The sequence below is a fragment of the Corapipo altera genome, unplaced genomic scaffold (genome assembly GCF_003945725.1).
Source record: "Corapipo altera isolate COAL_440 unplaced genomic scaffold, ASM394572v1 22b, whole genome shotgun sequence".
In the NCBI taxonomy this organism is placed as follows: Eukaryota; Metazoa; Chordata; class Aves; order Passeriformes; family Pipridae; genus Corapipo; species Corapipo altera.
Window position 1 is genome coordinate 27,887,211 of NW_020884876.1, and position 144,179 is coordinate 28,031,389.

Sequence of the window (144,179 nt, forward strand, 5' to 3'; positions counted from 1 at the left end):
CTGCTCCCTGCACCTGTGGAGAACACCCACAACTGTTTATTATAAAAGATGAATGAGGCCTCAGAACAGACTTGTGTAGTACACATCGGATCTTGCTCTTTAGCATCAGAAAGCTTGCTCCATTGCTGCTGCGTTCTGGTCATAAGCTCAGTGGAAAGCAAAGTACAGCAGCATTGAATGGCTTTGCTAATGCCAAAGTACAAATGAAAACAAACAGAAAAGCACAATATCCACAACAGATAAGAAGAAATAACATCACAGAGCCTAACTTCTAATGTGCATTACTCATGGACAGAGCTTGCATGAATCCTCTTTACCCTTCTTCACTGATAACAAAAAAACCCAAAACAAAACAAAAAAAACCAAACCAACTTAAATCACACTTTGTTCTTTATGTAAAAGTGAGATTGCAGATATTTAAGGCAGTGTTCTGGAATTAGATCAGATATTGTGGGGCTTCACATGAGTTAGAAATAATCCAAGAAAGACATTTCTTGGCTTGTTCCACACTTCTTACATTTAGAAAAAACACCCATCGTCTGACTCAGCTCACCAGTGCCTGTGTTTTTAATAATTATCACATATTTTTTAAATGGCACTTTAAAGTATTTCTTGTCTTTAAACACAGACTGAAAAACTCCAGCACACAATTTGCTGTATTAGTCCCAAAAGTCACCAAACTTGCTTGTTATCCGAGAAAATGATGAATTTTCTCTGTGTCTGCCTGTGTATGAGAGGGGGGAGAGAGTGAGTAATGAAGGCATACTTGTCATGGGGAGTGGTTTGCATATTAATAAACAGTGCTTGAGCATATAAAAGCCTTTTCCACCGAGGTCAGCACTCAGAGGGACTCGTGTGCGCTGAGGAAGGGACCAGGTATCACCGCACCAGAGTGAGTTCTGTTTCAGCTTCGCTAACTGCTGCAGCCTGGTTCCTCTCTTTCCCCTTTCTTCTTTTGATCCTACTCTGCCCTTCCTAGGGCTACTGTTATAGTGGCTGTGTGGGGGTTAGTTTCATCAGATTATGCTACGTGTAAGTACTGAGAGTATTTAATTTTTAGATTTTTGTTCAGTTTATTCAGCATGAGTCTCTGAGTAGTAGGATCGGCATAGAGAGGGATAACCAGGAGTACTACAGGGTGTCTGCAAGTATAACTCGAGTACCTCGCCCACACGTCTTCTTTGCTACTTACAGGCATCTTTCAACTGCCTACTTTACTTAAAACATCTGTACAATCACATGAACTGCTAAAATCAGACTTTACCAGAACTGCTTTCTAGAGACAAAGAGGCAGATCAGTAGTCTGTTGGTACATCAAGCCCCTGTTTCTCACCAGTGCCTTATGTAATCAGTACTGAGCTACTCTGGTAATCAGGCTGCGTGTCAGAGTACTTCCCAGAGAAAATACTACCTCATCAGCAAAAAGCTGGAGTGAGGAAGCTCTGGGCATTCTTCAGGGAGTTTTCAGTAAGTGAAAAATGATTTTAAATTAATATTCCATTAGAGGTAAAGGCTGACTTCTATGCATTCACTTACATAACCAAGTAAAATCTAGGCTAATGTCAGAGAAATTAGATGAATATTAAGCAGCACTAACCAATTCCTCTAGGTCACTTTTGTGCATTGTTCTGTTCATTTTCAAATTCCTGTATTTCGGTTCACCAATGGATTAACATAACCTAGTCCTAATTCCCATCGTCATTCTCTAGAGGAAAAACCTCCTGTGTCTGCATTTTTCTCCTTATCAAAACTCACAGAGGTTTTTGCTGTCAATTTTTGTCTTTACTTCAAAATGATATAGCTGTTAAGAATTTTTTCCTTTAAACTTTAACTGCTATAATTTGCCTGTGTCCATAATCCTCCTGCACACATTTCCTCTATTAAAAGGTATCTTTTTTTCACTACTCATCTCAAACTATCCCAGTAAACAAACTCTTTCCTGGGCTTCTGTACTCCTTAGAACTGTTTGTAAACTCTAGTACTTTCATACTCAAAAGTTGCAACGTTTGTAAAGAAAACAAAACAAAAAACCCTATAGAGGTCTTTCGCAAGTTTACTTTTGTTTATTCTTTTGTTTTCTTTAATCCAAAATAGAATCCACCTCTCTCTAAAAATGGGTACATCCTGTAAATTATTCACCGCTGCAGATGCACACATGCCCAGGCACACAATCAAATCTATTTGGATAGAAATGAAACTGAAGCTCTCCAAATTTCAAGCTGAAAATGTACACAAAGTTATTCTTAGAGTTCTGGGCTTGTGCACAAGTAAGAATGTTAGCCAGTCACCTTCGGTGCAGCACACTCCCGTGCCACTGACCAACAGGCTGTGCTGCTCTAAGGGTTTGCTCTTAAGGTTTCTGGTTGCTGTCTGTCACACACAAACTTCTCCAGAGCAGTTAAAAACCAGAAGTAATTGAAGTCGGTGCTCACCGTCAAAACACCTTTGATCAAAATCTCACCAGAAAATAATTGTACTGCCTAGGAGCCATTGACATACTGCTGGTATTGGACTAGCAAGGGGCATGCCATGCCACTGAAAGCTTACATATGCTGCAAATCTCAAACAGGTGATTTTTTTTTACCCTTTTGACAGCTAGTCCAAGAGGGAAAGAAAAATAAAAAGGGAAAGAAAAATCTGCCAAATCCCGCATATACGTTTCAAAGGGCTACCATTTTGAAGAACCTTGCTTATCTGGAGTCAATCTGCTAAAACTCCCCCAAAAAAAGCTACAATGATGAACTTGAAAAAAAATGAAATGGCTAATTTTTTATCTTTTTAGCAGGAACTAAAAATGTTGCTGGAATGACTCAGTAAAGCATAAGCATGTAATGGAATAAGAGCGAAAACAAGGGCATTCAGGGGTACCAGACAGTCTTTGTATTATGCTTTGGTTTTGGGTAGCAGATGGCAAAGGGAGAAGGCAAACAAAGAAAGATATACAGAAAAATAATGGTTTGAGCTGTTTGGTAAGCTTTCTTTAGTTGATGTTTGACAACAGGAAAAAATAAATGTGGGACACCAGCCTTCGTAATTGTGTCTCTCAGGTAAATGAGCACATTTTTTGAAGGGGTAGGGTACTCTGAGGCAGAGTAGGAACACACAGCAATGGGCACTGCCCCAGAGCCAGACTCTACCTGGTGTTTCCATCAACAAAGGTGAAATTGGCTGCAAACTGCTGCTCAGAAAGTACTTTCTTCTTAAGCATAGGGACACATAGGTTAGGGTTTTACATACCGAACAGGTGGTGACTGTAACTCATGGAGTCTTGGACGTTTATCACTTACAGCCAAATCTAGGTGGTCTCCAGGTTTTAGGCTGAGTGTTGGGCAGAGCTGTAGGTCCATGTTTCCCAGCGCTGGTCCTCTCAAGAAGATTGACAATACCTGAAGAGCATTTTAGCAAGGTTCTGGGTCTCCTCAGGCTCACTCTGCCTGAGAAAACGATTCCAAAATATCTGGAAATACTTGAAATCTCTGCCCTGGCCCACTGTGCTGGTGCCTCCTGGGCAGGGTGGTAATGTGCCAGACATCCCAGGGCAGAGCAGGAGGACACCAGGAATTTGTGAGCAGGAGACATAGTGGGGGGTGCTGGAGAACTCTATGATGTGAATAAAACCTTGCCCAATCAAACCCGTACAGGCTACAGGGATCATACATCGTGCTTAAAAGCATATCTAATTCTTTCTTTCACACCTGTAATTTTATTTTTAGTAAATTTTATAGTGGGTTCACAACATGCAACAGTTCAAGAGCAAACTAGTTTAGACTAGCAGGGGGAAGGATTTGATATTTGTGCTTCCCCTTGTACATATGCACCCACACATGCAGACATGGCTGAGATAGAAAAAACCTTTTTAACATCCAAGCAAAGATGTTAGGTGGCTAAGACAGTTGTTATACAAATTACTGTGCTGGACAAGCTTGAGAGCTTGGGAAATGGACATGAAATTATCCTGGCAAAACCAGCAGCTGCCTTTGGAGAGCCAACTAAACAACTTAATACACAGTAACGTCACTCACAATCGGGCTCTGTACTTTGTAGGAATATTGTGAAGTGGTGCTGATTCATCTGGAGCCTACAGAGACAGATGCAAGGCATGAATTTTACAGGAATGACTGGTGTTGGCAAGAATTAAGATTATTTAGGCTTTTGTTCTACCACAAAATGCCTCAGGGAATTCTTAAAACACCTGATGAGGAAATGAAGACTTAAACAGTTTCTCCTGAGAAATTATCCTAACCACTCCCTCGTCTGCATCTTCTCTGAGATCTCTCCTCTTCCAGTTTTATTTACCAGTGTTTCACGGTCTCAGGTGTGCAATTTATTCATCTGAAGTTCATTACAGCTTTGGATGCTGCACAAAACAATTTCAAAAGTTATTTACATAAATCTGGGACAGAAGTAGATGCAAACCAAAAGAGTGAGGATCAGACAGAAAGCAAAGTCACCACAGATGCTCAGGCCCTAAATGGAAGAGCCTGGCAAGTCAGGCAGAAGGAGCACACTGATGAGGTGGCTGAGTGAATCCCTGTCTGTTACCACTTCCCTGCCTCCTTCTACCTGCTGACATGTAGGAGCTCCCTCACTCATTTCAGTTCAAATGAACGGGGTGAACTTTAAACATCCCAATTCTTATCAGTTTGACTGCAGTTGCCTGAGGGGCAATCACATGAAGGGCAGCAGCTACAAAGTCAGCTTGGAGAAACCCAGTGGGCCCAGTGGCGATCTCCTTCAACAACAGCCTTGACAGTGAACACCCATTCATTGTCCAGTCAGAGTGGACTCTCACTTTCAAAAAAAACCTCTCAGAATAGGTATTCTTCTTATCCTCCTCTACATTATGGGTTTTTTTTCTTAATTAAAAAAAAAAACCTCTATAAAAAAAGGTGGGTCTTTTTCCTGTGTTCTTGAAGGATTTTTCTAGAGCTCTGATTTTTCACATCATCAAACCAAGCTTGCAGCTTCCTCAGATAGATAATTTCTTTAATGTCTCATATAGCCCCTTCTCTTAAGCCCACATATTGACAGATCAGGCCTTGCTCACACAGCAGACTTTTATTCATCAGGTCACTTAACATACTCGTAATCATTAGTACAACTCAATAGTCCCAATGCTTTTAAACTTCTCATTTCAGGAGGCTGATTTCCCCCACAGGACACAAATAAACAGCACACTGGGTGAAGACATGAAAAATCCTTCTAAAAAAATTTATATCTATATATGCTTGAAGTCATGAAAAAATATCAGGCCACAACCATTATATTTGGAACTTGTTATTTCAAAACTCAACCTGCATCAAATTGCATAAACATTTACTTCAATTGATTTGTGTACATAAAAGGGTGTGCGGATTTTTTTTCTTTTCTCTCAAAGGTCCAGATTGCTATGTGGCATAGAAAAATAAGAGATCAAATTAAAATGTTTATTTTCTATAACTGGTGTGGAGTGGGAAAAGAAACCATCAGTTTTCAGAAAGAGAGTTTATGTCAGACTGACAGCTGACTGGAAATATTTAGAATTACTTGGAGTTTTTACTTGTATTCTCTGTTAAAACAGACTACTATAGAAATCTTCCACTGGAAGATTTGTATTCTTCCATTAACATGCCAATATTCTCAAATCCTTATCCCCCAAAAGACAGGCAGAAAACATCTTATTTTCTTTGCTAAAAAAACCGGATTAATAAAAACATCTTTTAGAAGAAACACCCCCCCCAAAAAAACATCAAATCCTCACTATTTTTAGATTTCAAAGGCTGAAAATATCACTTAAATCTCTAATATTTTTGACTCTGTGTTAGAACCTGAATAAGTTTATGTTCAAGGAAAGGAAAATGAGCATTTTTCCTTTTTCGCTGAGCAATAAGAGAGGACCGTCTAATTCTTTAATTCTCTGTTTCTCAATGAGAATCCCAAAGTCATTAACTTCCCCAGTTAGGGAGCATATCACATACCTCTCAGTTTTTCCCAGGAAAAGCCAGAAGTTAATTGTCTTAGTGTTACTCACATCCAGATAAACAGCTTGGATTAAGCCAGTGCATTTGCCAGGCAGACTTGTCAACCTTCCTCAAAAACGAGGAGTGACAAAGCGACCAACAACCATCCCATGGCTGGTTCTTGCTGGCATGAGCCAATTTCTCTGCATCAAACTTTCCTCTCCAAAAAGGATCAATACATCACGATTTCTCTTCATACTTTCAGCTCAAAATTTAGACAGAAAATATGAATATATAGAATAACTTTTCACTGAGGGAAAAAACTGAAGGCATTCCTGCAGCAACCACTTTGATTCAGCAGCCAGGAGTAGAGCAGCACCACGTCTGCAGGCAGAGCAAGGCTGCTTCCCAGCTGGCTCTTGCCTTTTCAGCATTGCCCAAACAGGAAAACTTAACCAAGCAGGCCTTTCCCAAAACCCTTCTGACCATTATGTTAGGTTGGTTACGTAAAAGGGAAGTAATGAAAAAATATCAGGCCACAACCATTATATCTGGAATTTGTTATAGCTGTGGAAGCTTTTCTTTACTTGCCTTCTACAGTAACTATTTGAGTCCTGTCTCTCTGGTTCCTTCCTCTGAAATCTGAAAATTTTAAAAAAATGAAGGCAGAGAGACTTGGACAGGCAAATTTTTTTAAAATTGAGAAGGGAGAAAGCTGCTTTAATGCTCAGTTCTCCAATTACAAGGGTGAGGAATTCACATAAATGAGAAGGACACTAAGCAAGACAGGCAAAATTGAACTTAATATTCCTAGTGTTTCTGAGGTGAAACAAGGCAGACTAAGTCACTTTCCTGGTTAAAAAAAAATCTTCCTTTGTATTCTGTAAGTAACACAACCCTCCCCAGCCCGTAAGGATCAGAACCAAAAATCTATGCTTCATACGAAGATAGGTCACTCCTGGATAATAATCTACAGAAAATCTCTCCTTCAATGCATAAAGACTCTTTTGTCTGTATATACAGACATAGACCCAGCAAGTTCCTCTCCTTTCCTTTTCTAAATTGAGTTTCTTGATTGACACTAGCACTGCTTGGCCCTGTCATTGGGACTAAGGAAGACAGGGAATAGTTTTCCCTCTGAAATCCCAGTGTTACCATTAATGGAAAATATTCAGCTGATACTGGTTATAAGACTTCAAACTGTACATCTAGGACATCACAGATATATATGAGTAAATGTCTGAATGGGATGAAATTGCAATTCCCCCTCCATCCCAGTAGGATACCCAAATCAGGCTGTTGTGTCTGCATCTCTTCCAAACCTACTCATTTGATTTTCAGGTCAACTTTGCAGAAACATCTCATAAAGAAGCAGAAAACGTTTTGAAAACAGTGCTTAAAAAAAAAAAAAGTCCACAAAACTTTTCACCTTTAGCTAGTTTAGTGCTTAGAGAGGGCACAAACTCCATTTCACATTTCATAAAGCAAGATGTTTCTTGGCAGAAAGATACCTGTAGGCTTATGTAAATGGAAGCAGATTTGTTGTTATATTTTCATCCTATAAAAATAATGAAAATGGAATACATAATCAGTTCCAGCAACTCAAACAATTCAAATTGATATAACAGCTTAATCTTACAATAAAATAAACAGTAAAATAATCTTACAATAAAATAAAGGTATCCACTGACTGAGTCATCACTACTGAGTCATCATCATGGGCTGGTTGCAGTTCAAGAGAGGATGATGACACTTGGCAACTGAGACCTCCAGCTTCCCCTTTTTGGCAGGCCCATGGCCAGGGCAGCATTGTGTCAGGTGCTAACTTTAATGCTTTCCATCAGCGACTCCTAAATTAACGAAGAACCCTCATGTTAAATAAATATAAATACAGGGCAATGCATCATCTAGAGTCCAAATTTTTAGAAACACCCAGATGAACCTTAATCCAACCCTGCTGGTCTTACTTGCTAAAGGGAACAGCTGGGCTTTTTTACATCCTCTAGCAATGATGAAACCTTAAGGCATGAAACCCCTTAATTTCTTGCCATGCAAATTACAATTAAAGGGGACTTTGCACCACAAGCTCTTTGTCAGACTTTGGGTGGATGTGAACACATAGCTCAACTTAGCTGGTTTCTCTCCCTCTGGCCCCAGCTCAGGGAAAGTTCTCTCCTGTTTGTCACCTCAAATACTAATAACCTTATGCAAGAAAACGTAATTAAGTGTGGCCTTTGGGTTTGTTTTTTTTGTTTTGTTTTGGGCTTTTTTTAACATTTTTTATGAATTCACATACTGAGTATCTGAATCCAGGTGTCTGTTATTAGCTGAAGAACATTTCCTTGAGGGCTGGATTTTCTGGAACAGAGAGGAAACACTGCTCCTCTACTAAGTCCAGCAGAGTTTTGGTGCTTAATCTTATAAGGCAGCAGCTTAGGCTGGGCATACAGAATCAAATTCTGGATAGCAGAGGCTGCCTGTGCTGGGTTGCATGGGGCACACATCTGAAACTCATCCTGGCAGTTTTCATTCTGCCAGTACTTTTTCTCTGCTCTACTAATGCTATCTGGAACTCAGCATTTTACTTCTCAGAGAATGATGCTGATTTCTTCCTGGGCTCTGTTTTTACACTCTAATCTTGCTTGAAGTTTTCAAATTGATTGTTCAGTCCTGCTTCAACTGGAATAAAAGCATCTCCAGTTTATCAGGTAATACAGTATCTCCATAAAGCCACGAACAGTTTTAAATTATTTGAAATCTGTCCTAAGGTGTCTTAGACACTTGTAACTCCACCCTGAATTTTCACTCATGAGTAACACAGAGGATGCCACCTTTTACACATATTTGACCTTCTCTCAGACTTCCCATTTGATTTTGTCACTGAGTGGCTCCAGCAGTTGAATTTAATCATGAGATCCACTAATCTTCAGTTTAAAGGTATGTTAAAGCCAGTTAAGCTGGCTTTCAGAAAGTCACAGAGGAAAGTTAGAAAATCAGCTAAGCGGGTCAACAACTTTAAAGTATTAAAGCTAATTTAATAGTGAATTTAAACCAATTGAGTTCATGGCTTTGAAAGCTGTATGCGATAGTACTGGGACTGAAATGCTGTCAGTGTATGGCAGGGGAGGTGCACAGGGGCCTCCCAGCTGTGCATTCATCAGTTAGAAAGTGAAGAAACACTGCTTATATGGCAGGTTTATTGGTGAACGGTAAATCAGCCCCCTTCTGCATTTATACACACTTGGCTTTGCAGCAAACTCACCTGAAGAGATTTAATAGTGCTAACCAGGTGGATAAATGCCTGCAAGTCTGGGCACAGAGGTCCACTCATCACCAACATCTCCCAGTATTTTTAAGCCATGACTAGCCTAAAAAAAGAGAAATAATTTTAGATAGTTTTAAAGATTTTACTGCTTCCCCCTGCTAAATAAAAGAAAAAACCAACCACAAAACAAACCTCAATCCCAGAGCATGAGCTCAAAGACCTCAGATAGACCTTTTTCCTCTGGAAATGACATTTTTCAATTATTCAATAATTCTGGATGTTTTTTGAATGGTTTTAATTTGTTTCTCATGATCCACTCCTTTATAAAACACACTGGGAAAATGAGGTAAAGGAGGACAATGGAAAAAAAACAAAACCAACTTACTTTGTATGTTTGTCAAAAAGCTATTCTGAACACTACCATTTCTTTCATTTAGAAGCTTGTCTGTAATTGTTTAGGAAGCACTACTCCTGACATTTCACAATAAATACAAATAAAAAATAAAACCTACAAACATTTACAAAAACATGCTTACAATAAAGCTATAAAGGCTTTTAAAATGTCAAGTATTTTTAGTAAACTCTTTGTAGGGTTGGTTTTGTTTTGGTTTTTTTTTTGGTCTATGGATGGAAAAAAATTCATAAGCTTCAAAGTGCATCACCACTACAAATATTTGATTACTCCTCACGGTGTGTTCATTAGAAATTTGTTTAGCTTTGCTTTAGACAATTCAAACAATAGTTTCCACTGCTTCCTTGACAGACCAGAATATTCCACAATCTACTATAAAGTCCAGAGAGACTTCCTGATCTTCAGCCAAAATTCCTGTTTCTTTACATCATCTCACTACTCCTGAATAGACAAGTCTTTGTATACAAAGTTCTCCCACAGTAGGAATTAGACTCTTTCAACACGCTCACCTACAGAAATGTTAGACCTCAGTCATCTCCAGCCTGTTCTGTATACAGCTGTCTACTCCCTTCCTCATGGTTGTACCTTAAAAATCTATGATTCTGTGCTTTTAAAAGCCTTACAGCTGCCAACAACTTTTTGCTAACACAGGGCTAAGTGGGCCAGAGGTAGCCAAGATACTGGAGCCATGTGTGAGTGGTGTAATAAGTCCAGGGCACTGGAACTGCTACGGATGTTTATGAAAAAAGCTCTGTAGACACACCTAAAGAAGGGAAGCAGACACTGGATTTTGTAGTTAAAGGTTGTATCCTCTACAAATGTTTGCTTGCCTCTAAAAAACCTGAAAAGAATCAAATGGGCTTTTTTCCCCTTTTACTCCCAAATCGCTGTCATGTCTAATTTGAATCTCAGATAACACATCTTCATTTTAAAATACCATTCCTTGCTCTCAAGTGACCACACCAAATCAGAAGCAGGGACAAATGAGAAGAAAAAAACGCCCACGATTTCATTCTCTCTTCTTACTTTGGCTTTGTAAATGTGTAATCCAAACTTATCCTGCATAAACATAGTATAATATTATATAAGCACAATAAAGCATAAAAAGTAATAGATCTGGGCACAAAATTTGAATATATACTTCTGCCACTTACCTAAACCATACAACTCATTTTGCCTGCAGCGCCCCTGTTTTATACAGTGCAAAGAAAAGCAGTTGACTTAAAAAACAATAACTATAGTGCTGTCTTTGTTTTGAAGCACTTGTAGATATCTCCATTAGCAACTCTCTGTCTCTGTTCTGGCTTCTCTACTGGGCCATCAGATGTGAAAAGTCTCCTTTTACTAATAACCTCTTCCAAGCCTGCTGTGGGTTGTAGGGGTACAGATAACTTTCACTTTTGGTATGATTTTTTTTTTCCTGCTTTTGTTACTCAGAGGAGAGAAAGTAGATGTTTTGACTTCTTGAGGAGCACGTGGCAAAAGTAATTTGCTCCTTTCAGTGTGAGTTCATGGCAAGCTTTCTCTTTCTGAGCAAGGAGATTTTCCTTCTAAAGTCAAAGCTGATGATAGATCTGCCTTCAAGCATGTGATTTCAAGAGAAGATGACTAAACACGTGGTTGTTTCTATTGCAAGGTTATATAGTAGCACTCATTTACTAAAAAGAGTTCCCTTCCTGTCCTAGTGCAGATTATCTGTGTTGCATGCTATCTTACTAGCACTCTGATGGATATAAAAGAATGGTAAATGACATGCAAATGTTACTTTAAGGCCAAAAGGAGAAAGGTTTTTGCTTTGGGTGAGGAGAGAGATGGTTGTTTTACTATCCTTTCCCCAGCACATTTAAACCTCAGCTGAGCTCATAGTTCTCTCTTATTAAAGTGTGTGTAGAATTTAAACACTTACTTTTGATTTAAAACAACCTTATATGTTCACCTTTCCTGAACCATTCTTGCTGTACAATCAAACTCCCAGATACTTTCTTTTGCTGCCTGTTACACTTAAAAACAAATAGAACCTTCCTGTTACATGAAGTAACAGTCTAACTAGAACTGAAGTAAAAAAACCCAAACCTCATGAAAACCTCATGAAAAATAATTTCAAATTTTCTCTTGGCTTCTGTACAAGAAACCGAAAATTCAGTGATGATTCACTCAAAATAACACTGTAGACTGGTTTCCATAGCAAAATTTCCGTCTATAATAATTTTGGTCAACTGCCTACACAACTAGGTTAAGGTACTAATTAATGAGAAAAATCACAATAGTTTAGCATTTCTCATGATTTGGCCTTGGATGAAGGTCTCCATAAACAACAGGGGCTGAGCAGGGCACGCTTGAACAAAATTGCTGCTCAAGACAGCAATTTTTCTGCTACAGTATATGATTTTATATTTGCACTCTGAAAAAAAAACACTTTATAAAAATGGCCTGAGTTTGGAGTCATGAGAAAAATAAACGAAAGCAGAAAATTCCTAATATGTCTGTAAAAAAAAATCAAGCCATTTTTCTAGAGATCCATAAGGAGGAACTGCAGGTTCAGCTGTCATTGTGCACATCTGCACGCTGTGGATGAGAAATGCAGAACAAAAAGGTGTGGGTCATGCAATGATTGCAAAGTACAACACACCGTGGCTTGGTGTAATATTTCCTTTGCATTGTACAAGCCATGTCTGTTGAAAACAAGCGTAGGGTGTGCTTCTGTAAAAAGGAGTTGAGTTACTCCTGTCTAAAGCCGCTTGGTGTCTCCCCTCCCAGGGAGCCAGCATGCCACAGTATAAGCTGACTTACTTCAACCTGCGAGGGCGAGCAGAAATCAGCCGCTACCTGTTTGCCTACTCGGGCAAGAAGTATGAAGACCACAGAATAGAAGCAGCAGACTGGCCCAAAATCAAACCAAGTAAGTAGCACGGGTTCTTACATCCAAAGCTCCGCTAGAAATGCTGTCAAAAAGCAAAGCAATTTAAGAGGTATCTGTATGTTTCATGAGCAGAAATACAATTAATTTCTGGTTTTAATTAAGCCTATGGGAATTTTATGGTGAGACAGCCAAAATGTCATTCCTGATGCCCTTGCAGAAGTCTGGATCCAAATCTTCAGGCAATCTAAAATTACTTACTCGCTGTCATCCAGCTGGGCTTATACTCCTTATCAATTCAGTATAGATTTTGTCGCCCTAAAGATAGCTAAATGAGTGCTGGTCTTCTCAGCTTCTTTGGAGAATTTGGTCTCAAGGACCACATCTCAGCCTTCACACTGGGTTTTAGAAAGCCAAATTGGAAAGAAGTGTCAGGAAGAACACTCCTTGGTAACCAGAAAGGTTTTCAGAGAGGGAAAGTCATGAGAGAAAACACAAGAAATCAGTTGATAAAGCAAAGGAAAAAACAAAAGGATCAAAAGAAATGCTAGAAAATAATCGTTCCTATGAACAACCCCTACCAGCCTCAGAGTACCCTGCAGGCTATTGTACCCTATCCATTTCATGTTTTTTAGTTAAAGTAACCTCTTTTCAGCTATTAAAGGTATTCGTTATTTCTGTTTATTAAATTAGCCTTAGTTCAAATGAAACAGATCTTGAGTTTGAAGACTGAGGGTGTGAAATCAGAGAAACCTGTGTTTTCATTTTGTGGGTTAGGCCTGTGTTTTGCTACATGGGCTATGATTTTTCACATCCAGAATGAAGGATAATGCCTTTAGTTTAGGGAAAAGGCACAACGAATGCACAAGGTGATTTCTACTTTCTATTCTTCCCATTTTTTTCTTCAGCACTCCCACCATGAGTCTCCCAGTGAAGCTTTATGTGTACAGTACTTGTTCACTACAGTGTAAGCCCAGCTGCAGCACCATTACCACCAAAACACTGGGAGCAGAGGCACCCTAGAAATCCTAAACTATACAGTTTGTAACTGTATCTGCTGCGTTATCAAATGGTGGTTAAGTTATTTAACCATGAATTGTCTTTGTTTCCCTTTCTGCGATGCAAAAATTTGCTAGCAGGTTTACCAAGGGTTAATTAAAATTTTTCGTTTTCTCTGCATAATGGATTTTTGCAGCAGCCTCTGTGACTGATCCCTGGAAGAAATTCCAAAGCAGATAAGAAGTTTACTTAAATGTGGGGGCTGCTGCTCTCAGATTTGTGAAATCAGCTGTGTAAAATTTATGCTGGCCTAAGAGTTCTTTGAATTTCAGACTTCTGTAGAAACCCAGTTAGTCAGAGGATGGGAACTGGAACACATTGTGCTAATTGACCATGAAAACATACACCTACAAAGAAATAGTTGGATGCACGTCTGTAAGTGCTATTACATCTTATGCCAGGATACTAAACTTCTGCTCTGGAAGGCTCTCAGAATCCTAGCTCAAGCACCAATGGAATGGTGCCATCTGCCACTGATGACATCTACATTACAGACAACACGTAATAAAGAGGTTTGCCAACTAGAACAAGAGTAAAGGTTTCTTATATGTATAATAATGTAATGCTGCTAAGGAAATTGTCTGGAGATCATGTAACTGATAACCACCTCCTCATTTTTGAAGCAATGGTGTTTCTCATAGTTACTCATGGTATTTCCAGACAAAGTATTCTCCCACAGGCAAATCATTCAGTAAAACTCTGAACTAAAGGTAGCAACAGGGCTTTGGAGTAAACAGCCTTACACTGTTCAACAAGACCAATAGCCAGGACCCCATTCTGCCCCAGGTACTTAAAGCCTAACTTTGCAGGCTGTGACTCAGCACAAGAAATGGTTGCCTCCTGGCTAGGGACTAGGTTGTACAGCACAGATGCAGCATTTGCCATATGAAAAACAAGCCTTGCATTCTCTGATATCCTGAATTTTCAAAATGTGCCTCGGCTGAGGCACGGATTAAGGAGGAAAAAGCACCAGGTAACTGGATCCTTGCCAAAAAAAAGTTCAGTTGCTGCTGTGTTCAAAAATAAATATGAAAATGAGGGGATCCATCAAACTCATTGCAAATACAAATGCACAGTTTACTCTGCTGAGAATTCTTCTACACTACTGTAATTTGTATTCTGTATTCAGATCTGTCTTATAAAGCTCAGGATTTTTGTCCCCCCATTTTTCCTGAACTAAGTCTACTTCAGAAAGAAAAAAAGTGGCAGATTTCAGCCAGTCATATCCTGGTGAAAACCAGAGTGTGGTCAGTGTTTAGCAATGATAAAGGGAATTACAGCTGCATTTGTTGTAATAGCAGTTAATGTAATAGCAATTTGGTACACCCCTTATTTTGCAGCCCTCAAAAGTCATTAAAACTGGTCCAATTAATTGAACTAATTACTTAATTGTATATTGAGGTGAGATTAAGAAATATCAGACAAATTGCTATGCTAAGTTGCATACATCATCTTTGTCTTTACCCCTTGCCTCTGAAAGATCTGGAACCAGCTTTGACTGCAGTCTGCAAGTACAACCTGATGTCTCTCTTTTTAAAAGCCTCAAGTATGATGAAGCAAGATAAACAAAAAAATACTTAAGGAAGAAGTTTGGACAAGAAGAGCACTTCAGGTTTCTTGAGCTACTAAGGAACAAATTGAAGAATTCAAGTTTGCCTAAGAGCACAAGGAGTCAGGTCTCTGACTGAGATCTGAGAGGATATGTTTGCTTCAGCAGTTCTCACAAATTAAATTCAGGTTTTGCAAACAAATACCAACCCAGCCAAATCATCATACCTTATAAACCAGAAACTATCGTCATTATTCTGAAGAAAAGAGTTTTGTAAAATTGAAGGGAAAATTCATGCATTGAGATTTGTGTTCAGAAAGGGCATTTAGAAAGCAGGCTTGTGGCTGATGCAAGTTTAATTTTGTGACCTGAACTGAAGAGTGTGGTGAGGTTTGTTGTTTGTTTTGGCATTTTTCATGTGGCTTCCACCAGGAAGCTGTAGTCTTAACATACCTTCAGGTAAATAAATAAGCCCTCCCTCCTGGAAATACTGTCCCACTTGATTTTGTTTACATCTAAGTGGTGCTTTTTTCCTGTAGAAAAGCAAGGTATATTATAACATAAGAAATTATGTTATTTGCCTTATACAATCTGAAACTGAAATTTCTATAACTCAACATTTATTTTTTTCTCTTCTGACTAATCAGATCATCTTTGGTAAAATTTCCAGTTGCTGATTTCAGGCAAGGACTGTAGTTTATAATATAAGCACTCTTAAGCAAACCAGTGTATAAGTAGTATTATTGTCCAGTTTTAGCACAGAATCTAAAAAAAACCCAGACAAATATCAAGTAGCAGCTTTCCATAACCCTTCACTCTATATGGGTCAATAATTATTTAAATAAGTAAGCAAACTCATGCTGTACATTTTCTTTTGAACAGACTTCGACTTGACCGTGCCACTATTTAAAGGGTAGTCAATTTAAGATCTGTAACAGACCTGTTCAAGATCTGTATTTCTACATAATGGGCTCCTCACAAAAAGCATCATTGCACTGACATAAGTCATGACACAGCAGAAAATCCACTGTAATGGTACAGTTACCATTGCCTTGAGATATTGGGCTGGCAGGCAGTAACAGCTTTTGATCTGTGGCTCCATCAAGGAATTTTAAGCAATGGCAATAACACAGACTTTATCATCATAGCAAAGGATGCTTCCATTGCACTGATGGCTGTAAACATTCCATGAACTGTTTAGGAGGTGTAGAATGGTACTTGAAAGGTCCTTAGGAAACTTGATAGACTAATTGCATTGAAAATACTTCTAAGATAATAGATAAATCTTGAGAAGATAAATCTTGAGAAGCACCTAACTGCAGGCAAGAATTCCTCAGGGGAGTAGTTGTTCTGTATGCTGAGTGACTTGCTGCTATGTACCCCTAGCTAAGATGTACAAATAGCTATCTCTGGGTAAAAAGTAGGGCTCAGCAAGCACTTTCAAGGAGAATATGAGTTGTAATAGCTACAGCGCTAAATCTAGGCCGAGGTTAATCAAAGCATCCTGCTGGTCATCCCTTTCTAAAAGCAACAGATTCTGGATATCCCCAGCTCCAGGCCAACCACTTCCCAGGGGTCCTGCTCCTATGCCAGCCTTACGAAAAATACATCATTCATATATTTCTTATTACAAGATGCAAAGTGTCTCATGTATTTGTTTCTCATGATCCAATTTAAATACAAATGGAAAGGAAAAGTTGTTATCTTTAGTTTTCAAGGCAAAGAACTTATTTTGACACAGCTATAGTAGTAAAGAAGCATGACTGTGACTTTTATTTTCTCCCATATTTGACCAATCCAGCTGCCTTATTATTGAACCAATCTAAGCTGCTTGATTGCAAAACTATTAATTATTCAGCTTTTGAACAATAATCAAGTGCTTAAACACAGGCTGCTTTGGATCAAAGCCATAGATGATTACAAGGTGGGCAGGACAAGTCATGTGGAAGAGCAGGTCAGCTCAGGGGAAATGGGGGAACCTGAACTCATGACTGGGAGCAAAGATGAGGTAAGTCAGCATAAATGTGGGAAGGACAGAACAGAAATGAGGAGAAGAACAATAATGAAGAAGTTAAGATGAGCGGAAAGGGAAGGAAGAGCTAAGGGAAGGAGGAAATTAAAAGCTATCTGCGTAGGGGAGAACAGCAGTGAGAAGCACAGCACAGCAGAGCACCAGCAGCCAACCAGCCTAGATACTAGACTTAGACAAAACTGGTCAGCTCTGTATTCTGTTTCCCCTCCCTGCCCTTGACAGAGAAACAATCCCACACAAGCACCATCCACTGAGTTGTGCTTATGTGTTCAAAACATGAACTTGTGTGTTCTCCTTATGAACACTAGTGAGAACCTATAGGCATGCCAGGATGGGAATTGTTATCACAGCTCTTAGGGACTTTATGGGATGGAGACAAATTAAACAGATGCCCTTGCTTGTAACAGACATCAAGCCTCACCTCCCCAACTTAGCATCCAGCACAGACACATACAAACACCACAGTTCTAGTCCTAAAAGCCAATCAAAATTAAAGTAGTATAGAAAGGAATTAATCCAATTTCTAAACGTGGCACAGATACTTCAGTGAGTCCTTCCTAAAATGAGAAGAGAGATTGCAGATCAGTCTGATGAATTTACACTCCCCATGAAAAAAACCTTGACAGAGGGTGAGTGTAAAGACTATCAGAATGCAATGCAAAAAAACCAATAAATAACTGACATAATAGGAAAAGTAAGAATTTGCTGATAAAAGTTCAATTTAAAGAAGACTACAGGTTTAATTATTTAAACAGAATGCTTTTTAAAAAACATGTTCCTCTTTTCAGTGAGTTTTCAATGTAAATTTGGAAACCAACACAAGCATTTATAGCGCCTTCTACTTCAGATGAGCAACAAAGCAAGAGGGAACTAAAAGGGCAAGGCCATATTTTCTGCATGCCTGAGAAATGACGCTGTTTGTACGATGACAGCAATAGGTTTTTCTGGTTTTCCTTAAAATTTATTTGCTCAAGTGGGAGTTGGAAACATTATAAGACAACACTGTTTTGAAAAACATGGAAAGGACATCCGTATGGATACACAAGGGTATAAACTGACGTAAGCACTAAACAGCCCCCTAACCGATCAGAGTCAAAGAAAAACTAGCAAAGTGACACGCACATCCTTCCAGTCTGCACTACTTTGGCTTAACTGTTCATTTATAATTGCTCCCCAATACGTGTTGTTTCATGATGTGCCCCCGTGACTCTGACTTTACCCAAATGAGATCCCTCTCACACACCAGCTTTTCCCATCCTCGATGAATGTAGGAGCCTGGAAGGAACCAACCTACGTGCTCTGCTTATCTGGAGTCGCATCAACCATGCCTTTCACCAAAATCATGATAAATTTAACCGGTTTAGTACAATGTTTATACACACAGGCAATTTGGGCACTCCCCAAGGCTCCTTGAACACATAATGTCAATGAGCAGAGTAGGGCCAAAAGCACCACAGAAAGCTCAAAGCAAGGCACAGAAACCCATGTCCACGAGTCTAAGGGTAACACTGCTTAGTACATTGTTACCAGTACAGAAACCAGACAGGTTTCTGCTGTAATTTGGAGCCCCTGAGAATATGGTCTGGATGTGGTTTTTGTTACAAGCAAGGTGGCCCGAGGCCACTTTGAGGTCATCTGTCAAACCCTGACCTTGCCTCCAGCAACTGAACTGTGTCCATCCACTGTGAAGGCTTTTTGCATCCTTCCTTAAGATGAACTGTGTGACACAAATCCATTTCCTTCTCCAGTTGGAAAAGGAAGATTCCAATTTTCACAGGGAACGCATTCCTGCCCGCAACAGCCAAACTTATATATATAAAAACGTCTCCTGGGTTTGCTATGAGTTTATCAATATAGGAAATTATTCTTTTAAGTTACAAAAGCAAAAAGATACTTTACTGTGGGTTCCTAAAAATTTTGGTGATTCCATGAATTTTCGATAATAATGTTTCAAATGCAAAGTTGGTTTTTTTCCCTAAATTTTTCCAGACCAAAAATGCAACTTTATAAGCCATTGTATCTACTCAGATATTGAGGATATGTACTATAAATATTTTCTGCCTCTTGACTTTTCCTTGTTATTTTCTTCAGTTGTAAAACTGCTTGAATATCTGCCATACTTTCTGGTGTGCAAGAATAGCATACCCTGCACACAAGAAGAAACAAGAGATTTTTAAAATGAAAAAAAATCACAAGGGTACTTTCTTCAGACCTCTCAGAATTGCACTCATTTACAACTTATTAACTCAATAATCAACAAAATTCAGTGTAAATCATATACATACACTCTATCAGCAAGAAAAAAATCTGTTTATTTTCAAATAATATTTTTTTCCCCTGTTCTTTATAAGAAAAAATTAAATAGCATAGGAAAGGAAGGAACATCTACTATGGCAATAGATATGCTGCCTCCTAACAAAAACCCCCGAAGTCTCATTATGAATCAAAGCATAAATCCTTTGGCTATTTAAGGCTTGAGGGACAATGTGCAATAAAATCTGCTCTCATTTATTAATTTTAGAATTGCATTATGCATCAGAAAAGTGTGTGTACACAAAACAAAGCTATATTTGTATATTTTTAATTGTAAACTCAGTTTCTTTTTCAGGGAAGAATAACCAAGTCTTAATGAAAATAGCTCAGCACTGAGGAGCAAGGCATTACTCATATTTTCAAGGAATGAATAGCAATTCCCTCGAATTCAGAAATTACCAGATCCCTGAGAAACAGAATATGAGAAATGACTACCATCCAGCTGATTTTGTCACCATAATCCGTGTTCTTCAAGTGTCAGAAAGACGCCTCCCCTGTAACCAAGGGTTTCTTAAAAAAAAAAAAAAAAAAATCCATAGAAACCATTTTTCTTGTACTGACCCACAAAGTGAAACATCAGTCAAAGCCAGGACTTTTAGACTTCCCCTGTATGTAAACACAGCAGCAAATGGTCTGTTTGGTTTCTCGATGAAGCAATCACCATTTCCCAACCTGAGTAGCGATCAGCGTGTTTTGACAGTTATTGCTACAGAGACTGGCTTAGTCATACTGACCTGACCAAAACTGCATCAGCCCCATGGCACTCCTCCTGGGGCCTCCAAAACAGGCTGGTTAACTCCTTCAGGGGTGGCTGATATTGCTCCTGAGCTGGCTGCACTTGTGCAGTTACCTGTTATCTGTTGCCAGGCACTAGTGTACAGCCCCGTGTGGTCTGGTGGGATCTGAAGGTGGCCGCCACGCTGGCATGTCCAGGGGTCACACACACTCTCATTCCTCTACTTGTGCCTGCCTGACAGATGTGCTGGTATCCTGCAAAAGCAAACATTATTACACAGCTCTTGCTTTGGAGGCAGCAATGCTCAGGGCACTCTGCATGATTAATCCACAGTGCAGCACCAAGGCTCTTCTCATTTTCACAGCCAGAAAGCTTTTCAGTTAAACATTAAGAGGTGCATCCTTTCCTCTTTAGATTCTCAATGAAACAAAACATAGACTCGCCAGGATCTTGTTGCACTCCAGAAAATAAACATACGAAGTCTTCTATGCAACAAGTTTATTACTGTTTCAATAACAGCTAGCAGAGCAATCTTTCTCCCTGAGGGCAGCAGCTAATGCTCATTGAGCTCTCTTGCTTCTGCTAGTCATCACCATCAAAATTTATACTGCCTTCCTAGTGTGCTGAACTTAGGAAAAAAAAAAAAGGTATCATGAGTACTGTGTTCAGATGCAGTAAAAAAAAAAAAAAGTCACAGAGAAGTCTTGTATGTCTTGTGCAACTGCCAAATTAATTTTGCAGATACAGATTTAACACCTAAAATCCCGTACCTAATGTGATTCACATACTGCATGCTAAACCACAGAGCCATGTAGCAGTGTTCATCATTTATGAAGTTGCTTTGATAAACAGTTACTAATGCATGAGGCTTCATTATTTTGCCCCTTTCACTAAGAACTAAAAATCCTCATGGAATGGAGGTGTCATTCCAGCTGTCCCGTACAGGCAGTTCTCCTGGGTTTGAAAGCACCGTGCACGTTTCCAGTAGTCAATGTTTTCACTTTTTCACTACCACCATTTTACATCACAATGAATTCTTAAGGTGAATATAGATCTTATTTACATGAAGTGAAATCCAGATGAAAATCAGGTACAAACCATTTAGTTATGATCAGCACTTGCAGTCACATACTTGGAATTTACAAAATAGCATCCTTTGAGACGCAGAGATTTACAGTTCCTCCAGTGAACAGCACCAGGTTCCCACAAGCAGATTCTCACTGCCCTAAACACAACCATTTGATATCATGCCAGCAGTTTCTCCAAAACATAGCAAAACAGAATTCCAAGTTTTCACATAACTACCAAATTAATAACTGAAAAATAAGATTGATTTCTTATCTCAAACTGTCTCACAGATATCCATGACATCTGCTTAGTTTTGCTTTCCCTATATTTGAAGTCTGGAGGCTTCTTCCTCACAACTGATGGAAATTTTTTTGAATGCAAGCCAAGTCAAGTAAATTTGACTACCTTCTTAGCATTTGCAGTTCAGTGTGAAAGATATATTTGTCTCAGTGATGACTGTCAAATGAAATGTCTCATCACAATATAAGTTCAGAAATGCAGATGCTTCCCTGAATCACTGCTTCTGGATTTAAAACAAGTGAAAATGAAAAAGCACCTTGTAGTCTTTACCCAATCTCTTATTTCATGCTCCAGCTGGATCCTGCACTTCAAAGTCTTCAGTATTACTTTACCTAACTTTGGTGGTCACTCTTCTTGGGGTGGGGGGAAAGCAGGGAAGGAAAAACTAATATTCCTCTGAAAAATTTCCCTACATAAAGAATTCTGGAAGTATAGGAGCACAAGGCTAGGGCATAGGAAATGCAATGCCTGGTTTCTTTGCTATAGTTGCCTTCATACACTGCAATCTGGTTTACATCCTTACCCCTTACTTTTTTATTTTTAGTCCACGTATTTCCCCACAGAAACACTGTGAAACTGTTAAATGCTATAACAATGCATACCCTCCGAGTGGTAAAAGTGCAGCTGCCAAAGACTCCCACTGTTAATGGCTATGATTTAACTTTCGGTTGTTTTTTTTTTCCTTTTTTACTTTCTCCTCCAAGCTATCCCGTTCGGCAAACTCCCTGTTCTGGAAGTAGATGGAGTTATCATTCACCAGAGCCTGGCAATGGCAAGATACCTTGCCAGAGAATCAGGTAAGATATTCAACTATTTTCTTTCTCTGTTCTGAACTCACCTTTAATGCTCAGGAAAAAAAATACATCAGTAGTGAAAACAAAAACAAATCAACAACTTGGCAAGCCCAACCACACAGAAGTCAACACCAGCATGGCAATCACAGTACTGGTGCTTTTTCCAGACACAAACAGCTCATAGTTATCAGCCCATTGTTGCATCTGCAGTTTGCCAGCACCAAGTGCTGATCACAGGAATGCAGTGACCATACAGGATGCTATCAGAGCTGCCACTCAAAAAAGCACTGAGGAGCACTGTGTGGTGGCATGGCCACTTTCAGCAGCCTTCCTTACCACAATTTGGTGACAACCAGGCTCACTGGGTTGGGACTGCTGTGGCAATCCTGATGAGATCTCAGGCTACGTTCCCTGCCGTTTCAAGATCAGAAAGAAGAAATGGAGCAAGGCACACCCACTAGGGTGCTGTACAACAGGGTTTAGAGTCACTCAGATGTCATGTAGAAAGTAAAAAAGGAGATCAAAAAAAGGTTCAAAATAACAAGCTCTAGTGTGAAATGCTATGACTTTCAGAGCTGAAGTATGTGTTTGAGCTCTGAATTTGCACTGTGTGTATGCCTAAAGGAAAACTCAGAAATAATCTCTCCTATGTCTGAGTTTCCACTCTGGATACAGTGCCTGGAGTTTGGGCTGACTTCTCCAGCCAATAAACTTTATTCACCTGTCACTGCATGACAGAAAGTGCATAACTGTGGCCTCCCTAAGGCTCTCAGGGCAGTTTCCCCTGAAGTTAAACTTTGAGCTGCCAGGTTAACCAGAGAGATGACCAGGAGAAGGAGGTTTTGGAAGCATTAGAGATTATCACAGCAGGCAGAGCACTCTGAAGCAGATTTAGGCAACAATTCTGAGCTGGCAGAGAGATTAGACCAGATGGTGACATCACTTGCATCTTTAAATACCTACATGCTATGGAAGTACTCAACCAGTTAGATAAAGTGATATAAGACTTAGTAATGCAAGTAATCAAAGAGAGTAGCCAAGCTTTGCTTTAAGTCAGTAAGCTCTCATTCAAAACCATCTGCAAATTTAGTCTGGCTGAAGGCAGATATGCCCATGGTATGCTGAATGTCAGCAGATTGAAGAGGGGTGCTGGGTAAGAAGTACTATCCTACTTTTTTCACACTCTGAGCAAAGGGATGTAACCTGCCTTTCAAAATACCTCACATTTTTTAGTTCAGAGCATTATTCTTCTAGGCAATAGCACAACATATTTTCAACCATGTCTGCAGTACTGTGTTCCTGCCAATTTCCTTCAGCCTTGATACAATCTACTCCTTGCAAGAGAAGAGAATGATGAGAGTCCCTTTGGTAATGAAAAACAATGAGAAAGCCTGCCTCTCACCCACGCTTCCTTCCTCCCTGTCTCCTGTTGGGAGGTTGGAGCTGTGCTCCTTATGCAGTCTGAAGTTCTGATTTCAGCATTCCCCTGACAACTTTTCCATTAACTTGCATTGGATACAAAGGCTTGGATCTGGAGCACACTCAGACCATGTTCTCTTTTCAGTGTTAGTCATGCTGTCAGTTACAACAGAAAAAAAACAATCATAGAAGGGGAAAAATATATTTTCAACATCATAGTCAAAACTTGCTAGTTCTGCCATTAAATGTGCATACATGTCATTGATACTTTAAAATTAAGAAACGGAATTTTTAGGTACCCATCACCAACAACTCTTAATTGAAGGTTCCCAGAACTTGATTCCCAAAAGGAAAGGCACACCCCTCACCTTCAAAAGTAGAGTTTCAGTAAGGGAGATGACTTGGCAGAGGAAAGGTGTACAGTTGGTGGGAAGCAGAACTTCCAGGTGAGGCTTAAAGAACAGAGAGGAGGAGAAGGATGACCTGAACCTGCAGAGGTGAAAGCATGAATGCACATCTGTGAAATGAAAGTGAGGGGGAAAAAAGCATTAAGAGAACTGCAGGAAAGCCAAAGGACAACAGGGGAGAAAAGCAGATTTGTAAACAAGATGAAGTATATCTAAGGTACCTGATTACAATGAAATAATTAAAAGCAAATGAAATGTAATGAGAATGTTCTCAATGGGGGCTGAATGGGCAGGGTAGAGGGAAAGAGAAGCAGACTTTCATAGATGCTTTGAAGAATGCAGTGATCAAAATGAAAAGACCATGAGATGGAGAAGGACATTGAAAGCTTGGATGGGGTAAGATTAGCGGACAGGAATTTGTGCTGACCCTCACTGAATGTGCTGGGATGGTGGAAAGCAGAGAGGATAAAGAAAAAATATTTAGGCTGTGGGCTCAGGTGACGGAAAGTACAACTCACTAGGTCAGATGGCTGGATGCAAGGAGTCAAATCCATGCTGTTAGCATAAAAAAAAATCTTGGAGAATAGGTATTTTAATGAAAATATTCAGAGTTTACCTGGGGTAGCAAAAGTTCCTGCTGACGCTGTTCTTAAACTCCCTTTATATGCTTGCTTCCCACAGGTCTGGCAGGTCAGACGCCTGTGGAACAGGCACTAGCTGATGCCATTGTGGACACCATAGATGACTTCATGACACTGTTCCCTTGGGCAGAGAAAAACCAGGACGTGAGAGTAAGACAATCACTAATTTAAACAAAGATAGCACATAAGCCATGACTGATCATCTCCTCTGGAGACACTGAGGTGTGTCAGCTGCTGGGTCCATCATCTCACCTCAGCAAAGCTGAGCTGGAGGAGCTCTCTGGTTCTTCCTAGAGGCTAATGCAGACAAAGCTGCCCGCTCTCTTCCCCATCCTATTTCACCAGACTTTTTCCATCCTTGGTGGAAAGGAGGCCATCATGAGGTGCCTCTCACTGGTTCACCTTGAATCAAGGACGCCATATGTGTGCACACAAAACTGCTCTTCAAAAGGGGAAAGCCGGGACACTTCCACTCCAGCTGGCACTGTGCGATGCCTCGCTCTTGTCGCAAACCACCTAGGCTCAAATCTTTCTCTTTCTGCTAACTCACAGCCCCGTCCCATCTTTTAGCACTTCTGCATTTTGATATCTTCCTGGTTTTCAATCAGCATCAGTCTTCCATAACATCCGCTGCCACGACAACTGCTTTTCAGTGTAGGAGAGTGGGCACTGCTTAACAGGGGAGGTGGCACATCCCTCACTGTCACTGCAGCTGTCCTCTTCAGACTGCCATGGCCCACCTCAGTCCTTGGCAGTGCTCCTGCAAATACTGACACTGGGCTAACACACTGCCATGGCTATTTTAACACACATTCATGGACATGCCTTACAGCATTTGGGGCTTTTTTTGGTGTCAGTCCAGTGCCTCCCATCAGAACCCCAAAGGAAAGCATGCAGATCAGCTGCTGGGGGAAAGAGGGTGGTGGATGGATGAGTCAACTCAGATGTTACAATGGCTCCACACAGCTCTGACCCAAGCAGATGATCTGACCTTTTTAGGGAAGTGGTAGTGTAACAACAGGCCTCACCATGAACTACCTACCAGTGCAGCCACCTTCCATTTACTCAAAGGTAATGTTTCAGATCAACTAGGGTACTGTATTACAGAAACCACAGAGTACATAATGTTGCCCCAAACCAATAATTAATAAATATGTAAAAAAAAAAAAAGAAAATGCTCTGAAATCTAGTAGAAGAAAATCTGAAAGTGTGGTTAGAGGTTTAGTATTTAACAGCATGAATTACTACATTTCGCCAGGATTTCCTGAAGTTTCCTACTTTGGGCAGGATAAGTTGACTCATGAATTTTAATCATTTTGGAACAGCCACACTATTGCTCATGTGCTAGTGTAGAAGCAGCACTACTCCCACAGCACTGCTGCTCCTCCACGGGGAAACACCCATGGGTAATGCCTGCGTGTGTCCCAGCTCGTACTCAAGCACTTCTCCAAATCAAAGACCCAGATCATGTCACCAGTGATTAATTGAAAAGGGAAGAGAGTTGGCAGGCAACTCCTATCTGCCCGTACGCACGTATACATGCAAGGTTGTGTGCCGGGGCCAAGGATGATCAAGAAATTTACTTTGCTGGACTCTCCCAACATTTTTCTCCCTGGTAGCTGTTCTCCCTCTCTCTTCTCAGGTCCACTGCCACCACCTTGTGGTAGAAGTGGCGTCTCATGGTCTCGCCAGGCCAGATTTAGGTCATTTACCCTTACTAAAGTCAGAACACCTCCCCAAACCTGACAAGTGCTTACAAGAACACAGGTGAAACGATGTGCTATGCTATCTAGACAGTAGCAAAGAGAAATTAAAGCAAGGTATAGGGAGCAGAGGTGGAAGCTGCCCATGGAAGCTCCCTTGGTTCCAGACACAGCCTCCCTTCCTTCACCTTACATTCCCCAAAAACACAGCTGGCATTGCCACAGCTTTGTCACGCACCACTGCAGAGCTCCAGGGCTGAGACGAAAAGGTTGTGCCATCCCAGAAGGAGGATCCTGGTCTTATCCTCACCAGCTTCACAGCTTGACTGTGTAGTCCTGTAGTTGGGGGAGGTCATTACCACCACTATCACACAACAGTTTGGGGTTTTCTTTGTGGAGTGGAAGGGTAGGGTGGAGGATGACTTACCTAAAAGAAAGGAAATACTGCAGGACAGGGTACAGATATGAGATTTCTGGACCGCAAACTTGTGGGTGATATTTGTAGTCAACTCATCCAGTTACTAAGTTCTTAACAGACAGCAGAAAATTATGTCAAGTTTTCACAGGTGTCTGTAGAAAAACCATTTTTATTTCAGCCTGCATTTAGGTTTCTGCCTCTTCTAAATTTTATCCTTTTTTTCATTAACCTGAATTTCAAAGCTATAGAAATAATTCCATTCCTGTACACCAGTCCTTATTTAACCAAGCCTGAGTATGCTCCTCCAAAATTAGGTCAAGTACATTAACTGCATGAACTGTGCCACACGGGTTGAACAGATGATCACAACAGTCTGCACTCTTGTTTCCCTGCAAGTGAGAAGAGAAAACCAGAAACAGTTTCCCTCTCCAAAGGAAACAGTTTAACCCTTTAAAAGCAGCCTTAAAACTTTCTGCTATGGTGGAACAGCTAGCAGAGAACCACCACCACACATAACCTCATACTTCAGCCATTAACATGCACACACTAAGGCCTGAGTCCTTTGATCCATACTTCATCCTTTAAAAACATGTTAGCCACCTCAAATCTTATTGTTGCAGAGACAATAAAAAGCAGAATAACCTGAACATTAAAGTTCAAAGATAAACCCAAGCAAAAGCTGAAAACCCAGGTTCCACATCTCACATGAGATGGGCTGGTAAGGACAGATAACTTATCAGCATCTGATTGACAGCATGGAAAGACTGAGTTTAAGGAATTCTGGAAATTTGAAACTCTACACTAGAAAATATGACATTCAAGAGTCCCCAAAAAAATGACTGTGAGACACTGGGAATATATTTTGCAGCTGGATTCTTCCCAAATCTATGGTAGGGCTCCTGCCTTGCCATGGCTGGGTGACTGTTAGTACAGAAAAGGGAGCAGCATCACTCCAGACATCATGTCTCAGCATTGAGGAGCTCTCAGGTTTTCATTAAAGGAGCAATAGGCTTTAAGTCACAGCTCAGTGAGCCATGAATGCCATGTTTTGGGCATCCAACTTTTATCTTTCACATTTCAGCTTCCTTTTTCACAAATAACCAGCCCACACAATATTCAGTTTTGTCAGCTGCTGTGCTTACACATTGTTTTGCATCTCTGTGTTTTGTTCTTCCTCCAGAAAAAAGCATTTGATGACATCCTCACCAACAAAGCACCTGAATTACTGAAAGACTTGGATACTTTCTTAGGGGATAAAAACTGGCTGGTAGGAAATTCTGTAAGTATAATTTTTGTTTATCCCATTCTAATCAGGTTGCCAGAAAGTAATTGAATTTCTGTTTTATGCCAGCCCATGAAACAACTCTCCCACACTTTTAACTCTTTATTCTTACCAACACACAATTGGTCGCTCAATTGCAAAGCGAAAATTGTTTTCCATACCATTGCAAAAGTGAGGCTAACCAGGACTAAGATCTGCATTTTCTAAACCAGTTCATAAGTACGTTGACACAAAACATTTTAAAAGCCTCTGTACTAGTGAAAAGAAGCTCATTCTGTTTATAACCACTGACCTATTTATAAGGTAATATGAAAAAAACTTCTATAAAAACATAATATCCTTTTTTACCCAAAACTGTTTTAACCACTTTTCTGCAGCACAGTTTTGACAGGAAAAACTAATATTGTAATACTAGTAATATTTGTAGCAAGAGCTTTATTTTAACCAATATTTACTGAAGTTAAGCCTTGCATTACAACCTAATTACTGCTCTATAATGATGGGTTTCAGAAAAAAAGCCAAATCAACAAACTTAAGCAAAACAGATAAATCCACATTTCATTTCTGCAGTTTTTTGAGAATACTAGCAGTTCCAGTTTTTGAGACAGCCAACGAAAATTTACTGCTTTTTCTCCTACTTCTACTAGGTAACATGGGCCGATTTCTACTGGGATGTGTGCAGTACAACACTTCTGACCTGTAAACCTGACTTGGCAGACAAATACCCCAGGCTTTTGGCTCTCAAAGAGAGAGTGCAAGCACTTCCAGCTATTGCAGCCTGGATCCAGAAAAGACCGAAGACTGTAATGTAGATCAGCTGTTCAGAAAAACAGATACATGTTTAGTTTTCAATGTGACAAGCATCCTAAGTTATTAACTCCAGAATCATTTATGTTAAACTTCAGATGGGTACGCTGCATCAAATCAAAACCTACCACTTTTTCTGGGAGAGAATCTAAAATACTGATTTGGTAGAGTAATAAATACTGTTTTGAAGAGGTGTGGTTTCAATCACATTCCCCCTCTACTAATACAGTGTTTGATCAAACCAATTAATGTTTTAGCACTCTCAAATGGAGATGAATAAACCTTCCTGGAGAGGTGCAATCTCAACAATATTTTGTCTATTGCAGTCTTTCAATCAGGAGGAAAGCAGGTTAAATAGTGAGGGTAAATGTGTGGGAGGACTATGGGCACTAAGCAAAAACAGAAAAAAAAGACCCACTTGGTCAATAAAATTCAAGAGACTACAGAAAGTGTTTGAGAAGCTTGAAGTTTATGCTCTGCCACTGAAAAAAAAACAAAACACAAAACCTCCAAAACAACCCAAAAAAGCAGCTGTTCAGCTGAGGTGGTGCCCCCATCAGCACCAGTTTTCCGTAAGCACACCTGCTGCAACAACAATCAACAGCTCGGTGTCCCTTTCAGTAAGTAGGAGACACAAACTGGGGGTTGGTGGTGGCAACCAGGTTTAGAACAAATGAAGAGTTCGTTCTTCCAGGACTAGGGAAAAGGTAGGTGGAAGTCCTGACAATGTGGATGGTCGTAAGTGCAAGCAGTTTATACAAACTCAAGGGGAGACAAGTGCTTGCACAAGGACTACACTGTGTGATATAAGTAGATACACCACAACAAATTTGGGCAATCCTCTGGGCTGGAAATGGCCACTGCTGGGAAAGTATTTCTCTTCACGCTTGCTTTTCCCTCCCACCATTGGTATTACTTCATTGAATCATGAGTGACACCAACCAACCACTAACAGTTCAGAGACAGGTAAGCTACTGGCAGAACAGAAAGCAAGAACCAATCTTTAGCTCATTCCAATGTGGTATCTTCACTTGCTTTGCAATTCCTTGCACACTTTGTTCTGGTTCTTTACAGATTTTTCCTTCTTCAGCTCCCATCTCCTCTCTTCTTCAGCAACTGACCTCAGATCATGGTGGTTTTTGGGTTTTTCCCTCTGTACATCCTTCCCAATCAGAGACACAGAATCATAGAATGGTTGAGGTTGAAGGGACCTCTGGAGGTCACCTGGTCCAACCCCTTGCTCAAGCAGGGCCACCTAGAGCCAGCTGCCCAGGACTGCATCCAGACAGCTTTTGATTACTCCAAGGGTGGTGACTCTACAATCTCTTGACACCCTAAATTAGAGGGTAGAAATAGTTACAATAAATTAAAAAAGGCAGAAACATATATGAGCTTCATAGCACTTAAAGACAGATATCGATCCTGGGGATATGATTGTTTGAGAAGTAACCACTGCTCAGCCAGACTACATTAACTGAATCCATACACATCCAAAACATCACAAAAACCACCCTAAGGGCAGGGATTTTGTTTCAATTCACATCCGAACCAAACAGGTGAGAATATGCAAATACAATGGGCTAAGAGTTGGGTTAGCATCATGCTCAACAGAAACAGGCAACCTCAGTAACTGTAGCATTAAACACCCGGGGTTGTCTGTTAAATCCCACTATCTAGTCCAAGAGAACCACTGGAATTATAGGAGCATGGCAGACAAACTGATTCTTACCCATCTCCTTTCCTATATAATAAAGTATTTCTTCACTCTATTTCAGCTGTGCATTTTGGAACATAAAGCACAGCATAGAGTATTTCGAGGTAAAGCCAAGCAGTTTAGTTCAAACTTTGAAAACATTTTAAGGGATTTAATCTTTCATCCATTTTGAATTTGCAGAAATAATGCACAGTTAACCAAAACCACCCACAAAATACCCACAAAAATACCCACAGCCTTTACCAAATGAAAAAAAAAAAAGCATGTCCAACTCACAGATTACCTCACTTATCACTAGCACAGTATCTGAAAGACAGGCTGAAAAAACTGAGCAGTGATGGACTCCAGCTACTCTTCCCTCCCTCTTCATAGAACACTGTTTAAGTGCCTTCAAAAGATGAAACAAGTGTCTTTTGACTGTGACAACCAGATCTAGCAAAGGGGTAACCAACTATCAAACCTATATTGCAAACCAAAATGAATCTCAGATGCAATCCTCTGAGTGGTTCAGCCTGGTACAGATTTGCTGAGCTCTGCACAGACCATACAGCAGCTGAGGCTCTGACAGAGGGCAGGGGCAGTAAGAACTCCACCATACTTTGCCTTCCCCCATTGCTTTTTAAAAAGCAGCAGTCTGAATCAACCCCTCGAGTTCAAAAAACCAAAAAAAAAAGTTTCTGTCCAGGACAATGAACATGCTCCTCTCCTATCTCCTCAAATCACATCCTTGCTGGCAGATTATAAATTTCAGGTGGAGGCACACCTCATCACTGATACCCCTGAGGCTCTTCATTTCACTGAGATGAACTCAAAATTCACTGAAACTTCAAGAAGAGAGCAAGACAATATTTGTGTTTAGAGCACTTCATTGTCACAGTACAGATCATGTATCTACAACAAGGATGACAAAAAAAATTACAATTTGGAAAGTTCCATTTGGCAAGAATTCTGTTTATACAATCAACACACTAACACCACTGTGCTTAGAGTATAATGAAACATCAGTAATTAACTAGTGCTGGATAAAGCCAAGTCAGTTCAAATGGAACATTTCAGCAAGTTTGAAAGCTGTCTATTTGATTTGTAACATGCAAGTTATCATCCCCAACCTACCTCAAATAACCACAACCATGAAAATATTTTGTCAATCTATGGAATTTTATTGGAACAAGTTGATACAAAACCAGTACGGTACATCAAATGAACCCAAACAAGCAGAAACAAACAGACTCGAGCATTGTCAAATAAGGCACATATAAAAAATCTACACATGGAATCCAGTGAAACAGACAGTTTATATATATATATATATTTATATTTGGAGGTAGAAATAATTACAAAAATACTGACAAATCTTAAGCTGTAGCAGATTGGTTAAAACAATTACTATTTAGGTCCCCATTTTGAAAAGTGATCTGTAAAATAATGTTTATTCAGCATCTCTTGTTGGCACATTTGGGCCATTTATGTTTTTAAGCATCCTAAGAATGCTATCAGTGTTAAAAATTTTCAATACCATGAGGAATACAATAAAGAAACTATAAAAAGTTATAAATGTTCATAAAACTCCTGGTCATCAGAAAGGTAAGAGTCCTTGGGGTACATCATCACCTTTCCTTGAATTTCACAACATATTTACATTTTAGAGACCCAACGAAGCTTTTAATAGTGTGGCTATATCTGCTGGAATGGTTCCTTCTTCTCCTGAGGAATAAAAACAAATATGAGTAGAGTTTAAAATATTTCACATAAACAGACAAAGGTCTACATTCCACAAGACTGTAAAAAAAAAAAAAAAAAAAAAAGAAATCCTCTGCTTAAAGGACTTTTTCACTGATTTCTGGGTCAGACTTACAGGGCACTTACTGTCAAATCGAATAATAATCAGCACAGATACATCTTTATAATTTAACATAAAAAAAAAACAACAAAAGGCTTGTCTGCATCAAGAGTCTTCTTTTTTCAGAATAATATATTGCAGCAGCCCTAATTTACTTAACGGGACATCATTATGTGCAAGACACCTACCTGCATCTGCTGCAGTCATATCCTGTTCTAACTTCAATTTCTGCTGGCTGATTTTGAGCATGGATTCTTCAATAGTCCCCTTACTGATTAGCTTTATGACTTTTACTTCTCTGAAAACCACAAAATAGGATAAATCCATTTTTATGTTTTCTTTGGATCAGTGCAAAAGGGAAGGATGCTATGCCTTTGCTGGCAGTGGTTTAAAGCAAGGATGAGGAAACGAATGAAAGGGCAATACAAAGACCTCCTAGTTTTTTCTCTCTGGAACAACTGTGCCCTGTACTGCCAGAAAACAAGTTTGCTCCTGCACTCTCAGCCACTGCAAAGTCTGGACAGTCACAATAATCTCTATTCATACAAACAAGTCAAATTCCCTCTAATTCCATATTACAGTTGAAATACCTGTTATTAAACACATTCTATGGTTTCACTCTTTATGATAGGGTGGCACTTAAAAGCTTAGAAGTCTCTTGAAGAGAACACTTTGGCCAAACAGTCCCAAAGACTTCAGATCTGCCTCAAAACAGTTCCCAGTACCAGAAATTTGACAATTTTAGAGAATTTGAGTTGTAGAGAACTAGAAAAAGGAGGAGAGTGTAAACAAGATTTGCTCTGGCAGTTACATGTGCTAAGACAACTACAATTCCTAGCTGACATAAAACGCAGAGCTAGTTTACACAAGTCTCTGCTTGAAATGGAATTTTTAGTCATAAAATTTTGTCCTTTTAGCCTCCTTTGAGTGTTTGCCTCCAAGAAAACCCAAGTATAACTAAAAGGAGTCGTACCTTGTCTGACCTACTCTATGGCATCGGTCTTCCGCTTGCTTATCATTGTACGGGTTGCAATCAATGTCATGGAGAATAACAACATTTGCTGAGGTCAGATTAATTCCCAAGCCACCAGCTTTGGTTGACAGAAGGAATACAAATATATCCATATCTGTATTGAAATGATCTATTAGATGTATCCTGCAGAACACAAGACACCGTGCATCAGGCCTTGGAAAAAACACCCCACTGGCTCCAGAATTGAATACAGAAGTTTGGATGATGAAAGGACAGTGGCACTGCACAGCAGGTCAAAAGTACAGATGTTATACAGAAGGAAAAAGGGTACCAACAGTCCTCAGCAGTGACCAGAGAAACATACTGGATGACAGATCAACAGCAAGGAATGAAAAAAGGCTTAGAAAAAGATTTTTGATGTTCACAGAACACAAAGAGCAAGTTGGAGGATGGGAAGACTGAAGTACACGAAACAAATGAGGAGGCAAGGGATGAGTTTTGCTTCATGACTGTCTTCTGTAGTAACTGCAAGGACAGCAACAGACATCAGCTGTAAGGGGGAAGTAACACCATAACAAGAATCAAATCTTTTTTAAAAGAAGGAAAAATCTAAAATACTTCCTTTTTTTTTTTTTTTTTGGAATTCCTGCAACAACAAACATGCACAGCTCAAATACAAGAAAAGCATTGCAACATTTTCAGCTGTAAGGACAGACTAAATGGTTTGTCCTAGAGAAACAAAGGGGTTTATCTGGCTATTTTAACAGAAATACATTATACTTCCAAGGAATAGCTACAGGTAAGCTTGTGTTATGGCATACTGTCACACAAACACACTATGAACTGCTGAAGATATACAACCTTTCCATTTCAATGGCTAAGATTGTAACCTGACAACCTAAAACTCATCTCTCAGCCTCACCCCTACTAAAGTGAACTGAAATACAACATTACAGCCCTTCCACAGTCAATGCCCAGTGACCACAGATTTCTATACACTAGAAAAGAAAAGTAAGGGTTTCAGGTTACCTCCTTTTCTCCAAAACACATTCACTTTTTCATCTTTGCAAAAAGAGTCACATACCGATCAGGTATCTGTGTTTTTCCATCCAACCTGATATATCTATGTTGTCTGTGTTTTAGGAAAACTTCCAAGATATCCAGCATCATAGTAAACTGGCTAAACAACACAACTCGGTCACCCTGGAAAAGACAAAGCAAAACAAAAGTTTTAGAACATGTCAGCTATGAACTACAGAAATTCTTTATTAGTGCAAATAAGCGATTTTACTTTCACTGAAACCCTATTTTCCAAACCAAAAGACTAAGCTGAAATTCATCACGTCAGGATGGACTTTCATGAAGATATCATATCCAGTATTTCTGCTACATTAACCAACTGTTTGTCAATGCAGTGATATTTTAGTTACTTTGTACTTAGGTGACTCAAGCAAATCACATATCACATGCATAAATGACAGATCCACTCCATCCATAAACAACAAACTATTTTAATTAAAAACTTAAATTTAAATGATATTCCATACAATTTAGAGCAGTAACACGCTTTTGTCTGAAACAGTCAGATATACAGCACACACTTGTGTAAACTCAGGATCCTTCTGAAGCATTGTGGTACATGCTTATTTGTAAAACAACCTTGTTTGAATCTCAGGGTAGGACTCCAAGCAGGGACCTCCTCTTACCTTTACACTGGTTTAACACATATGTGATTATTCTAAAATAACAAAATCTTATTCAATTGCTAAAAGAAGGTGAAGTTCACGGGGTATGAAAATTACTCAAGATCCCATCTATTGATAAAGTAGTTAACTTGGATGAATATTCTGAAATTTGCAAAAAGTAGGAAAGCTTATTTCGGTTGTCTCTAAAGTGACATGCATTACTCAGGACTGCACATTAAAAGCTGTAAATATTGTTTTGCACATGCAATAAATCCTATTGTAATACACCACAGCAAAGTATAAGGGTCGTGTATACAGGTATTAATTTAACTAGTTATTTAGAGCAGCTCTTTAGATGGAGAGGAAAAGAAGTTTCAGCCATCTGTAATACCTTTTCTTTAAGGTCAGAGAGAATGCGTTCCAGTGCTCTAAACTTCCCAGAATCCAAGATCTGATCCATGTCTAACTTGAAGTCACCGATGTGGGAATATTGCTTACAAAGCAAATGCAGCTCAAAGTCTGTCATTACTGTCATATCTTCGAAGATAAGGTCAGGGTTAGCATCACAATGTGTGGGTTCCTGTTAGCAAAAAGGAAGGGAAATAATGCAATACACAATCTGACCAGAGAAGGAAAAAAACACACACAATAACATCCAGAATTTCTGAAAGAGCAAAGCAGCACACCAAGATGTGGACGAATGCCAGAGCACGGCTCATGCAAGCAACATAAGATGAACTCTGCACCCCCAGGTTTACAGTAGAGGATCATTACTTCACTGTTTAGCTTTTACAAGCACTTCTACTACAGAAAGCTAAGTAGTATATGCTCAACCTCCACAGCAATGACCTAGTTCCCATCAAGCCCTATGACCTTTTACCCCTTTATCAGATCTCTTCCCCTCAAGACACACTCCCTAAAAGGGAGGTCCAATCCTTGGACAAATGGTAGAAGACATGGGAAGCCCAGCCCAAGATGTAGGCTGGGGTAGAGGGATGTCATGCCCGGAAGAAAGAGGAAAAGAAAAGCCATATCTGGAGTGTACGATGGTATGAGTAGGAATAAAAAGGGACAAAAATCCTTCATAAACCAATGGGTCACTTCTCACCTTCCCTCAGCCTTGTCTGGCTTCACTTCAAAACAAAGCTGAAGAATATTCAAAGCCAGCTGCAACTTTCTTAGAGACCCTGCTGCACATTCAGATTTATTTTTTTTCATACTTTAGATAGAAGTAAAAATTTTTCCCAAACTCCTCAGGCATTAACTCCAGCCAAATTTTAAAAAAAAAAAAAATAAAAAAAAAATAAAAAATAAAAAAAAAAAATCCTCAACACTTCAGTACTTACGCCTTCCTTACTTTAGTTGTGTACAGTCTAGCTTTCTTGCTACTCAGAAAATTATTAAACTCAAGTGTCCACCCAACATTTTTTTTTCCTAAGCACTTTGGCTTTAAATTTTGGGGTGGAAGGAAGAGGTGTTAAGGGGGAGCTAATGAAAAGGAGATGACTGCAGACACACAACTGTTCTCTCCATTCTAATATCTGAGACAAAAATCAGTGCTAAACACAAACAGAGCTTGATTAGAGCACTGATAGATGCAGAGAAATAGAAAGCAGCAACATATAATTAAGTTTTTGCAAAGACACACTTTTCACCAGAAGACTGACAATAAAACAAAAAACAAATCAAAGCCCAGAAAACAACTCTTATTTAAGTTGCATTAGAAATTCTGAGAAATTAAGGACTGCTTCTGAATCTCATCCCCTTGCCTTGAGCATAAGCATGGACATGGTCCTGAGTTTGTCAGTCGTATAATACTGACGATGCAAGAGAGGGTGATTAGCCATTTTTCTAAGTTGCATCATTGCATTTCCCATATCAGAGTTTTTCTCTGTAAAAAAAGAAATAAGGTATATTTAGTAATAATACATAGATGCCTGATACATCTTTATCTGTCAGGAGAACTTTATTTGTAAGAACTGAATTTGAAATTTCACCTATTACCCAAACTTCAGAAAAACTCATAGAAGGATATAGTTAGTTTAAGAGAATCAGACATTTCTACAAAGCAAAGACTTTGCAGTCATGCTCAACAAATGCCTCAGTATGAAAAAAAATCCACCAAAAGGAAACAAGACCCTTACATACCATTACTTTTAATAGTTTTCTTGAGTCTGTTTAAGAGATCAAAATAGAGTTGTTCCTGTTTCTCAGACATGGCACATAATTCAATGAGATCTTTCTTGGGAGGTAGTTGTTTAAGGACCTGACAAAACAAAATCATATCAGATAAAACCTGTACTGCTGTGAACAGTCAGTAATTCTGTAATTCAGTAATTCTGTACTATCTTACAAACCTGCTTTTAAGCCACTCTACTTATTCTCTCCATCCCAACTCCTTTCATTCGTTGCAACTTCACTAACTTGGTCAGCAACTGGACATATTCAAATCTTGATTTGGATTATACATCAACCCCCACACCAAGCAACATGGTCTGCACACTAGAACTGCATGAAATAATATTACATGCAATAATGGAATCTACTTCCCTGCTAATCAGTTACCTTCTTCAGGGCACTGACCACTGAAGTCTGCAAGCACACATTAACATTTTTTCAGATCAGTAAATTTTCCCTTTCTTTTATAAATGCAATTCTAAAAAGAAGAATTTAAATAGGTTTTGGATTTGTGAATAAAAGAAACCTTTTGATGATGGCAAAATAACAGAAACCACACATTTCTAGTCATACATAAATACATGCACATTCACTCCTTAATCCCTTCAGTTAAAATGCCATTACTATAAAGTCACAAATATTTTTGTGGTCAATGGGGAGGACTTTTCACTTCTTATCACTTAGTGCATTGAAACACTATTTGGTGATCTTTCCTAACTAAAATTCTCAACAGTAAATAGTCAGCAAATAACAAATATCAAAATACAAAGCTGCACCAGGTCACATTTTTACTTGCAAAAACGTGAAAAATGAAAGAGAGCCCAAGTTTCTTGCTCTTCCTAGAAAAACAGCTAAAACTAGCACTACCAAAAATTTCACCTTATATTAAGCTGTTGGTCTCAAAGATTATCAGGTGTTTTGATAATACAAAACCATTATTTTAAAGATAAAATGTTACCTCATCTTTTACTCTTCTCAAGATGAATGGTTTTATTATCTGCTTTGCATGTGCAATTCTCTCCTTTTCATATATGCTTTGTTCTTCAGCACTCTTCTAAGGAAAATATTGCAAGAATTCAATTACAGTGTGAAGTTTTCAGCTGTGATGCCACCACCTTAACTGTTCTAACTTGATGAAAAACCCAGCCAGAAGAGACATATTTAACATGACCATTAGTATTCTGAGATATCCTGTTATGACATATTTTACTTTAAATGGTTTATTTCATTGTTTCATTTTCTAGATTTTCATAATCCCATTACCTGTTTCCCTAAGACACCAATAAAACTGAAGTTATGCAGCAACCACAGTCTTCTAGCAAAAGAAGAGTTATTTTCAAGAAGAGAGTACATGATACTTACTGTTTTTGAAGAGAACATCCTTCGAATTTCACTCGTGCTACTGCTGAACATATGTGGCATGACAAAATTCAAGAGGGACATCAATTCCAACAGATTATTTTGAACTGGAGTACCCGTTAACAGCAAGCGATTCTTGGCCTGTTTGTCCAAAGTGGAAAGAGCAACAAGAAACATTAGTCAAACAGGCTAAAAACTATTATTGGCAGAAACAACACAGCTATGGAGAAGTGAGAAAATGAGCTTGGTTTAAATTATATTTAAAGTTATATATTTGCATCTCACAGAATAATTTCCTTGTCAAGTCAACAAAACTGTTTACAGATCTGTGGGGAACTGTGCATATAACAATTTAACACAATGCAAAAAGAGCCTTCCTGGATTTATTTGGGTTTTTCTCGATTGTTCTGTTTAGGTTTTGTTTTGGTTGCTGTTGTTGTAGGGTTTTTTGTTGCTTTTGTTTCCCCCCCCTTAATGACTGTGCTTATTCTTGCTCCCACATTAAGTTCTCTGTTATACAGTACTTATGCACAAGTTTTGAACTGCAAGTAAAAACCCTAGTTTTAGTGCTTAAAGATCAGCTTCTTAAAAAGGCTATTGATGAAAACATCTTGAAAAGTAAGTTGCAATAAGTGATATCAAGTATATTACTATTGGACAAATACTGCAGTTCTAGAGCATAATAGTCAGAGAGCTGTACTCAAATTTTCTTTTTCAAAACACTGCTGACTCAGGCCACAAGCTACAAGAAAAAGTGGTTTTATGCTAGGTTTTCTTGCACAGTCCAGGTCCAAGTCTTGCACAGAGCAGGTCCTTAAATACAAGATGTCAGCACAAGTAATGAGATTAGCATTTTTAAAGTCTTTACTACTATGGACTAAAACTGAGAAATTGCTTAATACTGAAACTCAACCACTACCATCATTGTACTGATGCTGCAGGAAATTTATGGCCTTTCTTTGGGAGTTTATCTCCTTGAAAGAGACCACAACGAAGGGTCCACTCCTCAGACCACACCAACACTTAAATTCACTTGCACATCGTCTGCCTTACATTATGTGTACATGTACTTTACAGTTAATATTCCATTTCCCTTCTGCTCATCACTACAGAACAGAAAAACCAGGAGCTGTCCCCCCTAACCCAACAACAACTAAACCTCTTACATTAATTGTCATAAGGTGCTGGTAGCGTACAGAGCTCATGTTCTTGAGCATATGACCTTCATCAAAAATGGCATAGTTAAGCTTCAACTTGCGGAACAGTCCTCGATCTTCTGAGCTACTAATTGCAGAGTTGTATCTGTCAGAGAAAAATATCACTTGCACTTAGCCTGGTTTTTTTAAAATTGTTATCACAATCAAATCAAATTCTCTAAAATTGTTAAGAGTTATGGAGAGAATACATCAGGGGCAGTGAAACTGCCTGGAAGTAACCAAGCCTAAGGCAAGGCAGTTTACTCCTGGCAAATAATTACAGTGTACTTGATGAGCCAATGCTCTCTGTAACACTTTCCAAAAATCTGTGCAAATCTATTACAATATAAGACATATCTGTCAGCACGTATAGAGAGTATCTGAAGCATCTATGACATAGTATCTTACACAATAATAAAACTCTAGTTAACCGTTACCTAAAAAACAACTCCCAAAATTGTCTTTTGTTTTGCTGTACCACTAGAGGTCATCAGCACCTCAGTAAAGCTCACTTTTTTGTAGTTTTATAACAGCACTTACGTAGTTACGATTACATTGAAATCAACGACTTTATTAATAATGTCCGCCCTGAGATGCTTCCTGTCTTCTAGAGATCCTACAAAACGACAAAACAGAAGTACAATTACATAAATTTATATACATATAAAAATTAAAGACAGTACACGGAAATCATTCATCATTAAATGTGTGTATTTAAACAACTGTCTTAAAACAATGTTTCCATGAGCAATTAATCTTTTCTTTAGCTGACCACACAAGTAACTGTATCATTGGATTCACTTCTAAATTGGATTCCTCACCATAGTAAAAAAGGACGTTCAGTTCAGGACACCACAGATGAACTTCTCTTATCCAATTATCTGCAAGACATCAGTAAAACAAAACCCAAGTCATTTATACCTTATTATGTCTTACATAACTTCACACCTCAGAATTAAAACAAACATCTGAGTTTAAAGCAAATCCCTTTAAATTCTCCTGAAGGTTAAGAAACATTTTGTCTCAATACTGGAAAACTGGAAATATATAAGAAACTGAACAACCCACAATTGGGCTTTTAGTAACTCTTGCTTAACGAGCTTGCACTTTAAACTTCTACAGAAACAGACCCTGCATGGTCTGTAACCACCACATAAAAATAATACAATGCTTAACTTTGCAGCTTGATTTGTTCCCTAGGCAGTTGATGCTTCAGAAAGCAAATCACTTTATTTGTCAGTACTTGCCTCTAGAAGTGTGTCATCAGGAAGAGACAGTGCCTCTGGGAGCAGGCAAGGGAGCCTGACAACCCGACCCAGCTCCAGGTGTGCAGGCAGCAGAGTGGCCACGGGCAACATTGCTGTGCCCAAGGGGAAGCTGTTTGACAGCCAACACCAACCACCTCTGACCCCAAACCACAGCAGAAGGGGGTCTCAGGTAAATGCCATCTGGGTATGGGCTGGACCCAGACCAGGACTGAAGAGACACCTCCAGAAAAGCGTCAAGAAAGCTGCCAGCAGACCACTCTTCCCAGGGGTCCCAGAAGACTTAGGCCAACCTGCCACTACAATTCATAAGCCTCTAAGACTGACTTCACAAAAGCACCTTTGCTCACATATTTATGTACACCTTGGGTTTTAAGCAATATGCACTCTTAGGAGCTATGAAAAAAAAAGGTGGGTTCTAGTGGACTTTGAAAGCACACTAAAAATGGCAATTTTGAACTGCAGTTGAACAAGCAGAAGCTTTTCTGATGCGTTAAGAGAAATTTTTGAAGCTCAGTATATTTAAGTATTTTATATTAAAACCAGCATTTACTTTCTAAATTCAACTTGTTAGTCTCCTTTCTATAATCATTCAACAAAACCAAACTTAACTCCATCAACAACCAGCCTCTGCTCAGCCTCATCAGCTTTGCTGACATATTTTATTTCACCATATTCTTTCTACTTTCAACTGAGGCCATAAAACAATCAGAACACACACCTAAAAAGACAGTCAGCCTCATCATTTTAGGATTTTGATCTGCTTTGACAGATGCTGTGCAGCAAAGAGGAAAAAAGACACTGAATGTTTCAAATGTCATGAAACCTAACCCTAAGCACAGCCTGAAGAGCTGGAATTTCAGCCAATATTTGGTAAGTAAAATGATTACTTTGCTACACAAGTTCAAATTCTAACAAGCAGTTTTATTTTTTGCAAAGCATACAGATCATTAAAAAAAAATTCCATGCTAGGTCTAATTTATTCAGAACAAGCATGTCTTCAATATGGTTTGCATTCCAATTCAAGTTACTTAAGGAGTTGAATACCACCATAAGAAAATCAAGTTTTCTTTCATTAAATTATCTTTGCTGCAGTCTGTCCATGATTGCCTTTTTTTTTTTTTTTTAAACAAAGAAATATTTTTGAAGCTTGCAACTTACCTAATGTTGAAGCTGGCACAACTATCAAATGGGGACCTCTATTGCCCTCTTGGTAGAGATAAGCTAGAAATGCAATAGCTTGAATTGTTTTTCCCAAGCCCTAAGAGAAAATAAATCCATTTAAACTAAACTTACAATCTGCAGAACATAATAGTGTTTTGTACACATAAGACAATTACAGTGTAGCAAAGATCCAGTAAAGATGAAAAATCTGATTAAAAAATTTGTTCTGCTTAGCCACACTTCCACAGAAGACAATTCCTCCTTATGTAGAACCTCAAACCCCATTACCGTTTCAGCTCAATATTTGAGCATCAAAGATTCATCTTTTCCATTTATGAAGTTTTTCATTTTAGTGCAAATTCACCCCTCAAATCATCTTTAAAAATTTACCTTCCTGAAACAATACAAGAAACCGATGACTAGGAAACTACATGTTTATTTCCATTTGCATCAGCTGTACAAAGGTTATTCCAGCTATATCAGAAATGGAATTTAATATGGCAATCAGATTTCTTTAAGATAAGCCTACATTTCCACCAATACTCGCTTTCATGTTTTCTGTATCAGGCCTTTAAAAATGTATCTTATTTATCACAAAATAGGTATATTCTTACAAACATGAAACATACAGAAGTTGAGAAACACTGACTGATAGTGCAGCAAACCAATCCATTCATTCATGGTTCATCACAAGATGAAAGCAGCCAGGATTAAAAGCAACAGATAACACACTTAGCAGCGACATCACTGAGTTTTTTCTGTTGTACAGCTACTGGTGGTGTCAGCCTTCAACAGAACCTCAAACCCATGAGATGGTGAAATGCTGCTTCTGGAGAAGCAGAACAGAATTTAGTTTTTCCTGTATTGTTAACTATCTCTTTTGAAACTGATGGAGAAATGTAGAAGATAAGGGCTCACTGCACTAAATGTTGGACAAGAAGAGTGAGTTGTATTTATGGGCAAGAAGCTATTAAAAGTATGGTTTGAGAACAACCTCTTGTGGTAGAAACTGCTTCCATTGCATTAAGAAGACACCACATGACTTGTAATTATCAGTGTCCATGAATCTTAGGCTACTTTTGACTTTCAAAATGAAAGTAAAAGCTCAGTTGCTTCTAAGCTTTTGGAGAAACTGTTTGCAATTTAAGTTATATTAGTGAAAACAAAGTACTTATAATATGCTTGAGGTTTCTAGGAAAAGAAAGAATTTAACAAAGTACATTTTTGCAAACTTTAAATGATTCTTAAATAATCAGTTTCACACTTACCATTTCATCAGCCAATATGCCATTCAATCTGTGTTTATACAGCAGTGCTAACCAGTTCAAACCAATCTTCTGATACGGCTTCAGTTTCAAACTGTTAAAAAAAAAAAAGTCAAGCTTGTTACCACCTTTTATTTGTTTCTCCATGAAACACAACTTTACACTTATGGTAATCACAGAATGTCAAGTGTAGTAACATTGCCTATATTTTAATAGTCTAGATCTCCTTGTCTAGTGAAAAACAAAAACTTTATTTAATCAGTCACCTGAATACAAAGAGCATTTCCAAACTGAGTTTATCTGAATTTTCATAGATCTTAAATGATCAAAATGAGTAACACAGCAAATACTTTTTCTCTAAGATCAGTGATACACAATCAGCTAATAGTTACAGAATTGCTAATTTTAAAAATACACAATAAATTAAGTGGCATTTAGCAGTTGCATCCGTAAGTTTCTCTGTTGTACAATTACTGGCTGTGTCAGCACCAAAGAAAAACCCAAACACACACAGCCCACGAAACACACTCAACACTAAGTCACTTAGTTCAGCATTTTTTGCCAAGAAAATATCACTAACAAGCTCCCTCCAGACAGCTCCTTCCTCTCAGCTTTTATTTTCATGTAGCTGAGAATTCTTTTGCTATTTACCACTAACAGTCTAATTCAATTTGCTACTTTGACCACTTTTTTCCCCACTTCACCCCAATGCTTCCTAACCCTTAGGATAATCCCTCCTACCATATCCATTTCCATTCCTCCTAAATTCTCTCCTTATTCCTATCCATTTGGAGATTCTTACCAATTTACCTCTCCAAAATAAATCCTTCCCCCAGCACATCCCTGGTGCCACTCATTGGATACAAAGTTCCAGATTATTTTGTACATCTCAACTTCCTGACCAAGGTCTTTTGTTCAGCTGATAAAACTTCCAAGTTTGCTCAGATTCATTTCAATTTGGCATCTTTGAAATCTAAGATCCCCCATAACAGAAGCAGGTTTGTTTGGGCTTTTGTTTGAAATAAGTCAACAACTCATGATCCCATTGCTCAAGGTTGACTTTTACATCCATTAAAAACCGGAGGAAGTAAAACAAGGTCTTCAAGTACACCTTACTGTCCAACACCCTTGTCAGTATAAAAAAGGGAAAGATACCTCTGATTCAGAATGGAGGGCTGCTCTATGTTCCATCCACATCCTCCATCTCCAGTAATCCTGGTTACTTGTTTTGTCAGTTTATTTGAAATGTCTTCACATTTATTCATGAGCTTCAGAACCACGTCCCTCTCCTTCAGCAATATCTTGCAGTTCCACACTATATCTTCTGACAAACCAGCAGTCTTAGTCATTTTTGTAAACTGCAAAATAATAATGAAAATAATTCTATGAACACTGGTAATAGCAGCAAAAGTGCTACAGTGAAAATCCATGGCTGCTGCAGGTAGTAAGTAATTCAAGTAGGAGACAGCAACAGAATCCTGATCTTCTCTCAAAACTTCAAATACTCCTTACACACTTGACCCACTGCAAACTGTGGATCCACACTGAAGGTGTGGAGCTCCCTGCACTGTAAAACCTGAAATCCTAAAAGATTCAAATTCTCTGAAGAGTTTCTAATGAAAAACACAGGAGCATTAGACTCAAAATCTTCGGGGAGGGGTGCAATATACAGCACAAAGCACGCTTTGAAGGTCAAGGCCCAGTAAAAGAACAAAACCCCAGAAGGAAGAAAAATTGCACTGAATATCATTAGATGTCCTTTTACATACTAAAGATTTAAGATGTAAGCATAATGTAGGCACCAAGGCAGACCAATGAACCTATAAAGTAAGTTATTAAATTGTTAGGAGTCTGTCTGGGGTTCAGTATTATTCAGGTCCAGTTCTAACTCTATCATGAATGGCACACTCAAACTGGACTTAGGTATACTGAAAAAAAAAAAAAAAAGGCAGTAAGAAGTTTCTTTAAACTATGCTGGGTTTTCTGCGGTCATCAAGTACTGACAGTGCACAGAAGTCTTTCTTCCACCACTTGCTTCCTCCAGTCCACACTAGTTACTTTTTATTTTCTTCCTCTAAACTTCAAATATGCATTACAATATGGATATTCTCCATGTCAGAGCCAAGAAGCCTGAAGTTGTGTCAAAACAGGTCCTTCAGGTCCACGGATTTCTCCTGAATCCCATATAGTGCCATTTCCAGAAAGTGTAAAACCTACTAATAAATATATTTCTGCAGTAACTGGGATCATATTTGTAATTACAGCATTTTCATGCGTATCTATGCATATTTCACTGTAAAGAACAGACATATTCTTTTATTAATGGATTTAAAGAATTCTTATATTAAAAGATAAGTAATTTCCAAACAGATTTTTTTTGAATTTGAAATCACACATCTGTTAAAATTTAGCACAAGACTTCATATGCATATATCCTCCAAGAATTCCTTCCATAAAAAAAGGGGTTGCATGATCCATCTATTATGTAATTCATTGATATTGCCACACTGCAGAGTAAAAGACAGGTTTTTTAAGGTGAACTGTATAACGAGACAATGCTTTCATTAAAAGAACAAAAAGAAAAAAAAAAGGAGAAATGGAGTGAGGCAATTACAGTTTGGGGGTGGGGTGAGGGGTGTTTTGTGGTTTTTTCCATTTTAAACAAATCCCAGAAAGTTTAGCTACACTCATAGGATAAGGAGAGCACATGTCAAACACCTGCAAAGACGTTTTCTGAACAGACACCTCTATTTAGCAACAAAAAAAAGAGCATGGGTTTTAATAGGTGACTACAAAATTTCAAATTTGTTTTGATGCCTAAAGCTCTGGTTGGCATGAATAGAAATCCTATAATCCATAAATAAAGGTGTGGAAAATTAAGCCATCTGCTACTAACAGAAATTGTATTGTTTCATGTCAGCACATTAACATTCAGCTCCAAGTTGCAACAAGAAAAACTTTAGCCACTGGTTTGCATGTGAAACACAGGGTGTTACCCTGTTGTACAGAACACAAAGCAGATCCATGGGTGGCCTTTGGTTTACTAGAGGTTATGACAGCTTCCCAAGTTCATTTTTTTTCAAATGAGGCCCAAAAATGTGAGACCATCACAGACAAGTGAACCCCTGAGCTCTTACAGCACAATTTGAACTGCCACACCAGCACACACTGCTTGGGCCTTTACACCACTTGCAGGTGATGCAGGATTTCACTTTACTGCTTAAGGATGAAAGTCAGCCTCAGCCTCAAGCAACTAACTCCAGTTCCACTTTAAGTAGTTTCCCGTTTCTAACCTGATGCATTTGCTGCTCCCCCTTTCAGTTTGCTTTGGTGCAAGGTGCTTCTGGATTTTCGGCCAATTTGGGTTTTGTAGCAGTTTGTACATGTGCAGCCAAACAAAATGAGACAATAAAAAACCCTGAATCTACCCTCCCCTGTATCTCCTCACTGCTCATACATTGCTGCTGTGTGTGGAATGTGATGGACAAGTATGTCCATTTTTGTCTGCTCAGTTCTCCCATTCCCCTAATAGTGATATGCTATGTCAGAATTTCCATGTAATACATTGCATCAGTACATACAGTTTAACTTGTGTGTACTACGGACATTGTTTAAATCACAAAATCTTTAAAACCTAAACAGCTTATTTTGTGATGGAATAATACTGTGAATGAGGGAAATGAAGATATAGCAAATCTCACACAGATGCATATGTTTTTAAACTAAAAGGAAATTAAAGCAGTTAACAGTTATACGCCTTAAAAATAAGAAACTAAACAGCACTGAACCCTCTCCAGTTCATTCCCTGCATTTACCAGAGGCAGCATGAAACTGCATTGGGCACCCTCAGCAGGCCAAGGAACAGACCACCACCCCAGACACCAAAAGCTCAGCTGAGCTCCTTTGTGAGCCAGTCTTGGCTCTGCCTTTGTTTCTTGGCACACACTGAACACAGGCAGGTATTGCCCTTACACGGCTATGTTTACAGCCTCTCTGCTGAGGAAACAGTGCTGAGTGCTGTGTTTTCCAACACTGGTGCATTCCACAGCCTGGAAAAGAGAGCACTGATAAATATAAGTTTTTTAGAGGAGTGAGGATGGGGAGGAAGGGCGATAGGTGTTCAGAAGTGCTTCCACCAAGCAAAGAAATCATGCTGTCTGCTGGCCCACAATGTGTGCCAGTGGGGTATCACCTGGACCTCAAAGCAAATGGGAGAGAAAGGTGTGAAGCCAACAGAGGAGACTGAGGAGGGAACCTCACAACTGTCTACAACTTCCTCACAAGGGGAAGCCGAGTGGCAGGCACTGATCTCTTCTCCCTGGTGATCAGTGACAGGACACAAGGGAATGGCCTGAAGTTGTGCCAAGAGAGGTTTAGGATGGATATTAGAAAAAGGTTTTTCAGCCAGAAGGTGGCTGGGTGCTGGAACAGGCTCCCCAGGGAAGCGGTCACAGCACCAAGCCTGACAGAGTTCAGAAAGTGTCTGGACGACGCTCTCAGGTACATGGTGTGATACTTGGGGTTGTCCTATACAGGGCCAAGAGCTGGAATTTGATGATCCTTGTAGGTCCCTTCCAACTCAGGGTATTCTACAACTCTATGAAAAGACCCACCAGGAAGGGAGGTATTTCTTAACAGGTGGGTTTACTCCCTCATGTCCATCCTGCATAGTTGTTACAGAACTGTAGAGCTGTATATAGACTATGAAGCCAGCACAGAGCAGGCCTGCACTGAGAGAGAAAAACATCGCTGAACACTGGCCCCTTGCATAAAAGCTATGTAACATATGACATCACACCGAGACACAGGGAGGTGAACTTTCCTATCCACTCTGTCCTTAGCCTGTTCTGAACCTTTGCTTCACCTTGCCCTCCACAGTCATCGACATTCTCAGTGCTCATCCCCCCTCTTCCTCCTGGTTCTCACAGCCACGCTTTCTGCTGCCCACCCTTTAGTTTGTCTACCCCTGCATCCCCATCTGCTCTCCTTGTGTTCTAATCCCCTATTCCCACAGCAGAGCTGTTTCTCAGGAGCTCCCATTTGACCATCACATTTCTTTCCTTTTCTGCCAGCTCCATGCCTGGGCTTTGCAGAAGCACCTGGAGCCACCCTTCCAAACCTTCTGTCTCAGAAAGCAATGTGCAATTTTAGGCTGTGAATATGATGAGTACTGAGAAAGGCAATCTCAGCACACAAATTTTTTTTCTCTGTATTTTAAGAGTTACTAGATCAAGTGAAACATCTGTCTAAAATATCAGCTCCAAAGAAGAAGTATTTTAAGCTCTCTTATTAGTTTCACAGGCTTGAAAGTAATTTAAATCCATTAAAAAAAAATTAGACCAACTTAAAAAGGTTGTCTAGAATAAAAAAGACATTCTAACTTATGCTTTCCTGGAATAAAACATTTAATTTATAAATAAGTAGGCTTTAGTTTTAATCTCAGGCTGAGAGCCTTAATATCTTCCTTAATTCTAACAATGAACAAGTGGTAATAACTTCTAGTGCTTTACACTGTGTTACACAAGATACCATTAGAGTAAAGCAGACCATAACAGTACAGCCAATTTCTTAATGCTATAACTGAACCAGCTCTCTCCATTACTCTAACCACTCATTAATTGCTAGGAGAAATGTTGGGTTACTGAGCTACTGGATCTTTATAAACAATTAAATCCTCACTAATACGAAACATCTGCTAAAATCTGCTGCAAACCACTTCTACTTTTTTTTTTTGGCAAGTATTCACAACACTACATAAACATGTGGTTGCTGACAGCAGCAATCTTTATAAAAGACAAATTTTGAACGCAAACAGGCCCATGCAGCTTTTTTTACTGTTAAATATTTTACAAAGAGAAAAGGAGAACAGCCCTGTAGCAAATATTTCTGCAAAGAATTAAGTTCAGGCAAAATCCAACAAGTTTAGAAAGGAATAGCTGTATGACAGATGTTCTGTGAGAAGCCAAAGGCTTGGGGCAAAACGGATTTCTTTTGCAGCATACCTGTAGCCTGGTTTTTTTTCTCAAGTATCCTCCTCTTGTCTCCCCCTTCCCCTTGCAACACAACATACAAAGATCATTTTGTTTTCCTTAAAAATCTGTTTAGTATCTCTTGCTATTTTGTGGTAAAATATTTCACGCACTGAATAATAAATGTTATTGTTTTACACATATGGAAGAACTTCACACATACATCAGTGGGGGAGGTTTTAGAACAAATACTGATGAAAAAAACACACCAATTACTCTGTAAGAGGGCCTGTGCACAGTTACTGCTTTAAAATCCAAACCACTAATAAATTAAATAAAGACAATCTGCCTTAACGGACTTCAAGTTTCTTACCAGAATATTGCTCTTATCACATTTGATGTTTTGCAGTTCACTGGAACTGTATGAAATGTGAAGGCAACAAACAAACAAACTATGGGAAATATTTGAAAGTAACATCCCAGTGACAGTAGATAAGGTACTTACCAACTGGTATTGCTTTCCCTTCTGTGGTGGATTGTGCTTTAGCCTTCTGATGCTTTATCTTTTTATTAATAAAAACAGAGCAGCTTGCTCCACTAAAAATGGCTGCACTGCTTAGCCAGCAAAACCATGCTAGAGACTAAGCTGCAGTAGGTAAAAAAAAAAAAAAAGGAATAAAAAAAGAAAAAGAGACCGACCGTCCTTGCATGAAACTGAAAATATCCATGCTGGCTCCTTCAATCATGGAGCTACCCTGGAAGCTGCTGCTGCTGCTATACAAGTGTCTGCAGTAAAGGTCCTGCCACGTTCTTCCCTCCTGCATCGGTTTTCAGCTACAAGAGCTCAGAACAGGCTAGCAAACACCTCCTTCCCAAGTGAAAGCTCTAATTTCTTCTTCTGCAGTGAAATCAACCAACTTTCTATGCTACAGAGTGAGTGACAGTAATGTCAGCCAATCAGCTTGAGTTTTCCAGAAAAATCACCCCTTAATTCATTCAAAATCAGGTCATATGACACTATTTGAAATGCTATTGGCTTAGGAGGAACATAGCATTTTAGCCTAATCAGGATAAGGCCACCCATCTAAGCCTCCCTAGGCTGAAGCCACCTTGATTCTAGGCAGGCTGGGGATAGGGAAAGAAGAATGCAGACCTACCAGAGCCTCCCAGCTGTTAAAGGGCCGGAGCGCAATTATCTTCTGAGCCTTTTTCTGAGAACACTGGGGGATCAGAGTCAGTTCACCCGGGGAAGCATCCTGCAGGAAGCTGAGGATTTTCACTTTGTAGCCATCCTCCATCACTTCGTCGCCATCGCCGTAGTCCTCATCGAGGGAGCTACCGCCGTCTTCGGAAGCCGACTCGTCCTCCAAGTCTTGTGTTTCTCTTTTAGTATTCCACATGCTCCTTTTGCTTTTGTCCTTTTTCTGAAAGCCATTCTGCTCTTTCTCAGGTTTCTGCTTTGTCTTCTCTTTACTCTCGCCACTTGTGCTCTTGGTGGAGGCTTTGGTCAAGTCAGAAGTTTTTCTTCTGCAAGGAAGTCCCATTTCTGCACACGCAATATGGAAGGCAACAAGTCAATGCATACTGGTTAAGGGAGAATGAAAACCCACACTGTTCTTCCAATATAAAACCTATAAGACACAATTCTAGTATTTCATACACAAGAACTCAATAGCAGGTGTTACTGAGAGAAAAGAAAAGCAAGTCTGTATAAAACATGTCAATAGATCCAACTGTGAGTATAAGATAAGCAGTACTCATTTGTATAATGCTCAAATAGCAGAAGGTTTTAAGTAACTATCTTAAAATACAGATGATCAATGCTATGTAATATTTGTGAGCTTCAGAAGTAAGAGCAAACAGTTCAGAACTCTGATGTATCACAAGGATGAGATACTGGTCACACTGCAACCCAACTGCAGAGCTATTAATTCTGTTGATTGGACAAAACAAGCCTTCTTTCATGATGAAAATGATATATTTTTTCAATTTTAATGCATTGTAGTACAGTATTAGAGGTGGGAAAATGAAAACATACACATGTTAAGGAAACTCAAAGAATGATGTATTTCTGACCAAAATAACCCTACTGTCTTAAAATAAGACAGAAGTTATTTAACTGAACATGAGTAAGTAATTTTCAGAAGTGATTTGTGTGTGTTTTTCTTCCCTCATGGGAATAGAGCAGTTGAGGTTTCTCGTCTGCCCAATCCCAGCTTGCTGCTGATTGATTCCAACCCTGATGTCCACCTTTTCAGAAGCAGCAGTAAGGAGACAACTTCATGCATACTGACAGCTCTCTCCACTTCCAATTAAGAACACTGCCCTACCCCAACTACACTTAAAGAGCTGATACAGCAAAACATATGCATATCTGACAGCTGTTTTACACACTGAAAAGTACTCATTAAATAGTATTTAAGTTATAACGTGCAGATTTACTTGGAATGACTGTTTTTGCTCCCTGCCACATCTAAAGTATTGGTATTTACATATGAGTTGTATAATTTAAGGCCTATTTCTAGTATTTTTCTCTCCTAGAATATATTTTAAAAGGACAAAATGGCATATGTCACTTGTCACCTATGCAGTTATTTGCAGTTACTGATCCAGAAATCAGTAATTTACAAATTACTCCAGTTAAAAAACAAACTTATTTTTAAACAAGCAGGAAGGGGGCAGGTGTCAGTTTTGACACATTTCAAAATACATTTTAAGACATACCCATAGGTAACTACAACTTTTTATTAATATCTGTATTAGCAGGGCAAAGACATTTATCTCAACTTACAGAGCAAAAGATCGAAATACAGAAAAATAGAGCTTCCATCTCTTATCCTGCCCATAATACTAATTTCAAGTATAAGTGCAAGTTTCCAGGCACGGTGCTCTCAGAACTGTCAGTGCTGAACATTAGAAAATATTTGCATCACAAGTCTGTTTGTTTTGTCTTGGAATAAAATGGATTATAAATCTGTCTTTACCCTCATCATCTGCAAATATTGTCAGGGCCTCCAGTGCTTCATCATACACCCAGTCATGTTCCTGAAGTACTTCTCTCAGTTCCTGGTAAAAAAATAAGACATTTTGTATTGTGGTAAGATAAGCATAAGCTAAATTTCTGTGCCTAACAACATTAGGCAAAGAAAAACCCCTCTAAGTCAGATGATTCAAAATAAAGGAAATGCAAAACAGAAAACCCCTCAGTTTCTCCTTACACACTCAGTGTAGGCAGAGCTGCAGTCTACTTTTGAAAAGTGTAAGAATACACAAACAAGCTTTGCTTCCAACAATTTAAAGCACAGTATTGTAGGGCCCCGACCAGTTGCTGATGATCATCAGGTATTAAAAGTAATACAAAGTGCACCATGTATCTAGTGGTCCAGGGGAGAAGAATGTGTGTCAGAGGGAGGGATAATTTCTCCATGTATATTTATAAAAGATCATCAAATTTGACTACGCCAGGTTGTCACAGGGACAGAAAAGAAGGATAAGAAGTTACATATAGTCCCAACCAAATCCAACTGCTCTCAGTTCAGGACAAGTTACATTCCAAAAGTAGCAAAGGCCTTCCTACCCTGGGCTCTTTGCAAGAGTGCTGCTGGTGTAAGAATTGTTTCATTCGGCCTATCAACAGCTGCAATTTTCTTAAAAAGTCAAACCTTGACATGTCATGAGGAAACAGGAGCTCACCTCCTTATCCAATCCAGGAAATATCTTTTGCAGCCTCTTCACAAGCATCTCTTGCCTCTCCCATTGTCTTTTGGGTTCTGAGTCATCAAGCTATGTTAAAAAAAGAAATCTATTAGGTTGAATATAAATTACAAGCATAGAAACAGAAGAAAACCTAATCAATACTGTTAATCCTTAAAGAGGTGCTCTAAACGACAAAACCAGCTAAGACGAATTTAAGTTGAAGTGATTCCTCATACCTGGTCAATGATCAAAATTAGACCAAAACTTCCATATGCATACAAACTGCCTTCAGTCATGAAAAACTGGCATTCTACTTGATAAGCACACACAGTGCAGGTTATATACAAAAATGTAAATAATTTAGAACTATCTAGTTTGTATTTCTTTAAAATCAAAAGTTATTAGTAATTCTGGATGATATTTAAGGCAGAAGATGCCAAGGTTGACGGTCAGATTAGACTATCAAGCATGCAGTATTTAACCCACTAAAGCCTACAAACATGTCAAATGGTGTGTTTATAGTGAGATTAATAGGTAAAAAAATCCACAAATACTATGTCCCAGAGTCATGAAGTCACATCAAAAACTGGCAAAAGTTTTCATCAGCAGTAGCTTCACTAACAGCTACTACCAGCCTGCACAATGGAAGTTGTCTTATAAGCAAGTGCCAAAACTTCCACATGCCCTAAGCTGGTCTGTTTTGTATTCACTACAAAGAACTACACAAGTTTCTTCATAGAGCTTTGAATACAAAGTGGTTACAGATCTACTTATCTACAGCAGACATACCAACAGGTTTGATCAATATTTACTCTGCTGAATGATGCTATTTGCTGAAAGAGCACAGACCAGATCACCCAGAAGCACTCCGAGTAAGAGAGGACATTATTCCTTTCCTCAGCAAGCCTACAACGCCATTAAGAGTGCAGCTACAGCCCATACAAAGCTGGCAAAGTATGCTCTAGTCTTAGGAACTAGAGGCAAAAGCAGGAGTAAGGAAAAACATCCTGCAAGTTGTCTCACTATAGTTGTCTATAATGAGTTCTAAAAACCCATGTTCCAGATTTGTTTTTTCCAATCCTTCCTCTTTTAATTGTAATAAAACGACTAAGAACAGAAATCAAACTGCTGCATGAAACCAGGTTCAGTGAAACATTGTTTGCTAGGCTGGTTGGGAAATAATTCAGTAAATTCTCCTTTTATAACCCAGGGGTTTGGTGAGGAGGAAAAAAACCCAATGCATATTTCTCTTTTCGGAAGAAGGGGACTTTATACATAATATTATTTTTGCTTTAATGGAAAACTGCATTTTCTTTATTTGGTTCTGACTGAGGGCAATGTTAGCCTAAATTCCAACACCAAACCAGTCACTCTCCACCAACCAGTCTCCACTATTAACTTTGGAATTCCCTTTATCTACCATAGTGTTTTTCAAGGATGTCTACTGGGATGCCTGGCAGATGGCCTCAAGACAGCACTATAGGACTGTGCATATCTGCCAAATACCAACCTGAATGCACCAGGATCATGACATAGTTCCTATTTACTAGCAGAGGTCAAAGTAATCATTCCTTTAAACGTAACCAATTCACTATTTTTAAAGATTTCCCTAAGTCATAGTTTCAAATAGATACATAAGCAACATTTCCTCTATAACAGAGAGTAACAGTAGCAACAGATATTAACTTCATCTGTTTGAGGAAACACAAGGAATGACCTGATCAAAGTGATTCCCGGTAATTCCCGCTGATGCTCACAAAAACTGAATGGTACACAGCACCTCACATTCTGCTATCTGCCATCAAACACTTCCACCAAAGCAGGGAAGTGGGTACTGTGATACAAGTCCACTAGCACTGAGGAACAAAGCAGGTAAATCCATGTAGAATGGCAAGACTAAGAAAGTAGAAAAACCTCATTCAGACGGTAAGATCTGAATTTGACTGGATTTTCTGGTAAAAGACAGACCAAGTCAGGTAGTTCCATTTATTATACAATGAACAGAGAGGAAAAAACCACAGTACTTACATAACTAGCTTTTGACTTCTTTGCAACTTGCTCCTTTCTGGTTTTGCCATCTATGGGAGAATCTCTTACTTTCCTTTTACCAGAGGCAGCTTCAAAAAGAATTGAGACAGAAGAGAAGGATCAGTTACTCTCACTATGTTCACCCCAAAACAGTAGGATAATTACCAAGTACAAACACTGTAGTAGCTATTAATTACCTGCTCAATGTGTTTATCAATCTCCATAATAGTTTCCTACTATAGTCCACAGATACATTGAAACTTGAAGCAAAGTAACTGCTTAAAAGTACATGTTTATTTACCTCTACGTTTTCTTTAGTAGTTTGGCAATTAATCAAGCAGTTGCCTCTCATATATAACAACTGAAATAGCATTTTATTATACATTTTTTAATAACTGCCACATGTTTTTGCACATAAGTTGCATAAAGGTATATCTGTCTGTTTTTATTCAAGCTCATATTTAATCCAGGCTGAATCCCATCTGTGTGTTGGAATTTGTACATCACTGAGAATTCTGAAGTGCTGATGACTGATTTCTGGCTCAGATGCACACCAAAGAGGTTACCAAACACTTGTTAACATTAAATCCAGATGTCTGGAAGAAAACTATGCATATTAAGTCTGTGATAAGGTTATTACTTATGAATAGTCCATATGAGCCATAACTTTCTGACTATCTTTGGGGTCTGGTGATTATCAAGAGATTATCATCTCAGCATTGAGACCTGCCCAGCCAGGTGCATTTTCAGACTGTGCACAGCTCACAAAGGCAAGAACACGTTACCACCGTTGCTGCACATCACCTTTGCTTGAAGCAGCATTATCAGAACAAATCAGTAAAAATTCCTAGTCCATGATCTGAAATTGTACTGTGAGTTAAATCTTTTTTTGGAAGAGTAGCTGCCTGCAGAGCTTTCATGTCTTGATATCAGCATCTCTGGCCAAGCTCCCCTCCCAGTCTGCCACAAGAGACCAGTGAACAAGCACACACACACACACAAAAAGCACACTTGTTCTCCAATCCAAAAAACTGTCTGGATGATCAAAACAGTTTTAGTTTGGAAAACTAAGTAGCCACATCTTTACACAAGAAGATATTCTGTGTGGAAATACTTTCAAAGAAATTCTCTGTCCAACTCATTCACTCCAGTATCGGAGATGTGACATATAAATATTTAAAACATAAATCATTAAAACATTCCAGAGGCAGAAAAGTATAAGCAATTCTTCCTTAAATGAAGGATCTAGCAAGAGATAGCAGAAAACACTACGATTTTTTTTCAAAGTCTCTGTATTTATATATGTAGGTAAAAATATCATGGAATCATAGAATGGCTTGGGTTGGAAGGGAGTTTAAAGATCATCCAGTTCCAACCCTCCTGTTGCAAGCAGGGACACCTTCCACTAGACCAGATTGCTCAGAGCTCCATCCAGTCTGGCCTTAAACACTTCCAGGGATATGGCATCCACAGCTTCCCTAGGCTATCTGTTCCAGTGCCTCACCACCCTGACAGTAAGGCATTTCTTCCTAACATCTAAGCTAAACTTACTCTCAGTTTAAAGCCACTCTTCCTTGTCCCATCACTACGTGCTCTTGTAAAAAGTCCCCCTCCATCTTTCCTGTACATTCCCTTCAGGTACTGGAAGGACGCAACATATACAAGAGGCAATTCAAACAAAGCATCCAGAGAACATGCCAGGTGGATCTTTCTGCCCAAGACCTAATTTAAACAATATCACCAGGAAAAGACATGCTTCTAGCTTAAGTCTGGGAAATGTGGGATGTTCTTGGCAGCAAAGTTAAGAGCTGTCAGGCTGCTGTTGGGTCAAGCACTAGAAGCCATTGGAGGCCTCATGCTATTACTGCTTATGCTTAATTAAAACTGCATTCGGGATGAACAATTCTGAATACTAACAGTGAGCCTGCAAACCTCTTTGCCCTTAAAAAAATACAAGGTCTCCACATAAGAGTATCTCAAAGACTTTCCTGCTTTTACGTCATGGGCTGAGCACTCAACAGTATTTGTCGTGAGCAATTTTAGAGGCAATTAAACTATAAGGAAGGATCTGGATAACCATGGTCTCAGAAACCTATCAACACAGAATTATTTTAAAATAACCTGTGGTCTTTTGAAACTCGTTTGCAAATGACAATAAAAATGCCAACTCTCTCTAGACATTCACTTTGCAAAGTAGACTTAACTATTCCTTCTCGTGCTAAGGAAGCATACAGCTGAGGGGAAGAGGAAATTCTACTACTGTCAGATGGGAACCATCCTTGGAGTGGAGGCAGGGCACACCAGGCCTTCCAGAGGAATCCTTGTTCTCTCCATCAATTCTCTAATAACCAATGAGAAGAGCAAATTTTAGAGAAGCATTTCTAATTATTTCCACTAGTATTTGCTGCTAACTCTACCAAAAAAAAAAAAAAACTTTATTCCTGTGACTTCCTCTAAAATTACATTTCTGACTGCTCAAGAAGCAGTGAACATCAGACAGATTTATATGAGGCTTCAGCTCAGAAGCACCCTCAGTGATTTCATGGTTTTCAAGGTATACAGAAGACAGCACGAGACACAGATCACAAGCAGCAGGTAATACTACAGCCTAATATCTTTCTTCATATACATTTTCAGTGTGTCACATCTAATCTTCGTACCTGTAAAAAGTCTGCAATGCTTCTTGTTTTAGCTATAAATATTGAATTCAAGCTATAAATACAAGTTTTTGTCTTTTTGAAGGGACAGAAAAATTCACGGATGTCTTGGACACACTTTTTTTAGCAAAGCTGTGCTTCACAAGACTGTATCTCACACCCTGACCTCTCACACAGTCAACATTTCACAACAAGCAAAGCATATCATAAATTGACACAGATAAGCAGATGTTCAGTAATGTCTCCATTTTTTAAAAACGTGTCCAAAATGAGGTGATTTATACTATCACTTTCAGGCATGCTTAGTCCTAACTAAATATTTTATACAACAGCTGTGATTAGTGAGAATTTTGCTGCCAAGATTTTTCTGTGGGTTAATATCGAAAAGATGTGAAACAACATTCTTAGATCAAGAAAAAAATGGCCAAAAGGCAAGGCCTACATACCAGAAATCAAAGTGGTTTAGTTCAAACACTGAACTGTGACAAAGTTTAAGGATATGTATTAGCCTAAATTGGTTTAATATTAATCAAAACTCTTGAGAAGTAACCATAGTCCTCCAGGAAGGGATTTTCCAGGAACAGAAGTACTCAGAAGCAGTATGCTTCTCAAAAATATGCCAGCATACAAGAAATCTCATCTATAGAATCTGGCCACGCACATATTGATAACCCCAAAATGTTGGTCTGGTTGGGTTAAAAAAAACCCATCAAACAACACACACACAAAAGCAATCTTTCACTAAAATTATCCTGAATGTTCTTAAAACTTTCTGATAATGGTTAAAAATCTTTGAAGTTGTACATAAAAATCAGAAGATAAAAATACAGCAAGTACAACAGGGGGAATAGAATAAGCAAAAAATTTTGTACTTTAAAAAGGGAGTAAAACTGTTCTTCCTCAGCTTCCTAGATATGTTGCTTCCAAATCCATAGGACACTGCATGAAGACACATGAACTGCTCAGAAAAACTAAAATAATCAAGAGTGATCAAAAATAGCTTTTTTCTGTTGTATCCATGAAGATCTCTCAGGAAAACCATGGACAACTGAACTGTAAACAGATGGTGGCCTGCTTTTTAAAATGATGTCAAAATTCATATCAACCTTCCCTCTCCCCCACCAATTTCAATAAATCAGTCTAAAAGATTAGTATAAGATATAAGATTTAATCCTGGACTTGGGTGATGTCAAGAAACATGTGAAGAATTATAACCCTTTACCACGTCTAATACTTTCAACACTTCCACATCATGTGTTGGGTGTTTTGTTTTGATACCAGTATGAGACTGCATAAATTCAGAACAAACACCCCTAAATAAGCTCTAGGGGCTCAGAAGCATGGTTTGGGTGACATTTTGCTAGAGAACCTGTCTAATGTTTATAAATAACAGTTCTTATTCAGAATTACAAGCAAGTCTTGAAGTTAACCTGAACAGAAAACTGTGATGGGCCTTGATACAAAAAATATCTAGTTATGAATGGCTATATACTCTAGTATATTTTTTCCATACTACCAGATTGCTCACCTACAACATTCAGAATTACTACTGCTAACCCATCAGTATTTGCCTCAAGTTCTGGGCAAAGAAGGAACCAGCAAGAACAGAAAACACTTAAGGACCCATATGTAAAGCAATCCTGAGCTTCACACAACAGATTTGCCTTTTTGGCCTAATTTATGGACTCGGGTCCACATCCTCTTTTCATCTTTCCCCCTGCAAACCCTGTAACTTCAGTTTCCTCTTATCACAATAAACAAACAATAGTGTAACTTCTAGCACATAATTCACCACCCAAATACTTCCCAATCAATTTCACAGAATTAGCTGCAGCTTCTAAAGTTTAGGTTTTAATTTGGGGGTTTTTTTTTTGTTTTTTTCTTAAACATACCTTTGTCATTGAGCTTCAAACCAGCAGCTACTGCTTCCTCCATTGTGCATGACGTGTCTATCAACTGCAAAACAAAAAGGTCAATTGAATACAGTTGAACAGAGGAAGACAACGCTGGATCAGCATGAGTGAAATACGCTTTAAAAAAGCCACCCCAAATACACATGTATTATGAAATCCAAGACCAAAATCAACAGGTACCAAATAAGCTGTATTTGGAAACACTTTAAAACACATACTAGAAAACATTTTTCATACAATCTTATTTATTATCACTTTTTCCCTACTTCACAAACATGAAGATTTACTTTAAAGCTTTTTTTCAAAGATTATTCAGCATGACTATCATAAAACAAGATGATACAAAAAACTAATTTATTAACTCATAAAATGTCTGTATACTGTTATGACACATTGCTCCATTTCCTGTAACACACGTGAAACTTCCAACTTGCCTCAAAGTTTGTCTATACTTCCCTGCAGTCCTAGATTCTTTTTCCATCCACATATAATTTCAAAATAGATCCTTTTTTACAAATTCTATGTTGATACTTTTAGAATGCTTTTTGCAAATGAGATAACTACAACAAAAGCAAATGGCCTAAAGGTTTCAGATATGAAAAAACCCACAAAAAATGAAGTTACAAGGAATCCTGATGCCCAAGTATCTGTCAACATTTGGAAACAGCATCTTACAATTTTGCTGTAAACATACAATTTCCTTTCCAAAAGGCTCATGATTTCTCCTTAGTAGCCATCATCAGTTTGTCAGGACAGACTGTTCTAGATCCTTTAGATCATTAGATTTGCCTAATATTCCTCTGTCCTCCTTCAACACTGCAGCTTTGTAACTGTGGATGAAAATTTGCACAGCCTCTATTTCCTACAAAGTCCTGCTGATACAGGAGTTATCTCACATTCTCCTGAAAACAAACATCACCAGCACTACATACTCCTCAGTAGCTAAGTCACGATACAGCAGTCAGACATGCCACCTATCATTTCCAGCTAGTTTTTAAGTGACAAAGAACTGTTATCCACCTCTGGTTCAAATAAGTTCTACACAGACAAAAATTGAAAAAATACAGTCTGGACATATACAATATAAATTTTATGACAACGTTCAGGAGAAAAATTCCAAAACTGCTATTTGCAACCCTTTCCCAAAGTAAAGGAAGCCTAAGTATACCACTTGATCCACTGGGAAACAAAACACACAGCAAGGAGCACCAGGAAAACGTCTGTGTTTCTTTAATGCCATTTCAACAGCCAGGAAACAGATTAACTGAAAGACATTTAGCTTCAAAAACTAAGCTACTGAAAATCTAGTTACATATCAGTGCTGAAAAGTAGCCTTGCTAAAAATACATTTTACTGTACTGAAGGTATTTTACTGTAAAGAGTTATCATAATGTTCTAATAGATTTGTACTGTACATTGGACAATGGCCAAGAGTACCTCACATTCACATGTCAGCATAATTAGAATAAATGATAGTAAGCTGAAACTTATTCTTTTTCCCTTACTGGAAGTACTAAAGTCTTTGCATGTTAAACGTCATAAATTCAGGGGTGCAATGTTTCATCTACTGGAGAAGATGGCAATGATTTCACTCATTCTGCCTTTAATCAGTTGGCTGCACACCAGCAATGGCAGTTACCAACAGTTATCAACAAAACTAGCTATAATTAAGCTTAAGTGTCACAACAGAAAGAATAGAAAAATGTTCTATACACTGAAGTTTGCTGTTGTTGAACTTACCCAAAGGTAGTTATGTAAAGTGCCTGGGCATATATTCTACTTTTTTATTTATCTAAGTGCCCGTGTACGTACTCACATGTATATGGAAACATTATGTGGCTGTACTTCCCCTAAAATATGTTACTTTTATACACCCTTTTGATATCAACAAAACAAAATTAAGACTTGTATTGTGTTTGGATGGCAAGGTTTGATAGCAGCGTGGCTATAGGGGCGGCTTCTGTGAGGAGCTGCCAGAAGCTGCCCCCACGTCTGACAGAGCCAATGCCAGTTGGCTCCAACACAGATCCTCCACTGGTCAAGTCCCTCAGTGACAGTGGCAGCACCTTGGGGATAACAGAGGAAGGGGAGGGGGGCACAGAAGGACACATGCAGCAGGAGAGGAGGGAGAATTCATGAGAGAAACACCGAGGTCCATGAAGGAGGGGGAGGGTGTGCTCCAGGCACCAGAGCAGATCCCCTGCAGCCCATGGTGCAGCCCACGGTGAGACAGTTGTCTCCCTGCAGCCCATCGAGGTCCCTGGTGGAACAGAGATCCACCTGCAGCCAGTGGAGGACCCCATGCCAGAGCAGGTGGGTGTCGGAAGGAAGTTGTGATCCTGTGGGATGCCCATGGTGGAAGCTGACTCCTAGCAGGACCTGTGGACCCACAGAGTAAGGAGCCCACGCCAGAGCAGGTTTGCTAGCAGGACTTGTGACCCTGTGGAAGGGACCCACACTGAAACAGTTTGTGGCTCAAGGCCTGTACCTTGTGGAGAGGGACCCACACCAGAGCAGGGGAAGAGTGTGAGGAGTCCTCCCCCTGAGGAGAAAGGAGCAGTAGAGACAACATGTGATGAACTGACAGCAGTCCCCATGCACTGTTCCCCTGTGTGGGGGGCAGGAGGCAGAGAAAAATCAGCAATAAAGTTAAGCCCAGGAATAAGGGAGGAATGGGGGGAAGGTTAAGATTTGAGTTCTATTATCCTAGTCTGATCTGATTGGTAATAAATCAATTTTCTACAAGTTGAGTCTGTTTTGCCCAGAACAGTAACTGGTGAGAGATCTTTCCCTTTCCATATCTTGATCCATGAGTTTTTCACTCTATTCTCTCTGCTGTCCAGTTCAGCAGAAGAATGACAGAGCAGCTTTGGTGGGCATCTGGCATCCAGACAGGGTCAACCCACCACAAGGTTGTTCTCTGTAATAAAGCCAGAGCCTTAAGAATACGGCCTATGAAACAGTCATCAAAATAAATCAAAGAACTGAGTATTATTACTTTTAGTAATTCTTGGTCACTTCTTTGGGGAAAAAGTTCCTTCAGTGTTTGCAGCTTTGAGTCTCTGATGTCTTCCTCTACATCCTCCTTTACAGCTGGCTGCTGATCCCCACCATTTACAAATGCCATCTTGGGCAGTTCATCTTTAGGCTCTTCATCATCATCAGACTGATCAGATCTACAATGTACAGGAGAAGAAAAAAAAGAATTAAAATTTATTTTTGCTTATGAATGTTTTACCCCACCAGAACATTACTGTAAACTAAAACCAACAGAATTGCACAAAATGTGTTGAAATACATTCAGTAACACTGAATCAACTTGTACTCAAAGTGGTATCTCTGTTCAGGACAAAGTAAGGCATGTATTAAGAGCAGTCTTCTGTTTGCACTAAATACACTTCAACTTAGCTAAGGGAAGAAGAAAGGAGGACCAGATGAGGCAAATACCATGACTTACCCTAATACTGTGCTATAAAAGGTTAGTTGCCAATTTAGCAACAACCACCTTAATATATTTCATCATTTCAGCTACCTGAATTACATCAGTCTACCTCAATTTTGTCTCAAACAGTCTTGCTAGTGTTTATTTGCCCAATGGATAAACAAATGTGGATTAAAAATCTTTGTAAACACTTTCCAGATGCAGCATCAACTGTGTCCTAGTTCTCAGCTCACTGAGAAAGAAAATTCAAAAGATCCTTATGCAGCATCTTAAACATATAAACATAGCAAGAGCCTTTCTGAAAAAAAAAAACCACCTGAATTTACTGGAAGATTTATCATGAGAGCTAACCTGCAGGAAAAGTAATCCTATATATCTCTAACAATATTCAGTTGCACAGACAAGACTGAACAGAAGCACAGGTCTCCCACCCTACTTCTTTCCATAGACACATAAGAATCTCCTTTTGTAATGAAAATTAACTGAATTGCATGGAGTTGGCCATTTCATGAGGATTTCACCATCAGAAAGGTTTGCCTGCAGGTGTCTCTACACCTTTAGTAAAAGACTAAAAATAAACCTGGTTTTCCTCACTATATCTTTCTTAAGCAGTTGCAATAGGTAGATTGCAACACAATTCTGGAAAAAATAGTAACATGCCACTCACATAACAGATACACACAGCGAGTTGTTCATCATGGAATCCCTTTCTCCCTGTTCAAGAGGCATACACAGCTACATGGGCTCTCTGTTGTGCCTCTTGAGAGTAAGAAAATAAGAAGAAATAATTGAAATTCTCCACCAAGTTGTCAAATTGCAAGCCTCAAAAGGTAAATCCCACTTCCACTTTAAAAAAAGTCTTAATGAAATGTCATATTAAAATTCTGTTGGCATATTTCTGATCTTTTTGCATTGATAGGGAAGAAGGTTTCTTTAAAAACTGCATTAAAAAAAAAAAAAAACACAACAAAACAATCCAATGATTGATGAAAATACTAACACTGCAATTATGCTATCCATTCCTACTAGGGAATAACATCTAGATACTTGCCAACAAAGCCAGGGTTGCACACATCAAAAATCTCATCCTCTCTGAGATTAGTCACATTCTTATCAAGCATGAAGAAACACCCATTTAATTGCTAAACAACTCAGACCCACAAAACTTTGTGTTAGAATTCTGCTTTTAATTCAACAGTCCAGACAGTGACTCTGGCAAAAGTTTGCAGCACACTTCCTTCTAGGAAAGACGTGCTTTCTACTTAAAACTTTCTGCTTTCTGTTCTATTCCTTGTTCAGAATGAGGGAAGTTGGGATACTCCACAAAAAGAAAAACAAACAAAAGAAATCACAAACCCCCCAAACACTAGGTTACACATGGACTAAAATGCACAATGCAAAGACACTCAAATGACCAATTATCTGCAAAACCAGGCTAAATTCAGCACAAGCCAGAGCTCCTAAGCCTGGACAAATCCAAGCTAACTCCTGCCACACTCTCACTTTGTCTGTTAAATCAATCAGAACAGCCACTTGTGAGACAGCTTAGTGGGTTCCATACACAACAATTAGCATCTGAGACAACACACGGAGCCAAAGTGTCAGACACTGGGGTGCCTGCTGTAGAAGAGACTAGTGGGCACAGAGGAATACTGAAGAGTAGAAGAAGACATAGATTTATGTTCATCAATCCCACTAGCAGTCAGTCACCTGGCTGTCTCTCTCACTCCCAGCAACTGCAATACAATATAGGAATAGCAAGCTGTGGCTCTGCAAGTTGGATCCTGCACAGTTTATCAGCATTGGCTCCACATGGTATGAAACCACTTGTCTTGCTCCCAGATGGGCTTGATCCCAGGAGCAGTGGGATATTTACACAGCACTGCACACAAGCCAATTTGGTGCATGTAACCACCTGGCCATATCTGCATCCCTGCACAACCTACCACTTAAACCACAGAGAGAAAGAGCAGCTCATTCCGATAACTACTTTTTTTTTTCTCCTTCTCAAGCAGCTGCCTTAAATTGAAACTTCAGGGGAGATGCATTAAAAAGAAAATTAGAAAAAACAAAGAATTTCAGACAATAGTAGCAGGAAAAGGCATTATTTCATTTCTGATAACAAGTCTCAGTAGCTTCAAGCTCTGTGTAGAACTGAAAATCTGACAAGAGACTACACCTGCTAAGGCTGTGATTACCATAAAAGTTTTCTGCAGATTAGTTCAACCAGACTATCAAAAAAGCGGGCTAAGCCATCTTGTTTTGCTTGGCACTAGAACATTTAAGGGGCACAGACAATTCCCACCCAGACATGTAACTAGCAAGGGTTTCTTTAAACCATTCCAAATGGTTGCAGGTGTCTGCCTACATCTTGTCTCACCTGCCCTCTCCTCGCTGCCTTTTCAGCACACAGACAAGTGACTCCTGCACAGGGACTCTTCCCTCCCAGCACATTCAGAAATACAAGTTTCCAAATCACTTATTAAAAAATGCTTTCACTAAGCATAGCAAACACAGTATGCAACTAATATGTAAGTTTACCTCAGGAACTGATACTATACACCAAAGCTCTACTTGCTCTCCTGTCCACTACAGTTTCATTAAAAAAAAAAAAAAGTAAGGAACAAGCTAAAATCAACTCCAACAGTTTAAAATGAATAAAGCAAATATTTTATGGTTAAGCTTTCGAATTAAGAGGATTGCAGAGGGGCAAATGTACAAACTTAAAAATGCATAAACATCACAGAACTCCTCCCTCTAAGAAAATGTCTTAGCTGGATATTTGTTCCTTGAAAATCCAGTAGGGTTTAGTTAGGGGCAGGTAAATCACAAAGGAGTAAAGCAGAACCTAAGGTACTCTCTGATTTTCATTCTGTATTTCAGCTTAGAACAGCACATCAGGTTGCACAACAGAAGCCTGGTTTGAAGCGTACATTACGGCCACGTCTCTCCTCAGAGCCTTGTTTTCTTTCGCAGCACTGAAGTGTCTTGGTTCTTCATCTTCGCTGTCTGAAGAAGTGTCTAGGAACTGCACCCCTCGCTGATGCTTGAAATAGGATTGTTTCTTTGTCCTCTGAGCTTCGGGAGTTTCTGGGATGGTGGGATACTCTGTGCAAGGCATTTCAAGAGGAGAAAAAACAGAAGATAATAACTTTAAATATTTATTTGTACCTAAAACATCAGGTAGCTGTGATTTCTTCTGTAGATACAGCAGTCATTCAAACAGAACTCACATCTTTATGCATGGAAAATTCCTGTAAGCTGTATTCCTTACAGTGATAACTTAACTAGGAAAGGATCTTCAGCCCTCTTACATCAAACAAATAATTTTTATACCACAAAGTTTATGAGAACACATATTTTAGGTTAATAACTACCGATAAATACATATGTATTTTTGGAGAGAAATCCTCTGAACCACGTCCAGGATGCTCAGGACATGGATAGAAACATAGGCATATGACTGAAGAGAGAAAGACTGATGCATGGAGCAGAGAACACAACAGCTGCACACAACAGCACAACAGAGAGCATTTTCTGTGTGAAAGAACTCTTGAAGAAAATAAATTTAAAATAACTCACTGTGGCAGCATTGAATGGGCAAAAAGATAAATCCTAAAAGTACAAGCAATTTACTGACACAAAAAACTAACATGCTTGAAAGGGAAAGGCACCCAGTGAACTAAAACAAATATGATACCAAATGTTACAGAGTGCACTACTGAAAAGGAAGAAAATAACTCAAAGCTCCATAAAAATGGAGGTTAACAGTGGTTAAAGAGATGGGGGTGAGTGTAACTCAAACTTAGTATCTATGAGGAAATGTAAATACGGTTTCAATGACTATTCAAAAAAGCAGTCATTGAAGCCTTAAGACCTCGGGTTGATAAAGAAATTTCCCTGTCGGACCATCCAGGAGCCACCCTGGCAGTCACTCTCACACCCTCTGAGCTGGGACTGAGGCCCCTTCACAGCTACACACCCCACACTCACAGTCAGACCACGTTTCCCACAGCAGAATCCCAGACATCCAGATCCTTAATATAATTTAGTCACAGCGCAATAACAGAGTAACAGCTCAAACTAGTGTCTCCAAGGAGGGACCCCAATCCTGGGCTTTTCTATCCTCACAGTCCAAGGGCAGGGATGTCTGGAGTCATTGGCTTTGCTGTGTCCCTTGGTGTCCAGTCACCTGGCCAGTGCCAGAGTCCCCAAGCCCTTTGATAAGCAAAGGGTCAGCAGGTCACGGCCTCTTGCCTGGGGCTTCTGCCCCCCGAGAGCTCCATCTGCAGCTCTCACTGCAGCTATACCCCAAGCTCCCTATACTGAATGGATTCCTCAAGAAGGTGACCTTAGCTATGCATAGGAAAAACCTAGGATAAGGGGCAGGAGAGTCAGCCACGAAACTCCAGGCAAAGCTGTGTTTTAGTAGTACAACTGTCAGTGTAAGTCCTCATATAGAAGGATCTTAAATCCTCACAATGCAAATACACCACCATAGGCATCCTCCCCCCTCTAAACACACTCATCCTTTCTTAAAACTCATGTGCTTATAAATCAAACACCAGTGGTGCTGCTAACTCTGGACCCACAATTTCTGCTGGAAATAAAGGTAGTTTCTTCTGACTCCACTCATGCAGAAACCTGCTGAGTCAAATGACTACAGAGTGTAACATCAGTTTGCAAAGATGATTTGTCAGTAGACACTAGACACAAATGAAGCTAGAATAAATTAATCTGATAATCAAATGCAGAAATGATCTACAGAGTGTCTAATCCCTTCCTTTGTGATAAAAGGCCTCAATTTTAGTTGAATTATCATAAAATTCTAAAGCTTTTCCATCACTTTCAAAACACAACAGAGGATTTTAGTAATGATTTTTAGAAGCAAAAGTCTCACTGTGAAAATTAATCTTGTTATCTTGAAAAGCCCATACACATGTAAACTCAGGAATGCTTAAGAATTATTAGTTCTGAAGCAGTAATAAATTGTCCCAAGACAGACCTCCCTGCATCCAAGACCAACATGTTGGCAGTAGAAGTTTCCTCAGCAGTACCTTCTTCTATCTGTCCATTTTTGGAAGGAGATGTGTTGTCCTTGATGTAGTTGCTTCATCTGAAAACCATTTAACTTTTTAGATGAAGACAGGAGAAGAGTGAGAGAGACCTTTGGGAATGTTGTAAAGTTGGGTTAGCAGAGTAAGGGCTATCTCAGTAGGACAGAAATACAAGATGCATAAAAAGATGTGAATGGAAATATCAAAACAGGTCTATAAGAAGCATGAGAAATTCACATCTATACTGAATTAACAGTTTTCATGATCTCTGCCTTGTAGTTTAGACTTAATTCCAAACATGTTCCTCCTGCAAGTAGTACGACACAGAAGTGACAGGTACCCATGACAACTTTGCTAAGAAGCATCTTTAGTGGATTTTAAAACAAAACAAAAACACAAGAAAATTTTACAAAAATAGTACGGTTTAAAAAATAATTTTGTTCTTTACAGTATAAAGGTTTATATTTAAATAAAAAGAGTATTTACTGTTTCATTTGGTGATTTCTCATTTTATTTTTACTTTATTTAGCAATCACTGTCCAGTGTTCATGACAACTCCTAACTCATACCTATAAAATGCTGAGTGGCCTGGGGAAAAAAAAAAGTATTCTCACTCTCAAAAGATCCAGTACTTCCTTCTCCCCCTCCTCCACTGAACAGAATCCTTTATTAAGGGGGGGGAAAGCAGAAATCACCCATGTAATAAGTAGTCCTCATATTCAGAGCAAATTACAGCCTTGTAAAGTAGTAAGAGATTTAAGTTATTGCCACAACATGTTATTATTGGAGGCAGAATTTTCTGATTCTAGGCAGTTAAAAAGAACTATTAAGGAATGCCTGCAATCATAAGACTGGTATTTGATTCTAAGGCCAGAAATAAGAACACACTGAAGCATCCCTACATGTAGGCATTAACATCAAAACCAAAACCCAACTACAATCCATTTTTGCTATCATAAGAAGAGAATACACAGTTCTGTAATTCTAAACACAACCTCCTACTCAAACCATCCTTCACACCCCGAGAAAGCCAGCTCCTTCTCTCCCAAGTAAAAACAAAAGAGAGGTAATACTTAGAGGCTTGCCACATTTACTAACACTGTCCAACAAACATTGTCGAATGGAAAGTAACTTCCACCTAGTTTTGGAAAGTAGTATCAAGCTGCTCAAGTTTACAAGCTAAAAAATACTTCGTTTTCAAAGGAAAGCCTTTTTTATAGGCTAAAATAATCCTAAATAGCAGTGTTACTTTAAGGGGTTTCTTGAACCTGCCCTTTAAAAATTATTACTTCAACATATCTTCCCACGAATCCTCAGAAACGTTCACTAGGTACTGCAGTCATCACTTTTTTCCAGAAATATTTTAAGTAGAATTATACTCTATGAACTGAGACATAAGGCAAAAGACAGCATTTCCTCAGACCATGAAAGAAATGACTACAGAAGAGAACAAAAAAGTGCAGTCCCAGTGCAAGTGAACTCTCAGCATTATAACCTCAAAGTGCAGTCATTTGGGACTGCATATTCAAACAGTATGGAGAGGATATCAACAAAGTCAACCATTAATAACAGGAATATATACTGTAGTTTAATTTAATCTACAACTTTTATTTCAATTCATTGTTGAAGCTTTGTAAGTGTGCTTTTCAAGATTTGAATACAAATCTCATTTTGAAAATAATGACAGTAATTATTCTAATTTGTATAGTTCTAATAGAGTTCTGCTCTATTTCTACAATTGGAATAATTTCATTATTATAGTACACCAGACTATTTGCATAATTAAAAACATGAATGAAAATTAAGATGATACTTCACTGTTTTCTTAACAGACTAAGATCAACCAAACTACTGAGTAATACTAATTTTATAGAAAATTCTAGTAAGCCACTCCAACGCATTTTTCCAACTCTTTACAGATGTCTTTCAGATATAATTTGATAACTGTCCCCATAGCTGGTTTCTACCACTCAGTTACGTGGTGTTCAGAATTATTGCCTAAAACTTGGTTGCAAAGTCACTGCAAGCCTGTGCTATTTTGAATACACACAAGTGTACAAAGATGACCAATTCTTCTGGCCATCGTGCCACAAACTGGTTATTAAAGCACAAAGGTCTGTATGTTCAATACAAGCCAACAACAAGCATTGCACACAGACATACCTGGGGTACAGAACAATCTACCAATATTAGTTTGTTCTCGAAAACAAAACTAAAAAAGGTAGTTGAAAAGATAATGGTGTTTTAAGACATAACAGACATCACCTTAATTTTTTTTTCGAAGATGAATGAAATTAAGACAACCATATCTCTTTGTTAGATGCATATTTCAAGGCACTTGACAAAACAGAAATCTAAAGAAAACCCTAGGAAATTATATTGAACTATTTGTGCTCCTGAAGGAAAAAGTCTGATTTTAAAATTCTTTTTATATACACAATAGGATTACATGACACCAGAAGAAATAGGACAAACCCAAAAGTCCTCAGCTATTTAATAGGTTTTTTGTTTGTGTAAGTGAAATAAAGGACACTCTCAAGACCTTATTTCCCCAGTTTCTTGTACAGTTATTGTGTTAATCCACTTTGTCTTCAGAAGAAATACACGTAATTGTTATCCTCATATGATTCACTGAGCATTAGGGCAAGTTATTTTTGGTTAACTTGGTGTAAACTGCTTCTTGTACAGAAGAACTCAACAGTCTGACTTGTTTGTGTATTTAGCAGTAGAGAGCACACAGTGTCATAAGCTTACCATGTCTGTACCTTTTCCATGACAATTCAACAACAACAAAAACAAAAAAACCCAAACAAACAAACAAACAAAAAACCAAAAAAACCACACCTGTCTATTTTATTTGACCAAAGCAAGAAAAAGTCTCTCTTCCCAACACTAGATAGGAAACAAGAAGGGCAGGCACCTGCTAATCAAATCTTGTCTCCTCTATCACACCTAAGTGCCTCACAGCCTGCAGACAAAATTTGAGTGTTTTATTTTTGGTTAACTTCTGTAGATAGAGAAAGTGTGATTTGATTTTCAAAATGGGTCTTAATTCTTTTAAATAGGTTACATAACAATGACGTGACAATAAGTGGGGGAAAAAAGTCACTCAACCATTCCGTCTTCTTTAAACACTCAGTATTATCTGTGGAAGGTGAAGCGTTTCTAAATGCAAAGCACTACTACTTACATCTCTGTTTTAAATGCTAATTAGTACCCTGGTTCCAGCATCTGCATCCATGGACTCTCATTTCAGTAGGACTGTAACTTTGCCTGCACTTGTACTCTACTGTGTTTTACTGTCAGCCACCACCATCTCCCACGAGTTTCCCTCACAACTACTCAGCCTTACACTACAGTTCATCTTTTAGGCTGCCCTTTATCCTTCATTATCTGGTATCTTAACTAATAAATTGGATATTGCACCCCTTCTCCTCCACTCCTGTTGAATCTAAGTCAAGGGACACCAGTATTTTGAAAAACAGCAAGCTCCAAAGTTTGTTGGCAGTTGTGGTCTAGCTACGTGCTTACACTGATGAAGTCCACAGGCATGTTAAAGGAAGAAATATAATATTAAAATAAAATAAACCACTAAGACAAGCCACAAAACAAGCAGCACCACCCCTTACTTCACAAGTACACTCACAGGTCAAGAATGGTCCCCGCACTCAGTAACCCCTAAACAGCACAGGACAGTGATTTATCGCAAACAGGAAGACAACACCTGTTCCAAAGGGCACTTCCTCAGGGTGCCCATTTTTCCATATAACTATTACAAAGCACACATGCAGAAGCCAGAACTAACAGTTGCTTGCTTTTTCTGTTAAGTTCTCCCTGTCACCAGAAGATTCTTTTGCTAGTGGACAGGTAACTCAACTCCAGACCGGCAACTCTCAAGTCAAGACTTAGAGGTTTTACCTGTGTTTTTTTTTAAACATAAACCACCATTGATATTTACTACTGTAAACACGAGAGCACTCCAGCCAACTGAAAACAACCAACGTGCACACAACCAAAACTAAAGGAAGGGTAAATATCCATCTACTATAGTTCTGACTTGGCTCAGCTTTACAAGAGCAACGTCTCCTTGCATGTGAAAGGCTCTCTGTGATCACACAGATAAGGTATTATGATAAACTGCTTTCCACCAAGAGGAAGTCCTGTGCAAAACAAATGGAGTTAAACAACATCAAGGGATATTGTTGCATTTCTGAGTAAATGCACAGTCAGAGTCTGTCTGCTCTCTTCAATAAAACTTGTACTTGGCCACCGTATCAGAAGTTATAAAGACTGTCCGAGATGTATCAAATAATCAGCAGCAAACAACGTCTGTTTTTCCAGTCTTACTCCTTCAGTAACAACGTGATTGTGCAGTCAGCAACCATTTCAGTTGTTTATTAGGATTAGCCAACGAATCCAAAGGGGATCAGCACACCTCTACTGTACAAGCCAAAGGAAACAAACAAACTAAACAAGCAAATTTTCCACATTTCCCCAAGCTTCTGCCCAAAAAGAGGAAGAACACACTATGAAACTATTAACACACAGTTTGTGAGAATCAGTGGCAGCTTTCTCAGTCCTTTACAAAACCAGGCCCAGTTGAAAAAACCCCTGTGTTTTTGTATTTTCACTTTCTTCTGTGATATTCCATATCACACAAAATATCCGTATCTACTGAAAAAGTTAAGTCTACAGCGTTGCACTTATCAAACAACTAAAAGCTACTTTTTTTCTTTGAAAACCCTGAGATTTCAGTGTAAAATAAGTACCAGTAAAGAAAGTTAATATATAGGAAAACACAACATAACTTCAACATTTAATTTGAATGTTATTTACTCACTTAAAAAAAAAGTAATTTCAGAAGACTTGCCTGTAAATGCACAGGTTCAACTAGAGCAAACATTTTTACAAATGAATATATTTTGGTGGAAATTGTTGTGCACAGAAAAACACATTTGTAAAACAGGCAAAGAGAAAAGAAAAAAAAGACAAAAACCAAAACAAAAGGCAATTATTCTACTTCTAGGAATTAAGTACTGACACTGCTCTGATGCTGCATGCAAAACAGCTAACTCACCAGTTATCTCTGTCCCATCCGAAGCCGGGGTATCTGGCCTGTTGCTGTCATCTGTAGCTTCATCCTCCTCCCCTCCAGCGGCACCACCCGCGACAGCAGCATCAGATGCCTCCCCTGGGGCTGCTGGAGGGGACAGCGATTCCCCATCCGCGCCTTTCCTCTTCTCAAAGCGAAATCGGTCCAGGTTGTAGAGACTCATATTCTTAACCTACCCCTCCCGTCCGCAAGAGAGGAGACGGGCTCGGCCGGGCAGCCTCTGTGGGAAAACCCAGGGAGAGAGAGAGAGCCGGCAGGGCCCATCAGACACGCATCAGGAAAAAGCCGGCGAGGGGACCGGCCGGAGGATCCCGGCCCTCCCACCGAAACGCGAGGCCAGAGGCGCTGTCAGGCAGCGGGGAGGCATCTGCCCACCCACCCATCGCCCTCCCTCCTCCCCTCACGGAGCCCGGGCGCCGCCGGCGGGCCCCGCACGCACCTGTCGCGCACCGCGGCCGACTCGGCGGGGCGCTGGGAGGTAGAGGCGGCGGGCGGCGGAGGCCCGGCCGTCCCCGGGGCAGGTGTTGCCCGGCCGGCGGGAGTGTGGGAAGGGCGGGAATGCGGGACGGGCGGCAGCGCGAGCCGGGCTGGAACACTGCGCGCTCCCCTCAAGAGCGGGGCGCGGGGATGCCGGCGCGCGGTGATGACGTCACTGCTCCGACCCCGCCAATCGCCTCGCGCGGACGGGGCGCGCGGGCGCGTGCGCCTTCGCGCGTTTTCCCTCGAGAGCGGCGCGAGCCGCTGCCCTCAGGGGTGGGGCGCGAGCGGGAGTCGTTTGGGGGATTTGGGTTTTCCGCGTCTTCTCCGCTGCGACCGTGACAAAGCGGATTTACACCTTCCAGCCCCTGGCACCGCACGAGTGCCCTTTTGATAGCACACCGTTGTGTATTCACACCCTGCCGCCCTGCTTCGAAATTCAAAATTTTGGGTGGGATACCGTGAATAAACCATTATAAAGGATCTGGAGCCCCAAAACACGGGATCATAGAATAATAAGATGCTTTGGGTTGGAAGGGACCTTAAAAGATCATGTATTTCCAACCCCTCTGCCGTGGGCAGGGACACCTTCCACAAGACCAGGTTGCTCAGAGCCCCATCCAACCTGGCCTTGAACACTGTGCCAGTGCGTCACCAGCCTGACAGTAAAGAATTGTTTCCTAACATCTAATTTAAAACTACTCTCTTTCAGTTTAAAGTTGTTCCCTCTTGTCCTATCACTACAAGCCCTTGTGTAGTCCCTCTCCATTTTCTTGTAGCTCCCTTCAGCTACTGGAAGGCTGCAACTTGGTTATCCTGAAGCCTTCTCTTCCGCAGGCTGAACAAACCCAATTCTCTCAGCCCTTTTTCACAGGAGAGGTCTTCCATCCCTCTAGTCATCTTGGTGTCCCTCCTCTGGACTTGCTCCAACAGGTCAATGTCTTTCCTGTGCTGAGGACCCCAGAGCTGGTTGCAGCACTCCAGGTGAGGTCTCAGCAGAGCAGAGTAGAGGGACAGAATCCCTTCCCTTGGCCTGCTGACTATGCTGCTTTTGATACAGCCCAAGTCACAATTGGCTTTCTGGGCTCCAAGTGCACATTGCTGGGTCATGTCCAGCTTCTCATCCACCAGCACCCTCAAATCCTTCCTGGCAGGGCTGCTCTCATTCTGTTCATCCCCCAGCCTGTATTGATATCAGGGGTTGCCCCTAACCCTGGTGAAGCACATTGCATTTGGTCTTGTTGAACCTCATGAGAGTCCCATGGACCCACTTCTTGAGCTTGTCCAGATCCCTCTGGATGGCATCCTGTCCCCCAGGTGTGGATTTAGGGCAGTTTTCAGCTTAGGTTCCTCAACATGCCTTTGGCAGGACAGATGGAAAAACATCTCCTTTTGAAGTCTTGGGTCAGGACCTGCTGCCAGTCTGGATTTCATTTGATGCCGTGTGATGCCAGGACACGTGCAGCCAGGTCTGCACAGGCAAAGGGCCCTGAGGTTACCTGGCATTGCACAGAGAACCTTGCCAGGGCTGAAATGGTGGCCTTAAATATTGAAGTGGCAGAGAGGTACCGAAACTACCTTTACACATGTGCCCTTCAAATACTAGCCACCTGTGAAATCAAGGCCTGGCAGATATGAATAAGTATTATACCAGGGAGCCAGGTGCAGCAGCTATTAAAAACATTCTGGAGTGACTGTGCTGGCTAACAGAAAAACAACCAAAAAAGCCACTTCCTCATCCATCATGCCAGCCCTGTAGTGCTGGGCTCACAGACAGCTCCTTTACCGTTGATGTTATTTGCCTTTTAAATTTCAGCAACCCAAACTGCCGAGCGAGGATCGTGGCTGTGCTGTACGAGGTTGTGTGCCACTGTCAGCATAACTTATTTCTAGGCTGCATGGAGGCAGGGCTCACTGTGTTGTCTGACAAACTGGTTTCATCCTGAAAGCTGGAGGTGATCCAGGTATGTCCAGAAGTGCCATCTATGCATATGTTACCTCTACCTGGAAATTTCTTTGTATCCAAATCAGTTTCTATCACCAGCAGTTAGCAAATCTAGGTCTTGGCTACCTCCTACTAAATCATGATGATGATGATGATGATGATGAAGTTTGATTTTCTGAAGGTAACTCTCATGGGCATTGACTGATGCTCTCTTTGGCACTGTGCATTTTACAACACGTTGTGGTGCTCAGTGGTGGCATTCACCCAGTACAAGCAAGTAGTTCAACTCATTTGTGCCTGATTCCAATTCTCCTGCCCTTTCCATCAGGCAAATGGCAGGGAGAACTGCTATGGGTTTCAAAAGGCTTTTCCATCTCGCACATTTGAGTAGTATTTCCTCTTACTCCAGCCTCAGGAGTTTGTCATCAGGGTTTCCACTAGAGCAAGAAAATAAAACTCAGTACTGAGCATGTAGGTAAGCTTTTAGGAGCAAACTGATTTGGAGGAACCATTTGACAAATCAATCTGCAGTGAAGATGCCTTGCCTCCAAATCAAATATTAATCTAATATTTGCATAACAGATGAGGTGAAAGTTGTTGGAATCTGCATTGTGCTAATCCCAAATTCAAAGAAGTGGCAGCTGAATGTGTAAATGGAAGAGAAGACAGATTTCCCCTGCAGAGGTGGATGCCAAGGCACAGGTGGATTTGCAGACTGGCTGGTGTCAGCACAGTACAGTTCAGAGATCATCTGAGGTTATCACCTGAGGCTATCCTCTGAGGAGGGAGCTCCCAGGCTAGACTCACTGCTAACATATGAAAAGGGCTTTCATGCAAACAGCAGGTCAGTCTGAAAATGGGAGAGGGTTTTGCCTGTCGGAACACGCTCAGATTACTACCAACTTGAAATTCCCACTTAAAAGGCAAGTTACCCCCAAAATGGGAATAAAGCACCTTTTAAGTACATCGGAAGTTAAGCTGGGTGAGGCCTAAAGGAGGAAAAAGGAGGGACCGTGAAGACCCTTTCACTTAATCACTTAGATTTAGCTCCTTTCTGGGACCTGATAACCATTGCAAAGCTGATGAGCTTCTTTGCAAAGCATTTCTGCTGCTGTTAGCACCTCTAATGTGCTTGTCTCACACAAACTTATAGAAATACATATAAGCATCTGAAGTTTAAGAACACTGACAAGACTTAGACTGCTTTTTCCCATGAGGAGAGGATAACAAACTATACATGTGGTAGATTCAAGTCACATTGTTTGACTGACTTCGAGGACACAGTCAAAACAGCGATGATAAATGTAGAGAAATATGGGCTGTGAAGCTGCAAAGCTGAAAGAGTAATATTAGAAAAGAACGATGAAACTGGAGAAAGGGGATCATATGCTCAGGTCCGTCTGTATTTGCGACTCAACAAAGCAGTCAGGAACACCAGTGTTGGGGGAAAAAATAATAAGAAAAAGAGACATGAATTCCAGAACCTGGGAGAGAAAGCAAGTTCAAGATAAGAAAACAATGAAAATAAAAGGGCTTAAATTCAACACTCCAGAATATGTCAGATTTTAAAAGCATTGTGTTAACAGGAATTAGCATGAATTTAGAAAGTGCTGCAGCAGATTATTTTATATTTTTACAGTGCTTTGAACTTGAAAAGACTAAGTAATTGCTAGATATTAGTATTATTAACAAGCTATCATGAATTCCTGGCAAGCAAGGCAGGCAAAACATCTTTTTTGAGGTGCTAATGACACCATTAAGCTCCTGCTTACTGAAGAACTGACAGATTGCTGTCTGCTATTGTTTTGAAGGCTGATTTGTGAGACTTTCTGGAAGAATGGTAGCAGAAATTTGAAAAGAATCTATTTATATACAGAATTGCTTTTACATGCAACATTAGATCTGTTAAATTTGACTTTTTTTTACTTAAGCTACAGTTCTGTTGCTATGCCAGTGATAGAGGAGCATACCAGATGGTATGTAGGACTTCTGAGATCATTGTGGAGGTTTATAGAGTAGTGATATATAATAATGGCTCAAACACAGAGAGAAGCAGAAGAAAACAACATCAGTTTGAAATTACTCATTTAGAAATTGATGCAAACTGAATTTGCATTATCTTTAGTAGAAGTAAATTCGATTTTAAGAGTTTGATAATAGGAGTTAAAATATGTCAGGATAAGAAAAGCCACATTTTATGCTACGTTTTACAAATTGACGAAGTAGTAAAATTGTTGTTCATTAGTAAACAATGAGCCAAAGCAAAATGTGTCTGCAGCCATTTCTAACAAGTCTCTATTGTTTCAACTATTGTTCTTTTGCCTTTGATTCATGACCTTTTTTTGCCCTGTCACTTCAAGAAATATTCGCGGGGTTGCTGCTTTGCATTAGGGGAAGGTCTCCATTGACTACAACAGGAGAACACACTGAAGTTTTACTGTGGTATAAAAGCAACAGAATCTGTGACATATATAGGTCCTTACAGCACATCTGTTGGATGCATGCAGATACTGTACAGCATAGGTGGAAGATGTTTCTGCTTTGTTATAAATTCTGAGCAACAAGACAAGTTGTCAAATGCAGATGGGTTTTTACTCTATAATTATTATTATTATTAATAAATAATCATCTATTTAAGTGTTGAAACTAGTTCAGCTGCAGCCGAAAAAGCAATGAGAGTTGTACATAGTACCTGACGTTGCTGTAGCAACCTCACCATACCTAAATATATAAATATCCAAACTATTTTGTTGTGTGAGCTGCACAGTGATTGCAGAGTAAAGTCTCAGGTCGGAACTGTCCCAGAGCTGCCTCTTTTCTCCTTTACCCAAGGGGGTATTCCTTTTTATTGTCCATTGAATTGTTAGCTTCTTCTATTCAGCAGACAATAAAAAAGAACACCCTTTGGGGAGGAACAAGAGGATGAGACTGGTTTTGTAGTATGACTGATTTTGTATTCGTATTACTTTATGTGAGTCTCATTTTTTTGTGTGCATGAGGATACTTTAAAAGTGTCTACTGCGGTTCACGTTTTCTAGGAAAGTGTTATCCCAGTATCTTTTGGGTTTTTATCTGAGGTTATTTGAAATAGTTTATTTCAAGTACTATGATTTCAAGATTAATGTTATGGAAAATATATATTCTTTTGTCTTACTTGTAAAAAAATCCACAGTTTACTTTTCCCTACATCTCTGAAGTAGTTAGTTGCTGTTTTTGTGTTTCTATGTATTTGATTAAGAAACAAGAGAAACTTGAGTGTAGAATTTCAGACACTGTGCTCGTCACCTATTTCATTAATTTGGGTAAATACTCTCTCAGAAATAACGTTAAACCTATTCAAAAATCTGACTAGCTCTCAAATGGCTGTGGCTTTTTAGAAACTATGCATCCATGATACTTCTACTGGGGTTTTTAGTATTTTGAGGTTAATTGTTTTCCAGCATGATGCTCCAGAAGAAATATGCAATATGATTTAGTACTTAATCATAGATTATATGGATTCTGCACCAGTAAAGACGGTGGTTATTTCTCCAGAGATTGAAATGGCAGCATGGTCAAGCCTGATATGCACAACTTGCCACCCTTCCAAGCTGCACTGCCCTCCTCCTGCAAAAGCTCACGTGCATTTTAAGCAGTCCTGATCCTTTGTATGCCATTGTTTAACTTTGTAATTGCTCAGTGAGAAGGTAAACAGCTCTATTTGGTAACAGTAGAGTTAATGAAGCTTGGTTTCCTATTAATTGTGGTCTTTGTCGTTCAGCTCCTCCTTTCTCTCCCTCTTTAAGTCCCTTACCCAGCAAAGAAAGCTGCCTCCCCATAGCATGTGCTGTATTCTCTGAGCAACCGATTGCGGGACAGAAAAGTTTTGCCTTGTTGTCTCTGAGTGTCACTTCCAAGGAATTTCTACTAATTATAAGGACTTCTGCTTGTCTTTCAATTTGGTTGAAACGTGAGTGTTCATTTCAGAAGTTTTTGTGGGGATCAAGAGGAGAATTTACCTGATTGGAAGCTTGTCCTTCTTAGGAAACTGGGCTAAACGTTGCAGCAGCCAAACAGAAGTAAATGTAACAGTACTAAAAAAAAAATCCAACATGGTAGTAAATTATGGTCATTTGAAGATGCCATATTGACTCTTGGGGAAAAGCCCGAAGGGCACTTCTGGACTGTTTAGGTGCTGAGAATTTGCCTTAGCACTTAGTGCCTTGCAGGATCATGGTAATGTACTGAGGTTAGGAGTGCAAACTCAAGTATTTGCATTGTCGAGCTCACCTGGGCATCACCTCTGGCCTTTGTATGCAAGGTCTTGGAAGGGACACAGAGCAAGCTCATGCCTACACCAGGGGAGTTATTCTTTCACCAGGTCTCACCTACTAATGCTCCTGCATACTTAGATAGGCTTTCCTCATTGTTTCTGTATCTTGCTCTTCATATGTAATATGATTCTTATGAGCTTTCCCACACAGAGCAGGAATCACTCCTGACACATGCTAAATGTACTGATCGACAGGAATAATGCCCAATCTATTGCTGATTGCACAAAGAGTAGAAATCCACTAGTTATTTCCAAGAAATACTTTCTATTTTTGAAATAAAATTTTGGAAGCATATATTTTATCAGAATATTGAAACATTTATGAATCGTTTCCTTAGAAAAATGTGAATCTTACTTATGAAGTGCTTTATATTTCCTCAGAGTCCATTCATGACCTTAAAATAATTAAACTATGTGCAGTACCAGTACTGGCGTTATTACTTAAGTAAAGGATTCAGTCCAGGGGAAGTAAAAAAACCCCAAAACTTTACTGCTTTCCATACCTGTTGGAGTCGCAATTTTATTGTGAGTGGCAGCTACAAAGATTGGTACCACTTCCATTTAATATACCTCTTAAAGGTGTGGACCTTATGATATTACAGTTGACATTTACTCTTGTTGTTCCAAGTAATGAAAGCAGGCTAGTCCAAACTAGCCTTGTAGGTTGCCTGGTGGAAAGCTTAGTTTCATGAAACACATTTAGATCTATGGTTTATACCAGAGGACTTTCTTCTGCCCAGATCTGTTCCTTACAAGCACCTGCTGAATTGTAGATAAATCTGCCTAAGGCTGGAACACCAGTTTCATTGAAACAATCAGGGTGTTTCACATTTCATTCTACTCCCACAGCAGATCATTCATGCAGAGTTCCCCACAGGACTGCAGACTATCTTTAGATTATTTGAAACATTCATGATAGTGCATAGTCAGGGATGATCATCTACTGCCCAATTTTTCTTCCCTCAATATCCCTGATTTAGTGGCATCGTACATCTGAACACTTAGAATCTACATTGGGTCAGAAAATGCTAGAAAGGGGAGCAGTAGTTGCTGTTTGTTTAATACTTTAGGAGTATTAAATTATTTTCTTTAATACTTAAGGAGTTACATACATTTGAAAAAATGCAGCTTCATCAAAATCACTTTTGCCTGAACTTCTAAATATATGAAAGAAGGGACATACGTATTTATTCCTATAAGTGGTTGCTGGTGTTATTAACTAGTGAAATACATGGTATAATAGTTAGCTTTGCCATTAATTTATAACAGCACAGTTCAGGAAGCAGACTGGATTACATTTTGGAGATTATTCTAATGTTGATATTATTTTGCCTGTTTTATATTATAGACCTCTGCATGAAAAAGACTGCTGTAATAACTGGGGATGTTTCTTTTAGTACAGATCAGTGGCTGACAAAACCTGCTAAAATGGTTTCTAAATTGTTGGGTTGCTAGAAACTTGACATATCTTAAAAAAAAACCCCTGGGCATGTGCTTAGAGTTTGATTCCACCAGATGACCTCAGGATGCTACTGCAGTGAGCTTAAGTTGCTCTCTGTAAAGCCGAGAGTGGATCCAGAATGAGACCCTTAGAAAGGCTTTTTGAAGACACTTTTCTACACACCACCTTCATTTGCTAAGTTACATTGTTAAAAAATGCCCAGAGTTTATTAGTCAGATACAGTTCTTCAGCAAGGCAGGTTCAATTGTTTATAAATACCTTTTAATTTCCATTTATACCATATTCAGAGTGCGTCATTACAAGGAGAACTACTAGTAAGGTAAGGCTATCAATAACAGCTTAAGGTCAATAGCTGATGACTGAAGAAATAACCCTAACAAGCTTTAGAAACAATCTAGTCAATTTAAGAACTGGGTTTCCAAGGTGATAGCAATCCTGTAGACATCAGTTTGCCAGTCCTCAAGACTTTGAAGGGATCTCAGGGTCAGAAGTGTATGAACATGTATAATTCTCAAGGATCTTGGATTGACTACCTGCAGCTGAGACCTCCCGTATTATTTGCTAATCACAGATAAATCACTTTTTTGTTTCAGAGAACCATTTTGCAAGGAGCATAACCTTGAAAGTGCATGCCAAAAGGTATTTTTGTCCTTCTGAACCAGGTGAAACAAGTACATTTCCAGTTTGTGCTTACATGCTTACTTTTTGGCTTACTGCTATCAGGCTACACTGCTGTAATGTAACTCCTATACCGTTGCATTTCTGACATTGTGTAGTACATAAACTGACAGAGTAAAAATGAACAGGAAATTAAAGTTCTTTGACCCAGCATTCATATAACTGTCGCCGTAACTCACCAAAGCAATATCACAGGGACTTGCATAAATAAATACACATGAACAGATACATATTTGCACCAAACATTTTTACACTTTTTTTTTTCCAATTGTATTTATAAAACCTAATCCACCTACTTTTTCCACAGCTACTTTTGAGAGAGAGAAGGATGACAATTTTCTGTCCTATCTGTGTAGTGAGATTTTGCATTTACTCTAAGGTGAAAGATAATTTTCAGGGCTGTGACACAACCAGCTGAAGCTTGAAACACTTTCAAAGAGAGAGATTTATTATGCCAATAAAATGCCAAGAAGTTGTAATCACTTAATGCACACCCACATGCTCGCCACACACACACACACCTAGAGAGAAATAACCAGCAGGGATTTGTGAAAATCCAATGTCAAACCAATTTAACTTGTTTTGAAGCAGAGCAGGAAGGTTTATGAACATGGAGAAAACAGCAAACATTATATATATTGACTTCAGTAAGGCTTTTTGCAGTGTGTCCTTATGACATATCAATAACTTGGGGTATCCTATGGCAGAAACACAATCCAGATTAAACACCAGAACTGATTAATGGCCCAATAGTGAGTGGTCAGCATAGAAGAATCTATCATATGGAATGTGTTCCCATGGCTTTTGTCCAATCCTTGTATTTACCATCCAGGTCAGGGGATGCAAACTGCACGTGCCCAGCTTGAAGATGACACCAAACAAAGACAGGACTGTAAGCATGCTGGAAGTCCTGCATTGAAATTAAGATTAAAATTCAAAGTGATCTTGCAAATTAAAGAACTTGTTTGAAAAAAATTACATGTTATGCGACAGCGAGAATCACCATTCCACACAGGACAGGCAGAAAATAGCCTACACAAACATTCTTCTGCAGAAGCAAAACAGGACATGCCACTATGAAGACTGGAAATGCCATGTAAGTTTGTATTAAAACAGTACATCCCAAAGACTGCTCTTTTTTTTGAGTAGAACTGTTATATCCAGTGCTCACAAAGGCAAGAAAATTGTGTCCAGTTTGGGACACAGTTTGAAACATACAGCTTGTTTTATTGTGGTTGGAGATAGTTCAGAGAAGACCTCTGTTTATTCTCATTTCTCTTGATCATGGCCTTTAAGGGAAGGTTAAATAAATGGGACGTGTGGAATATAAAGAACACCAAGGAGAACATGTCTTCAAGTACACGTAAAGATACAGCAAGGAGGTAGAGAAACAGCTGTCCCCTATTTTCATGAAAAGCAGAACAAGTAGTGATTGCATTAGGCTTAAGAAATTCTTTCAAACCATAGAGATAATTAAACATGAGAGCATAACATCTGGTGAGGTTATGAATTCGTCATCATTAGAAACTTTTAAGAACCAGTTAGGCAAACATCTGTCAAAGCTGACATAGTTATAGTTGATCCTGCCTTTAGGCAGAGAAAGAACTGGATGATCTCCTGCAACCTCTTCCAACTACATTTTAAAAATTACTATTTCTCTCTCTTTCTCTCTTTCCTTAGTATGCTTTTCCTGGCTCCTTAATCTGTCTTCTTGTGTCCAATTTTAATAAGAACAACAGGGGACAACTCAAAAAGTCATGCAGACCTCATAGAAGCTGTCCTTAATTTGGCCTTTTAATTAATTTTTACCATGTAAGACAAAAATATCACATGATCAAGCCCATGCAGTTGATTTTAATACATTACAGTTTTCTTTGGTCAACATGTACATATGTCAAATGAGGAAAAAATGATGTTTGAGCCTATTTACAGTGTCGGTTGTAATTAGACTATTAAGGGATGTAACAAACTCCCAAATTCCCAGATCCTGCTTTTAAGATAAGAACAAAAAGAGGGAAGAGGTAAATGTTGGATAAGGGACTGGTTCTCAAGCTATGATGAGCCAAATTACAGCTTCTAGAGATAGATACTGTTGCCTCTAGGTACCTGCTGCTTCTTCCTGCCATGGTCTTTGCCTCTGTAGTGCAGGGATGAAAGGAAAAACAGGCCATGGCTGTGCAGGCAGAGTTCACAGCCCCTCACCATAACTGCAGCTGTTGCTGAGGTCAGATATTCACTGTTCTGCTCAAGGCTGGGGCTGGCAGGAGTTCTCTTATCCCAGCTGCCAACCCCACTTTGTGATGAACTTCAAAAGACGGACAGACAGACAACCATGGCCAGCATGGAAACCAGCAGTTTTCCTTCTCCTCCTGTGATCCTAGCAAAGCCAAGAGCTGTAGCGTGGAGATCATCCAGCTAATGCATCTCTGGCCCCAGAGGTGGGAAATCAAGCTGACATAGCAGTCCATACAGCAGGTATCAACTGAGGGCCATGACCCCATATAAACACAGTGCTGTCCCTGGTTTGTTCCTGGATCCTAAAAAAGGTCCTTTTTTTACTGTGAGAATCAGCACAAAAGGAGCTTGGCACCACACAAAGTTAATCTCCAGAGCTTTTCCAATTTCTAACTCTTTATATTTGCCTCTTTTGAAGGGCAGGGCAAAGGGGATGGTCAATAAGGGTTTCTGAAGACATGCTTAACATTTTAAGGCTTTGTTGAGATTTTCAGTTAAAACAGAATAAACCTTTTGGGATGAAAATAAATGTGCCTCTTAATTGGCATGACACATTGAAGAAAAATCAACACATTATGTTGCCTGCATAGCATAAGCTATTTGCTAAGTATTCCCTAGCAAGTACTGTGATGCCTTATTTTCTAACTTTCTGATATGCTGACAGCTCAGTTTTCAAATACTCATGAAGTCATAACCATTTTTATCAGTTCTGGCTTAGCTTTACCAAAAAAAATGATTTTCATGTACATTCTCTCCTTTAAAAAGATCAAGAATAATAAAATACATGCTCTTAGGCCTTTCTCTTTTCTATGGCTACTTGGTTAAAGAATCTAATTATGACAGAATTTTTTACCAGAGCGAGGCAGGCTCCATCATCTGCATGTCAAGAACTTAATTACTGCTCCATTAATGTCTTGAGTGACACTTTGAAGAAATCTCTTGCCATTGCTATCGATAGCAAAGAACAAGTTTTGTGCTAAATACTGGCCCACTAACAATTTTCATTTTCCGCAGAAGTCTGGTCGTCAGGCTCCTAAGGAGGGAAACTAGGAACAGGGATGCTGCTGATGTAGGAACCGAAGGAAGCTCATTCTCCTGGCCACCAGGGGGAGAAAACTGCCACTGGCATTTGCGAAGCACTCAAAATCAACTTAAAGACGCACCTATTTTCTTGCTAAGGCTTTTTGAGGCTTAGGTCCATCAACTGTCTTACTGAATCAGTTATGAGAAAACTATTCATTTTCGTTTTTTTCTAAAGTACTCTAAACCCCCTAATGTAATACCATTTTACTTAATTAACAAATATAATTTAATTATTACATGGATCATATTCTCTCCTTCTCTAAATGTTGCATATTACCTTATTTTAAAATTAATCCTATTATTTTTAATAGGACTGAGTGCAAAGTAAGATACAACTCAACATGAGTAAGTACAGAAAAATAGTGCTCTGAGTGAAAGGAACAAATCTATTCAAAGTAGCTATGCAACATGACATACTTGCTTCTTGGCCTTCAAATAAACTCTCAATAAGAATAGGAAAGGAACATAATGCATATAAACGTTGACTTGATACTCAAAGAGTGATGTGAGTTCAAATTACTTTCAAAAGGGAAGGAAAGAAGAAATGTAGGGGGGGTCACATCTTGTTGGAACAACTAATAAAAATATATTTGAGATTAAATTACAATAATGTGAGTCCTTCCTGTAGTACCTTTTACAGATGTTGTATCTCGTGTCTGTCTTTCTGAGCAGGTTTTCATCATGATTTCATGGAAAACATCTTTTTTTCCCACGTTTACATTCATTTTGGGGAAAATAACCCACAGAAAATAGGATGTATGGCACAAAAGCAAGTTCCACAACGGAACTATTTATAATAGAGCTCAACTTTTTAAGTGGCAGCTGGTCAGATTTAAGAGTTGGGATCAATTTTTTCCCATAATTAGGACTAGAGCTGACTACACCTTGCGGTCAAGCAGACGAACTTAGAGTTAAGACCAGTTTTGGGGTGGTGTGTAGGTAGCCTGCAGCTCTACTAACCAAAAAGGCAGAAATGATGCAACAGCTAACTGTCCACTAGATGCCAGGCTTCCTTTGCGGAGCGGAGCAGTTGCTCCGGTTTTCTGCACGCTTTACACCGATGGCCCCTGTGATCCCCCTCTCGCTGATACTGTGGACAGAAGCTTTAGTGTTTAGCACCAAAACCTGATCCTGTTCAGGCTGCCTCCGGATTTATCTCTGTTATTTCCCACAAATTTCCAAGAGAGGCAAAATGCTTTTCAGGAGGACTGAAAATAGGAATTATCTGTAAGAAGAATTGGGCATTTTCCATGTCCCTCTTTCCTGTACAAGCAGAAAGCTCCCAGTGAAGAGAATGGGATGAATTTTGTGATTGACATATTCAATCTGCAAACAAACCTAGTTGAACAATGGCAAGGAAGATTGCTGACTCTGCCTCCTGTGCTCCTGCTGCCGTCAACAACAGGTAGGTGACCTCCAACCTCTGGCTGTCATCAAATAGGCCAAGCAGCAGCTCAAAATATTGACTTTAAACTACATTGGGGCAATATTTGCTTTCTGACTATCTTACTTCTGTATTTGAAAGAGGCTGCCAGAGTGCAAGCATCCCTCTGCACGGGGGGAAAGGGAGATGATGGGCAAATAGCCTTACCACCACCAGCAGTACCTGGGGCAGGGCACAGTCCATCTCTCGTGGTGGACCAGCCAGAGCACGAGCATGGGGCAGACTATGGTTCAGCAGGATTGCACACCCCTCCAGGAGGTCAGCAGCTGTTGACAGTGCTACCCCTGCATGCTGGCACAAATTCAGGCTTTTCTGTTGGGATTTGGGTTACCTCTAAAAAAATGGCATGGCTATTGGAAGCCACATTGGCTCCAGTTTCTGAAGAGGCCGAAGTTGTGTGGGTCTTGTGGTCTTACTAAATGGAGGGTCTGGTGCTCTGACTCCCTTATCATTAGAATCATAGAACGATTTAGGTTGGAAAAGACTACTAAGGTCATTAAGTCCAACCATTAACCCAGCACTGCCATGTCTGTCACTAAACCATGTCCACACGGCTTTTAAATACCTCCGGGGTGGTGACTCAACCACTTCCCTTGACAGCCTGTTCCAATACTTGACAGCCCTTTCCATTAGGAATTTCTTGCTAATATCCAGTCTTAGCCTCTCCTGGTACAACTTGAGGCCATTTCCTCTTATCCTATTGCTTGTCACTAGGAATGAGAGACCAACATCCACCTCACTACAACCTCCTTTGAGGTAGTTGTAGAGAGCAATAAGGTCCCTCCTGAGCATTCTTTTCTCCAGGTTAAACAACTCCAGCTACCTCAGTTGCTCTTCATGGGATTTACTCCAGACTCTTCACCAGCTTTGTTGCCCTTCTCTGGACATGCTCCAGCACCTCAATGTCTTTCTTGTATTGAGGAGCCCAAAACTGAACACAGGATTTGTGGTGTGGCCTCACCAGTGCTGAATACAGGGGGATGATTCCTTCCTTAATCCTGCTGGCCACACTATTTGTCATAAGTTAGTCCAGCTCAGTTGTCTACTGTGAGCAGGCACCTTAATTTCAAAGAACTGCTTGCAGAAGAAAATACCTGATTTGAGTAAGGGCCTCTGGCAACTTAGAAACTACCTATTTCTAACTTACAACATTAACTGTGCAAAAATTACTACCTATATTATTTAGAAAACCCTTTCTTGAATTCAAAATAGGATAGTGGATATGAAATCATTCTGGAAACCATAACAGACTAATTAATTTGAGAAAAATCACTACTGGAAAATAATAACAAATGTTTGCTTCTGTCTAGCATAACATAATTGCTACTAACACAGTTTCATTAAAAAAAGAGAAATTTCTTTTGTTCGTTCGTTAAAGTCAACTTTTGTGAATGAACCAGTTTACAAGTATTCAGTATTCATATCCATGTTTCTTCTCTCCACTCTCAGATTTTGCCTCTGACTCTGCAGGCCCTGTGTAGCTTTATGGCATGATTTGCAGAAAGCATCCTGCCTATCTCCTACAGACTCTGAACAGAGATCCAGGCACTCAAAGCTTTTGAGCAAATCCCTGAGTGTAGCAGTTCTCTGCTCACCTACCAGCTCTTCACGATAATCCTGCCATACACTACTTGCTGGAAACAATTAGGGGGGATAGAATAGGGCGCTCTGCCACTTTGCCTGTCATCGGCTTCCCTGTTGAGATCAAGTTGCATAAATGTTAATGGTCTGGCCTGTCTCATGCTCAGCATCGTCGCATCCCTGAGCCCAGCAAAACTTTGGTTTTGAGTCAGAGCAATCGACATACATGAAAGGATCGCTGCGGTGTTACAGTTTGTCAGCACCGTAAGCTGGAGATTTATTTTAGAACTCAATTTTCCTTCTGAGTAAAAAGGAAAAATGATTAAATCTGTTACTTTTATCACATACAGGAGAAAATGTTATTCTTTAAACACGTTAGAGGAACCAGGCATTTTACACTGGGCAGATCCTCGTAGATAGAGACATTTCTTTATTCATGTAACTCAGTGAGTGGTAAATGAGGCATGCTCACAGAAGTTATTTGGGATGGAAATGAGTCTAATTAGTCTATCCAAGTTAGGAATAGCACTGTGAGGCAAGTCTGGGGAAGATGGGAGTTAGCAACAGAAACAGCAGTGGAGAAACAGAGTTATGTGCTTTCCAAAGTTAAGCAGGATATTTATTTGAGATTTCACCTGACAGAATAAACAATAGATAAGGGACAGTTCAAGCAGGCAAACATTTCTAGGAAACTAGTTTAAAAACATTCTTATTTTAATTGCAGTGGCTATAAGTACCCTACTTACATATTCCTACCTTAGTTTTCAACTTCATAGTTTGTTGTACAGTAAACAGTAAAAAGCTGCTCAGTTACTTTCTCAATAGGGCAGGGGCAAATGTGCTCCAAGCTTAAACATACTAATAAAAGTTGGTGTCTTCTAGGGGTTAGCAAGGGCATAACAGTGATTTTAAAATTAGCTGCTAGAATATGTACATGTATTTTATGTACTGACAAATCTTTTAATCTGCAAGAATCACATCTAGTAATGAATCGCATTCTTGGAGTGAATAATTCAGCCCTTGACGCCAACCTCTGAGGGAGAATATTGTGGTCATGGTGTCTGAACAGTGTGGTAGCTATGGCTACCTATATAATTCTTAGCAATGGAAAAAAAAGTGACAATGACATTAAATTTAATCAGGTTCCCCTTTTCTGTGGTTCCCACTGGGATGAGCCACTAGTGTCTTGCCTTAAATATTCAAAGCCTTCAAAGTTTGCATGTGTTCATATACTGGGACAATATCCTGCTAATACAGAACAATGGATCTGTCATGTATTTCTCCTGTGGGTAGCCGTAAGTCTGAATTTAGTTAGTATAGGGTATTATGATTGCTGCTTCTTTAGTGATTGTCTTTACATTAGTCTTCACTTAGAAGGAAGAAGAGCAGTAATGAAATGTAGCAAAAATACAATGAACTTGGCTATTTTGGTTTGGAAATATGGAGCAAAGGACTGTGTCTTCTTAAAAAGATTCAGCTTTATTTCCAGTCACACTTCATCTGATATGAATGAGCTGGTACTACATATCACATGGCTGAATACATTTGGGAAACATGACCTAACATATATTTAGGAAAGAGAGCTTAGAATCAAACTGAAGTAGTTAAATGCACAAATTCTTTGAATTCTCATTTGGTAAAATTCATTAATTCTTTTTGCATTTTGTTGACAGAACTGTGAAAATGTGACTTTTATTAATGTTGACTAGTGCAGGAACTTACATTTGGATTTCTTAATCTACAGTAAAAGTCAGCAGTGAAAAGGTTGAAACTGACTTAAATATTTGTGAGTTTTGATTTGAAGTAGATATTTTAAAACACAGTCTTGAAAACGATTTGTTTTGTTTATTTTAAAATGGGAAAGGAAAATAAAGGGGTATTTGTTACTGTTAATTTGGAGACAAAAGTTTCACTGAAAGAAAATATGCCACGGTGAAAAGCTGGTGCCTGTAACTCTTTAAGTTAAACAGATTTGATGGAAAATTTTCAGCTCAGTTTATATTTCTTTGAAGAGTCCCTGTGATTAGAAAATTACCAGATCTGTGATGATTTTACATTCTTTCTCTGACTTTTTGGTAGCTTAATGGTGTTTATCTCTGTTTGCATGGCATAGGAAACCCAGTCTTACTCTTAATACTTTCTCAGAGGATCAGAGCCACGATTTTGAAAGCATACCTAGTAAGGTGTGCCTTCTCTCACACACATACTCATAAATGAATACTAGTAAGTAAGTGAGCACACAAGCACCTGCCATTATGATTATGGCACCTGCCATTATTTGCACATGCAAACCAAAATACTAGAGAAGAGGTGAGTACCTCCGCACCCCACATTCTTACAAACTATATTTCATTAAATAATGTGCAAATAGGACACCTATTTGTCAAACTGGAACTCAAACTAAAGAAAATGCCACTCTCTTTTCCAATACACTACATCGTAAATGAAACAGGATGTCATCCACCTTTATTTATTTTTCCAGGTTATTGTACAGTTGTATATTCTACTCATAAACTTGCAGCCTGAATGCTTCTCGTAGTTGTGAGGTAATACATGTGCAAAAACCCCCAATTTATTTCTCTTACCCTTTCTTTGCTTTGTTCAGAACAGAATAAGGACCCATCTTTATTTTATTTGCTTTAGGTAATTTAACAATAAAGAGTTAGATGTATATTGGTCATGCAGCAAAGGCTACATACTTTTCCTTTTATTTTTACATCTTAAAATTCATTCTGTAGGGAAAAAAAGAATCCAGAATCTTGGTTGAGCCAGTGCAGTTTGTATCCTAGCTAGAAAATCAAGCTCCATAGTTTGACCAGGGGCATCAGTATCATCAGCTTCAATCTCTGAAGCTGCAGCACACCAGGTATAATCTAAAGGTAGAACTAGACATTTAATTTTAGTTGAAAATTACAGCATCCTTTTAGACATAGTCTGTCCCTACAGGATCACAGAAACGCTTGCCCAAACATTAGCAAGAGTAGGACTGTCCTTGTTTCCCAGACACACTTGCTTTCTCCACTTGGAGATTTTCTCCAGGTGGGATGCAAAGACTCTGGGCTTTTGTCTAGGTCTTTACAGGCTACCCCACTTGGCGTGAGCCTCTTGTTCTGAATGCAAATTTCACACCAGTGGCTTTTACACATGCACAGGCTGATGACACAGCATGTGTGCAGTAGTTACAGTTCTTCCTCAATTTAACACACACATGAAGGTCGGACGTCTCAGGCTCCCCATGGGTGTGTGCTGCAGAGCACATGCCTCTATCTCGGATATGCCAGATAAAAATGGCAAATCTGCTCAAGACCTCTGGGTATCTTCAAGGATGAAGAGAGAAATGAGTTCAGCCTGCTTCTCTGTTCCTCCTTGCTCATTACCCAGGTGTTCTTGATGATGGCTGCCCAGCCCTGCTGCATGTACACAGATTTTAGGTTGAGATCCATTCACATTTTAATCCTGTGTTTGGTCCTGTTGCATGAACATTGATTCAGGCTTTGAACAGAACTAGATAAATTTATGGTTTTGAACATCTATAGGGCTAGAAATCCAGTTTTAATTTTAAATTTTTCTTATAATTGTCCTTCAAACAAAACCAACCTCCCCCTCTTTCTACCACTTCAAAAGCTTTGCTTTACAGATTGTATCATTGATATGATGATGCCAGGAAAAAAGGCTTAGAAGAATAATAACCCTAAACCTGTTGACACCACAGAGTGATGTCTGGTCTAATTAAGACCTAATAATGAGCTACATGTTAAGATATGGAACAATAGAACCAAGTCAGGAAAACTGGGTTTTACCCCTTGCTGAGTGAGACTTGTTAACTGGACGGTCAAGTGCAAGAGACAACATCTGCTTTGACAAAACAACTTCTGCATCTCCAAAAAAGTGACAACCAAACTTAATCTACTTAAAGAAGCACCAGATCTTTCTCTTAAACACAGCAGTAGTAAATACATGACTAGCTGGTAGTACATTAAACAGATCAGTAAATAAAGGACTGGGACAGTTGGTTTAAAATTACCAGGCCCCCAAAACTGGCCAGAGGCCTCTGGCCTCTGTGCTGCACCAGGGTTTCCCCAGGAGCTCAGAGGTGTAAGGTGAGTCTGCTCAGTTTTCTGATCCAACTGAGGCCTGGGAAAAAAATTGCATTTCACATTTAATCTTGATACAAGTAGATGTGGTGTTTTCCTTTATCTGTGTATTTTATGAATATTTGGAAACGTAACAGCTAGTCACTATGCCTTAAAGAAATATTTTTGTTAGCATTTCCCCCTGGAATAAGTAAAGGGTGAGTTCAATGTAAATTACTATTAACAAAATATTTCTTACCCAACCACATGGCAAGTCTACAAACTGGGACACCTAGATATGATAACTCCCGCTACTCTGTATGTTCTTAGATGAACCCAAACGATAAAAAGAAGTTTCCCCACAGAAATTGCATAAACTGGTCTGGAAGCAGATATATCTCAGAGGTTGAGAGGAACAAGAGTCATCAAAGGAAGTGGTAACAGCAGGAGGTTTCACCAACAACTGGCAAGGTATAGGCACCACACCTGAACCACAGAGATGCTAAGAGGAATTAGCATAATCATGAATATCTTTCATCAGAAAAACACTTCTCTCTTGCCTGGACAGATCTCTTCACTGATGGCCAAAACACCACTCCTAACTGCCTGATGATCACTAATTGATAACTGGTTGTCACAACTATAAATCTGAGAATGAATTTGTCCTAAAGGCTTTTTAGCTGTGTTGGTTTTTTTCTGGCAGTAATGTATATGGATGATAGTACACACTAATAGGCTTAGTTGCCATTTTAAATTGAAGGATATACCACCAATACCAGGAAAACAGCAAACTACCAAAAGAACAAATGTACTGTAAGACAGAGTAGAAAAGCAGGTTGTGACAAAATACTGTGCTCGATACAGAGGCAAAAATTCAAATATTGAAATATCAAAATATCAGTTTGAATTTTGTCAGAGATTCCTATGGCAACTGCTACAAAAAGAAGGAGAGTTATCATTTTCAGTTTTTCCTAAAAATTTGTACTGGGCCAAGAGAGAAGTGTCAGGGCCATTTTTTCTTCCCTCTCCTCTTGAAAGCCAAGTCAGAATCTGAGCATTAATGCAAAAATTACTTCAGAGTTAAACTCCTTTGTGCATTTAGGGAAACAATGCTGTTGCCATCCTGCGTTTTCTTTCTGGTAACACAGTAAGATCTTAGTGCAGATTCCCAAGTAACTGCGTACTTTAAGGGATGTTTAAAGAACACACCTGTGAAAATGTTTAAACTATTTTAAAAGTATGGATAGTGGGATTCATTCTGCTATAGCATGATACCTAAACTTAAGTTTTGATGCATGTTCTATTTCCTGTGATTATGAAGAATGTTGCAGAGGGTTCACTTATCTTTGTTTGACTTAAAATTGCTCAGCTGACTGCTTCATTATCATAGCTTTAACTTCAAAGTCTTAAATGGGTCCAAGACTGAAATGAACATCAGTGTACATATATTTACACTCAAGAATCTGTGCACGTCTGCATAAGTATTCAGTCCCAGTATATCAGCTTCACTCCCTGCATTTTCACAAGAGGCACAAAATGTTTTAGATAAAATACCATTAAGTGCTAAAACTGGCAAACGTGAGCCCCCAAGAGGTAAAAGCACATGAGACGTACCCATAGCGACCACTTCCAAAGCACTGTAACAGAATTTAAAATAGTCACATCATCAATAAAGCCATTTAAACCGGAGGGAAGACTGATCATCCCAAGATTTAGTAGAAGAGCTCTGTTACAAAATAACGTTACCAATGGATGATAAAAACCCCAAACAAACCAAAAGAGCCTTTCCAGTCAAGGCAGCTAACAAGAGCCAAGGGATTTCTTCTTGACCACATGGTCAGAGAAGATACAGACTCAAGCAGAAATAAGGGACTGGATCCCCACTGTCCCACAGGAGCTGAGACACAGGATAAAATCATGTTATATATAATAAAGATTTAAAATTATGTGGTTAATGGACAGCAAATTAACACTCTTTTCCTCAACTTTTCTCCAGCCCTGTTGCAAAAAGCACACATGCCCCAGCTATCTTTTTGTATTTTAGATACATTCCCTTTTTCATGCAAAACTCAATCATGCAATCCTATTTGTGTATGATTAAAATAGCAGCTGACCAAAATTAAAAGCTCTTCCTTCACCTTTCTACATTAACCCCGGGGGAAACCACCTAACTCCCTTTCTGAGGTATAAAAATACTAACTAAAAATGATGCTGTTACAAAGTGAGGCTATGCAGGCTTAATTGAGGTGTGGGTTTTATTGCTTGATTTTCTGGATCCCTGTCACAGCTCTCCAGAGAGGGAGCAATATAATAAAAAGGGTAAGCTGATATGGCCCTTTAGAATAACAGTCTCCTTAATTACTTTATGCATCCCTTCCATGGAATTGCCTCAGGGGAGCACACCCTGTTGTCAAACAGCAGGTTCTGTAATATAGGTATTAAACAGTGATTCCAAAGTGCACCAACTTGCGTGTGCCGGGCAGAGCCCAGCTGATCATTTATCAGCTCAGTGCAGGGGTGATAAGGTTATTTATCACCCTGTGGCACAGCAAACTTAGTTGTAGCTCATTCTAAAACATGTTCCTGTGAATCAGTATAATATTTATGTTATTGAGTGTTGGAGCCATGTTAAGGCTGGGACATGAGCTACAAATCCGAAGCTATGAATGTCCTTCTGAGTTAATGATACTTCTGACCTGGTGCCAGGTGTGGCCCTGTTTAATATCTTATATCCCTTCAAAATGGGGAAGAGCTTTCCTGGGGTGCTGGGATATTATTGTTGTCACAAACTGAAACATACAGCATGACATCTTTGGTGCTCTCTTCTTGGGGAGGATTTGGTGACAAGCAAATATTCTACCTTTGTCATTGTGACAAAGACTCAGTGTTCTACCCATTGCGCTAAAATAAACCAGCCAAGTTGGCACAGTTGGGTTTCAGATTCCAGGGGACAGTGAGTCTCACTTGGGAGAAACTGTTTTTTATTTCACGGGCTGAGTGACACAGACAGTATCAGCTGGAGACACATTGATTCTGTTTAGTTTTTCTGGTGTTTGTGAACTGGACTGTAAACTCTGCTTACTTCAGAAGCCAGTCATTCTAGAGCTTGGGGGATTGTGTAGCTTCCTAAGTCTGATTAGGTACCAAAGTCCCAAGCTTGCCATTTTGATATGAGGAATTTTTAGCTACTGCGTTTGAACTAAAAGAATCTGTGAGAAATCCAGAACACCTGAATCAGTTATGAACAATTAAAATCATCACATTAATTAAGGGTCAAAGGGAGGAGGTATCTACAATATGTAGATTTAGGAGGGGTATTACAGCCTAAGGATAATTTAATACAGTTGACATGCTGCTTTATACAGTTTGGACAGACACCACAAACTCAACAAGTAATTTACAATAGCCAACCTGCCAAATAAAAACACCACTGTCCTTCAGGAGGGTAACTGCTGGCAAATTAAGACTCTCACACGTACTTTTCCCCAGTGTGACTCTGTGCTAAAGGCCAGGAAGTAAAACTCGTAACTTTTCTTCTCAGTGTAATAACCGAGTAGATGATTGGTGGCTGGAATACATTTGCACTGCCCATTCCTGCCCATGACCCTGCAAGACTAAGGCAGCCCTGATGGGAGGAGTGGATTCTGCACTGTGCTGCTGGGCAGCTGGCTGCAATCACCAACTTCCTTGGCTTTGCACTAAATGTATTTTAAGGGGAAGTGAAAAAAGGTCTACCCTCTTCATGATGGATCCTTGTGAGACTGAACACAGCCTCTCTATTTTTTTTTTTCTCTTTGAGACTGACAAAGTATTCCATAGGTGATTCTTTCTGGCTTTGGGAGAAAGGCAACTTGGAATTACAGCTTAAGATGACTTGGTCAGGATTGGTGCTTGCATGATGGCAGAAAAACCTATGCCCACTGCTCCTGGAAGCCATAAATAACATTTTCACTTTCCAGTGAAGTAAGAAGGCAGAGCTGTGACTAAGCCCATGAAAGAACCCCTCCTTAATTTTTGCAAACAGACATTTTGTGCCCCAGTATGTATGGCAAGTAACATTTTTGCAACTTTCATAATTTGCTTCCTCACACCGTAGTTCAGAATCAAATGTTCATACACTCCTTGCTCCTAAAAATACTTTCCTTTTTCCATATATTATATACTTACAAGCACAAATTTAGTTGAGGAACAGGGAAAATTTTTCTTATAAGGATAAATAGAGAAAAATAACTTGCTAAAAAAGGTGTGCTCCTAAAAAATTGCCAAGGACTCACCAAAATCCATAAGGATATTTTTTTTCTTATCTTGTAATAGCTTATTGGTTTGCAAGTACAGTCATATTTCTTCCTTTATGTCAGTACACATTACTGAAAATAAGTGGGTTTTTTCCTATATTCAGAGTTATTATGAGCTAATTAAAATTTGCCTCATTAGGAATCTTTGATCTGTTCCTGTATTGGATTGATCCTGTAATAGAGCAGGCACCCAAACAGTGTGGCATCTCACGTTATGCCTATCACAGCCTTTGAACCTGCAACTTTAAAAAGAAGGGCTAATGTAGGAGTACAGAGAATCTGTATCAGTCGTGTAAAATTACTGGTCCAAGGGATTTTGGCTTTTTTAAGATGCACTGACTCTTTCTGACACACATTAATGCTGTTTGCTTTTGCATGATGTTGAGGAAATTCTTCCCAGTAAATAATAAATACTTAGTGAGCCTCCCATGGATTAGCTACTTCAGCATCTGGATGCTTGAACATTCAAAAATGGAATAAGAAAGAAGGGGTAAGTTTTCCCCCTAACAAAATCATGCATTTCAAAAGACAGCTTGGGTCACCAAAACTGGCAAACACAGAGCCTGTAACTTTCCTGACAATTCTTCTGGAGGCTTTCAACCCTTTTACCCCTGAAAGAGTCTCCCAAATTGCGCAGATTAATGTGAGAAATCCCGCAGCTGAGTTGCTCTGTGCGTGCAAACCCTGGAGGAGCAGGGGCACCTGACTGCTGCCTGCTGCCAACGTTGATGGATGTCCCTGAGCAGCGCCGGGTTCAAGTGCTGTGATTCCCGGCGCACAGACCGCGCGCTGCTCCGCTCTCAGATGCCGTATCAGGAGCTAATGTGGCGACAAGGCGCGCCAATCCCTAAGGCTCAGTGTCTGGTAGTTAGACTCATTACAATTAGTCAACTTGATATATTGTTTACAATTTACACCAAACAAGCTTGGGGCTAATTATGACTTAGCTAGTTTGTCTCTTTGATGTCAAGATCCTCTGCAGGAGGCCCAGCTACTGAACAGCAACTACGTTTAGTCTCAAGCACAGGTACGGGGAATCAACACGGCCTTCAAATTCAACTGTAGCTATGTAAAGCCCTCAGACATTAAGAATTACATTAGCACATCTGATAAACTTGCTGCAAATAGATTTATTTCTACATCCTCTTAAAACAGCTGTCCAGGAAAACAGTGATTAAAAGAAGAAGCGACACAGTTGTGAATTTCAGCCATTCCTTAGTGTGTTCAATCACAGGAAGAATCACACGAAATCCAATGAGAGACTTCCAAATATTCCTTCATTGCACTGAAATTTATGGTTGCTTTTCTGGTCTAAGTTGTATTGTTGTGAAAGCTATAGCATAAAAGATAGATGGATTGACCCATTCACATAGAATTCTAGGTTTACTTTACCATTGTGTTGCTAAAATAATATTGTATAAATGAAAGCTACATGATCAGACATGCCAATGTATTTAAGCTACAGTTTCAAATTACAGAAATGAATTAGTAAAGTTTTTAAGGAAGTAACTAGATCTAGTCAGAAGTGAAATAAGAAAGTAAAGGGTTTCCAACAGAACACAGTACACCTTCCATCGATGAGAAGAGCAAGTTACAAAAATTTCCTATGCCACGGACATCACTGTCAGATCATTGACCTTGACTCTCACTCTCACCTTTAGCACTGGGTGCATAACTCACACTAGAACCGATTACCCCATCCACATGCCCACAGTGGAAAGAAATGTTATGGTAAGAAACGTCTCATATCATATAAGCTCTCTTAACAACTCCTAAGTCAAATTTGTAAACTTTATGTCTTGGTAATAGCTTGGGGATTTTTACCCTAATTTTTTTCAGCTTAACATAGGAAAAAAAATGTCATACTTCTTTTAACTTGGTAGCAGTAACAAAGAAGTTGCAGCTAGGTTTCAACCAACAACTGTGGTGGTGAATCACGAGACAAAATAGCATTCCCTTTGTTCTTGCGTACTTGGATGAAGTCTGCCCTGCCTCTCACAGAAGCCAAAATGTATGTCTGTCCCTGCAGTAAGGCATTGTGCTGGAGTGTAAATTTATCCACTAATTTATGGTTTACAGTTCTAACTGCACTGGGATTATAGACAACTTTTAAAAATTATAACCAGAATTCTTATTTTCACAATACCTAACCTTGCAGAATCAGTTCTGAACAAAACTAGAAAAGATCGTAGCTCTGGCCTAAAAGGTGAGAACCTCTGGGTGACAAGTGTCACCAGTGTGGGGGATGGAGAGACTGAATTCAGTGGAAAAAGTCACATATCTCTCCTTGAAAAGTTAAGTAAAAAGTAACAGTAATAACTGGGGATTTCCCAGTAAACTCTGCCCTGTTCCTGAACAGTAATTTTATCAATTAATACCTTAGTATTTGAAAAAATTGAAAGACAGTTGCAAACAAGTGTTAGAAAAAAACTCCAAACAGTCTGAATTTTACAGTATGTTCCCAGCCACTTTGGTTTTTTCTTATCTTTATCTGTATTTTTCTGTAATTACAGCAAAATTTGTTTGACTACTGAGGCTAAATGAGGTTAATGGATGGCATAAAACTTGTGATCATGAAACCCTTAAAATAAGAGTGGACGATCAGACAAGATGATACCTACAAATGTCACTTTCCTTGTCTGCCTGCAAAAAACCACTTGTGAGTAGCACTGATGGGGGAGAATCACAGGTGGAGTGTCTGTAAAAAATACCATGCCTGAACAAAATCAACCCACTTTTGCAGACCTTGTTTTCAAAAAGTACTTCAGTTGTGGATTTATCCTTTCAAGTGTTAAAAGAAGAGATATGCCCCAAACTTGCAATCTGAAATTGGATGCAAACTTCCCCCACCGTTTTAGACAGCCAGTCAGCTTATCCACAGATATGGGCTTTAATTGTGACTTTCAGACCCACAGTTTGCATTAATCTATCTCTGCTACACAGAGAAACCTGCAAATTGTCCTAACCAGCTTCCTCACAGGACTTCAGCGCAAAAAGAAAAAGGAGCTTTGTACTGGATCCCTTTGGGGAACTGCACAGTGAATCAAACTCTTCACATCGACCTAACTGAAGCCCTCCTGAATCCTCACATGCATGTCTGAGAGGATAACTGGAGTCACAGCAGCTATCTCCAATATGGAAAGAACTGTAATGGAAAATTTACTAGCTACAGATGGGATTTTCTGTTCCTTTTGAAGCTGAGGGACCATTGTGTGGCAGCTATGGCTACTGTTATCTGCTATGTTTATTCCTCTTGAAAATCTCTGACCTCTGCATTCCCTGTGTCATAAAAAGAACAAAGCAGTGAATATTGATTAATAAAACTCTTTGACTCTACTAGCAAAGCCATTACAAGCACTGGGTATTTGAGTTGAAGTGTATGTCCTCCAAGATGAACACCTCTAGCTTCCACTCTTTTGACCCACAGGAACCTGCTTGTCTCTCTCTCAAGTGAATAAATTCACCTACCCAGGTGGAAACAGAATTGTTTCCGTTCCTCCCACAATAGAAGGATAAAGATAAGGGAATGTTATAATGCCTTTATAACATGAAAACCAGTGGTGAATCTGAACCACCTGCAGGACAGTGATAAATGTCCGCTTGAAGTGCAGAGATCAAGTGCTGGGAGAGCAAGGTCAGATGCTTTACATGACATCTAATGTGACTGTCATTTCTCAGGCTCGGTAGCCGATGGAAATGTGGCGACAGGATGAACCAATCACTAAGGTACCATGTCTGGCATTTAAATAGAGTGCAGCAATTCCAGCAGTGCCAAATGATTAGAGATCTAATTGCCATTGTCTAATGAATTCCTCTGTGGTGTGGTGTGCATGTTCAAAAAAGTATTAAGCTAAGTCCAGCAAGGTACTCTCACTAAAAATGAATTTTTAAAAGATTAAATTCTAGTTTTTTACTCCTAAATAGTCTCATAAATTAATAAAAGGTTTCATACAGGCATATCTATAAATAATGGATGACCATTTGGCTGCTTTATTGGGAATTACCTTTCTATATGTTCCAACATTTGGCTCTAGGGAAATACCACTCTGTATTAAATGCCCTTCCAAGATCATGAGAATTATAAAATTCAATTTTTTGGTTTAAAAATCATTATCAACTTCTTTTCTTTGAAAAGTATATCACCTTATGATTGTTTCAATGTACTAGTGACAGATACAAGATATAAAGTATCTATTAAAGGAGTGGAAAATATGATTTATTGGGAGACTGAAGACCTCCCCATATTCAAGTTAAGGTGATTTGGTTATGTCCTCTGCACATCTCTGTGGGAACAGAAATTTCGTGACAGATTGCTCTTCAGCTGATTTAACTCAGGGCATTACACCATCCTGTGGTGTCATATAACAAGTGTAACTTGGGTAAACTTGTCCACAAAATTAGATGCCCCTTATTAAAATGGGATAGTAGCAAACCAGTCACACAGTTCCCAAAGACTGTCATGAACTTTCTGCTCCTGCTAATGTCTAAACAGAGGGAATTTTTGTTTTCATTTTCTAGGAAGCTATGTTCTCTTTCAAAGAATTATGTACAAAGTCAGGCAGTCCAATGGGCTGTGTAATACCAAGGAATCCTGCGAGCTGCAGAGGTGTGATTCCCATCTGCTCATGTAACATAAACCTTTCCACTCAGATTCAGTTTTTGACACTGGCCTGTGCCACCTCCCCTTACAAAAACCTGCTTTTCTCTAGAATCCTGATTTTGACTCGTTCCTGTTCCTGAAAACTGAAAAAATCGTGGAATAACTACAAGCCTCATAAACTGAACATCTACTACAGAGGGGTTTTATCTGCCACTGAAGTCCACTTTCTTCGTAAATGGTGAGGTCTTCTAACGCCTCTCCACACCACTTTCTGATCTCCTCCCAAAGGTCAGATCAAAGTGAACAAATGTAGGCAGATAAAGTTGAATGCAAAGGGGTCTGAGCTTTTTTCAGGTCCTGTGATTGACAGCTAAGGCCTTGCACAGTGACAGTGTCACTTGAGAGACCCTACACTTTTTTTCCCAGGTTTTCTGCAGTCTCTGGTGTCACAGGGGGACAGCCCCCTGTGGTAATGCCAGGCTCCTCACTGTCAGGGGGCTAAGACCTGGACTAATTCATTGCGGTGCAGTTTAATTAAACTGCACCGGAGTTGTTTCCCTGGTAAAGTAAGTGTGGGAAGAGAATGTGTGTCAAAAGAGACATGCCTCTTACTGTGTGTGCTTTATTGTTACACCACAGCTAATATATTGTGGGAATTCCCATGGAGTCAATGATAAACTATATTATCAAGCTCCATAAAATAGGCATTCTACTAGTGAGGGTTACTGTAGCCCACAATTCCATTAATCCTCCTAATTTATTATATTACAGCTGTATGTGAGGTCTCATAAATTTATTATGCCCCTTTCATCTTGATAAAAATGCTTGTTTCTCCTCTCAAATAAAAACACTTATTATTTGTTGTGTCTGTCTCTAAAAAATAAATGTATCAGCCACTTGCAAGAAAATATGATTATTGACTGAGCAATGTAAACTGCACTTGACATGTCTTCTGCCATAAAATTAAAGAATTTTATTAAATCTTGCTTTCTGAGTACAAAAACCAGTATATGAAGGCCCATTGAATTTTTATTTGCTTTTGGTTTAGAGCATTACATTCTCTTTTATATATATATCTTTACAAGGTTTTGTAATTTAAAGCCACAGAACCTGCATCTGCCAGCTTTGCCTTTTATGAAGAAGGCAATTTCTGAGACTCAGCATTACATACCTCTTGGAAATTGATATGGGTGGCAAATAAAATCATTCCCTCTTTTAGGACATTTCACGAGTAAAATATTTGCTAGGTTATGTCGCAGTAATCTACACTGAAACACTTGATATATGCTAATATACTATGCTAATGTACTATGTTAGGTAAGTCTATACGATGAAAATAGCAAACTTTTCCCTTGGAGCTTGTGTCCCAGAAAAGGGGTCAAAGTGGCCTTTGTCTTTCCCTGGGACTCAATGGGTGGGATAGAAAGCTTGCATCAGCCGTGGTCTACAGAGAGGAAGTTCTCTGTTATGGTTCAAAGCAAAATATTTTAGTGGAGTTTCATGATAAGCAATGTCAGGTTTGACTGGGGAATACAGGAAAGACTGTGCTGATTCAGTCCAAGGGCCCCTCCAGGCCAATGTCTCTGATGGTGGCCAGAAGAAGGTGCCAGACTGAGAAAAGGGCAGAGTAAATGACACTTTCCCAGCTACTATCTCAGACTGCTTTCAGCTTAGATTTCTTGAGTGATGTGGTTTGTCTTATTTGCTAATCCTCCAGGGATGTGTTTTCTGAACATTTCTTTGTTCTCCTCTTGAACGCATGTAAACTCCTTTAAATCCACAACATCTTTTGCCAAGGCGTTCCAGGTAGCTTCTTCATCTTGGGGTGAAGAAACCATCTCCTTGCATTCATTTTAACCCTGATTCTTCCATAGTCTGAGTGCCCTAGGTTTTATATTAGATGAAACAACAAACAGCACATTCCTATCCATTCTTTCCATATTGCTCCTTATTTTGTTGATCTCTGCTATCCTCCCACTGCATCCCCTCTGTTACAAGCTGAAGAGTCCCAGCCTGCTCAGTCATTCCTTGCACAGCAGCCACTCCTTACACACCTACATTTTAAGAACAGGATTTCCTCACCCTCCTCTATCTTTCTTCCTTTTTTTGGATTCTACTCCTAGTTATCAAAGTAAATTACAAGCTTTGTTAGATCATGACCACCTACTAATCCAGCTCTCCTTGTAAATCGAGTGCAAGAAAAGTTCTTATGTCAGCTTTATCAAGTGGATAATCCCTCTTCTTACAACAAACAAGGCTACCAGGTTGGTCGATATTTGTGCACTCATTACTGTGGTGGTGTCTTTTCCCTGCATACTCGATGCATTGCACTGTCTTTGTTCTAAGACGTGCTTCTGGCATCAAAGACTTTTGTCAATAACTTGCTGAAAGAATCTCTCCATGTGACCTCAATCAGACCTTAGATTTACACTCAAATACTGTAGAGAAACAATTAATAAACCCCTTACTACCTGCTAAAAGCTAAGAAACTGCAGAAATGGGGGGCCCCGTGTCGTATAAGATGTACTCAAAGCTAGAAAGTCTTTGTGAGGAGCTTGCAGAATCTCTGGACTAACCTGGCTCAGATTCAGATTACCCCAACAGGTCCTAGGCTTTCTGCCACAGTAGTCAGGAATAAACTAAAGCTGAAGTCACCTGAAGCACAGGGAGCCTTTACTCTTAGCCAGTGCTCTTTACACTGGAAATACCTAATACCCAAGGTACAGCCCAGGGCATTCACTATCAGGAAACATAGTACCAAAATGTGGTTCCAAATCCCAAATCAAAGGTTTGGACACAGAGAAATTATGCTGAAATCCTACTGAATAGGAGACTTCCAATACTTGGGATAGGACAGTCTAAATGAGTCAACTAAATGCAGATCTTCCCTAGGCCACATTACAATAAATGTCAAAACTAGCACATCCTGTGGATATATAAATTGTGAAAAGTTGCTAGTGTTAAAAATTACTTTTAAACATAAACAAAAAGGCTGAAGGAAAAATTTGGAAGTGTTATGATATGATCTTAAAGGAGGAATTGGAGCAAGGATAAGGCTGAGAAATGCTCTAGGGAGAAACTCCATGGTGAAAGAGGGCTCAGTGTTATCTCAAAAACCACCCAAGTTTCTCTTTCAACACAGTTTCCTGTTCCAAGCTAGAAAAAGCCTACTATTTAAAAAAAACCATGAAACTGTTGGAAGCGTCTGATTTAGTATAATTAACCACAATTCAAGAAATTAACATGAAACAAATGGTTTCCTTGAGAAACTGGGAAGACAAAGAGTATTGTTTTCATAAAGGCATGAAAAATACGGTATTTCCTAAGCATGCCTTTGCCGAGATCCTTGGGGAAGAAAATGATAGAGTGCAGCATCACAAGCTTGAGTAATTAGTGACAACAGAAATTGTGCTAGGAGAACAGCACCCAGTATTCATGCAGGTGCTTACCTGGTTATGGTGGGTAGGAGGTGAAAAAGGTTCCTGTTGTCCAAGACAGTTGATATGCTTTGTCACCACAGGGGAAAAAAAATCTTTTCCCTCAAGCTGTTCAGAATAGCCTGATGAGAGTTGCTTTCTATAAATCTTTATGAAAGCCCTCAATGTGGAATGTGCCAGTCCGAGACAGGAGTCTCTCATTTCCATGCTGATCTGCACTAGAGTGCGCGTTTGGACAACACAACTAAAACTAACCACAATGGCATTTTCTTGAAAGTGACAGAAATACGAATAAGAAGAAAGAACTTTTATCTATTAAACCAAGAACACATTATTAGTTCAACATTTAAACTCTTCAGCCACATTTCTGTTCCTAGTTCTGGAACCGGAGTGAGACCTAACTTCTACAGCTGCAACAGGCACCACAAAAGAGAGAAACAGTTATGGAAACCTGAAGGAGATCATAGGTTGGCTGTTCCATGAAATGTGATGCTCTTTGTCTGTCTATCCACTCTTATTAAAATTTCAACAAACATTGTAAAGCTAAATAAGAGTGAGATCTTAAGCACAGAGCTGGTATGTCTTGGAATACTGCTTTGTAGAGAAACTCACTTTTCAAATGGCAACATTTCACACCCTCTTCCCCACCTTGACCCTTTCCTTTGTGTCAAAAGATGGTCTTTGCTCTTCAAAGATCACAAGTGATGATGTTATTGTGCCAAGTTGTTTTCTCAGTTAAGGACATCCTCCTCCAGTGTTAGGTATGGATTTCCACAGGCCAGCAGATTGTTCCCTACCTAAAGGTGCCTGTTTTTTCAAATGCAGGTATCCACATCCTGCTTGTAATTACAAAAAAAGAAAAAAAATCACTCTGAGCTGCCAATATGAGATAGTTTCTCATTCTGAATTGCAGAAATTGCTCCTTTAACACTGAACAGTGTTCAAAAGCGGTTCTTTACACTGCAGTCTTAAATTTGCAGTCCTATTTTCAGTATTTTACTTAGTCATATTTAGCAGCCAGGTGGTGAAAACAATAGAAGTCTTTAAACCTCTGTACCAGTGGTATCCTCAAACATGAGCAACTTTGTTCTATACCATATTAAAGTGATCCATTTAATATAGGGAAACTGATCCCTCAGAATTACTAACACAAAAAGTGTGCTTCAAAATCAGTTTAGTGCAATAATCATTATATACAGCCGTAGTTTATGACTATCACCTTAACAGACTCTTAAGCAGTACGTATTTGCCATTTAGTCGGAGGATATGCTACTGTTTTCACAGAGAATACTTACTGCCTGTCTTTCTTTTTCTTTTCCTTTTTAAACTACATGAAATTTAATTTGATATTTTGACTAGCCAAAACCCAGTACTTGAAACAGATTGAACCTAAATATGACATTTTATCCCATTTATCCTTTTAGCAGTATGCTAATAAAATTGAATAACACTTGCTGATATTAATGGACATTGCCTGATTTGGGTGTGATTTGAGTTGCTCAAATGTTTTGAGATACCTGTGTGATTACTGCCATCACTGTATAGTGGCAGAGGAAATGGTCTTAACAAAAATTGAGGCTTTGCATTTTTCTGCCTTAGTATATGAATGTAGAAAATCCTGTAGAAAATACCTGGCTTAGTTTGAAAGCTGAGCTGCACAGGTTGGAGGAGCGTACGCACACTAGCCTGCCTTGGCTAGCTTCTGCCACTGACAAAGTAACACTCCATTAGTCACAGAAAGAGGAGATATGCTCAGGAGAGAGCTTAGTGTGCACATAACCCAGTGCAAAGATAGGAATCAGATTCACACCGACAATATTTTGGTACCATTAATTGCAATAGAGGTGAGGCGCTGAGGTAGTACATGAGTGTGGGTAGCAATACTTCTGTATTACAATAAGATTAATGAATATGCAAAGACAGCAGCAAAACCAGTGTGGGACAGTTTTCTAGAGGTCTAACTTAAAAGGATAGGCTAGAGGGAGACTAGGACCACATGGAGACTGAAGCTTTGTTTTCTAAGGAAGGAAGAAACAAAATTCAGTAGGATTTATCATGTACAGCTAGAAAACCACAGTTAATGATTTTCACATAGGTCAGCAAGAGAACACAACCCCCCCCCCCCCCCCCCCCCCATTTTTCACCAGTGTTTAACTCAGCTCACTGAAACCTGTACATTATTTTACTTATCAGAACAGGTCCTATTATTAGTTAAATAACTTCAGAAAATACATGGCATTCCATTTTGTAAGCCCCCCTAACTCTGTAGGCTCATAGGACCCAAACTGAAATTAGGGGACAAAAAAAAAGATTAATAAGATGTTCAGGGAATTAATCCATTCTTATCAGTAGGATGATTTGCTATAGTTGACTAAAATTGGAATTAACCTGCCATACGAGACAATTTTCCTTAAACTGGAGTGGACAAGTATGAATCCATCACGCAGTCTGTGCATCCTATCTTATTGACACATTGAGAAACTAAAACAGCTGCATATCTTGTCCAAGAACAGAAATGCACAACAAACTAATGAAGTTACCTCCAGCCCAGACAGCAATCTAAATCTCAAAGCTCACCTCATATACAAATGTTGGAAGAACTGATTTGAATCATGACCAGAAGGTTGACAGTGGAAGACACTGGGAGAAAAGTGAATGCTAACAAAGAGAACATTTCAGAGAAACAAGCAAAGTTTCTTGTCCTGGAAAGTAAAACTTCTGTTCTGAGTCTTTCATTTGGCTAAGCTCAGATATAGTATGAAGGGGTGAGAAGGGATTAGTGCAGGTTAATGGTACAACTTTTATATTGCTTTCTATTTGAAGTCCAGAAATTTAGTTGCAAAAAAAGATCAGAGGTTTACCTGACTTAGCAAGGAAATAGAGATTCAGGACAGAGAGGTGTGCGGGCAGGGAAAGGGTCCAAATGTGAATTACTCTGACAAAGCTGAGAAACAGTGGGTTCATACAAGGTTCTTCCATGTTGATTGGCAGCAGTCCTGAATTGACAGCATGTAGTGAGGCTTGAATTTAAATAGACTTCAATGACAGCAATTGGAAGAGGTTGCTCAATCTTAAAACGAAACAAAAATAAAGCCATTACTCTCTTTTATCTGCAGGAAAGTTCAGGGGGAAAAAAAGGCATGAGAAAGCTATATAGTTGGTCAAGGTGAGGATGACATAGAAACACAGGACACAGTTTCACAACCTGAGGGGGGACTGTTGGGCTTTGATATTTTGCAGTACTGCTGTAACTTGCAAGTACTATTGTCATGGCTTAAACCTAGTGAACAGGTGAAGAAAATTTTGCCCCTGCCTTCCATTACTGTGGTGTGTTGACCTTTGATGGCTGACAGATACCCACCCAGCCACTTTCTAACTCCCCCTCCTCAACAGGACAAGGGTCAAAAATAAGATGGAAAATTTCATAGGTTGAGTTAAAGATGGTGAGAACTCTTGCCAGTTACCATCATGGGCAAATCAGAAGTGACTTGGGGAAAATTAATTCGATTTACTGCCAGTTAAAATAGAGTTGGATGGTAAGAAACAAAGATGAAATTCAAACACCACCTTCTCTTCATTTTCCCCAGTTCAACTTCACATCTTCATTCCTGACACCCCTACCTCCCCAGCTCTCCTCCCTGAACAGCAGAGGTGGAAGGATTTGGGCAATTGTAGTCGGTTGATGGCGACGCTTCTCTTCTGCTCCTTCCTCCATTCACTTTTGCCCTGTTCCAGTGTGGGTTCTCCATGGGCCACAGTCCTGCAGGATGATCCTGCTCCAGCATGAGCCCTCCATGGGCTGCAGGGGGATCTCTGCTCCAGTGACTGCAGCACTGCCTCCTGCTCTATCTTTCATCATAATGCTTTCAGGGCTTCTTCTTACACTGGTTTTCCTCACTTTGCCCTTTCTTAAATACATTTTCCCAGGGTACAGTTGTACCCTGCAGTAGGTCCATTGGAGCTGGCTGGCAATACCTGTCTCCAGCATGGGTCAGTCTCTGGCCTCACCCCGCAGAGGCCACCCTTGCAGCCACCCACTGCCAGTGCCTGGGCACCTGTGCCCAATACTGTTATGCCTAATAATGTTACTCATGAAATTTCACTGTTAAGGCAATAATTATAACTTAAAAGTAAACCAAACCAAAAAAAAGAAATCCCACCAAAACCAGCAACACCAAAACAACACAAAAATACCCCAAACAACATTTAAAGAGGGCATACGGCAAGGGACAGAAATCCATATATATATGTGATATGTAACAAACAACAATTAAAAATTGTCATGTGCCAAGGGACGAAATTTCATACATGTGTGGTCTCCCTCCAGCACCTCCTACTTTTCCCACATGTGACTGCTTACACTCCAAATTCCTCCTAATAACCTTAAAAGGGATATGTTAACACATTTGCCATTGATAACTGACCGAGGCAAAGCAATTAAAAATTATACAGCAGGTGACAACCCTGCCTCTTGGCATTCAAGGAGACCTCTCCCAAAGGCTTTTTAAAGGTTCCTGGTGAACCACAGTCTCAGTGTGGGAAAGAAGGACTCCCTGCTTATGATCTCTGTGCTTGCCCTCAGGCAGGATCCATTCCCATACTAGCTGCAAGCACAGCCTGCTCTGCAGTAACCCCAAATTCGAACATGCCTAACACAACCCAAGTCCCACTAGACATAAATTTTACTTTCACATCTCCAGCCTGCCGTCGGGGCTGGTAGGAGCCTTGTGTCTACACTGAGGATGTGCTTCCAGGGGGTGGTGACAGCTCTCAGAAGAAAGCAGTGACTGAAAGGGGAACATGTCAGGGGCCCTGTCTGACATGGACCTTAGCAGCATGGGAGAGGTTGCAGGGATGGCGGAGGGAGTCAGCGCAGCCTGGCAGGGGATGGGGCAGTCGGCATTAATTCTCACCCTTAGACAGAGCCTTCTACCAGCAGCTCAAAAAGGAAAACCAGAATAAAAAAGAAAAGTTTGCTTTTAAATCATAAGGGAAGTTTCAAGGTGTTAAAAAAAAAAAATTCTCCACCATAAATAATATAAATTACAATAAAGCAACATTAAAAATGGACTAAAGCTAATACATATTTCTGATCGAAACAAAAATTGTTTACCTCAAACTGCTCATGCACAAACTAGTATTTTTTGGTGTCGAGTTCACCTTCTGCCTTGACTGTTTATGTATTTTATTGATTTGTTTGAAACTCTGGTTGGGGACTGTTAGGAATTTGGAGTAAAGCAGTGTGTTGTAGAGACCAGAAAGACAGTGTGTATGAAATAACCGAGTGCGCCTTTTAAAACCCCAGGAACTGTCTAAGAAATAACATGAACATTTTCAAAGATAAGTTTTCCATTTCCATAACTAAGAAATGCAAATTAAAATCAGAGAGTGCAGGCAGTGTATAGTTAAAAGCTGAGGCTCAGCTTTTATGCGTGGATTAACTTCAGCAGTTGTGATTGATCACCCGAGTCAGAGAGCAGTTTTGCTTCTACTATGACCTAGCTTCATCACTTACAGAATTCATCTTTGCTTAAGTGAGAAAAATGCCAGTTCACAGGTAAGAGTTGAAGCAACCTACACACACTCTGGAAAGAAAACAGGCAGTGAATGTGTAGGCAATGTCAGCTTTCAGACAGGAGGACTTGAATTCCCAGGATTTCACGTTGCTCTGCCTGGTGTCACAGACAGAGCAGGCTGGTGGAGCAGTGGCTACAGAGATACACACTCCCACATTTGTCCCACAGACACAGCCTTGAATGGAGAAGTCTGAGTGCTATTCCTTTGTTCTTATTTTGCTGGGTTTGCTTTGGGGAAAAATAGCAATGCAGATCTAACATTCCAAGATAAAAACTATAGTACAAAACAGTAAATAAGGGCTGATGGTTTTCTCTGATTTGGTCTGAGAAAAAGGGGAGCTGGCAGTCATTTGAAATAGTAATATCTTTCAGAGATGTTCTTTAAGAGTATTATTATGAATTGACCTCTAATGACTAGTGAAGAGTATTAAGTGTAGGACTTATTCATCTTTAAAGAGTTCTTTATCTGTAGTAGCATAAATTTCAGTAAGTTTTAAGGTCAGCATATATTAGAAATATGCACTTATTATATCACAAAGTTCAATCAGAACTCAACAAGAGTTTGCCATGAAGCAAAACCACCAGTATTTTTAACGCAAATTTTTGGAAAATTAATTCTAAAACAGCTTCTAAAACACACATCTCACTTTTTTCATATGTATAATCAAGCAGTGAACATCTTTGTTAAGTGCAGAACACAGTCTTAATAGGGAAACACTCTAAGCTAAACTGAATAAAACCCACATTAAAGCGTATTTCAGAGACATACTGAAAGTATAGATCTGAGTGTAGCTCACATTGCCACATTCAGAAAGCCAAACTGACTCCCAGTATAACCAGGCTGTAAGATCTGTGAACACTGCCAAGATAATATCTTAATGCTGTTGGGAATAAAGCATATCACCTATCAGCTATCATCTTTGGCCAGCACCTGGAATAAACCAAAATAGCTCTGTAAGGGGCTTCATGAAAGCCTCTTCTGCCATAACAGAGGGCAGGTGGCAGGAGAAGTTGCACAGCAGCCTGGAAATCTGTCTGGAAAAGAAGCAATTAAGAATAAGAAGCAACTGTCAGTCACTGACTGTGCCATCAGGTCTTTCCTGAGCATGCCTTAGGGCTGTACGTGTCGTAGCTGGCATCCCCAAAGGTTTTGCTTTGCTACAGTCTTTTAGGAACAGAAATTCAACTAGGATAAAATCAGGGTCCATCCTGAATGAACAGGTATGGAAATACTGTCTCACAAGGGCCATTCTTAGAAGTTATAATGTGTGAATTCACATAAACATGATCATTCATTGAAAAGGAGCTAACACACTTGCAGGCACAGACCATCTTGAGAAGGGAAAAGCTAAGAGGAGAAAGTTCTTCCAAAAAGAGGCTTACTCAGTCAAAAACCAAATCAAATCAACCAACCAACCAAAAAACCAGATTCACCAATCTAGCCACTTTCCAGACAGTTCCCATTGCAAGCCAAAATAAAAGTGAATTTTTAAAAATATTAGCAGAAAGAATTACAGGAGTGGTAATTCTGAGGGTTTGTGCTCCACAGATGTACCCCTCTTTTAGAGAAGTAAGGGAAGGGCTATTGGTGCTGTGGCAAAACTCGGTGCAGGTAACTCCATGCTGACTACTGAATTTGTGCAGGTAGTGTCAGCTGGACCTCCATGATTACAAGAGATCACAGTCCCTTTTACAGGGAGCTCCAGGAAAGATCTGTCTGAATTAGTCTTGCAGGCACAGTTTATGATGCTCTATGAGGTCTTTCAGGTTCTCTAGCACATATATTGCAACTGCAGAGCAGATATTGTTAAAAGACAAATAGTTTTTTAGCAAAGTGTAATGTAGTAATCACTTGTTTTCCTTATAGATCACTTAGACTATAAAATAGAACTTTAGGCTAAAAGTATCATTTGCTATTAATTTCTAGCTCAGTAGATGAGAAATATTTGTGGTACAAAGTGGATGTGGACCCCTGTCAAAGTGCAGTATTTTCTCCTGTCTGTTTAAAGATATCAGAGAGGAAAGAGCAGAGGAGCAATGCCCCTAAGGAAAGCTAGATAAACTCGGCTCACGTTGAAAAGAGCCTGGAATATAACATGGTAGCAGCTCTCTGAGCCAATCTTTGTGTGAGGAAGCAAATGTTAAGGCTTGAAATGGGAAACTGAAAGGGGTCACTCTGCTTTTATTTTGCTTTTCCTTCATGTCAAACCAGCGGGTTGTGTGTTATACTCCTCACGGGTCACTGATAGCCTATCACAAAGCCTCTCTGTTTGGATACCATCCCCGAAACCTCACCAGCCAGCAGAGCAGAAACACTAAGGTAGAGCTACCGTCCAAAAAGCTTCCCAGCACAATAGCTGCTGCTGTCATGGTAGGACAATAAAGTGGATTTTATGCTGGTATATTTTTCTCATCATATGCATGACAGAAAGTCTAATGGGCCTTGCTAGTTTCTTAGTGGCTTTTAAGGCCCTATAAAATAGCCCACTATCAGTTTGATCTGTGTTCTCAAGATGTCTGCCTGAACATCAGAGAGCTCCAGCAGGAGTTATGTTTTTATTCCCCCAACCTTCATGGAAGAGATAAGATAATTAGCTGAGAAATTAGAGAAGGAAACTATTAGCATCATAGAGGTGAAAATGAAAACACTATGAGAATTTATAGATGGGGAAGACCTACCCAATCTACTACTCTCTAAGGTCTGGAGGGGTTTTGTTAACGTACCTTTTATTTTCCAGGGGAAAGCAGTTCCTGCCAACAGTCATGATAAGCTAGGAATTTTTTAACATTGATGGAGAATGTTTAATATTTATCCTTCAATAGTCTACTTGCAGTTGGACCTCCAGCTTTATGGAGTTTAAAAGGGAGCCTATTTCTAGAGGACGAAAAGGATGAGCTTCAAAATTATTGGTGACAGAAGCTACAGAGATTTGGATAAACAAGCAGAAGGGGAAATATTTCTCTTCTGATCAATAAGTTGCATCTGGCCACGGAAGTCATACCCCTCTCCCTTCTTTCTAAGCAGTGTAGGACTGTGCAATGTCAATTTGCTTGATGCCATCTCCTTTTGTGGGTCTGGTACATCCTCATCATTATCCTGGATCCATTGTTATCCTTGATTCATTATTTTTCCTCTCTCTCAGTCTTGGTTATACTGGGATGACCAACTGCAGCTGAGCCCACAGACACAGTACTTCAGCAATAGAAGGCAGATGGATTGCATGATCTTTTTGCAGCATAAATTACAAACTTCATTCTTAGAAGACAAAGATATTGATTTATTCTGTTTCTGTTCACTCATTATTCAAAAGATGCAACTCTGAATATATCTTCTGCACAAAAACACACTACTCTTGACCCAAATTCTGCCAGACTCCCTTGCAGTTCGGGATACCCTCCTCTGCAGAAATTTCCCATAGGTGGAGCAAAGCTTTCCATGAAGTAAACCTCATATAATTTGGACACCTTTTGCAGAGTAAGAATGTTGCTCTGAACAATGCTGAAGTTTCTCAGACAACAGCTATGAAAGAGCTCACGTGAAACTTCAGACTTTGAAAACTCTCAGGTTTGGGTTAATGTCCACAGATTATTTCCATAACTGACATTTGTCCTACCTGAAATAAAGGCTGCAGAAAATGTTACACTGGGGTGGCATTTATGTTGCAGCAGCTTATATTTGGACCTTAAAGACTGAAGACAAAATATAGCTCTACCCTGCAAGCAAGTGCATCAAGATGATGAAGTTCTGCAGATAAAATACAGTCACATGGGTTTTGATGATACAAAGCAGAGAAAAACTGGATCAATGAAATTTTTGTCTTATCTTAAAAAAATGCAAAATTTTAAGCTACATAGCCCCCATATTAAAAAAATTGGCAAAACATGTACAGAATTAGGGAACGTCCACCAGATATTTCACACAAGCTAATCACACATTTAGAAAGTCAGCTGCAAAACACTTCAAAATTTTAACTTCTTCCCTGAGAGATACGAAAACATCCTTGACCCTAAACACTGCAGAAATCAAGCTTGGTGGTTAAAAGAAACCGAGAGACAGGAGCAGACCTCATCTACCTAAAGTCATTTCTCTCAGAAGTTTCGCTCCTAGCTCTGACTACAGTTCTTTCTGACTGAGGAGATATCTTTCTTGTCCCATCTCCTGACACATCTCTTTCCTGAATTACTTTCCAGAAAGCTCCAGACTTTTAAGGGAGGTAGTACTACAGGACCTGCTCCAGACTGCCCTAACAGCACTTCATAACTATTCCTATGTTCCATTCTTGCTGCTGGAGCAGTTCTCTTTGTTTCTCTTGCCTGTCTCACAGCAGATGTATTCCTATAAGTAGATAAGTACCAAACTCACTCCCTTAAAGGAATTTAAGAGAACTACACTTCTGAATAACTTCTTTTTTCCCCAGTTTCTTTTCAGGAAACTTCCATACAACAAAATGAATGCAACAATCAATGCTGTGTCCCTTTCCACTTAATGTTCCTTTCAATACCTTCCCTTAGATATGCCAGGCTTCCTTGGTGCCAGTTCCTGGAGTTCCACTTGCCTTCATATGGTCCCACAAATGCAAGTGACTATCAAGGGAGAAACAGCTCCAGGACCCAGCTGACAGAGGGAATGATACTGTTTTGTTGCCATGGTGAATTTGACCACAGGGTACCCACATACCCACACCACTTCTGCTTCAGGTTGAATGCATGTACAGCCACCCTAACTCTGTCACTGTGCACAAGAGTACTCAGCTCAGGGAGGTAATTACACATCCATTTTGCAGCTACGTGATGGGAACTTCCTATGTTACTGTACAAAACAAACCCCTGCAGCAACTGCCAGGGCTCTCCCTGCAGTGCCATGAAACAGGGCACAGGCAGAGACCCAGGGAAGTGGAGACACAACTCAGTTTATCCAAGGTCAGAAGGGATGAGTATGCATCACAGGTGGCTTTTCCTGTATATTACAGTGGTACCTGGCTCTTTCACAGGTATCTGGGAACAATCTGACTTCTTGCACTTTCCACCCCTCTCCGATGCATTGCAGTGTAAAGACACAGGTTTATGTGGCCCAATGTCCCACAATAGTCCCTTTGAAGAACATGGAAAAAAGTAGAAGTTAATAAAACTCTCTCAATACCCTTTGAAAAGACAAAAAGTTTTTCAGCAACTATTAAGGAAATGTTTCTTTTGTTGATTAATACTTGCACTAAACACATATACATTTACATAAACATTTTGTATATTTACTATTGGTTTTGAGAAACATGATACACATGTCACTGAGGTCAATAACATTTTAATTCTAAAGAATTTCTTTTTTTCCAAAGCCACCTGGGAATGGTTAAAACAGGATATAGGGCTTTTATTCCTGCCTGCCTTCATGAAGTGAGCTCCATTCCCTGCTGTACACACGATAGTTGCTATGCATACAGATAGAGCCTTAACAATGCCATTCTGACATTTAAGTATTTCACGCTCTGTGCAGGACAGCCTGTTTGTATTTTTAAACTTAGTTCTTGGGCCAAATGCAAAGAGGCTACTGTGTGACTCTCAGCTTATCTTCTGTGCTCCCATCTGAAAAGTTAATGCTTGGGTGTGTCGGGTATCACCTGGGGATTTAAGCAAGAGGCTTTTTGCAGTTAACCCAATCCCGTGACCTGCTCTGAATTACCTTTGATTTGAAGGCAGTTTCGTTAAGTACCAAACTACCCCTTCCATTAATTGGAATCAAATTCTCCTGAAATGTGGGCACACAATAATTCCTATTTTACCTCCTTAATGGTTCTACACATACTCTGTTACACCTTAAAGCAAAGTACTGGTAAGACATAGTTGGAGAAGGTTGTTTTGTTGTGTTCACCTTCTTGAATCTGGTTTTCTTTGCTGAATGTTTTCAAAGTATCGGCATCTAGTTATCTATGCGACAGTTGTCTATATGGAAATTAGTGCCTCCTTGGTAATAGTGCTTTCTCGTCATTAAAGAAATAGTTTATTCATCACTGGTTTCTCTTTTACTTATACTACGATCCAACTCAGTTTTGTTCATCTTTCAGCATCTGGAAAAACGGGGTAACAGGCATTAGCTTTGCCTCATTTCTCCTCATTAGGGATTTAGAAGTTGACATCCAACTTGTGTGCAAAGTATGTTTGCACGCCTGGTTTGCAGGCTGAATAAAATCTGATATATTAGGTTATATAGCCCTTAGTCAAGAGCTCCAGTAGGTTCTTGTACTGATACCACAAAGGAACTGAGCAAGTAATAAAGGAAGAATATAGAAAATTGTACTAAATGGCATAGGTAGTGGCTAAGGTATCAGCTGGGTTTTAGACTCAGGAAGAGAGATCTGGGGGATTTTTCTGAAAAGATTACTGGTCCAGTGACCCTGCCAGACAAGTATATTATCCCACCCTCGGTTGTTCTACACTGTCCCTGTGTTAACACACAGGGAACTGTGACTGCACTGACATGACTTGTGCAATGCCCTACAGCATCCATGAGATCGACTATCCTTGTGGGTCCCTTCCAATACAGCATATTCTGTGATTCTGCGACTGCTACTACAGCCAGGATCTCCTTCCCTTGCGAGTCAGATTATTCTATTGCTCTGCCCCAGTGCCTCTTTATCTCTTGCCACAAACCATTGCATTGCGCAGAACAGGCAGCTGGAGGATGATTTAAGAAGTTGTGCCTCAGAAAACAGACATATTTGATGCAAGTGGCAGTTACTTTCAACAGTTTGCCAGGTTATAACTGTTTTTTAAATCTGTACTTATGACAAGAATAAATAGCAACTGAAGAAAGAGCATCAACTGGAATTGTGCCTTGAAAGCTGGTGTGCTTCTAGAGTCTCCATCCTTCGCTGTACCTGCTGATTTTGTCACTTTCAGAGACGTGGCATATATGTCATCTCTTTCTTCTGCAGGCTGACTTGCCCACTTAGGGAACAGTGTGTATGATAGATATCTCATGTCTTACTTCCACTACTGATGCAGAGACAGAGGTTTCACAACAGAATACCTTATGTTGACCTAGGGGACACATGGACATGTGTGCATACAGCAATTGTTATTATTTTGCCATTCTAATCATTCCTTGGGGACTAGTGTCTTGTGTTTACTGTCCCCTAGGTTTTTAAAAGCAGCCAGATTACTGGTTATGCTTAAGACACACATTGAATACAACTTTTGATAATTGAACAACGCCTCTTGAAAATCCTGCTAGGAATTGTCCCCAGGGTATTTCCTTTGGGAGAACCTAACTCAGTTTTGGTGATTTAAAGGTTCTGCCTAGTTCTTTTAAATATTCCTTTGACGTTGTATCGCTCTGCTTGTAATAGATTGTTATTGCCCTATATTGAGTTTGCAGAGTGAAGGTAAATCTTTTGTGATGTGATTGTGCTACCCCAAACTCAATATTGTTCAGAGGTCCTTTATAACTCTCTGGTTTCACTGCAACAAGCGGGACAAATTTTCATTTTTACTCTTTTAGATTTTTATTCTCTGTTCTGAAACTCTAAGGGACTATATTTACAGGCAATGTCTAGTGCACTTATCATGAACTGAGAACTCAAATGCCATGGTGGGAGTACGGTTATTCCCCCACCCTGATTTACAATATACTTAGGAGAGAGAAGGCAAGAGAGACCACGTATGAGTTCTGGTATCCTACAATAGTATTCCTAATAGTGTACAAACCAAAAACGCTTCCAGTTCTGGTATCAAGTATATCATGGCAGCTCTTGCTTTAAAAATACATAATGTATACATTTTCATATAATATCACCAGCCTACTTCCCTATATTGGTACTATAGGTATGGGGACTGGCTACACACCACAAAAGCCTTGTAATGGTAATCAGTACACCAATAACCAGCAATCAGTAATCAAGTAATCAGCCATCAGTACACTATACAATATACAGCTATGCTTTTTCTCTACTGGATCTATACATGCAAATGCATACAGAAACACACATACAGTGGAAAATTTGCTTACTTTTATGGCTGCCCAAATGTTTTCCTTGAGGGCCCTTCCTAGATGGATGAGTGGAATTTTGCAAGCATGATGTCAGGTCCAGGCATATGATACACGTCAGGAAACCTTTCCTGTTTGATGTCATGGACCCAAAATGTTCTGAAAGCATTCACAACCTCTGAGTGCACAAGTCTCTGGCACAGGTCTTGACTATCTTCCTAGGTTGCATGCACAGAGCCAGCAAGAGTAACTCCCCAGCTCCTGACTCAAATTGCCAAGAACTGTCTGGGTCAGAGAGCAGCCTTAAGACCAATTTTGAAGTAGTCTTTGCAACTGCATTTCAAGAAGTGTGTATGACAACCCCACTTCAAGGGCACCATCCCTATGCTTGCTGTTGTTCATCACACCCCTTGCGTCCAGAGGTCTCCCCTGCTTCCTGATTTCCTCATAGAGGTTTAAATAAAACCAAGTGAAACATTAGAGGTAGATCACACTTCTTAAATGAGTCAATTGACATCAAATTTCCTCTTATTTCTTTTCAGAATATTTTGGGGTTTAAAATTCTGAGCTTATAGAGGGATCATTTTAAACACCAACTGTCCCCAAGGTCTTTCTGTTTCCCTAAATGCTTTGACTCCTTTTAATGTGCAAGTTTAATTTGGAAAGCCATGCAGACTGCAGAGAGTGTTTCTTATGAGGGAAAAAGGAGCGTTCTCTTTTTCTCATCATTGTATTAGCAAAAAATATCTGTACTGCCTAAGGCTAAGACTCAACATTTATACTGGTTAATAAAGCAAAGAAAGAAAATAGTTTGTCGCTATTGTATAGGTCTTCTTGTTTCATTTCAGTTTTCATTTGCGGAGTCTTTTTTTTTTTTTTTGTGTGCGCACATACTTTTGGAGAGGTAGGATTTCATTAGAAATGCTAAAGAAAACCAATCTTAATTAGTCTGAAACACATCAGTAAACCCAAGCTTGCTGGCTCAGAGTCGTGTAGTGTGAAAGGCCGATACACTGGGGTCAGTCATGGTGAGTTAGTGGTTTAGCAAGACTCCCATGAGTCTACCTCTCAAAACTATAAGCGGTCAGCAAGACAAAATAGCCTTGATCAGCATTCAAAGTCATGCCTCTCTGGACAGGATGGTTAGCTACAGTTTTCTGCCTACTAATGTTGCAATTATTCGTGGTTCCCTTTGTATCCTGGGTCTCTTATTCTAAAATGTTTGGCTCAAACCCTTTTCCCAGGTGAGTGCGCTTTGACTTTCTCTAAGTTAAAGGTCCTTTGTGAGATGTGGCTTTGACTCAGAGAACACGATCTCCAACCATTTTATAAGACACTTTGGGCTAAAATCAATTTCCAACATTCAGGCAGACACCCCATGGAGTACAGACAGTGCTGGTCAGGCCAAGAGATGTACCTGCAGTGTACCAAAAACCTTGGAGTGAACTAAGCTGAATTGCATTGAGACTCTCAGAACGTTTAGAGCACAACAAAAAAAGTTGTTGATTGTTTTTGTTGTTCTTTTTTTTTTTCCTCTTTTTTTTTTACATGCTCGGCTGAAAAACTGAGATTTCAGACTTGTTGGGAAAGTTTTAGGATCAGGAAACGAAGAAGTCAATGGGCAGGGAAATCCCATGCTGGATGCAGTGAGGGTGTCTGGTTTGGCACTGTCCCACAGATGTTACAGAAAGGGATATTGTCCTCACTCAGACCAGTAACTTGGCCAGATTCAGTCCATTTCAAACACTGGGATTCCATTCCAACAAGAACAAGCCACTTAAAAGTATCTTGAGGGTATATCTTCTCTTTTGGTGACTTTCCTGTGGTCACAAAACTGAAGGTGTCTTGGGAAGGCGGATTAAAAGAGATTGCCAGACATTCACATGAATTTTGGAGCAGAGGCTTGAAAACAAAAGTTTCAAAGCTGTTCTCAAAAATTTCTAGGTTCTGCAATTAATGTGAACTGAGAGAAATGCCTGATATCAAATAAAAATATATCAACATTGCGAGACAGAGCAGCACTGAAAAGCATTGGCAGCTGTAACCTAAACAGACCCATCTAAGATAAAGCATCCACAAAACACCAAACGTGTTCCAATCCTACCCGTCTATTTCCTGAACAAAAGGAAATCTACTTGTTAGAAAAGCCTAAAAATGTCCTTGCATCCTGAAGAGTTTCTGCTTCCCCTAAGAGGGCAAAGAAAGAAAAACCATGTTCTGGTGTGCCAGCTGACCTGACCAGAGGAACCACATAAACAACTCTGCAAAGACTCTAGGGGGCTGCCCAAATTACTGCAAGGAACAGGGTAAAAGTGCAAGATGCTGTTGGAGACAACCCCCAGCACAGCCCAGGGGAGTTAGGCTCCCGGGGAGGCAGGGAGAAAAAGGGCCCCAAGGCCAGTTTCGCCTATTTAGTAGTTTGTTTTTTTTTTTACTTCCGTATCTATGTGGACATCTCTCGGGCTGATGTTTAGCTTTCTTTGTAGCGATGATTTTATCGCTGCTACATAACACATCCCAAGGCATTAACAAAAGAATAAAGCTTCTGGGACAACCCAACTGATCACCGGGCTCTGATATGCAGCGGTGCCATCATCTGTCTTTTCACCGAGAGCCTCGACTGAAAGGAATCTGGAAATAGGAGGCGAGGAGCCAGTGCCCAGTGACATTTCAGGGACCACAGGAGGAAGATCACCTAACGCATTTTGCTTTCTTATTGTTAGCTTTGTCTGATCTCGGAGTACAGGTGCTGGTAGGTGAGTTTTCCTAGGGTCACTCCCCTCTTCACACTCTGCATTAACTCCTTCACTGCCCCGTGGTGACAGCGCTCACACGCCCTATGTAGAGCACTTTGAGAAGTTATGTGGAAAATTGACAAAGAATTAAAAAAACCTTTCAGTGGTAAAGAATCTGGAATGGAAAAGTACACTGAAAACAGGAAAAATTGTACTCTCAGTCTTCCTGCAGCCTGGCTCCTTTGGGTCATGTATGCACACTAACACTTAAGAGATGTCGTCTGTTAAGGAAGGTTGTAGCTTAATTTACACAAACCACAGTTTCTGAACCGTTAAATTATTCTTTCTGCCATGAATAGCAGAGTGACAAAATCAAGCATCATCTTTCCCTCTGTTACAGGTCCTTTCCCTCTCTTGCCCATAATTTATGGGATGTGTTTTTCCAAAGAGTTAAACTAGGTGGTTCTCAGGGGTTTACAACAGGCATAACTATTCCTGAAAAACAATCTGATACATTCAACTTAGCAAGGCCCTGCTCTTTCCCTCTAATCTTTCAGCAGGACCCAAGGGAGGCTAAAGCTGAGATCAGCCTATTCTCCCCTCGAACTTTGATTCGCTATTAAATTCCGCCTAATGACGATGACTTTGCCATCTCACGTTCATCAGCGAGCTACACGCAGAACAATGCGGGCCCAGGGGCGTATAGAGGGACATTGTTCCTGCCTCCTGGTTGCTCTGTTTGAGCAGCATCACGTGAAAATCCTCATACAGAAGGGACATGTAAAACCAGCAAGAAGTATTACTCTCCAGGGTGCAACGGTAACTCAAGTCATACCTTGTGCGTGGGCGTTTGTATTTATGTGATCTCCTGTTGAGTTTACAAAAACAACAACAAAACCTACAAAAGAATAATGCATAAGGAAATACCAGAGAACTTGGTGAAGGTGACACACAATGCTGTGATGGAGGAGTCTTGTTCATGTCCCCTGCTCGAGTGACTTACTGATCTGTGCTAAAATCTTATACCTCAATTTGTACATCTATGCTTGGCAGAAAACAATTTTTATAGCTTTCTAAATTCCCGATTCCTGACTTCTTTACAAATAGCACAGCCTTTAGCAAGCCAGCATGTTCCCCATCACTACTAAACACCACACAAAAATTCACATGCGGATTTCTATGCCATTTGACAAAAGTGCCCCAGCCAGGGACAACACTCATTACTCCAAATAGTAACTTGGTTTTCTTTACTATCCTGAGAGCTTATAGATCTCTGTCTGAGATTGCCCAAGCAGATATTCACATATGACTGTATATCTCATGTGACATCCGCAGGGTGCTGCAGCCCAAGCCACATGGATTGTGCCATGGGACTCTGTACACACAAGGTCAGCACACCCAGCAGCACTATCCCTGGGGTTAGGGAACAGCCAGAAGGTCAGGCAGGTGGCCAAAATCCTCTTCTCCACCTGCATTATTTCACCAGATACCAGCCCTACTATACTGTAATAAGCACAGCATTTCTCAGTAATTGTCCTTTTGTTTTCTACATCCCTATTCTGCATTTCCAAGGTTGTGTGTAGGCCATTACAGGTGCATACTGTAAGCAGTAAGAGCTGAATCTTCCATGTTACTTAAGTAGACATAAGGCAAGAAAAAACCAAAAGCCTTGTGTTTTCTAAAACTGCTTCTCTCTTCACACACTGTGTAACTCTTTCACTGCTCTGCTTCAATAAATAACATTACACAAACATTATAAACTCTCTGGGGAAAAACCTGTGACTGGAAAGCTGCGGTCCACACATGAAGAACTTTCCATGCTAGAAATTACTTGGAAACAAGGATTCTGTGTCTTTCCATCATTCCCTCTGCTGTCTCTAAAAAAAACCGTACATCTTTAACAAATTCCATTTCATCATTTCATGCATTTTTCTAAACCACTTTTGCAACTATATTAATTAGGTTAGTTTCCTATGCACTGAAGTGTATACAGCCACTCAAACTAGGTGTTTTTTCGAGCTGATGCCTGAACATATTAGTTCGGGTTTTACCAATCAAGCTCAAAGAATATCCACTGCCCTTTATTTATCTTCTTGTTTTTTTTCTTTTTTATTTATTCTATCTTGTGTGCCCTTTATTTATCTTCTTGCTTTTATTTGCACTAGCAAGGACATTTGTAACCATTCCATATAAGACATTCAACCCAAAGGAGTAGTTTATTACCCAATGACAGCAGCAAAGCAAAGTAGAAAGTAAGTGAAAGAAAACCTCTATGCCACACATCAAAAAGTGTTAGAAATTTTGAAGTTTCCCTGCAGGCATACACATCATCCTGACTCAGGAACACAATATCTAAAGTCATGCTAGCATCAACATCACTTAGGGACAAAGAAATCCATTCCTCAGTGCAAAACTTAATCTGATTTTTCTCACAAAAACTATTATGAGGTTTTCACTTGAGTCACTAGAATAAACAGACGCAGACATTGAATTTGGTGCTTGACACAAATTTACTGAAAATCCAATCTTAGCAGATTTGTGAAAGTTCAATATACAGTAATTAATATCCAGAATAAGTCATCAGAAATAACTGGTGAAAATAGAACTTTATTCATATCACTAAAATAACGAAGGTTGAAGCTACCTGCTCATTTATGAAAGGACTTAACCTAGGCTCACGCTGCATGAGGGCACTGAAATTTGTGTGCACTAGAACACAAAATACTGTCATGATATTACCCTAACACGGGAAGAGAAACAACTTCAGAAGCTAGCACTTCTTTTATTATTGACTAAAAGGTCTTTTAGTCCTTTTTCTGATTATACCAACAAAAGAACAAAGAAAGATCTAAGTACTGGCAAAGAATGTTTTAACCCATGTTCCCATCAAAGGGAGACAAATTACTCTGCCCTTATCTCTGAAAGGAGATCCAGTCTCAGAATAACTTGGCCTCCTGCAAGGATATGCCCAGTACCAAAAAGGAGAGTTCCAGAGTGAAAAGAAAACCTTTTGGCTTTGTGATTATTTTTATTACCTGCTACATTCTCTTCCATATCAGGCATACACATGTTAGGATACATTTACTTAGCTGGTCACAATTTATTTCCATTTTTAAGACAGTGAAAAATAAGCCTCAGCTCATTTTGTGTGCATCTATCAGCCATTTTGAAAGACGAACTATGGCCCTCCTGTAGGATTATCACTCAGGTTTATCCCTTGGTTTATCAACCAAAGGCCAGAACAGAGAGGGCATGGGCTAGAGACTGCAAGGAGCAGCACCAGGAGCAGTGCCTCATCACAACCTGCCTTCAGAAGGGAAGTGCCCCTGTGAAACACCTTTGGTTTTGTGGTTGCCATTTCGTTCTTCTATTTGCCTGGTTTCTCTGATCTTGTTTCACAAGACTGTTTTGTGCTCCGGAAGATGATGCAGTATGCTGAGCCACCTATCATACCTGCAGTCTTCGAATTCTAGCAATTTAAATTGGATATCAGGGAGCTCTGTTAAAGCAGTGGATCTGCAAACCTCACACAGTTGAGTCCCTGCCTGCAATGTGGGGAATTTCTTCCTCACCTTCCCTGGGACCAGCAAGTCCCACCCTCATTCCTAAAACACCCTGAGTTCTACCCCACACACCTTACTCCCAACAACTTTGTTGGTAGCCTATAAAGGATTTCACATCAAAAATTAAATTCCAGTATATCTTGTATCAAAGCAGCATCCTGTCATGAATTCTGCTCAGTTCACACCCACCTTGAACCATGGTAACACCTTGACTTGTCATTGTGGCAGAGGCAGAATTTGGTATTTCTTTACTACATACAAATATACAGACAAGAGCTACTTAGAGTAAATAGGGAAATGATTTCCCAATGTCTAAAGCGAATCCACACTGTCTGCAATTATTCTGAAGCAAGGACAGGTAACAGAAACATGAAACCACACTGTTGGTCTATAGGAATCAATGTACATTTTAAGTGTAGATCACTTTTAAAAATGTCTTTGAACAAAATCTAACTGCTTTGGTCTAAAGTATTTCAAATATTTATTTTTTTTCATTTTCTTTCTTTGTTTGTTTCGGCAGAAGTGTTTGCAATCAATAATTATTTCATAAAGCAAATGTTATTTTAGATAGAAGGTAAATTTCAAATCTGCAGCTGGCCTATTTGTCATAAAAATCTCAAAATCCTAAACTTTGGGTCAATTGTTCGCTGTGCAAGAGAAGCAAAAAGACTGCTGTAATATCATGTTTTCTTCCATCTTTCACTCATCTTTCAAAACTCGGATGTGAATGGATTTTTCCCCTCTCAAAGCCTCTCCCCTTTAAATGCTTGTTGTCTCTACCACTGATCAAGTTTCTGAGAAATGACTTTATGTAAGAGATTGAGCAAGATAAAGTTGCCACATTTCGTTTTATCTTTTTGGTTGAATTATTAGGACTTAAAGTTGTGGTGACAAGACTGCTACCTTCTAATAGGCCTTGTTGCCATGGAAGTGGGCTTTTTGAAAAGAACAAGACCCACGGCCACCAAGACCTTTTTTGCTATTATTTCCATCCTCGGCCAATACAGAAATCCTTAGTCACAGACAGGAAAATGTGGTGTAGTATACACGTTAACACTTGCTGACAGTGAAAAACAAAAGGAGTGGAAACTAATACTGCAGAAAGCTGAATTGCATCACAGCCTACAAGCAAAAGCATTTCTCTTCTGTAAAAGAAATGCTTTGTGCATCCAAACAATTCCCTTGCTCTGGGTCTCTTCAGAGATAAAAAGGAGAGAAGGCTGTCAACGTACAGAGGAGGCATTTCAGAACCAATAGGAATTTATTTTCCTCTAGAAGAAGAAAACAGTGTGCAGCAAAAACAGGCAAACGAGCAAAAAAATCTGCCAATGGTCCACCAGCTCTAGTGCCGGGCCACCACCTACACCTGGAGTGGGATTAGCCACATGGAGAGGATTAACAGGGAAGGATTGCTGTTTGTAAGTACAGGAAGACCTGCTTCTACCGTCCCCACACAGAGAAATGTCTTCAGTCAGATAGAGAATATTTAAAGCCCAGCTGGTTGATTCTGTCCAGAATCACCCATGGGAATACAAAGATCAGGGACAGGTTGGAAAAATCTGGTGCCTTTCTGTAGGCAAACATTTCACAGGCTTGATGTCTGCACAAAGTTAAACCCTTAATTAAAGAAGTCTGTCAGGTAAAGTACTGACTGCAAACTGATTTTTGAGATTTAGTACGTTCTACATGGCTGAAAATTCTGAAATTTTTCTGTAGTTCAGCAAAGTACATTCCAGACTTCTGGTAAGAGAGGTGTAAACATAGGGTGGTTGCTGGTGAAAACAGTTCACTTGTGTGACAGACATTCACTATTACTTCCTGTGCCCAGAAATTAAAAAGGAAAATCAGTTTTATTAACACCTAAGAATTCTTCTTGAGGAATATACTAATTTAGCTGCAGTCTAAGCCAAAAAAAAAAAAATTTAGGGAGATACAAAAGGAGATCTCCATGTATTGTGTGAAGATAGTTATCCGTTCATTCCAGCTTTTATAAATACAACAAAAATCATAAGTATTACACTCCTGAGGAATTTCCCATATCAAAAATGGGCATGTAAAAGCTCAAAAATATTTTTGAAAGAATACCTCAGTAGAAAATGTCAACACAGAAAGTGACAAACATGCATGCCCTTTCCTAAGAAGCTTATCTTTCTAGACTAAGGGTAAGAACAGAAATACACAAACAAATTGGCATGAAAGGGTACCTTAAATTGTAAAATGCATCTCATTTTGCAAAGCCAGGTTGCTCTCAAAAAATATTCTACTTGTTTTATCCAGTCAAGTTTTAAATTACATACTTACTCCTCCCATGCATTCTCAGCACAGCTCTGAATATGGCATGTTCATTTGAAAACAGATATCATAGCAAGAAAAGACTTATTTTTTTTCCCCCAAAACCACAAGTTAAAATCAAAATGTTTCCCAAGGAAACCATCATATTGCACACCTTTATCAATTTTCATATTCTTTCCAGCAGATTCCAAGAATGAGGCATTGGACTACCCTCTCCTGAGCAGAGGTTTGCTGTACTGAGGCCAGCTAAAGCCCAGTGTAGAAGCAATGGGTAACAAGTCACCTCTGCCTCTCATGTCTTCAAGGATGATTGCCTTGTTTGAAATTCAAATCCCACAATTGGGAAACAATATTCAAAACTGAACAAAATATAAATATATTTTTTTTCCGCAAACTACGGTCCTTAGTTTCCCCACCTTTAAAGCAATAGCATCATGAAGAGAACTCTAATAAGCACCTTTACTTTACTGTTGATTTTTGGAAGGTGAAAATTGTTTCATCAGTCTGAGATAACCTATGTGAAATGTGAAAACACCTTATTAAATTAGCTCAGTTAAAGCCAAGTTTATTCAAAAAAAGAAAACAAAAGCAAGCTTAATTAATATAATTGCAGTGTGGCTCCTTAACCCTTAGCTCTGCCTGTTTTTGCTAGTTGACAATGCTACTTCTTATCAGCAGGAAGGGATTTTTCTCTTTCCATGCCAGAAAATTTACTACCAAGTCCTCTGAAACTGATTTGTACACAGTGGCGTTACTCCAGTTTTCACTAGAAGAAATTCTTTAGGATGTCACCAAAGGGCATAGTCCTGGAGAAGAGTTTAATCAGACAAAATTACTGCTAACTGGTAGTTTGTTATAGGAACTCCGAGAAAGTACAAATGTGCAGGTAAATGAAGCTGTTCCCTTGATATATCTGTGGATCTATACTAGTTTAAGTTGCTCTGTGTAGAGTAAGCATTTAGTTTAATACTCTGTCTTAAGCAGCCTTTATTTCCTATGAGAAAACAAATAGTTGCATTGAAATGAGAGACATCTTTAATTGGAGAAATGAGCAGCTGATATTACACGTCAAGGTAGATGAATCAAAGCATCTCAGCAGCTCTGGAGAATGGGCCAAAGCAAGTCTCCTGCAGCTGAGTCAGGAGGTGGACACGGGTGCTCCAGGGAAGAGATCCGGGGATTGCAAGAATCTATAAAAAAGGAGGTTTCTTTTCCTTTCTCTCCCCATTTCCTACTGCTAATCTGGAGTGCTCCTGCAACGCCCTCCTCCTCATCTCATGTATGGGATGCCCACCTTCAGTCAATGCCTTTTGCTCAAAGAGGTGCTTGTATTTACATTTGCACCCCTACAAAATGTTCTCTTCGTTCTCAGTGAGACCAGTCACCTTCAGGCATCTACGGAGTCTTTGGGAAAAGAGTTATTAAAGGGGTTGGGGCTCAGGGGAAAGGGATAGGTACACTATTAAGTGAAGGGTTGGGACCAAAGGACTTTCTACTGCTGTATCCATAGGAAAATATATATGATAGCTGTTGATGTTCAGGATGAAACGTGAACTACTAGTGTTGCTGTCAGCTATTATATATATGACTAATTCTTTGCGAGTGTAAATAGGGAGTTCATAACAAAACAGTAAGCTGTCTCTGAATGCCTCATTAGTGTTTAACAAGTTTACATTTGGACTCAATGATTTTAAGGGTCTTTTCCAGACTAAATGATTCTGTGATTCTGTTCTATGACTCTGTGAATACATTGTTTAATCAAAAAGTGCGAACAATAATTAGGCAAAATAATTCTGATGGCTGTCAGAATCTATTTTCAGGACATATTAAATACACAAGCAAAATAAAGTCTCTCAGTAATGACAAAGCTCATAAAACATGGATAAGTCACTCAAAACATACTGAAGAAGGACACATGTTTTAAGGATGAAGAAATTGCCTAGGAAACTGAGGACTGCATGGACCAGTAAGATATTCACTTGCTAAGGTATATCACAGTTCTCTACTTACTTTCCTTTTCTTCTAACTACAAAGATAAAATCAATTAATTTCCTGGAACATCTATGCATACAGTGTTATTTCTCATATACACAACGTTGTTTTTCCTACTATTTCATATTAGAAATACTTACTAATATCAACAAAATGCCAGCAGTTTTCTCTAATCCTAAATTTCATAGACATCACTTCAATTTAATTTATGTAGGAGAAATGTCAAGTGCCCATGAGAGTGGACCTCCTGGGAAGCATTCAGAAATGTAGATGTAAGGCCCATGCCTGTTCCTATTTAATCACATACATCACTAGAAGCAGAGACTTGAAACTGAGTAGGGGTATTCTCTTAATCATCAGTGTTTTTCAGACATGTATTTCAGAACTGTCTCCACTTTTAGTAGTCAACTTATACTTAGTATCTTTAAGATAATTTCATAAGGATCTGGATACAGTGCTCTGTAAAGAACATTGTCAAGCAGATATCTATATAAATACCACTGTAATAAGTTCCAATGATATTTCCAACTATGCTCAGGTGCCTGAATATTTATACCAGACTCTTCCTAGCTGACCTCAAATACCTCCTGTGCAAGTAAACAGCTAAACAGATCTGCATTTCCATCTTACCTCCTGCCTCAACATCCCTACAAGCACGTGTTTTTACACCAACTTTTTTCTTTTCTCTGAGGGGATGGTGTACTGGGGGGAAGCACAAATAAAAAGCCATGGTCTTTAAATTTGATTTGAAGGTGGCAAGTTTTGTGGTGGTTTTGATCTCCTCCAGGCATTCCATAATCGTGGGCCAAGTTGCCTAGAGATCTTTGTCTCCCACACTTCCAAGTCTCTCTGTTGTGGCTGACAGATCCATTGTTTTGGAAGCATGTAGCTGTCATGGGAGGTCATGATCTCCCAGGCGTGAGGCAGTCCCTTCCCTACTTTGGGTTGGGCTTTGAAGATAAAAATGGTAAATTTGAACTTGGGCGCGAGTGAGTTTGATAGAAAGCCTTCCCTTGCGCTTCAAAGCTTGAGACAGCAGGCAGTGGACATTGCAACAGCAAACCACAGATTATGATGATTTTTATTAATATTATGTTTTAATAGCTGAAGTCAGCTAGGTCAGAGCCCATAGTGTCAGGGATAATGCAAACACATAGTGAGTGGCAGTCGCTTAGCCAAAGCACTTACATTTGACCTTTATATTCCTTCCAATGCATCCCCTCATTTGTCACCAAAAAATGTCTGCAGTGACGTTGGTGTAATGTCAATGTGGTATGGCCTTATAAATTTAATCTGAGAATGAAATATGGAAGTTCCTGAAAGTGAATCCCATGCAAACACTTTAGAAACATAGACATGAGGCTCACGCTTGATTCTATATGATAAAATTAAAGATAATCCGCACCAAACATGTTTACATTATACCTCTGGTATGGACACTGTGCCTTCCCACATTGTATCTGTAACATACCATTTTAGGGCATATCACTTCCCTCTGCAAAGGGGAGATAACATAAATATGAATACAGATATTTGCTACCAGGTCAGGAACATGCTCAGGTGGTCCTGACTGAGCCCTTCCTAATATTTTTCTCAGGAACCAACCCTGCCGCATGTTGTGCAACTTCAATTATTAGTTGGTTTTTTTTCCTTCTCGCACTGATGCTCTGTCATCTACGGGTACCAGCAGAGTGGATTAGAACTGCCTGTCAGCTTTCTCTGCCTGTGTGAGCTCACAAAATAGCTTGGGCTCATGGTGCGCTGGCCCTGCTCCTGCTCCTCTTGGCAGAGAATTAAGCTCCAGTTTCTGGCAGTGCATCCCCCTGGCACACAACAGATGTGGGGCTGCCCTCACCCCGGTGCAGCTGGACAGCCTAACAACAAGACTGGCCATGTGGTTGCCCAGCTTTTTCTGCTCTTACAGCAGAAGAGGAATAAAACATATTCATAGCGATATATCAGCACATGTACAAAGGACTGAACAGCGCAACCAGGGTACTGGAGTAGAACATTGTAAAAGGGACAAAAAGAGCAACAAACAAATTCTACAAGGTTTAAGGCAAACATCTTTAAAAGAAATGAAGTTATGTTGCTCAAAACCCAGTTAATGCTGCCTGCACCCAACATCACACACCTGCCTGCTCCCCAGCTTTCCCCAGTGGCTTGGGCTTTACTGAACTCTGACACTTGGGCATATAAACAGAGAGCCAGAACTGGGAAAAAGCAAGCTGTAAAAAAAAAGCATTTGTGCTCCAACGTGCTCTGAGATACCTGAAGGAAGCTGCAAGACAACCTATCTACTGGTCTCTTTCACACTTGAGAGCCACTGGATCTCCACTTTCAAAACAGAGTCCCCCAGTATCTACCTTCTTATATTGAGGGTCACAGCTGGACACACTAATGAACCAACACTGGCTAAAATGTAAATTACTGCTGGAAAGACAACCTGTTGCAGGTCTGCTATCCTAACAGGCAAGCCTCATCCTTCAGGGAGAGCTGGTGTGTCATACTGGTTGTGCAGGAGGCTGGCAGCCTGCTGGCATGAGACGTCACTGCCCAGTACCACCACGGGCACACAGTGCACCTGTGACAGTCCTGCACCAGAGGGGACTTGGGAAAGAGCAGGTCACTAAAAACCCTTGGTATCCTCAACTGTGCCCTGAACAGCAGCATACAAAGACCAAATTCCCCCTTGGACAGGTAGCACTGCAGCCTTACAAAGCAGCAGAGAACAGAGGCAGATGAGAACATTAAATTACAGTGGATAAACACAGTCATCTCAAGGGTTAGTTTGGGTGAATCAGGAGGAAAGAAATGACCTTGTTTGTCCCTTGTTCACCCATAAAAAGTTTTAATTACATAAGATTCCAACCACTACTTATTTATATGGTTTACAAAATCCATATATAATTTGTCATTTAGAGATGGAAGGATTGTTGATCATATTAAAACTGGAACAAACAAGGTACTGAATCATTTGTCCTTACCAAGAAGATGTACCTAGCAGATGCTGTAGGTAGTACAAGATGCTAAAGGAGACAATTAGAGCCTCCCAGGAGGTGAACTTGCTAAACTTCCCAAGATGCACACTCGTTCTTAACCGGAGGTGGGTTTTGTGGTGCTTCTTCTTGCCCAAGTGCATTTCAGCAGAGAGGGATTTGCTCTCACAGAAGTCCAGAGCAGCCTTTTGCCCTCTCTGGGCAGTGTTTACAGGTCAGCATGCCTGGGATGGGGCACCTGTACCATGAGTGAAATTTCAAGCAGGAACCCGAACTGAAATACCCGTCAGCTGCTGGAACAGAGTATTTTGACTCAGGAGCAAACACTGTACGCTTAGGTTTTAATTTCCTAGAATTTAATAAAAAATACTATGGAAAGAATTAATGAAGACATGAAACCTTAAAAAGCCTAAATCATCTGCATTTCTGTTCAAGAGAAGGGGAATAACAGCTTGTGCCCAGCTTTGCTTGCAACACTATCACTCAGGCATGAATGGTACAATGTATCTGCTTTTTTCTTCTGTCTTTTTCTGCTTATACAGAACAGAAGCGTTAGTACTTGCAAGTATAGTGAGAAAAAAAGAACTGCTGGTAAAAAATTAATATCTTACAAAGCTGAATTACTTAGTGCAAAAATTGTCATTCCCATTAGCAATGTTATGATTTTTTAATTTCAACTGGATGATTATTTTTTAGATTAAAAAAAAAAAGGATTAGCACTGAGTTTTAGATTTTAAAAATTAAAATTCATCCATTATTCAAGTAATTAATTACCTGATGAGTAATACTCCCTGGAAGCTGCTTCATTGCATTATCATTGTTTCTATTTTATAATCACATCTTCTCCTGCTGTTTTATGGCATGAGAAAATCAGGCAGCTTTAGTAAGCCCAGGCTCTAGAGTTTTCCAGGGATGGGAGAAGACAAGAATTATCATCCAGTATGAAAAAGGATCCTTAACACTGGGGAAGAGTTCACATATTAGTGGTTGAAGAGCATGGGGTAACTGTGGTGAAGAAGCAGGGAAAGGAAACCTGATTCGGAGGAGATGACGCCTTTTGTGATATCCTCATGAGCAAACAAAGGGACCAGGTCAGCAGGGAGAGCTCTCAGCTACAACTCCCAGTGACCCACTTGCTCCAGCAGGGCCTGAATTTGTTGACCTTCAGTGTCTGATTCAAATGTTAACTAAACACTTAGGCTGTGTGTGAGGAAGATGTTTGGAGGGCTTTGTGCTTTGAATTTTTATTTTGTCGGTTTATTCAGTTTGGTGTCTTTGGGCTTGTAACACAGGCACTAGTGAAGATCAATACTGACAGGTTGCAGTGCAAAAAAAGATAAAATAAAAAAAAAAAACTATTTTGAAGTGGAGACTGGGAAAGAGGAGTCTTTAACACTATGGGACAGGAGAAAACAGGAAAAAGTAGATCAAATCTCAACCATGATAGCCATAAATGACTCTCTTAGTCTCTGCTTTAGTTTAGTGTGCTTTAAATGCAAAAATAATTTTCATAGGTAAAGTCAAGAAATGCTGATTATTTGAGAAGTAGGTTGGGACAAGAGGAAATGAGCTCACCAGACAAAGTACAGTGGAGAGATTCAAAAAATAAATGAGAGAAAAGAAACCCAGAAGAGAGGGATTGGGACAGGTCTTCCAGCAGGACTGGTACTCTGAATATCTGGCTTTTTAGATGTTATCTTTTATGTATCTTTCAGGTTTTTTAAAGTACTTCTCTTATAGCCAAAAGGGCTTAGGAAGTTTCCATACCTAAAACTCAAAGCAGACAAAATGCTTTCTCCCTTTTAAATGGAGGGGAAAGTGATGCACAGGTGCAGTCATTTGTTCAAGGTCCCCCAAGGAAGTCACTGACAAAGTCAATTAACATCTTGTCCACTCAACCACAGTGCCCCACAGAGAAGGCAATTCTATGTGATGTGGGTCAAATTCATTACATGAGCCATACCCACAGACATTTTAAGTCTATTCCTCAAAAAGATGGATAAAGCACAGATAACTTTTTATTTCCAAGTATTCCAAAACTTCATCTTAGCTCAGAGCTTCGTCTGGTGCCAGTGTTTCACCATCATGTGTTACATTTATGTAGATGTATGTATCACTCCATAAAATATACTGATGATGCAATATTTCCATTGTTAAGCTGTCAGTGAAATGTTGACCTTTGCTCTTTCTAAAACAAACTTTCTTGTCAATCAAAATCTTGTTACACATGGATATGACATTAGACCTGCAAATAACAATCTTGTTGATGGACAGCTCATCTGCAGCAACTCTCTCTTTAAATTGCCCAGAGTTTAAAGCCTTGAACAGTCAACTAACCACACTTCCCTTTAACCTGAGAGCTATACTTGAAAAAATACAATTAATGGTCATACAGATTGCAATTTTCCCAATGCAAACAAGCAAGTCGAAGAGTTGTAAGCATCTGAGGCTACACCTGAAAAGTAAGAAAAAGAGAAAATATGCAAGAAAACAGAAGAAGATTTGGTACAGCTTTCTGCCCTCCCGCCTCCAAGAATTCTGGTATTTTAAACTGGGAAATTCTAAAAAATAGCTGATTTCTAAACCAAGAGAGTCAGTGATAAAAACCAGGATCAACTGGGGACTACTGCAACTTCCACCAGCTTGATGCAGTGACTGTAGAAGACCTCACACATTTTTTATCACAAAAGTAGTAAGGAGCTACCACCGTTGCTTAACATGAGTTTTTACCACTCGACAGCCATGTATTTACAGACAAACTCCTTCACTTCAGGTCACAGGTTAATTTGGGTTGAAAGGGAGAGAAAAAGCTGTCTAGTCCAACCTCCTACTCGAATCAGGGTCAGCTAGGAGATCAGACCAGGTTATTTGGGACTTTGTCCAGTCGGGTACTGAAAACCTATTCATTTTGGTTGAAAATTATATCATTACTACAGTATTTCCATGAACCACAACTTCTAAAGGACTCTGCCACTCCTACCATTTATCAAATACGGACACCAAAAACTCCTGTGATAGAGAGAGGGAAAAAATCATTCATTCATCAGGATAAATTAGCAAGGATATGGTTGTTTGAGCCAATCATTATAGCTTCCAAGTAGACACCTGGTCACATTTTATGCCATTTTACTCATTCTGCTGCTGGAAGGACATCAAAAAGGCTTATCTGTTTCCTGCTATACCATTCATATGCTCCTATCCTTCCTGTAACTAGAAAGGCTTGAGATAACTTGCCAGCAGTAATTCAGGCTTATCATCTTCCTTTAAAATCTCCAACACAGCAAAGCCTTGTAGGAATACTGAAGCAGCGGAACCTGCCCACACCACAGTTACCCAGCATCCAAAACTCACCCACTTCCTGGCTGCTCCTGCCCAGCCAAAAAGATCCTGCCCTCTCCCATGCACCAGACACAGACAACTACAGCAGAAGAGAAAATTATACTGCTGCCAGTTTAATGCACTGAAATAGCTTAGGAGAAGAGCACTAAGCACCAGAGGTAAGCAGAACACCTCGCTCTGGTATCTATGGGAAGCTTTCAGCACCACTCAGTCTTAATCATCCCCCAACCAACAGGACTCTGGGGAGAATAATTCTCAAAAGACACAATATGGTGGAAAAGACCCAACATGTGTCAGATGCTGAATGATGCAGTAGCACCACACTTATTAAAGCACCCTATCAGACACTCACATCAATATCATTTATGTGTGCCAAGACTATTTAACCTCACAGCTTCCCTTGAAGCACTAAGGATTCCTTAGGGTGTGCTGGGATTAGGAATTGGGTTATTTCCTAATAATCCAAGAGGTCATAGTGTAGCTTTCCCTTCTTTTTTTGCTTTGTCTTTCTCACATATTCTCTTAGCTCTAACTATAGTCTATGCTTCAAAGCTATGGAAAGGGAAAGCTTTAGATAGCAGAACTCAGCTTGCTGATTTACTTTTCTCCCACTTCTGCCAGCTTTGCAAAGGTAACTGATTTTTTGTATGTTAATGTGACTTCTCTAGATATAGGGGAAAGACAACACTCCTTAGGTTTATATAGGAAGAATGAAGGTTCTTGGGTTCTCCAAAGAATAAAGGATTTGGGTTTAAGAGAAGACTGTGAAGTTAAACCCCTTGCAGGAACTTGCTGAGTACAAGGATATCTCCGCCCTTGGTCAAAATCTGGAGTACAATGACTGGGGATTCTCTCAAATTGCTCAAGTTTTGACTCAATATGCACTTTTTGATGACTGCTAAGAAACTGGATTTTGGGGAAAATTATTGTTATATTAGTGCAGCTTTTGTTATATAAAGTACTAAAATTGAAAAGCTCTTTGACATTACCAGATCCATTCCTGCTTCTGTGCAAGGCAACAAAAGACATGTTCCATCCCCTACAACAAGAGCAGAATCAGATACAGCCAGGTGGCTTGCAGGACAGGTTTCCACATACCTACCCCAAATGCTTAGCCACGGAGCTCCTCCAGGCACACCACTTCCCTTTCTACAAACCCCTTCTCAAAAAAAAAAAAAAAAAAAAAAAAAAAAAAGTCTCATATCTCAGGCAAAAGAGAGTCTACATTATTCATCAGGGCCACACCACAGGCCCATATGATTTGCAGATCCCGTAATTTAGAAGGCAGCAGTGAGCAGGGGGGGATTGAAAGTGGAATCAAGAAAGAAGGAAACATTATGCCTATTCTACATTTAGTAAGTATAATGCTGTGGAAATAATACTGTAAGAAGCAGTGCTTTGGTGTAACATCAGAGAAGATTCACTTCTACTAATTCAAAAAGTTTTGAATTGATGGAAGTTTCCAATGAGAATTAAGAACTATACCCCATGAGGAATCCAAACGAACAAACAAAAAAAGTTGAATGCACAGAATGTCATACCTGAAATATTAGAGTCAAAGTTGTGTTGTTTTTATGGGTGTCGCTTTCAGATTTGGGAAATTACAGGCACCGTGATAAATATTTCAGGCAGCTGATTACAATGAAAAGTAATTAACCCAGCTACGACAACAGGTGTTGTATGGGGAAATGCTGGCTTTTATCATGAAGTTGTGGGTGCATGTGCTAAATGCATTCGTCATTTTCTCCTTTCTTTTATTCAGAGAATGCCCTAGGGAAAGTATTCTAGTGCCAGCATTTATAGGGTATAATGAAAACCCATTAAATATGTATCTGACTGCTAACAACTGTGTAGAGAAAGAATAACTTAACTATGGTTATGTAAGACTGTCCATTCAGCTGGCTCTGGTGGTGGTAGTAGTAGTCCCGTTTGATCTCATTTACTCTGTACTTAGCTGCTGCTTTTGAGTTGAGGGGAGAACTGTTATTTTTTGTGTCACCTTATTTCATTTTCTAATTAACAAATGCACACAACAGTATTCAAAGTTCTGCTTGCTTTAACAGAAATAGTCAAAAACTACCATGAAGAATGAACATGGTTGTTGGTAAATAATTAGGAGAAAATGTTCAAAGTGAAAACAGCAGATGTTCAGAGAACCAACACACAGCACACCCGGGTTTGAATGATGTTACACTTGTTCGCTCAGAGCCCTCTCCTGACAGCCAGGCTCAGGCACAGACTCCAGAAGTTGGGAAGGGAAGGTGCTGTAGCCACTGTGAGAATTCAATTCAGATTTTTGATTCTCTTTTCCTGCAGAAGTCACCATTATGTAGAAAATGCCAACAGACATATTGCAACCTTCCCCCCCCCCGCCAAATAATGCAAAATATATGCAGAATCTTCACTCTTCTGCTCCTATCTGCATTTGGAAGGAGACAAAGGAGCTGTGAGAGCCTGCTCTTCCTGGTTTCCTCTAACCTGATATAACCTCCCCAGGCTCTGAGGGTCTTGAACAAAAGATGAAATACATGTAAAAAACAGAGCAGACAAGACAGGTGAGCTGCTTCTGCAAAATGGCAGGGAAAAACAACACCGGGTTTACTGACCCAAGCAAGTCTTCTCTTCCAGACAACAAGAACCACATTGGTTTTTTTGCAAGAGATGTCTTGGGATGCCTGGGCCAGTGCATGATTGGAAACTGGTTGGGAGAAGCAGTTTAGCACAGGGCTTACTCTGTGCATACTGACTTCTCACAGCCCCTGGGGAGAGGTAAGCTCCCAAGTCTTGGATGAGGAAACACATACAGACTGCACTGGTGAGCTGCAAACTCTCTGAACTCATATACTTTGCATTTTCTTTCCCCTTCACAGGTTATTTCTCATTAGGACTATGCAGCGACATGGAAAAGAAAAATATCAGTATAGATTCCTATCATTATCCTCACTGATAATGAGCTTAGCTGTGTGCGTTCCCTAAAGGAAAGGGCAAAGGAAATAACATTTATGACAGCACTTGTTATTTTTCTCCAGTAGGAAGAGATACAGGGGGTGTGTTTGCAAGGCGGGTTTGTTTGTCTAAAGATAAACAATTGTCTCTCTTAAGACAGTTTCATGATTTATGAGGGAAGACTTTTCAGCTTCTAAACATGCTCATAAAGTGTAATGTTCCTCCCGTCTGAGGCTGCATGAGTTCAAAAGTCATCTCCCACTTGTGCAGAGATGGCTGCTGCCTCATAAACTGTGAATTTACGGGGAACAGGTTACATCTACTGACCCCCAGAGACAAAAGCTGAACCTGACACTGATTATTTAATATCTTACTGACAAATACAGCTCAGAGCAAAAAAAAAAAAAAAAATTTAAATCTGGGCATTTTTAAGTCTGAGCTTTCAGGTTTGGATTGGACTTTAAAAATACATTGTTTCATTTTGGGCTTTTTTTGTTAATGCCTGCTCTGTTATTTCCCATGATCAAATACAGACAGGAGCATTTTATTAGAAAGAAAAAATAAAAGGACATTTTCCTTATCACAAATGTAAGGCGATTCAAAAAAAGCATCGAGTTCATATGAAATGACTATAACTACTTATGGTGGCTTTGAGAGTACAATTTGTCAAGTTGAAAAGAAAGAGCAGACAATGTGAGGCAGGTAGAAAAGGCATCTGAGGGTAAAAGGCCTGTTGCCACTAGCAGCTTTGGGTTTCCATGTTAAGTACCTATCTTAAACCTGCTACCTAAACAGTGACAAGCAGCTTGCAATCCAAGTACAAACACATTTATCTGTCAGAAGACTCTTCTTGGGAAGCCCATGCCTTGACATCTCAAGATTGACTGATAATTTTAATAAAGTCTGTTATCTGGCAGGGAGTTGTTTACCCCTGATATTCAGTCACACCACATAGGCGCGTACGTGCACACGCACACCACTCGTGCCAAAAACACGGTCATCTTCTGGCACCAGGAGTCCTTCCCTTGCAGAAATGTCAGCCCCGTGCTCAGCATGTCCCGCCGTGCCATCAGCTCCCTGGCATGCCTGGGGCTGCCACGGCTCACAGGACTGAGAGTCTTCCCAGCAAGCTGCTCTCCCACTATGAGAAGTGAGATACAGAATTGCAGGAGAGTAGCTCTCTTTTTGACCAAACCCAAACACTGGCACTGAAAGGGAAGGATGATGTTTCCTACAAAGGGCCTGGCTGCCCGGTGTCCCGCATGGCTAAGGCTGTTCTGTGTCACACTGAATGAGGTCTAATGGACATTTCTGCCCAGAGGTTTCTGCACATCACCACATGAAGCTGACAGCCAGAAGGGCTGCTGAATATACTTGCTATTCCTCTCCCAAAAACACATACCTAGAAATTAAACCCAACATCAAGCAAACTAATTACACTAAGAAAGCAAAGTAGTTGTAACTATAGGCAAGTGCCAGGTAGCTGTTGAATAAATTCCATGATCTGAAGCTAATAAAAGAAAAGCTATTTAATGTCTTTAGGGATATCTTTCTCCCTGTTTTATAAAGGAAAAAATTACAAACATTTCACCTAGGGCCTGTTTTAGTATTGTGCATGACATAATTTTGTTCACTTTTCCAATTTATGTTTGGAAAAACCACAATCACAAGTGGGATTTCTGGCAACAGCTTGAAAAATAGCAAGGCTAAGCATCTTCAGTTGTAGTATCTCTTGTCATACATGCAAAAGCCCATGTGACTTGACCAAATTACACGCCACTGAAAAACTCTGCTTGTAGAAGTTCAAACTGTTGAACAGACACACTCTCTGAGCTACTGAAAGGGTGCTGCATCCCTCGGCTCTAGGGACTAAATAATTCTAAAGAGGTTCAGCTGCAGTCCTGAGGAGGAGAGCTGAGGGATGGGACACCACGCTTGCTCACACTGATGCATCTCAAAAAGTGGAGAGTATGGCAATGAGGACAGCTGGGACAGCAGTGATTGGAGAAGGGAAGCAGGTCAGGCACTGGAGGAGCTGGGCTGCTGCAAGGGCAAGCAGTGGGAGCATGAAGTCCTGGAAGATGGCTTTGGCCTCAAGAGCCTGAACACTTCCCTGGGGGCCACAGTGACTTCTGAACCCTGAGAGAAGAATGGACTTCTAATCATTAGTAATAACAAACAGTAATAAGTTTCCTTCCAGCTTGAGACTTAGCTACTGTTACCTATGATTCGTTAGCTAAAGGCAGGAAATCAGGATTGTGTGGCAAGAAAGGCTTTCACCTGTCTCAAGGGTTGCAGAAATCACAAGTGGTCTGGAAAGCCAGCAAGAGGTGGCAGATTGGCCTTGCACTTTAGAACAAGCACCAGAGACAGCCCTTCCTAAACTGTAGATCCATCCTCTACTAAAAAATACCTAACACTCAAGGGCAAGGAACATGGCCAAATTCTTCACAGGTGGATGCCATTTCTCTCTCTCTTGGAAAACCCTGCTTCTGAAAAGCAGGGTAGCAACAGCTGGAGCTGAAGCAGTGATAGCTGTGATACCTGTTACAGGACCGTAAGCGTCTTGGACTGAACACTTTAAGCTGGTCCAAACTTTAGGTACAGTCTCATTATTTCTCTTCCTGCCTTCCCCTCCCCAAAAGAAAACCAACACCCCCTTGCCACTGCCTTATCCCAAAAAGGAGTCTTGAAACTAAATCAGTATTTGTGAAACATTTGAGATGCTGAAAAAAGCCTTGCAGAAAAAAAAAAAATTAAAAATCACAAATGAAATAAATGCTTTGTGTACAGAGCAAGAGATAAACTGCATACAGTAAGAGGCCAACTGAACCATCCATTCATTAGGTCAGTTCATACTCTCACAACAGCAGTTATCCAGCAATTTAACTAATTAACTAATATTTGTATCTTGTGCAGAAGAATTGCACTCTGTGATCATGTAATTTAAAATAAACATCTTGAGCGTTTAAAAACACTAAAACCTTAAGAAGTGAGTTATTATGGCAACAGTTAATCTGACACCCTGTAACTTATGAAATCTTTGTCTTTCCCCCTTTTACATTGTTTATAAAATACATCATAGGTAGTTTTTTGTACATAACTGAGTGTGCAGAATGCCCTATCAGAGAGATGCATCAGCTTGACTCCCATACACAGTGGGGTTATATTGCTTCTGGGAACCAACTGCTAGAAGACTGCAGAACTGCAGGGTTTTCTTTTCTTTAGAGTTTTTATAGACAGCAATTTATTTCTAAAGAGATTTTCTAAAGAGACCCCTTTTGGGTTGCTTCTAACTAAATGAATTAAAAAAAAACAAAACAAAATCACTTCCATTGGTCTAGACTTTACTTTTTATTATTTAGAAGAAATAAAAAATCAACAAGTGGACAAACAATTCTTTTGTGACACAGACTCTAATTTAAACCTCATTTTAGCCAGGCAGAAGACAAGAATTTGTGCTACAAGCTGCTGAGAGATGCTGAAAGTGCAGCCTTGGCAAAATAAAGGTTTGAGGGAATCTATCTGTAGTATTATTTACAGACAGGACAGCTGTGCCAGTGACTGAAGTAAAACACCCTGACTAAATATAATCTGAAGCCAGAGATAAGTAAGTGTTTCAAAGCTGCGTCCCTACAAGAGGCACATGTTTAGCTTTTCATGCATCACAATGGATGTCCCACATGAACTTTTTTCTTCTTCAGGTTTCCTTCAGCCCCCGACTGTCCCTGTCACCCTGTGCCAGATGGGAAGTGAGAGCTAAGCCTATCCACCTCTTTGTGGTGGAAACCCCCCGAGCTTCGGCTACAGGTTACTGAAGCCTTCATGAAAAATTCAGAGCTGGTATAACAAGCTTGCTGAAAGTAAAATGCATGTCACATTATCCACCCTCCCTTTTTGCTAGCACTGAACTACCATCGCTGAGAGGTAGAAAACATGCCTGTAACTAACTTGTACAGGGATATAGCACCAAAAATAAGTATTAAACTCAGTCCTCTTTCCACTTTTTATTTTAGGAGTGAAGTTAATATAGTGTGGCAACTAAGGAGCGATAAAAGAACACAGAAAATTTATTTATAGAAACACACAGGGGAAGCGAACACTGGAAACTGCTAAGCTGCTTGAAAGATTGGGATGTGGAAGTAAATCGTGCCTTTCTCAATAATTAAGTCCTTGTCATTAGATGCCATTTATGAGTGGAAGCAAATTTGTGAAACTATTTCAGAGCTAAATTTAGTGCCTTTTAAAGGTGTTATTTGCTATAAGACATCAAGCAAAACAGTTGAAAGCGTAATGGCCTGAGTAGAAATCCGCTTTGTAATTTCCTATTGGTGCTTTTGCCCTGCAAATACAAGAGGACACACACTCCCAGCACTTACTGTGGGGGTCAGTGTGCAAGCTTGTCCCAGCTGGCCAACACTCAAAATACTTGAGATGGGGCATGGAAGCAATAGAAACACAGCACATGGTTTCATTCATTAAGAGACTGTGGGCTCAGTGAAGTGGGGAGCAGCCTTCTCCTCGCAGCCGACTGCCTGCCATGCTACCCCCCCTCCCCCCCGGGGTTGTTGCTTCTTGTCTACATACTCTGTATTAGAGGATTTGTAGGAAAAAGCATAAATAAGAGTGATCGACCAGAGAGAGACCATATAGAGATATAACCAGATTTAACAAAGAAAAGGAACGTCAAAGAAGGTGTACTCCCCCCAGTAAACAATGCTGGAAAAGTGGTAACAAGGGATGAGAAGGCTGAGGTACTCAACAACTGTTTTGCCTCAGTTTTCAATGGCAACCTCTCTTCCCACACCTCTCAAGTGGATGGAGAGTAGAATGGGGACTTGGGAAGCAAAGTCCCTCCCACTGTAAGATTGGGTTAATGACTGTCTGAGGACCTGAACGTGCACAGATCTATGGGACCTGATGAGATGCATCCCAGAATCCTGAGGGAATTGGCTGATGTAGTTGCCAAGCCACTCTTCATGATATCTGAAAAGTCTTGACAGTCAGGTAAAGTCCCAGGTGACTGGAAAAAGGGAAATATTGTACCCATCTTAAAAAAGGATAGAAAGGAGGACTCTGGGAACGACTGATCTGTTAGTTCTCTCTGCCTGGGAAGGCCATGGAACAGATCCTACTAGAAACTATGCTAAGGTACATGGAGAATGGGGAGGTGATTTGGGATAGCCAGCACAGCTTCACCAAGGGCAAGTCCTACCTGACCAACCCAGCGGCCTTCTATGAGGGAGTCATTCCATCCATGGACAAAAGAAGGGCTACAGATGTAATTTATCTGGACTTCCATAAAGCCTTTGACAGGGCCCCCCACAACATCCTTCTCTCTAAATTAGAGAAAGATGGATTTGAGGGGTGGATTGTTAGATGGATAAGAAATTGGTGGGACAGTCACATCCAGAGGGTAGTGGTCAATGTCTCAGAGTCCCAACGGACATCAGTGACAAATGCTGTCCCTCAGGGGACTGCACTCAGACCAGTGTTATTTAATATCTTCATTGATGACACAGACAGTGGGATAAAGTGCACCCTCAGCAAATTTGCAGATGACACCAAGCTCAGTGGTATGGTTGTCACACCTGAAGGATGGGATGCTATCCAGAGGGACCT

At 39.8% G+C, this 144,179-nt stretch overlaps 2 protein-coding genes and 1 long non-coding RNA gene across 5 annotated transcripts; 2 read left to right on the top strand and 1 right to left on the bottom strand.

Annotated features, from left to right (window-relative positions):
* Positions 1–800: 800 nt before the first annotated feature.
* On the top strand, positions 801–29,453 carry HPGDS (hematopoietic prostaglandin D synthase). 2 transcript variants are annotated; one of them, XM_027635875.1, is made up of 8 exons: positions 860–892; positions 4,045–4,127; positions 12,374–12,515; positions 22,235–22,327; positions 24,832–24,941; positions 28,093–28,191; positions 28,842–29,316; positions 29,414–29,453. In XM_027635875.1, exons 3-7 carry the CDS (start codon positions 12,383–12,385, stop codon positions 29,004–29,006), a joined length of 600 nt encoding a protein of 199 aa, XP_027491676.1. In that variant the 5' UTR covers positions 860–892; positions 4,045–4,127; positions 12,374–12,382; the 3' UTR covers positions 29,007–29,316; positions 29,414–29,453. The 2 variants fall into 2 exon arrangements, with proteins under 2 accessions (XP_027491675.1, XP_027491676.1); XM_027635874.1 differs by lacking the exon at positions 4,045–4,127 and having other exon boundaries at positions 801–892.
* Positions 29,454–31,852: 2,399 nt separating this feature from the next.
* SMARCAD1 (SWI/SNF-related, matrix-associated actin-dependent regulator of chromatin, subfamily a, containing DEAD/H box 1) lies at positions 31,853–74,122 on the bottom strand. Its single transcript, XM_027635873.1, has 24 exons — positions 73,955–74,122; positions 73,480–73,735; positions 66,279–66,453; positions 62,902–63,079; positions 59,883–59,946; positions 55,334–55,422; positions 53,303–53,392; positions 52,594–52,675; positions 50,767–51,155; positions 44,796–44,998; positions 43,644–43,734; positions 42,373–42,472; positions 40,768–40,827; positions 40,487–40,562; positions 39,917–40,052; positions 38,754–38,891; positions 38,350–38,445; positions 37,362–37,479; positions 36,983–37,104; positions 35,605–35,793; positions 34,613–34,731; positions 33,529–33,711; positions 32,744–32,853; positions 31,853–32,419 (listed from the first exon to the last, which is right to left on the bottom strand). The coding sequence occupies exons 2-24, from the start codon at positions 73,676–73,678 to the stop codon at positions 32,358–32,360; spliced, it is 3,069 nt and encodes a 1,022-aa protein (XP_027491674.1). The 5' UTR covers positions 73,679–73,735; positions 73,955–74,122; the 3' UTR covers positions 31,853–32,357.
* A 524-nt stretch (positions 74,123–74,646) lies between these two features.
* On the top strand, positions 74,647–86,271 carry LOC113943926. Of its 2 annotated transcripts, XR_003526505.1 has the most exons (4): positions 74,647–74,871; positions 75,010–75,956; positions 82,305–82,382; positions 83,222–83,506. It is a non-coding gene; the product is annotated as an uncharacterized LOC113943926 (long non-coding RNA). The 2 variants fall into 2 exon arrangements; XR_003526504.1 differs by lacking the exons at positions 82,305–82,382; positions 83,222–83,506 and adding an exon at positions 85,639–86,271.
* The last annotated feature ends 57,908 nt before the right edge of the window (positions 86,272–144,179 follow it).

Coding starts and splice junctions, on each gene's coding strand:
- HPGDS (XM_027635874.1), top strand. CDS start 12,383: ATGCCACAGTATAAGCTGACTTACTTCAACCTGCGAGGGCGAGCAGAA. Junction 12,516..22,234: donor CTGGCCCAAAATCAAACCAA/GTAAGTAGCACG, acceptor TTCTCCTCCAAG/CTATCCCGTTCGGCAAACTC. Junction 22,328..24,831: donor ATACCTTGCCAGAGAATCAG/GTAAGATATTCA, acceptor TGCTTCCCACAG/GTCTGGCAGGTCAGACGCCT.
- SMARCAD1 (XM_027635873.1), bottom strand. CDS start 73,678: ATGAGTCTCTACAACCTGGACCGATTTCGCTTTGAGAAGAGGAAAGGC. Junction 37,480..38,349: donor TGAGAAGAGTAAAAGATGAG/GTAACATTTTAT, acceptor TTGTTTTGTCAG/GTCCTTAAACAACTACCTCC. Junction 33,712..34,612: donor AAAACACAGATACCTGATCG/GTATGTGACTCT, acceptor TGTGTTCTGCAG/GATACATCTAATAGATCATT.